Raw genomic sequence first — 121896 nt, forward strand, 5'->3', positions numbered from 1 at the left:
CAACATCTTCGCTATACAAACTAAAGTTCTAGGGAGCATACTCAACTGAAGAAATAAAGTTGATGTTGATCCCTATATGCTCAATTGCATGATCCCATTCAGGGTTAGGGTAAGTATCAAACTCAACAAGAACTACTTGGTTCCCAGATAAATCATTGCTTGTAGTGTTAAATAGGCCTAGAAATCCACATCCCGAATTCAGTGGAATTTCACTCCCAAAGGGAGCAAGGAGGAATGCTAGGTCGACTCTATAGTCTAAACTAGCTTTACATTATGTGTCAATGGTAAAGGACAAATGAGTGGTAAAGTCTGTAACTTCTCTCATCTCGAAATCCCAAATTGGCACTATTTTAGCATAGATTACTCTACCAACTTGATTAACATAAGTGAGGCTATTGATTCGACAACTCCAACATTAGGCCTTGTGGCACCCTGATAGAGTACATTGATTGAATCATAATTGAAATTAGGTATATTAAAGTAAACCGAATCAATAGGAGGAAGATTTGTTACAAGTTGGCCAACCATGCAGTAGCTCAAACACATACGAACTACATGATGTGAGTTGTCTCCACAAGTGGTGAAGTGTGAGTTTTCTCCACACATGGTGAAGTACGAGATGTCTCTACAACTTGTGAACTATGATATGTATCTACAAGTGATGAGCTACGAGAAGTCTCCACAAGTGGCAAGTGCAAGTTGGCCCTGCGAAGTGGCAATGTGCTAGCTGGCCTACTAATTGTCAAAGTGCTAGTTGACCTATGAGCATGCGAGATGGAATTTAAACTTTGGTGCATGCACATTTTTTCTAGTTTGCATGCTAGTATTTTGTTTAGTTCCTTGTAGTTTCATTTAGCTAAGAATAAACTTGGTTTGCTTATGTTTTGATGTGTTTAAGTGTTGACTGACATAATCAGCTTATGTGCAAGAAAAGTTTTGTAAGTTATAAGGTTATTAGTAGGAGTAGTTAAAAGTTTGGTTGTATTTGGTATTAGTTTGACTATATATGTTGTATTTTTAAAGAAATGAAATATACATTAGTTCAGTTCAGTAACATTTTTTCTATTATTTTTTTTCTCATTTGTTCTCTATTTCTCTTTGAAAAATACCAACAATTGGTATCAAGAGCCAGTCATCTTTGGGGGTCATTACCTCTATTTGTGGTTTTTTTTTTGTCGAGAAAGAAAGAATTTACTTTTGCTTTCTTGTTGTTTTGTTATTAGTATGTCTTCAACAAGTTTTTCACCACCACCATCTCCTATCTTTGCTGGAGAGAATTACCATATTTGGGTAGTCAAGATGAAAACTTACCTTTAGGCCTATGACTTGTGGGAAATAGTGAATGCTGACATAGAGCCACCGGTATTGAGAGCAAATCCAACCATTGCTTAGATGCGACAACACAATGATGAGTGTTCCAAGAAGCATAAAATAATGCCATGCCTACAGAATGGTGTATCAGATGTGATCTTCACAAGAACCATGGCTTGTGAAACTCCCAAACAAGCTTGGGATAAGCTAAAGGAAGAGTTCCAAGGCTTAAAAAAGACAAGATAGTAGTAGCTTATCAACTTGAGAAGGGACTTCGAGAACGTGAAGATGAAGAAGATTAAAAGTGTCAAGAGTATTCAGATAGAATTATGGTTGTTGTGAGCAGCATATGGCTACTTGGAGATCAATTTAGTAATAGCAGGGTTGTGGAAAGGTTAAAACCACTCTCCTTGAGAGATATGGGTATAAGATTTCCTATTTGAAAGACTCAAGAGATCTCTCAATGATTTTTTTATCTAAGTTGATAAATGCTCTTTATTCTTAAAAGTAAAGAAGATCAAGCAGGCTAGAAGAGTATTCTAAATGGGCATTCCAAGCCAAAATCAAGGAAGGCTCGAACTCCTCAAGCAACAAGGAAAAGAAGAGTTGGAGTGATAAGCAAAAGAGAGACAGAGGAAAGATGAAGTATCCACCTTGTTCTCATTACAAAAATAGCACTCATTGGGAGAAACATTATTGGTTCAGGTCAAACATTCAATGTAGATCATGCAAGCAACTTGTTCATATGGAGAAAGTGTGCAAAAAAAAAGGGCAATTACAACAGTAGCAGCATAATGCTCAGGCTCAAATAGTTGATTGGAACCAAGCTTAGGAGGAGCAAGTGTTCACTGCCTCTTGTTTTTCATCTAGCAACAAAATCAAGAAAGATTGACTAATTGGAAATGGTTGCACAAACCATATGGCATCTGATGAAAGCATTTTTAGGAAGATTAACACCTTTTTTTCTCTAAGGATAGAATTGGGAATGGCTAGTTTATTGAGGTTAAGGGCAAAGGTAGTGTGCTAACCAGCACTCCATCAGGTAGTAAGGATATATCTGATGTTCTTTTAATACCTGAGATGGATCAAAATATCCTTATCATTGGTCAGTTACTTGAGAAAATTTATGCTATTATTTTTAAAGATAGTGGTTACACTACATTTGATTCACTGGGATAGAAAGTTGTGACAGTCTCAATGAATGCTAGGAACTTTGTGCTAGATTGGAACTTTGTGGCCTCAAGTGCCTGTTGGATCACCTGTACACCCCATGGCACAGTGAAAAAAGTAAATCTGGCTATCACATCTAGGGATCCATGTGCAAGGAATGAATTGGGGTGAAAAGGTTATGAACGATTACCTTTAATCATCTGAAAAATCAAAGAAACATATTACGCTATTATATGTCGATGACAAGCTGCTACGAAAAGTTTTGGCCTCTACGTAATCCACCTGGTGTGACAACGAACGGTAAGCAATCTCTAAAACTATTTCAGAGAGGGAAAAATCTCTTGATGGCTGCTAGACCTTACACACTTTATTTTTTTGAGGTATGTAAGGTTTTTCTCAAAAACCCTATATTTCCTCATTTGGGAATAATTGATATTTTTATATGAATCAAATCATAATAATTAACCGAATATAATAATTATAATTACCATAATTATAATAGTGTTTGACCAAAACCATTACAATTACAGTAATTATAAGAATATTTGATCCTAAATTATAATTACTATAATTATAACAAGGATTTCGACAAATTATTTTTAGTTAAATTTTATACGAATCAAATTCATATATTAATTTAACCATGTTTTTCATTATGTGTATAACATACTTGTACATATAATTCTTTTGATATTTAACTGCCCAATTGAATTAATTCTATAAGCAATTTAATTCATGTCACAGCTAAACTCAATACCAACTATGTTTGGATTCCATTCGTTTGAACTATAGGGTGTGACCCTGTAGGTTCTTGTAACGTTAACAGTAATACTAGAATGATTCTAATATTACAAATAATGAGTGGCATCCAGAAATGCATTATTGCTACCTAAGTTACAAGAAGTCATGATTCGACATAACCTCTTTGTGATTAACCCTTCATGTATTAAATCCTTTGTCCTTTATATCTAAAATGGAAACAAGTCATGGAATAGTCACACTTGCATAGCCCATCTAATGTTTTTTGATATCCTGAGTAGACTATGAAAAACGAATAAGTATGATATCTCATATCAACGTATTTGAGCATGGCTATGCACTTTTGGTCTCACTTAATCAAGTGGCCTAGGATATTGCTCCCCTTTATAGAACAACCAGTTATGGTGGACGTTTGATTGTATCAAAATATATGAATCACGATGTTGGGATAATGATGGTCTCAAGTTTAAGGATCATATACATAGTAGTCACTATGAGGAATGTTATGACTATTGCATAATAATCCATGAAACATACTCATAGTGGGTTAGTCCAATATGTTGTTCTCTAACACACATAATCATGTATTGATTTTGACATCTCATGTCAATGACAACACTTTGTCATCAATCAACTACATGTTAGTCTTAATGCATTATTATTGTCTAAGCCCACAATAATACTCGACTAAGAACCTTTTAAGAATAATCATATTATTCTCAGGGCATTATTATAAAATAGTTTATTTATATACACATATAATAAACTGAAATAATAATGGTTATGCCTTATATTAATAAACAAGGTAAAATAAGTATGTTATTACAATCATCTCAAGATTGGTCTTTGGGCATACTCTAACAGTGCCTACACTAGTTCAGTAGATGAATCACATCTTTGGCACAAAAGGCTAGGACATGTGAACTATAGGTCCCTTATTCAGATGTGCAAGTTAGACTTGGTTGAGAATATTACCAAAGTTTAATATCAAAATGGAATTTGTGAAGTATGTCAACTTAGGAATCAGGCCAAGCTTCCATTTCCCGCCAACAAAATCTAAATAGCAAGTAAGAAGCTACACTTGATCCATTGTGATGTTTGTGGACCTATGAAGACTCTCTTACTAAGTGGCAGCAAATTGAAGAAGCATAAGACTATAATGGACATGGCTAGGTGCTTTTTTTTTAAAAGTAAGCTAGCAAACAAAATTTAGGCTGAAGCTGTAAACACTTCAACGTATTTGTTGAATAGATTGCCAATCAAGGCTGTAAAGAGAAATATTCCATTTGAAGCTTGGTTTGGACAAAAACCTTTTGTTTTTTATTTGAAAACATTTGACTATATCTACTTTTCTCATGTACCATCACTGAAGAGAAGAAAACTAGAAAGAATATCTCAACTATGGATCTTTGTTGGATACAACAGTAACTAAAAGGGTTACCGGATCTTTTATCCTTTCAAAAGCAAGGTTAGGTTTGTATGCTTGAGAAAAATTATTGGTGTTTGTAGCATGGAGGCCAAGGTGGAGTGTTACAAGTTGGCGAACCATTTAGCAACATGAACACATGCGAACTACAAGATGCGAGTTGTCTCCACACATCACAAAGTGCAAGCTTTCTCCATACATGGCGAAGTGTGAGATGTCTCCAAAAGTGGTAAACTGCGAGATGTCTCCACAAGTGACGAGCTGCAAGAAGTCTCCACAAGTGGCAAGTGCGAGCTGACCTCGCGAGGTGGCAATGTGCTAGATAACCTACTAGAAACATTGAAATATATAAAAAATTTAGCACCTTAAAATCATTAATTCAAGCAAATTTTAAGTATTTACTCTTAGATTTTGTGCTTTCATTGTAAAATAACTAAATTGGACATGATTTAATACAAATTTTGAGTTTTAGCTATTTTATATTAGATTTATATAAATTTTCCAATTTCAAGCAGTTCTGTGCAATAGAAATCAACCTTGAAATCACCTTGGGAGGATTTAATTATTGAAGCATCTTTGAAGAATTAACTGATAATTTAACGACCATGGACATCCCAAATTAATATTCTCAGACTCTCTAAAAATTAGTTCAATTCAATGTAAATTGGGTCAATAAAATCGGACAACCTTATGCGTAAGGAAAGGCCCAAAAGGACCATTTGAGGAAGGAAGAAGGACGAGCCCACAGAGCACACCAAAACTGTCCAGCCCTTGCCCAAATCAGCTCCCAAAGCTGATTAAAATAATTGCAAAACATCCCCTAAACTCTCTCACAAAGTCGTTCCAACCCCTTTACTTTTCAAGTCTTCCCTTTATGGTACCAAGCCATATTTAGCAAAGCCATCCCAACCTCTCTTCCTACTAGAAATGTTTGGTCATGGGAGGAGAGAATCAAGGCTCTCCCATGATATTTTTAGCCTCCTCAAACTAATATAAATAGCCACCCTCCATTTCTTCAATTTCATTACTCATTCACTCACCATTCATCCTTTCCTCTCATACATCTTCTCCTATTTGCTCTCTCATTTTCTCTTCTCTCATTTCCACATTTTCCCTCTTGAAAAAGAGCCTTGCAAGCCTTTTGGAGAATCAACATTCAAAATTCTTGAAGGTCTTTGGTTGACAGAACAAAGTACAGAGAAAGGGACACACGCTAGTTTGACTTCGGAGAAATATTGGATTTGTCTTCTAGTTTTCTTCTCTTACTTCTTTTTAATTTGTTTGAGATCATAAACAGAAATGCTAATTGTTTTGATGCTTTCAATTTAATTAATATGAATTAAATTGTGTTTGTGCTAGATTGATTTCATTTTTCTACTAAAATTTTTGAAATCATGTTTGTGATATTATAGGCCTTGGTAATTTGTTCAATTAGATAAATCATATTTATGTTATTCTTACATTATAAATTTAAGGTTGCAATTGAATTCATTATTTAATCATAATGAAATTATAACTAATTGAAAAAATATCTAATTGGTGCATGTTTAATCTTCTTAGTTGTAAAATTAGATTAAATGAATAATAGTATTAATCGATATTATTACCTTGCATAACCTAAAGATTTTTGTGATTAAATGTGTTTCAATGTAAAAATATATTATTACTTCACTGTCTTATGCTTGCTTATCAAAATTAATTAATTAATTTAACATAGACATATGCTAGAAAGATTAATTTATTTTAATAAGTATGCTTGCATCGATTAACAAAAGACCAAGTTGCCATGGAATTATCCGTAACATTATAAACATTGTTTTAATAATTTTAAGTTGAGAAATAAAATTAATCTAACACACCTATGTCATATTGATTAAACTTGTTAAAGATTTGCTCTCACCTTGTATTTTAATTTAGGGTCTGTTTGATTGCCGTAAAATATTTTCCGTAAAATGATTTCGGAAAATGTTTTACTTTTCGTAAAATGATTTCTTGGAAAATATTTTACGGTGTTTGATTGAATCTGTAAAATATTTTTATTGTTTGGAAGATTTCTGAAATATTTTCCGAAAAATTGTTTTTACATATATTGATATATATTAATAAATTTTATATTTTAAATTATTTTTACATATATTGCAATGATTTATTTATAATAATACTCAATTATTAAGTTACAATATTAATCGTTATAAATTGAAAAAAACTAATATCAAATAAATTGTTTGTAATTGTGTTAAAAAAACAAGTATTGAATAATTAAAAAAAACGAGTTACTGGAAAATCGATAAACAGAAGCAATTTTCTACCGGAAATGAAGGAAGGAATGAAGGAGGCGATAGAGAGGAGAGCACGGAAAATGTCTTACGAAAATTGAAAGGGTAAGACATTTTCCCTAAAATGTAACTCATTTTCCCTTGTTTTGGAGTTCATTTTCCAAATGGAAAATGTTTTTCGCCAATCAAACGCTGGAAAAGTTGGAAATGATTTTCCGGAAAATCAATTCCTTCAATCAAACAAACCCTTAATTTAATTTAATTTCTTACTTAGTTAGTATTTAGTCTAGGTAATATAGTTCACTTTCCTCAAAATACTTTTCCACTACTAATTTGCTTAAGTTTATATTTCATAAATATTTGCTTGTACAGGCCTTGTGGAGATAATAACTTGATATACTTATCACTTTATTATTTGTTACAATTGTGTACACTTGCACATTTCCATTGTTCCAAGTTTTTGGCGTCATTGTCAGGGACTGTTAAAAAAGACATTATTTGTGAAATTATTAATTTTGAATTTTAGTCTATTTTTTCTGTTGAATTTTAATTTAATTTTTTGTGTGTTTTTTTTTCAGGTGTTTATGAGTATTGATCAAATTATTGACTTACTCTTAGTAGATCCTAGAATTGAAAGAACATTCAAATAAAGAATAAGAGAAAGACAAGCCCTGTCACATCCCAAATTAGCGGGCCCGGTTAGAAGTTGTATAGGTGTGAAGAGATCTGTTTGGCGTATTGTAGTTTGCCCATTTATAGTCTTATCGTGAGTACGATTTGGCGTATTATACCCGCCGCATAAGAAATTAAAGATTTTGTATCAGGTTATTCTGCTAGCTAAGAAGTATCTTAGAAGGGAAGAGTAAAGCTGGTAAACGATACTGCCAAGTGGAAAGTACGCCTAGTTTGTTTGAGCACTGTGCTAGTTTGGTTTCGTGTTAAGAATCGGTTAAGAACCAATTGAGTTGACTGGTAAAATTGTATGAGGAAAAAAATTTCATTTAAATTTCCTCCAGTATTTGCAGGCCATTTATTAGGAAAAATTTTGAATGCATTGGACACTTGTCAAGCTCCACTAAGGGAAGTTGTATATATATTTTGTGAGAAGGATTCATCTGGATGATTTTCTTCTTTCAATATTACTACCTGGTTCTTTCTGTTAGAGTTTATATATTCACTTCTCCTTTATCAAGCTGAAAGCTAAAATTCTGGATTAATGAGTGAATATTCTATCTTCTAGTAAGTATATTAGCTCTGCATGTTGAGCCTTTGAAAGTATAGGACTATTATGAAATTTATGAACAGTAGTTTATGAATACAAGGCTTTGCATGGGGTTATTTGTGATTGAGATGTTAATAATTTGTGTGTGAAAGGGTTTTAATAGTGATTATATTTTTTTAAGTAGTTGTTGTTGTTAGTTCAAGAAGGATGTCCGAATATAGAGTCATAAGCTACTATAAGGTGAGTATCAAATGAGTCTCTATCCTGACTCTAGTATGTGAACTATTCAAATAGATATATACTTACATAAGATAAATTTATAGGAAATACATAAGTTGTGAAGTATAGCAAGATGTTGCATATGAAATGATAAAATGTTTAAAATACCATCTGAATAGGAAATTGAGTGATAAGTGTGCAGGTAAAAACTGATAAAGAAGAGTATGAATCAGTTAGGTGTATGAATAAACCTGGGTAAGTGAATTCTAAAATAAATGTCCCTTTTGTGATGCATCTGGTAGGGTAATTATATTACTAACCAGCCTGGCATGTCATAATATGAATGTACATGCAAGATCATGTCACAATAAACCCATGACCTTATAGGGTATAAAAACACTCATGGTGATGTCTCTAGTAAGATAAAGACTGGACTAGCAGATCACAACATGAAAGTGTGTAAGTCCATATGGCTGAGACCAATGTCACGATATGATGATACGACCGTTCATAGTGATGCCTTCAATAAAATGCAAATAAAACTGGTAGATCACAACATGAAATTATGTTTAAGTCTACGAGGAAGAAACTCATGGCATCTTCTGTGGAAATCCATCGGAACAGTAAACAAGTGATTATGTATGTTGTCTTTGTAGTGTGCTCTGCTTAGCCTTTGTGGCGCATTTCGTATAGTTACCTGTGTGGGAGATAATGGTTATTCTACTGTGTGGTAAGTTCCGCATATGTTATGAGACTTCTTTATCAAATAAAGTCTGTACTAAGATATGATATGTCTGAAGTTAATTTGGCTTGATTAGTTCTAAAATGTAATCGAGTGATCCTTAAGGGAAGCCCTTTTAAGGATGTATTTATGTGTGTATGTGTGTATTGATTAAAGAAGGTATTCGTCATAGTAATTCGCCATTTAGAGAGTGGGCATATTCATAATGATGAAAGATATAAGGGTTCGACGATCTGAGTTCTGTCTGTACTAGGTGAAATTAAAATTCGAATTGTCAATTATCTGCTTTATCTGAATAGCACCATGTTTCGATCTGAAATTGTATGGAATGGGTGATGTACGTCATATAGGTATTCTTGAGTTTTGTGATGATTGTATTTAGGAATTCATCTAAATAATGTAAGTAGTTCATTGCCAGTAGAGGTATGGGTTGGGCTTCGATCTATGATAATAATTGATTGGTAGATGGAGAGTGATAAAATCGGTACAAGATCTCACTAAAGAAAAATTGGTAAAAAGGTATTCGCCAAGAATGAGAGCCTGTGAATACCCATTTTGAGATGAAGGAGGATTTGTTATTCGAAGTGTAAAATGGTAGGAAGTGGGCTCTGTATGAGTATCCTTATGGAGAAATATCTCTGTGGGTTTAAGATATGAGGAAATGTAATTATCGTTTGGAAAGATCTAAAGTTAGTCATGAATTAAATCAATAGTCAATACGATAAGTATAACCGATGGTGTATTTGTATTTATATGTCTAATGGATAAGGAAGTTCACCAAAGATAGATTGGTCATCCAAAATATACATAATGTGGAATTCAACTAGGAATTACACTTTCAACTCACTAAGTTTTCATGAACTTACAAGGGTTTTGTTCCTGTTTCAGGTAATGTTGAATGAAAGAGTACGTCATGAGGAGGGAAGTCAGGATTGCGCTAGAGTTGTGGCAATTTGGGCAAATATGCATACAAATGATAACTTAGTATTATGGTGTATTGTAGGAGTACGACCTAGCAAGTCTGATTTTAAACAAATTTTATATGTTGTAATAAATATGACAAGCTTGATGTATTCCTAAATATCTTTCTTTATTTCTTCAATAGTGAGAGTTTAAGTATGAGTATATGTCAACTGTTTTAAATTTATATCTAAGAATTTGGGTTCGATAATACTCGAGATCTGAACTTGGTAATTTGGGTTGGGTTGAATGCATTACAAGCCCAAAGACGAACTGAAGAGATGAACCCTGAGAACCAAAATCAAGGAAATGTAGCAAATTATGCTCAAAATCCCATCCTTGTTGCTGATGACATGGATCGAGCCTTAAGATTGTATGTCGTGCCACTTTTTCATGAGCTTAATCCAAGAACTAGAAGGCCCAGGATCGAGGCACAACAATTCAAGTTGAAGCCTGTTATGTTTCAGATGCTTCAGACAGTAAGGCAGTTCAATGGAATGGCTACTGAAAATCCCCAACTTCACCTCAAATTGTTTATGGAGGTGAGTGACTCCTTCAAAATGGTTGGAGTAATAGAGGATGCACTAAGGTTGAAGTTGTTCTCATATTCACTAAGGGATAGAGCACGGTCCTGGTTAAACTCATTGCCACCCGATTCAATTTCTACATGGTAAGAGTTGGTAGAAAACTTCCTAATGAAGCACTTTCCACCTGGCAAGACTGCTAAGTTACGAACTGAGATCACTACCTTCTAGCAAATGGATGATTAATCCTTATATGAGTTATAGGAGATATTTAAATAATTATTACGAAAATTCCCTCGTCATGGAATTTCGCCTTGCATCCAACTTGAGACATTTAACAACGGTCTCAACGTACACACAAGAATGGTGGTGGATGCTTCTACAAATGGAACATTTCTTTATAAGTCTTATAATGAGACTTATGAAATTATTGAATGGATAGCTAATAAATAATAACTACTAGTGGCCAACCAACCAAGCCTCCACAGGGCATAGAGTTGTAGGAGTACATGAAGTTGATGTGTTTACATCCCTTGCAGCTCAGGTATCCTCTATGTCTTCAATACTTAAGAATTTTATTATTAACAGTTTCAATAATAATCTAATAAGACAGTAGCCTAGCCAATTTGAAAGCATCTTTTGTGTTTCTGTAGAGATGTACACATGTTTGAAAATTGCCCATCAAACCTAGAGTCCATCTATTACATGGAAAATTTGAATCAGAATAAAAGTGAGCTAGGACGCAATCAAACTTCTATAATCCTTCATGGAGAAACCATATGAATTTCTCATGGAGTAACCAAGGAGTGGGTCCTAGCAATACTTACATACTCATGAAGTCAGCTGGCAAGATTTAATCAACAAGTTCAAAAACCATCCTAAGGTGAATCTTCCAATAGCGTGGAGGACTTGTTGAAAGAGTACATAGCGAAGAATGACTGATTACAGTCCTAAATTAACTAAAAATCTGACTAAGGCAAGTGCACCTATCAATTAATAGTATAGCTATGGTGATCAAAGATATTGTTCCCACGAGGAGTAAAAGTACTAGTAATTATCGTCTTTCTATTATTTAACTGACAAATTGGAGTGATTGATTAAAGGTAAATTAATTAACTACGAATGCGACAAACAACAACTCAATAAAATAATCAAGTAAAAAACCAAGAAGCGAAACAATACCCAAGAAAGAATTCATCTAGATTTCATCTGTCACTATCAATCTAAATTACATAATTTCTTCACTTAATACCTTGATCCATAGAAATCCCTAAATTATGCTAATATCTCTTTTCAAGAATAAGAACAACTGACTCTAGGTTGATTAATTGAAATTTCTTTCTAATTAAAACCCTTATTACCGCATTAACATGATCTATGAATTCCCCTTTAGATTTTACTCTAATCTAGTAGATTTATGTCGTCCTATTTCTAGGATTGCCTACAACTCCACTCAACTACGCTAGATCTACTCTTAAACAGGGTCTATTCCTCCTCTGATTTAAGCACATCTAATATGGATTAATAGTCTAAAAATATTAAACCAAGAATTAAGCACACATAATTGAGAACAAAATCCAAGTATTTATTGCGTAAAAATAGAAATCAAATAATAGAATCCATCTTAGGGTTCATCTCCCTAGGTATTTTGGAAAATTAGTTCATGATAGCAAATAAAAACATTTCAAAGACAGTATAACCACAAGAAACAAAGAAATTCATAATAAACTTCAAAGAATTCAAAAGGATATCTCCAATCTTGATGAAAATATGCTTCAGAGTTTGTCTCAATGGTGTTTTTCGAGTTGTTTCTCGAGTATTCTTTGACAGCTCCCTCCTATCTTCTTATTTGTTTTTTGAATTGTATTTCCCCGCATGTTTGGAGTGCGATTCACGAATTCCACACGGTCTAAGACATGATCGTATGGCTTCGTGTGTCCAGCCAGTGTGGAATGGCCGCAGCCCGTGTGGCTCTTGAAACTTGCTCTGATTTTCTATTTTTCGCTCTTTTCGCTCCCAAATGCTCTCTTAAGTATAGAAGTAATAGCACTAGAAAGAACATAGGTTTTCCCCCTTACTTATTGGTTAAATTGTTCCCATTTAGTTATCCTTAGCATACATTTTACCATTTTTAGTTTAGTAAATTGCATTTTATAACTAAGTGAATCCTAGTCTATTTTATCCTTAATTTTTCTCTCTTTTCATTAATGTCGCTGCATGAGTTAATTCCAGATTATGTCCAGAATTGTTGCCGCACTTGACAGTTGTTCGGATAAGAACTAAAATTTTATGAGCTGTCTAGTCTGGTATAACCAACCTATACATACAAAGACAGAATAATTTTAAGGAAAAGACACCTGTACTGACGAGGAAGACATAAAAGGTAGACGTAAGAAGAAAAATAATTTTTTTTTCGGATCATCATTTTCATCATCCCATCTTGAAGCTTACGGCTATGGCAAATTAAGCCTCTCACGGGGGAGCCAACGTGAAAAGCAGATGCAGAATAGCTTTTGACAATGAGACCTAAGTGTGAGACAAGAGGGAATAGAGAGATTCAGTCAAGTTGTCTAGGGATAGTATTCTCCACTTGATTCTTTCTTATTTCTTTCTAAATACTGGTGATTATTCTTTATTTTCTATTTGTATGAAAGTACACATGAATTTTTGATTAAATGTTATCTTATTCAATCTTGCTTTTATTGTTTAATCTTGTAGTTTGAATGTTTTTAACATGAAAGTGCTATTGTAGTTAATGACACTGGAAAGTGTAATGATAGTTTGAGCCAACAAGCATTACAACAGAAGTTGAGTGAGGATTAGAGGAATTTAGTCCACTTGTTCTTATTAGTGTTGTATTGCCATCATCTGAAGGTGAGGTTAGTATGCATGTTTAAGTCTCAGATTAAATAGAGGAGTGATGCTGGGTAAGATATATATTCTACTAAAGATTCATGTTGGGGATCCCAGTTTATCATTATCATATCTTATTTTATTGTTTATGAGTTATTGCATCGACAACTATTCTTACAATTTATCTTATTTACGTCTAGTTGTTGCACCAATATTAATAGATAAAAGACTACCATCCCTATGGGATCGATATCTGACAGAGTCACATCTGTTTACTATACTTGCATCGACAATGTACGCTTGCACATTATTGTTGTGATGTTAAACAGCCGATCAAGGTTTTGGTGTTGTTTCTTGAGATGACATTTGTTTGATGTTTATTTTTGTTTTTTTGTGTTTTCGCACTTTATTTTCCTTATATAATATTTAGTATTCACTGACTGATTTTTCTTTGTTGTTATTTATTTAACTTTATTGTCAATGTTTTATAACCCATTGTTGCCGCAAGATGCTCGCATACAAAGTAGGACTACACGAGATTTCGTAGTACCTGTCTTGGATGATTTACAACCAGGAGTTGCTAGGCCAGTAATGTTTAAAATGTTGAATTCTAATCGATAATATGCTGGACTGCAACATGAAGATGCGAGAGAACATCTTAAATCCGTTTTATTGATTTTTGCTTCCTTTAGTTAACAAGGGGTTCTTGATGATGCCTTGAAGATGCAATTATTTCCTTATTTCTTACAGGGAAAAGCCCGTACTTGGTTTTTTGGGCTACCTACCGAATCAATTACTTCTTGGGATGCACTAGCAACACAGTTTGTTTTGTGATTTAACCAGTCGTCAATGAATGCTCGTCTTCGAAATGATATTACTGCTTACCATCAGTTGGATGATGAAAATCTTCACACCACATGGGAACGTTATAAATCTTTACTTTGACGTTTTCCTATGCACGACATTCAACCAGAAATAGAAATTGAGATATGCTATAATGGGCTGAATTCACATACAAGGAATCTTGTTGTGAGATTTGTAGTGACAACCATAGTTATGAAGATCACCTACAACATGCAGAGAATGCTTGTTAAATTAGTAACATCCACAACAATTCTTATGGTAATTCTTACAACAACTTTGCATGCAACCAACCATTTTGGGGAACTCAAAATGCAGGACAAAATGTTGCGACTTTCAAATATGGGAATACATCTACTCAGGGCAATTATAATCCCAGGCAAGGGAATTACAATCAACAATAGCAAAACTACAATCAGCACACTCAGATGCATCAACAGCAAATCTAGACACATCCACACCAAAATTCGATGCAACCACAACACTCTTCAATATGAAATCAACATGTTCAAGGACATCGACAACAACCATACACTAAAGCTTCTACTTTTGACCTGTTAGCAACTCTTGAAACGTCAATGCGGGAGCATATTACACTTATGCAAGCTATCGTACAAGGGAATTCATCTTCCATTCAAGCATTGTAAGCACAATTAGGACAACTTGCTTCAAATCTGAGTACTCGACCACCAAGCTCATTACCCAGTGACACGGAAAATCCTAGTCCGAGGGGAAAAGAACATCGTAAGGCTATCACTCTTAGGAGTGGTAAACAAACTGAAAAATTGTTTCTAGACTCTACTATAGCACCTCCAGATACGGATGGTGTGATCACTGGTGCGAAGGTTGAATCTGAAGAATTTGTCAATGCATTAGACAAAGAAGTTCCACAAATTGTCACTCATATGCCTAATGTCTGACCTTCGAAACTGTCAAGGCAATCAAAGATGTTAGCGCAAGAAGATATATCTCTACCTTTACCATTCCCACAAAGATTCAAGAAGATTGAGCATGAAAAGCAGTATCAACAGTTCTTGGACACACTAAAGCAACTACAGATCAACATTCCTTTAGTGGACGCTCTGGTACAAATTCTAAGTTATGGTAAATTTATGAAAAGCCTCTTGTCCAGGAAGAAGAAGCTTACTGGTATTGAAACTATTGCACTCACAGAAGGCTGTAGTGTTGTTTTGAAAAACAAGTTGCCCCCTAAATTGAAAGATCCTGGGAGCTTTACCATCCCATGTTCAATTGGAAATCATTATTTAGGCAAGGATTTATGCGACTTGGGAGCTAACCTAATGTCATCATCTACTTTCATAAAGTTAGGAATTGGTCACATAAAATCTACTGCAGTGACATTACAACTAGTTGATCGATCCTTAGCTCAACCTAAAGGGAAAATAAAAGATGTCTTAATTCAAGTGGATAAATTCGTTTATCCGGCTAATTTTATCATACTTAACTGTGAGGCAGACAAAGAGGTTTCCATAATCTTGGGACGACCAATTTTAGCCATCGGTCGAACTCTTATTGATGTTTATAAAGGTGAACTAACCATGCTACTTAATAATGAGCAAGTCACCTTCAGTGTTTTTGAATCTACTCAATGCAAGGAAAAAAAAGAATTTCATACTGTTGATGTGCTAGATGATCTAATTGAGGAAGAATTCAATGACCAAAGCACAATACTTTTTGATGAGTTTGCAGTGACATATGATGTTGAATCCTTAGATGATTGTGACAGCATGGTTGAAGCTAATAATCCTGAACTCAACCATGGATGGCAGATTGAATCCTTAGACCTATCCAATAGAACAATCCCAATTTTCAAACCATCTATTGAAGAGGCTCCTACTCTGGAATTGAAAACACTATCTACTCATCTTAAATATGTCTTTCTAGGTGATCACAATACTCTCCCAGTTATTCTCTCCACAACATTGGATGTAACTCAATAAGAGAAATTGGTCCATATTCTCAAGCAACACAAACGGGCTATTGCTTGGAGTATTACCGATATTCAAGGTATTAGTCCTTCTTTTTCAATACACGAGATCAAGTTGGAAGATGAAGGAAGCAATCGATTGAACAACAAAGAAGGTTAAATGAAAAGATGGAGGAAGTTGTCAAGAAGGAATGTAACACCCCAAACCTGGCCTAGACATTATGGCCGAATCTGACGATGTCACAGGGTAGTGCTTTTCGAAATATATGCCGTCCCTAAACTCCCTTTTCTATTTAACCCTTTTTTCAGTACCTTATGTTAATTTCAAATCGTGTCATTCGTTTCCAAAACATTATTCATTTACAAATCGTTATTCAATTTCAAAACATTTTTTTTATCGCGGAAGCTTTTAAACAGTTTGTGTATTCGTGGTATTTTTTATAAAAAATTAATTTCATTTGAAAACCTGAGTTTTACCTAACACTAGTAGATTTAATTCATAAAACCATATAAAAACAAAATTTAAACCAAAATCCGTAAAGGCCATAATTACAGCAAAATACTCTCAAATAAAAGTAAAATCATAAATAGGTAATAAACAGTGTAAATGAAATCGTGTGGCCACCACTGAGTCCTCTGCCGCACCAATTCCCCTAAATCTAGGGATTACCTATACAGATTAAATAGAAGGGGTGAGTTTACGTAAACTCAGTGTGTAATCTCCATACAAATGAACAGATAGTAAATAGATAATCACATTTTAGGCTTAAGCCCTTTTCAGTATTAGTATCAGTCCAGTTTGGGTCTTAGCCCATATCAGTACAAAAACAATCATGAGTAGGGCTTTAGCCCATCATAGTATCAGTAGCAGTAACAGATATGCAGTCACAAAAATCCTACCCATCCAGCCTCTACACACCATCTCCGTCCAACCCTACACTCTATGTGGGGATATAATCAACCCACCCATCCCTACACTCCAAGGTAGTACCAGAAGCGGCACAAAACAGTATTTTGCAGCTGATCTGCCAGTATGTTAGGCTTAAGAGTCTTTCAGTACACTTCCTCCAAATATAATAATCCCCCAACCCAATGCAATGCAATATACAGATATGACATGCTATAACATAATATCATACATGTAAACAGGGCATATATTATCAAATCAGTGGGACATCATCAGGCTTAATCGTATCAGTCATACAGTCATTTCAGTCAATTAGGGGTCTAAGTAAACTTACTGACCCTATAGTAGGTTCACAGTCGACTTGGGCAACTCGTACAACCTTATCAGTCAAACAGTGAAAATGGGCCTACAAGCCCATGATGTTCACCCGTGTGGGCCCCACATAACCCAAATTGGCCTTGGCCTCATGATCCATTTTAATGTAACTCGTGCTAGTTAATTATTCATGTGTTTCCACTATTTACTTATATGATCCTTCAAAGCTATCTACTTTAGTTACTGTTACCAAATTATTTGTATCTTAAGATACTGAATTCCGAATTAAAATCTTCAAATTTTCTCTGAAACTAGACTCATATATCTTCTTACCATAAAATTTTTAGAATTTTTGGTTTAGCCAATAAGTATAGTTTATTCTTTAAGGTTTCCCCTGTTCTGCTGTCTGACAATTTCAACCTTTCTACACTAAAAATTAATTATCTTCTCGTACAGAATTTAGATGATGTTCTTGATTGTTTCTCTTGAAAGTAGACTCATTCAGGATTTTAAACATATAAATTCCCATAATTATTTTTCTCCAATTTTTGATAATTTTCTAAAGATAGGACAGGGGATTCCGAAATCATTCTGACCCTATCTCTCTAAAATTCAAATATCTCATAATATGAAAATCTTTTGCTTACTTTGTTTCTTCTATGAGAAACTAGACTCAAATATAATATCTTAAAATGATACCCAACAAAATCCCAACACCTTGGAATTAGACTACTGAACACAAAATAATATCTTAAAATGATACCCAACAACTTATTGAATTTGCACAAGTGCAGCTTAACTCTACGAAATCAAGAGGAAAAAATGGTTTAGGGGAAACAAGGGAATTTCAGTTGTAGAGGACAGAAAAGAAAAGATAATCGAGTAACAAGCAAAGAAGAAAAAAATTCGGTAGAGATGGGGGAGAGAAAACGTCAGAAAGATGGAGAGAAAAACACCTTTTTTTCGAAAAAGGAAAAAGTGATCAGATTTTGGATATTCTCCCCAACAATCCCCTAATTCACTCCTAAAATCGCTCCCTCACTTCCTACTACACTTCCACCACTCAGAAACCCAGTTCAACACAACTCTTACCGAAACTAGGAGCAAAAATACAACCTTTACCATCCCAAAGATTCGAACCCATGACCTCTCACACACCAACACTCCACTTATCCACCAGACCAGTAGGCCCATTCTGTTAATTATTTTCCAACTTTTACTTAAAATCCTACTGACCAAAGATAGGGCTTAATCATAAAATTACCAAAATTTGCCCAAGTCCTGGCTTGAACTTGGGACCTCCCAAACACTCCTAGAACACATAACCACTAAAGCTGACAAATATTTGTGTCACACATTCAAAATACCCAAAATTAAATTTTTGGGGAGTTATAATTCTACCCCCTAAAGAAAATTTTGTCCTCGAAATTTACTTGATCAGACAGATGAGGACACTACTGATACATCGCATCCTCAGGCTCCCATGTGGCCTCCTCAGTGTTTTGATTACGCCATAGAACCTTTACTAGTGGAATGGATTTCCTTCTCAGAACCTTAAAGTCGCGATCCAAAATCTGAATCGGCTCTTCCTCAAAGGTCAAATTTGGCCTAACCCCGATCTCTTCAACAGGGACAATATGCGTGGGATCAGAACAGTAGCACCTCAACATAGAGATGTGGAACACGTCATGAATCCAATCCAATTCTAGAGGTAACTCCACCTGGTAGGCAACCGGTCCCACATGTTTCAGTATGCAGTAAGGCCCAATAAACCTAAGGCTCAACTTACCCTTGCGACCAAACCTCAAAACCTTCTTCCATGGCGAGACCTTAAGAAAAACAAAATCCCCCACAGAATACTCAATCTCTCGATGCTTCAGATCAGCGTAGGACTTCTGCCTATTAGATGCCACTTTCAATCAGTCTCGAATTAGTCTAACTTTATTCTCGGTATCAGAAACTAGTTTAGGGCCCAGAACACGTCGCTCGCCCAATTTAGTCCAACATGAAGGTGTACGACACCTACGACCATATAAAGCCTCGTAAGGTGCCATTTGAATGCTAAACTAATAGCTGTTGTTATAAGCAAACTCTACTAGTGGCAAGTAATCCTCCCAACTGCCTCGGAAATCAATCACACAACTTCTCAACATAACCTCCAGTATCTGAATCACCCTCTCTGACTGACCATCAGTCTGAGGATGGAACGTAGTACTGAAGTCCAATCTTGTACCCAGAGCTTCATGTAACTTTCTCCCTATCAGAGGTGATCAAAACCGATACTCCATGCAGTCTCATTATCTCAGAAATATAAAGCTTCGTCAGCTTGTGCAAAGAATAATTAGTACAAACAGGTATGAAGTTGGTGGACTTCGTATATCGATCCTCGATGACCCATATTGAATCCCTCTTAGTAGATGTGAGGAGTAACCCACTAACGAAGTCCATAGTCACTCTCTCCCACTTCTAAAGTAGAATCTTGACTGGCTGCAACAAACTCGAAGGTAACTGATGCTCAGCCTTAACCTGCTGGCATGTCCAACACTTAGCCACAAATTCAGTAACCTCTTGCTTAAGACTTGGCCACCAATATAACTCACGAAGGTCGATGTACATCTTATTTTCGCCAAGATGCATAACATAAGGGCTACTATACGCCTCTCTCAGTATTGCCTGTCTCAAATCAGTACCATTCGGAACACAGATTCTCCCACAGAAATAGAGTACCCCATCACTGTTTAGTCCAAAATCCGTAGTACTTCCCTTAATCTGCCAGAATCGAAGACCCAAGGGCTCATCCTCCAACTGCTTACTCTTAATCTGCTCAATTTATGACGGCTTAATCCTGAAGCTCAGCTAATTAACTACCATCATCATATAAACTTAGGCGAGCAAATATCGCCCTGATCAAATCAGTCATAGCCCTACAGATCAGTGCATCAGCTACCACATTGGCCTTACCAGGGTGGTACTCAATAGTACAGTCATAGTCATTAAGTAGCTCAATCCATCTGTGCTGCCTAAGATTAAGTTCTACTGAGTGAGGAGATACTCGAGGCTCTTATGATTAGTGTAGATGATATACTTCTTGCCAAACAAATAATGCCTCCAGATTTTCAGTGCCAATACCACATCGGCCAACTCCAAGTCATGCGTCAGATAATTCACCTCATGGGTCTTAAGCTGATGAAATGCATAGGCTACCACCTTACCATCTTGCATCAACACACATCCCAAACTGACATGTGATGCATCACTATAAACAATAAGCTCATTTCCAGGCTCCGACTGTATCAGAACAGGGGATCAGTTAGTACAGTCTTAAGCTTCTCAAAGCTCTTTTGCTGTGTATTAGTCCAGTTAAATGGCACACCCTTACTAGAAACTTAGTTAAGGGTGCTGCAATCAATGAAAAACCCTCTACAAATCATCGATAATATCCCGCCAGTCCTAGAAAACTGCGGATCTCAGACACGTTCCTAGACTGCTTTCACTCCAACACAGCCTCAAACTTTGGAGGATCAACTTGAATCCCCTTAGTTGAAAATACATGACCAAGAAATGTCTCCTCACGCAGCCAGAATTCGCACTTACTAAACTTAGCATAAAGTTATTTTTCCTTCAAAGTCTGAAGAATGACTCGAAGGTGCTCATCATGCTTATTCTTAGTCCTCGAGTAAACCAGTATGTCATTGATGAATACCACCACAAACTGATCCAGATAAGGATGGAACACTTGATTCATTAAATCTATGAAAGCTGTCGGTGCATTAGTCAGTCCGAATGGCATCACTAGGAACTCGTAGTGACCATAACGAGTCCTAAACGCCGTCTTATGAACATCAACCTCCTTAACCCTTAATTGATGATATCCAGATCGAAGGTCAATCATAGAGAAAACCGAAGCTCCTCGAAACTGGTCAAACAGGTCGTCTATCCTCGGTAGGGGGTACTTATTCTTAATGTTCAATTTATTCAGCTGCTTGTAGTCGATGCACATACGCATGGATCCATCCTTTTTCTTTACAAGCAGAACCGGTGCTCCCCACGGAGACACAGTAGGGTAGATAAACCCACGATCTAAAAGCTCTTAAATCTGAACCTTAAGCTCTACAAGCTCCTTCAGTGCCATTCTATAGGGAGTGATGGACACCGGAGCTGTACCAGGAAGGAGCTCTATCCTAAACTCCACTTCATGATTCAGAGGTAAACCCGATAGCTCATCAGGAAAGACGTCTGGAACATTCTTTTCCGTTCTGATATCCTTAATTATAGAGTCCCTAGAATCTGAAACACTTACATAGGCCAAGAATACCTCACATCCCTTACGAACCAACTTCTCCGCCACCAGTATAGAGATCACATTAGATAAGTAGTTCCAACGTTCTTCGATCATGACTACCTCTATATCCTCCTGGTGATTTTCGCCTTCTTGACCAGGGTAGAAAGATCTCACTCCCTCTGGGGGGCTACTAGAACTCTCAAATTATCTCTGAGGCCATCCTCAAAGCGGACACATCACTCATACTCAGATTCTATCATACCTCGCGCATAGCGGCTCAGTCTCAAAAACTCGGCCACATTACGGTGACCCAAGTAACACCCCTGGAGAGCTTAGCTCTATTGGATCAGAGTCGTTCCGTAATAGAACCTCGACCCTCAAATCCAGTATTGGGCCCAACGACCCTCTCCAAAATCCTTAGCATAGCCTGGGACAATGCATCGTCCCTAGCCATGGGATATTGAGACAAAGTCTTAGTAGCAGACGACACTGGCGTCTCACTCATATCCAAATTTGGCAGACTGCCCGATGATGAGGACTCAGCTCAAGCCCCTCTACAGCCTTTACCTTAGCTGTAAGAGCCTGATTTTGACCCTAATCAGACACAGTGGTTTCGGGACCACGGATCTGAGCTAGAAAAATATTTTAAATTTTTTTTCTGTGTTTATTATGTGTGAATTTACTTGTGTGAAAATTTTGTGCTTTAATTTTGTCATTTGAGTGTCCGATTAAATAAAAGGATTAAATCGCGTAAAATGAAAAAATTATGTGGTTATTTTTAAAAGGGCCGAATAGTGGTTTTCTTTATAAATAAAAGGTTTTATGATGCAAATAGCCCACTATGTAAGAAAGTGGGTGGCAAAGGACTAATGTAACCTTATTATATATGTTATCTTTATTAATTATTAAAGGTTAAAATAGTAAACTAATAATAATGTTAATATATGTTATAATATAATAAATCAAAAAGCCATTTTTCTTCATCTTTCAATGCCGAAACTTAGAAAATAGAAAGGGTTAGAAGCTTTGAAACATTCGGTCACCATTTAGCTTAATCAAGGTATGTTTTACTTTAGTTTTTGATAATTTTTACGTTTTTGAGATCGTTGCTTCGAGTACTACAAAACCCATTCTTGAAATTTTGAAATTGATGATGAATTTGAGTTATGCCATTGATGAATAATTGTGTTTTGTGATGTTTAACAATGAATAATGAAATATATGTTTTAGATTAATATGTTCGTATTGGAATTTTGATGAAATTGAGTATTTAGGGCTAAATTACAAAAATAATAATTTTAGGGATTAAAATGTGAAATAAATGAAATATATGGACTTGTATGGAGCCTATGAATATTCAGCCCTAGCATGATATATGCAAATTTTGTGTATTTTGTGTTTTATGCAATAGGGACTAAATTGCAAAAAGTGTAAAATGTTAAGGGTAAAATAGTAATTGGCATATTTATGTGTTTTTAGACTAAATTAAGTAAAATTATGATTAAATAATTTTAATTTGAATATGTTTAGATCAAGAACTAAAGAAAACAGAATTAGATCGGGGGAAGTCGAAAATAGTCGAGTAGTCGATTTCGTCCGCCGATATCCGAGGTAAGTCTTTAAAAATATAAATGTCATTAAATTTGATAATAAATATATGTTATATGAGGAATGGAATTTTTGTGAATCTAATTGTGTATGGCCTAATGTATATTGGGTAAAAGTGCTGTATTTTTTAATTCGATCTAGTTGAGATTCAATGTTTGGAAGCCCCGTACGAACCCTAGGAATAGTTAGGATACATATGTCATGACATAGGATCTCCGATATGTGTTTTCGTATAAGGCCACGTCTAATACGGTGGCTTCGAATTGTATATACGTGAAAGACCTTGTCTGGGATAGTGACATCGATATGTGATTACATGTAAGACCACGTCTGGGACGTTGGCATTGTACGAGTTTTTCGACTATCCAAGTATCCTTTTTAATTCCGAATGGTTCAACGGGCAATGTTAAATGAAGACCAAATATGAAATTGAATTAAAAGACTCAGGTATGTACTTATAATAATTTGTGAAAATTAGGTAAGTTAATTGTTAAATTGATTGTTTATGTGCTAATGTTATAAATGTGAAATATGTGGATATATATATGTGGTTGTGTGTAATCAGCCAAATATGGTATTTGTGATATTAATAATGAGAATTGAATAAGTTCATGTGTATTTGTACAATTAGCCATATAGTATAAGTGTGTGAGATTATCATGTGATTTAGTAATAAATGATAACTTGTATTTGATACTATGTAAATTTGATCTTGTTAACAAAATGTTAATATGTAATTTATGTTATATATGTTTGTGTTTAAGACTTACTAAGCTTAAATAGCTTACTGTGTGTGTGTGTTTGTGCTTACTTCTGTTTTATAGATTTTAGAGTCACGATACGAGCTCGGGAATCGTCAGCAAAGTCTATCATACTATCGATATCTTTTGGTATTTTGATAAATTTTGAATTCGATACTATGGCATGTATAGGCTTGCTTATGTTTTTGGTTAGTTTTGGATCATGTATATAAATGGCCATGCAAAAATGGCTTAACATCTATGCCTGTGTTCGGTTTGGTTTTAAATTGGCTTATACATGATCGTTTTGTTTAATTTGGAATTTATGTGAAGTAGAGTAGGTGATTGAAGTGTTTAATTATTATGTTCTAATTCGATTATAGGTGATCATGTTTTGAGTTTGCATTTGAATGAGATAACCAAATTATATGTATGAGTTTATTTGGTTTATGCTTAGTATTAAAGTCTTGAAATTTGATTTGATTAAAAGGATGATATCTAGATATGTGTTTCAAAAATAGGTTATTAATTTGGGTATGATAGACTTTTGGGTTTCTATTAAATTGATATTATAACATGCTTGTGTACTCAGATATTGATGAATTATAATAACTAAAATAAGTTTAATATTAGTTATTATTTGTGTTCAAGATGATTTAAATTATTATGCTTCATGCGCATAATCTTGAAATAAATTATAATGGCTAAGTATATGATAAATGTGGTATTAGTTAAGAAAACAAAATTGAATTAATGGATGTTTAATGCATATTAGGTATGAGATGATTATATGTTCGAATATACTTTGGTTATTTTGATTTGGTTGTAATAGGAAAGTATACAACTTTAGTATGCTTGAAATGTTCGGTATATGTATTTTGAATTGATTATAAAGCATGCAAATTCGGTAAATTACGATTTGTTCTTTGTGTTCAATAAACCCTAATGTAACTATAGTGGTATGAGTATGATTTAATAATATTAAAGTTATGTTCAACTATGATGATAATGTGATATGATTGACGTATGTTTGATAATATTTTAAACCTTCAAGGTCATGCATTTGATTTTCACACTAATCGAACTTTGTATTAATGAAGCATGATTTATATACGTGAAATGATTAAATATATATAAATTGAATTAGAAAATAAAAAAATAAAAAAATATTATTATTATTATTATTATTATTATTATTATTATTATTATTTTGCCTAGTACTTGAATTCAATTGAGTGTCTGTTATGTGTTGTGTTTTGTTAGGTAAATGCCTCATAACCCTAATTTGGCGACGGATTTGGATTAAGGGGTGTTACATTTGATTGGTATGAGAGCCACGATTTCGTCGAGTCTAGGACTATCGTAGCGCGTGTGAGTCTAACTATACATGCCATAATTTATATTGCAATAGTGCGATTACTTCTGACATCTGAAAATGTGTTTTCGTATAGTAAAGGATCCCGATCGAGCCGTAGTTGATGATGTTGAGAGTATAGCACCTACTCCCGCGCAAGGGACAGCACCGGTCTAGACTGATCTCGAGTAACCAAGAGGGAGAGGCTAAACAAGCACTTTTCCAAATGATGAACGATTGGTTTACTCAATATATCCGGACTAATTCGGCTGTACAACAACCTCCACCCCTGACTAATCCATCTTCGATACCTGCTATACTTTAAGTGAGTGATCTGTTGAGATTGCTTAAGCCTCCTGTTGATAAAATCTAAAAACACGTCGGCTGAAGAGTTTAGAGCCACTGATGATGAGGATGCTGAGCGAGCTGAATTCTGGCTCGATAATACTATTCGAGTGTTTAATGTGTTGTCTCGCACCCTTGACGAGTGATTAAAATGTGTCATATCTTTGCTACAGGACACTACATATCACTGGTGAAATACACTAGTATCGGTGGTTTTGAAAGAGTGAGTGACCTGAGAATTCTTTTAGATTGAGTTCCATAAGAAATACATCAGCCAGAGATTCATTGATATGAAATGCAATGAATTTCTTGAATTGAAACAGGGTCGGATGACAGTGACAGAGTATGAGCGAAAATTTGTGAGACTTAGTCGGTATGCCCGAGAGTGTGTTTCGACCGAAGCTATAATGTGTAAAAGATTTGAAGATGGGCTGAACGAAGACATTAAATTGTTAGTTGGCATACTTGAGATAAAAGAGTTCGTAGTACTTCTTCAGCAAGCTTGCAAAGCCGAAGAGCTTAGGAAAGAGAAAAGAAAAGCTGACTCTGAAGCTAGAGATTCACATAAAAGACCATTCAGTAAGTCATTCCAGTCAACCTCAAAGAAGTTTCGAGATGATACCAGTCTTTCAAAGGCTACTGCGAGGTATTCACGACGGGATCAGAATAGACCACCTGTGAGCTCGAAAGCTACCTCAGTAGCTAGTGTGGGGAATGTCAGATCAAATGAACCTGAGTGTAAACATTGTGGTAAACGACATCCCGACAGTTACAGATTGTATGATCGGGCTTGCTTTAAATGTGGATCGACGGATCATTATATTCGTGAGTGCCCAGAGTTGGCAAAGTAAAATCTGGTCCATAATACGAGATCGGGTAACACTGCAGCTCGGGGTAGACCATCCAGAAATACGGGTAATGTGAGTGGCAGTCAGAAAGGGACCAAAGATACAGCTGTTAGATCCGAGGCTCGTGCACTTGCTAGAGCCTATGCTATTCGCGCATGCGAGGATGCCTCATCCCCTGATGTTATTACTGGTATTTTCACTCCCTATGATACTAGTGTTATCGCATTGATTGATCCTGGTTCGACTCATTCATATGTATGTGAGACTTTAGTATTCAGTAAGACTTTGCCTGTTGAGTCTACTGAGTTTGTAATTAAAGTATTGAACCCCCTGGGCCGGTGTGTTTTGGTTGATAAAGTGTGAAAGAATTGTCCGTTGATGATTCAAGATTCATGTTTTCCGACCGATTTGATGCTATTACCATTCGACAAGTTTGATATAATTCTGGGTATGGATTGGTTAACTTTGCATGATGCTATTATGAACTGCAAACAGAAGACTATTGATTTACGGTGTCAGAATGATAAGATTATTCGGATTGAATCTAATGATTTGAATGGTTTACCGATAGTGATATCCTCAATGTTAGCTCAGAAGTATGTGAGAAAGGGTTACAAAACTTACTTTACATATGTACTTGATTTTAAAGTGATCGACAAGAAGATTGAATCAGTACCAGTTGTGTGGGAATATCCGGATGTGTTTCCTGAAGAATTACCGGGTTTGTCGTCGATACGAAAGGTAGAATTTGGGATTGAGTTAGTGCTAGGGATGACTCCGATTTTGATAGCTTCTTTCAGAATGGCATCGTCCGAGTTAAAAGAATTGAAAGCTCAGTTGCAAGAGTTGACAGATAGAGGTTTCGCACGACCGAGTTTCTCACCTTGGGGAGCACCAATTCTGTATGTGAAAAAGAAAGACGGAACTATGAGAATGTGTATCGAATACAGACAACTCAATAAGGTGACTATAAAGAATAAGTATCCGATGCCACGGATTGATGATTTGTTCAATCAGTTTAAATGGGCTACTATGTTTTTGAAGATAGATCTGAGATCAAGCTACTATCAGTTGCGAGTTAAAGACTCTGATGTGCCAAAGACTGTTGTCCGAATGAGGTACGAACATTATGAGTTTCTGGTTATGCCTTTCGGACTTACTAATGCACCTGCTGTTTTCATGGATTTGATGAATTGGATCTTTAGACAGTATCTGGATCAATTTGTGGTAGTATTCATATATAACATTTTGATTTATTCCCGTGATGAAACCGAGCATGTCGAACATCTGAGGCTTGTTTTACAGATGTTGAGAGATAAACAGCTGTATGCAAAGTTCAGTAAATGTGAGTTTTGGTTACACGAAGTCAGTTTTCTAGGCCATGTTGTATTAGCATCGGGGTATTCAGGTTGATCCGAGTAAAATTTTAGTTATACTTGATTGGAAACCTCCGAGAAATGTCTCTAAAGTTTTGAGTTATCTGGGACTCGTTGGTTAGTATAAACAGTTTGTGAAAGGTTTTTCTATGATTGCGACCCCGATGATGAAGTTTTTACAGAAAGATTTTAAGTTCGAGTGGTCAGAAAAGTGTCAGAAAATTTTCGACCAGTTGAAAGCCTTGTTGACTGAAGCTCTAGTATTAGTTCAGCCAGAATCAGGTAAAGAATTTTTCATTTACAGTGATGCATCTTTGAGTGGTTTGGGTTGTGTTTTAATGAAGGAAGTCAATGTCATAGCTTATGCCTCGAGACAGCTAAAGCCGCACGAAAAGAACTATCCAACACATGATCTAGAATTGGCAGCTATTGTGTTTGCATTGAAGATATGGCGCCATTATCTGTTCGGTGAGAGATGTCATGTTTTTTCTGACCACAAAAGCCTAAAATATTTGATGACTTAGAAAGATCTGAATTTGAGACAACGTTGATGGTTAGAGTTGTTAAAAGACTACGAGCTTGTAATTGACTATCATTTGAGAAAGGCTAATTTTGTTGCTGATGCTTTAAGTCAAAAATCGTTGTTTGCTTTGTGAGCAATGAATGCACATATGACTATGTCTAATGATGGTTTGATAATAGCTAAATTAAAAGCAAGACCGTTATTTGTTCAAAAAATTTGTGATGCTCAGAAAGTTGATAATGATTTGTTAGCAAAGCGAGCTCAATGTGAATCGAGTGGTGAAACAGAATTTTGAGTTGATACCAATGATTGTTTGAGGTTCAAAAGCTGAATATGTGTTCCGAGAAATTCAGAGTTGATTCAGATGATTTTGAACGAAGCTCATAGTAGTCGGTTATCTATTCACCCGGGTAGTACAAAAATGTATAATTATTTGAAACAGCTTTACTGGTGGCATGGTATGAAACGAGACATTTCTGACTTTGTTTCAAAATGTTTAGTCTATCAATAAGTGAAAGTCGAGCATCAGGTACCTTCTGGGTTACTTCAACCGATTATGATACCTGAGTGGAAGTGGGATAGAGTTACGATGGATTTTGTATCTGGTTTACCGTTGACACCGAGCAAGAAAGATGCAATCTGGGTTATTGTGGATAGATTGATCAAATTGGCACACTTTATTCTGGTTCGTACAGATTATTTGCTTGATAAGCTACCTGAATTGTTTGTTTCTCAGATTGTGAGGTTGCATGGAGTGCCTATTTCTATTATTTTAAACAAAGACCCGAGGTTCACATCGCGGTTTTAGAAGAAACTGCAGGATGCTTTAGGTGCAAAACTAAACTTTAGCACAGCTTTCCATTCGCAAACAGATGGCCAATCTGAACGAATCATTCAAATACTCGAGAATATGTTGAGATGTTATATTCTTGAGTTTGAAGGTACGTGGGAACGATACTTACCTTTGATTGAATTTGCTTATAATAATAACTTTCAATCTAGTATCAAAATGGCACCTTACGAGGCTTTGTACGGTCGTAAATGTCGTACACCATTGTATTAGACTGAGTTCAGTGAAAAGAAGATACACGAGGTCGATTTGATTAAAGAGACTGAACAGAAAGTGAAAGTGATATGCGATAATCTAAAAACAGCATCAGATTGTCAGAAATCATATGCAGACTTCAAAAGAAAAGATATAGAGTTTCATATCGGAGACAAAGTCTTTTTGAAAGTGTCACCGTGGAAGAAAATACTTAGATTCGGTCGTAAAGGCAAATTGAGTCTGAGATTTACTGGGTCGTATGAGATTATAGAGAATATCGAGTCGGTTGCTCCGTAGATACCAATCCGATCCTTCACATCTAATTAGTCCGATAGAGACTGAGATTAAGTCTGATAAGACATATGAAGAAAAACCGATTTGTATTCTGGCTCATGAGGTTAAAGAATTGCGAAATAAGAAAATTATGTTAGTTAAAGTACAATGTCATAAACACGGAGTTGAGGGAGCAACTTGTGAGCCAGAGGATGCAATGAAAGAGCGTTATCCAAACCTATTCACCGGTAAGATTTTCGGGGACAAAAATCCCTAAAGGGGGAGAGTTGTAACAGCCTGATTTTGACCCTAATCAGACACAGTGGTTTCGAGACCATGAATTCGAGTTAGAAAAATATTTTAAATTTTTTTCTATGTTTATTATGTATGAATTTACTAGTTTGAAAATTTCGTGCTTCAATTTTGTCGTTTGAGTATCCGATTAAAAAAAGGATTAAATCGCGTAAAATAAAAAAATTAGGTGGTTATTTTTAAAAGGGCCGAATAGTGGTTGTCTTTATAAATAGGAGGTTTTATGATGCAAATAGCCCACTATTTAAGATAGTGGGTGGCAAAGGACTAATGTAACCGTATTAAATATGTTATCTTTATTAATTATTAAAGGTTAAAATAGTAAACTAATAATAATGTTAATATATGTTATAACCTAACAAATTAAAAACCAATTTTTCTTCATCTTTGAATGCCGAAACTTAGAAAATAGAAAGGTTTAGGAGCTTTGAAACATTCGGTCACCATTTAGCTTAATTCAAGGTATGTTTTACTTCGGTTTTTTATAATTTTTACGATTTTGAGATCGTTGCTTCGAGTACTACAAAACCCATGCTTGAAATTTTAAAATCGGTGATGATTTTCAGTTATGCCATTGATGAATAATTGTGTTTTGTGATTTTTAATGATGAATAATGAAATATATGTTTTAGATTAATATGTTTTCTATTGGAATTTTTTATGAAATTGAGTATTTAGGGCAAAATTGCAAAATAATAATTTTAGGGATTAAAATGTGAAATAAATGAATTATATGGGCTTGTATGGAGCCTATGAATATTCGACCCTAGCATAATATATGCAAATTTTGTGTATTTTATGTTTTATGCAATAGGGACTAAATTGAAAAATGTGTAAAATGTTAGGGGAAAAATGGTAATTAGCCCATTTATGTGTTTTTACAATAAATTAAGTAAAATTATGATTAAATAAGTTTAATTTGAATATGTTTAGATCAAGAACGAAAGAAAACAGAATTAGATTGGGGGAAGTCGAAAATCGTCGAGTAGTCGATTTTGTCCGCCGATATCTGAGGTAAGTCTTTAAACATATAAATATCGTTAAATTTGATAATAAATATATGTTATATGAGGAATGGAATTTTTGTGACTCTAATTATGTATGGTCGAATGTATATTGGGTAAAAGAGCTGTATTTTTTAGTTCGATCTAGTTGAGATTCAATGTCCGGAAGCCCCGTACGAACCCTAGGAATAGTTAGGATACATATGTCATGACATAGGATCTCCGATATATGTTTTCGTATAACACCATGTCTGGGACGTTGGCTTCGAATTGTTTATATGTGTAAGACCCTGTCTGGGATAGTGCCATCGATATGTGATTACATGTAAGACCACGTCTGGGACGTTGGCATTGTACGAGTTTTTCGACTATCCGCGTATCCTTTTTAATTCTGAATGGTTCAACGGGCAATGTTAAATGAATATCAAATATGAAATTGAATTAAAAGACTCAGGTATGTACTTATACTAATTTGTGAAAATTAGGTAAGTTGATTGTTAAATTGATTGTTTATGTGCTAATGTTATAAATGTGAAATATGTGGATATATATGTGGTTGTGTATAATCAGCCAAATATGGTATTTTTATATTAATAATGAGAATTGAATAAGTTCATGTGTGTTTGAACAATTAGCCATATAGTATAAGTATGTGAGATTATCATGTGATTTAGTAGTAAATGATAACTTGTATTTGATATTATGTAAATTCGACCATACTAACAAAACGATAATATGTAATTTATGTTATATATGTTTGTGTTTAAGACGTACTAAGCTTAAATAGCTTACTGTGTGTGTTTGTGTTTACTTCTATTTTATAGATCTTGGAGTCACGATACGAGCTCGGGGATCGTCAGCAAAGTCTATCATACTATCAACATCTTTTGGTATTTTGATAAATTTTGAATTCGATATTATGGCATGTATAGACTTGCTTATGTTTTTGGTTAGTTTTGGATCATGTATATAAATGGCCATGCAAAAATGGCTTAACATCTATGCCTGTGTTCGGTTTGGTTTTAAATTGGCTTATACATGATCGTTTTGTTTAATTTGGAATTTATGTGCTTTCGAGTAGGTGATTGAAGTGTTTAATTATTATGTTCTAATTCGATTATAGGTGATCATGTTTTGAGTTTGCATTCGAATGAGATAACCAAATTGTATGTATGAGTTTATTTGGTTTATGCTAAGTATTAAAGTCTTGAAATTTGATTTGATTAAAAAGATGATATCTAGATATGTGTTTCGACAAATAGGTTATTAATTTGGGTATGATCGACTTTTTGGGTTTTATTAAATTGATATTATAACATGCTTGTGTACTCGGATATTGATGAATTATAGTAAATAAATATATGGCTTGGTTGTGTTGTATGTATTGTTATATTGTTGATTAATTAGGGTTGGTTTATAAAGATATGAATGTATATGTTTTGAATGCTACAAAATGAAAATGAAATAAATAAGTTTGATATAAGATTCAAATTTTATACATGGCTAGTTAGTAATTGGTTTATAATGGCATATAGATGAAACGAAGTTGATGTGAATTATTAATTTTGAAGTTTAGTTTCTTTGACAATGTAAGTGACTATAAGATTTGGTTTTGGTGTTTATATCATATTAGAAAACATGTATGGTGATTTAATAGATGTAAAGGTATATTCGTCTAAAGCTTGGGACTTTACAATGACATATATGTGTTTTTGTTGATTATTATAAATATATAAATAGGAAGTAAATAAGGTTTCCTATATGACCGAATAGGTGATTAAATGTGTTGGTTAAGTATATGTTTTTTTAACTGTGATATTTGGGCATGTGAAATAAGTGTAATATTCGTTTTATTTGTGTTTAAGATGATTTAAATTATTATGCTTCATGCATAATCTTGAAATAAATTATAATGGCTAAGTATATGATAAATTTGGTATTAGTTAAGAAAACAAAATTGAATTAATGGATGTTTAATGCATATTAGGTATGAGATGATTATATGTTCAAATATACTTTGGTTATTTTGATTTGGTTGTAATAGGAAAGTATACAACTTTAGTACGCTTGAAATGTTCGGTATATGTATTTTGAATTGATTATAGAGCATGTGAATTGGTAAATTACAATTTGTTCTTTGTGTTCAATAAACCCTAATGTAACTATAGTGGTATGAGTATGATATAATAATATTAAAGTTATGTTCAACTATGATGATAATGTGATATGATTGAAGTATGTTTGATAATATTTTAAACATTCGAAGGTCATGCATTTGATTTTCACACTAATCGAAATTTGTATTAATGAAGCATGATTTATATACGTGAAATGATTATATATATAACTATGAATTGAACTAGAAAATTAAAAAAAATGTTATTATTATTTTGCCTAGTACTTGAGTTCAATTGAGTGTCTGTTATGAGTTGTGTTTTGTTAGGTAATGCCTCATAACCCTAATCTGGCGAAAGATTTGGATTAAAGGGTGTTACATTGGGCTTTAGTACCCCGTTCGCGAGTACCTCTAGTGCTTTTTTGTAATTGTGTTTGATCGGTATTAACAGTTTTATGCGTCAGTTTACAATCCCAATGTTTATTAACAGATATTTTATGAAAATAGTATCAGAAGTGTAAAGTTTGTTTCATACATCGCAGTGTCAATCAATTTCTATCAGATTTACTATAGTCTCAGTACACACTATTTTAAGTGTTTTCAGTATAATCTATCTATAGTAGTCTCAGTATATACTACCTATAGCAGTTTCAGGATATATTATCAAAGATAGTTTCAGTTTCAGTTTAAACAATTCACAGTTTCAGAAAACTTACTGGATCGGCGCCGGAGACTCGGTGTACCACACTTTCAGTAAAAACATTGAGAAATCACGTTTTAAAAACTCACATCCACAATCGAGTTTTGTAACCCTGCTCTGATACCATTAAATGTAACACCCCAAACTCGGCCTAGATGTTATGGTTGAATCTGATGATGTCACAGGGTAGCGCTTTTCGAAAAATATGTCGTCGCTAAATTCCTTTTTCTATTTAACAATTTTTTTCATTACCTTATGTTAATTTCAAACCGTGTTGTTCATTTCCAAAACATTATTCATTTACAAATCATTATACAATTCCAAAACATTTTTTTATTGTGGAAGCTTTTAAACAATTTGCGTATTCGTGGTAGTTTTTATAAAACATTAATTTCATATGAAAACCCGAGTTTTACCTAACACTAGCAGATTTAAATCATAAAACCGTATAGAAACCAAATTTAAACCAAAATTAGTAAACGCCACCACTAAGTCCTCCGCTGCACTGATCCGCCTAAATTTGGGGATTACATGTACAGATTAAACAGAAGGGGTGAGGTTACGTAAACTCAGTGTTTAATCCCCATACAAATGAACAGACAGTAAACAGATAATCACAGTTTGGGTTTAAGCCCTTTTCAGTATCAGTATCAGTCTAGTTTGGGCCTTAGCCCATATCATACAAAAATAACCATGTAGTAGGGCTTTAGCCCATCACAGTATCAGTAGCAATAACAGATATGCAGTCACAAAAATCCTGCCCATCCAGCCTCTACACACCATCTCCGTCCAACCCTACACTCCATGTGGGGATATAATCAACCCACCCATCCCTACACTCCAAGGTAGTACCAAAAGCGGCACAAAAAAGTAATTTGCAGCTGAGCTGCCAGTATGTTAGACTTAAGAGCTTTTCAGTACACTTCTTCCGAATATAATAATCCCCCAACCCAATGCAATGCAGTATACAAATATGACATACTATAATATAATATCAGGCATATAAACAGAGCATTCAGTATCAAATCAGTAGGACATCATCAGGCTTAATCATATCAGTCATATAGTCATACAGTCATTTCAGTCAATTAGGGGTTTAGGTAAACTTATCGACCCTATAGTAGGTTCACAGTCGACTTGGGCGACCCGTGCAATCTTATCAGTCAAACAGTAAAAATGGGCCTACAAGCCCATGATGTTTGTCCGTATGGGCCCCACATGACCCAAATTGGCATTGGCCTCGTGATCCATTTTAATGTAACACATGCTAGTTAATTATTCATATGTGTTTCCACTATCTACTTATATGATCCTTCAAAGCCGTCTACTTTAGTCACTGTTACTAAATTATTTGTATCTTAAGATACAAAATTCCAAATTAGAATCTGCAAATTTTTTCTGAAACTAGACTCACATATCTTCTTACCATAAAATTTTCAGAATTTTTATTTCATCCAATAAGTAAACTTTATTCTTTAAAGTTTCCCTTGTTCTGCTGTCTGATAGTTTCGACCTTTCTGCACTAAAAATTAGTTATCTTCTTATACGAAATTCGGATGATGTTCTCAATTGTTTCTCTTGAAAGTAGACTCATTCAGAATTTTAAACATATAAATTCTAACCTATAATTATTTTTCTCCAATTTTTTATAATTTTCCAAAGTTAGGACAAGATATTCTGAAATCATTCTGACCCTGTCTCACTAAAATTCAAATATCTCTTAATAGGAAATTCTTTTACTTACGTTGTTTCTTCTATGAGAAACTAGACTCAAATATATTTAATCTCATATTTTTTTCATCCTCTAATTCATTTCCACAATTTATGGTGACTTTTCAAATTTAGCCTACTACTGTTGTCCAAACAGCAAGCAATTTTAGCTTTTCGCCGAATCCCTTATTTTTGTGTTTTAGGTGCACACCTCGTTTTGTTTGATGCTAAAACAGTACTCGAGCACACCAAAGCCTATAATTGAACAAATAACACCATAATCAGTCTTACCTCACAATTAATCAAGATCTCAAAACCAAAATACTTACTTATAAAATGATGAACACTTACCACAAAAACTTCAAATCGGTACATTTACAAAAATCACGATGAGAGCTTTAATCCTCGCAAAATGCTGCTGCCAACACCCTGGAATTAGACTATTGAACACAAAATAATATCTTAAAATGATACCCAACAACTTACCGAATTTGCACAAGTGTTTCTTAACGCTACGAAATCAAAAGGAAAGAATGGTTTAGGGGAAACAAGGGAATTTCGGTAGTAGAGGAAAGAAAAGAAAAGATAAACGAGTACGAAGCAAAGAAGAAAAAAACATTCGGTAGAGATGGGGGAGAGAAAACTCCAGAAAGATGGTGAGACAAATGACTCTTTTTTTGAAAAAGGAAAAAGTGATCTGATTTTGGATATTCTCCCCCATAATCCCTAATTCACTCCTAAAATCGCTCCCTCACTTCCCACTACATATCCACCACTTAGAAACCCAATTCATTACAACTCTTACCAAAAATAAGAGCAAAAATACAAACTTTGTCGTCCTAAAGATTCGAACCCATGACCTCCCTCACACCAACACTCCACTTATCCACCAAACCAGCAGACCCATTCTGTTAATTGTTTTCCAACTTTTACTTAAAAGCCTACTGACCAAAGATAGGGCTTAATCATAAAAATTCCAAAATTTGCCCAAGTCTTGGCTTGAACTTGGGACCTTCCAAACACTCCCAGAACACATAACCACTAAAGCTGACAAACATTTGTGTCACACATTCACAATACCCAAAATTAAAATTTTGGGGTGTTACAAGGAAATCATAAAACGGCTTGATACTGAAATTATTTACCCGATTTCTAATAGCAATTAGGTAAGTCTAATCCAATGCGTACCTAAAAAGAATGACATTACTATGGTTCACAACGATCAGGATGAATTAATTCCTACACGCATTGCTACGGAATGGCGAGTTTGTATGGATTATAGCAAATTAAATGCGGCCACAAAGAAGGATCACTTTCCACTTCCCTTCATTGACCAAATACAGGATCGAATTGCTGGAAAGGCCTATTAATACTTTTTAGACAACTATTCTAGATACAATCAAATTGCTATTGCACCGGAGGATCAGGAGAAAACTACCTTCACCTACCCATTTGGTACTTTCGCTTTTCGCTGTTTGCCTTTCAGTCTTTACAATGCACTAGCCATATTTCAAAGGTGCATGATGGCAATATTCTCATATATGATTGAAGACTCTTTAGAGGTGTTTATGGATGATTTTTTAGTTTATGGGAATCATTTTGATTATTGCGCTGACAATTTGGATAAAGTACTAAAGCGATAAGAGGACACACATCTTATTCTGAAGGCATTGTGTTAGAACACCATATCTCTAGTCAAGGCATTCAAGTAGACAAAGCTAATGTGGAAATTATTAAGAAATTACCTCCACCAACAAACGTGAAATGTATTTGTTGTTTTCTAGGACATGCGGGGTTTTACTAAAGGTTTATTAGAGATTTTTTCAAAAATTGCAAAGCCCTTATGCTCATTACTGGAACAAAATCGAAAATTCTTCTTTGACAATGCATGTTTGGATGCCTTTATTCAGTTAAAAAAGAAGCTAGTGAATGCACCCATTGTCGTTGCACCCGATTGGTCTCAACCTTTTAAAGTTATTTGCGATGCAAGCGACTTTGATGTGGGTGCAGTTCTAGGACAAAGAAAGGGAAAAATATTTCACGCCATCTATTATGCTAGCAAAACTCTTACAAAGGCTCAATTCAATTTTACCACCACAGAGAAAGAATTGCTAGTTGTAGTCATTTCTTTCGACAAGTTTCGTTCTTGTCTTGTCGGTGCAAAGGTTACTGTATTCATTGATCATTCGGCATTAAGATATCTCTTTGTAAAAAAGGATGCCAAACCAAAACTAATATGTTGGATATTACTGTTGCAAGAATTTGACATCGAGATAAAAGATCATAAGGGTTCAGAGAATCAAGTTGCAGACCATCTATCTCGGTTGTAAGTGGTAGTGAAGATGAAAACATACCTCAAATTATCGACACATTCCTAGATAAGAAGTTTTTGCTGTAGAATCAACTCCTTGGTATGCAGATTTTGTTAATTATCTATTGTGTGGAAAACTCCCATTGGGTGTCGCCGGCCATAAAAAGGAAATATTTTTTCGTGACATGCTAAAGTATCATTGGAACGAGTCGTATTTATTCAAGGTATGCAATGACAACATCATTCGACGTTGTGTTCTGAAAAAGGAGATGATTTCAATCCTGAAGCATTGTCATGATGCTCCTTATGGAGATCATTTTAGTGGTGTGAGAACGACTACTAAAGTTCTCCAATCAGGATTCTACTGGCCGACATTATTCAAAGACGCCCACAATTATGTGAATCAATGCGAAGGTGTTAGCGCACTGGTTCTATATCATGACGCAATGAAATGTTGCAGCAGCCAATTATAGAGGTTGAATTGTTCGATGTTTGGGGTATGGATTTCATGGGACCTTTTCTGAGTTCATTTAAAAATCTTTATATTTTAGTAGCTATTGACTACGTCTCGAAGTGGGTGGAAGTTGTTGCAGTCTCAAAGGATGATACAAAGACAGTGCTAAATTTTTTTCACAAGCATATACTCACCCATTTTGGCATACCAAAGGCATTGATTAGTGATCAAGGTACACACTTTCATTGCAACCAAGTGGCAACCGCACTGAAGAGATATGGAGTTAATCATAGAATTGCTACTACTTATCATTCATAAACTAATGGACAAGTCGAAGCATCGAATCGACAAATTAAGAACATTCTTGAGAATGTTGTAAACCTTTCAAGGAAAGATTTTAATTGGTTTTTGGGAAATCATGTCACTTGCAAGTTAACTAGAACACAAAGCAATTTGGGCAATTAAGCAAGTGAACATGAACTATGAAGCGGTTGGAAATAAAAGACTTGTTGATATCACCGAACTAGAGGAGATTAGTAGAAATGCCTATGAAAACGTTGTAAATTACAAGGAAAAGACCAAACGATGGCATGACAAGATTATTTTACAGTGACAATTTATCGCAGGTCAACAAGTTTTATTATTCAATTCTCGACTCAAACTACACCAGGTAAATTGCGTTCACGTTGGTCTGGACCTTTTAAAGTTGTCGACGTATTTCCTTATTGTGCAGTCACAATTCGGATTTACGTGATGGACACCAGTTCAAAGTAAATGGACAAAGGCTGAAACCCTATTTTGGCAATAAGGATTAAAAGTAGGTAGAGACCATTAAATTGGTCGAAAAGTTTTAATTTCGAATTAGTACTTTTTGATTTGATTTTATTTTATTTATGTTTTGTTAAATTTTATTTTCCTTCCTTTTTGCAGAATAATTAGGTACCTTTGTCGATGCATTGAAATCTTACTGTCAGCGCATTCCATAAGTCAATACTACTATTTATAACTCAGTAGAATTTATGGAAATTTAGATTCCACCGTTGGATCAAAAATAACTCAGTCGTTTGATCCTTTTATGTAGGCATAATTTCTATTGGACACAACTCTTCCAACCACCCTTATATCTCTCCACAAAACAACACGTCTCTCCATCTTCCTCTTTCACCCGCTATAAATCCTCTCCCACTGTACCGATTGTAACATATTTAAGCAACCATTTTTATTTTTTTCTCTTCTCAAGATCATATCCTTTTAACTATAAACTGTTCTCCCTCAACAAAAGATGGCCAAAACAAGAGGCTCGATCAAGAAAACCACCAAATCTACTGGAGAACATGCGTCCTTTGCTACCATAGTTCGTGAATCGGAATCCTCTAGGCCAACGCAAACAAAGGAGCCAGTGATCTTTTTGAATAAAGTGGCAAAGAAACGATTTCACAAACAACATGTTGAAGCGCAACTTCCATTCCGAATAGGTTATTTCCCTTTCGCCACAACAAGATTTGGGTAAGCAAGTCTCCAAAACCATCTTAAAATTAAAGTAGGAAACTTTTTGCACCCACCCCAGCAGCTACTCTCCTTCACTGGTACATGAGTTTTATGCTAATCTCTACGATCATGAGTTAGAGTTTATTTTCTTTTAAGAAGGTTTAATACCATGGGACGCTGAAAAAATCAACGAGTTGTACAACACCAAGGTCGATTTCAATGAACACTCTGAGTTCATTGATGACATCATAGATGAAAAATGAGACATGTTGGTGAGAGACTTGTGTTTCGAGGGAGTAGTGTGGACGGGTTCCCATCAAAAGAATTATACGATGCACCGTCGCTTCTTAATGCTGCAAGGTAAGATTTGGTTTCATTTTGTCAACTATAGACTAAAGCCCTCCACTCACAGCACCACAATCACCTTTGACAAAATGTGTTTGATACATTATATCGTCAAGGGTAGAAAAATTGATGTAGGCACAATACTTCACCAAGAAATTACTGACTACGTCGCAAGGTAAACTAGGATCTTGGTTTTCCAATCACTGGTGATGTTATTGTGCCAGCAAAGAGGAATTGTGCCTCGTGCTGGTGATGAAGTCTTGGAAAATAAGGGCCCAATAAATTAAGCCTCTATAGAAATAATGAATCATGGCAAGGACACGCCAATACTGAAGGAGGCGGAGACCAGTAAAATAAAAAAGAGAAAAGCCAAAGCTAACAGCAAAGGAATAAACTTAAAGGCAAAGACATCATTATGGCGCAAACTGAAGGATGTCGAAAAAACTGTAAATTCCATCAACAACAGGTAGATAAGGCTTGTAGCTACGGTAGAAGATATGGAGAAATCTTAGAATTTGTTTTATGCTTATACCAGAGTTTGGAATAGTTCTATTGTAGCCACATTAGGCCAATTGAGTCCATCCCCACTATCGAAATTCTCAATGTTTCCACCAATCATTCGAAATTATGACCTCACTTCCTCAAATGATGACTTAAAAGATCAAGATAGAACGGTGGCATCCCCACCCATTATGCAGGTTTCTGATAATGAGAAAGAAGAGGAATCCAGGGACATTGAAGAATGCCTACGAAAGATTGATAGCTTGTTTGAGAATGGTATTTTTGCTGATCAAAAGGAAATTATTGTTGAGAAGGAAGTTGTTGCTGCAGAAGAGGAAGTTATTGCTGAAGGAGAAGTTGCTGAAAATGAGAAAGAAAAAAGAAGAAGATTTTGTTAAAAAGACTGTCACCGTACCTGAATTTTTAGGTGTAAATATTGATAATTTGGAGCTAGTTGGAGCGAAAGTTGGAAGTTACTGAGGTAACCAATGATGATCAATGCAATTCATTGGCAATAATGGTCTACACTAGACCACTCCAAGTGGCCTCTCCTACACAACAAGTAGCCGATGATGTCGGGGGATAGCCGGGAGCTGAGGAACAATTCGAGGATCGTGCAAAGTCTAAAGAAAAGAAAAAGAAATGCTCTAAGGATAAAAAAAATAAAATAATAAGGAGAAAGAAATATCATGCAGCCACATCGACGACTGTGCATAACCGAGTTAGTTTATTTTAAGCTTTAGTTGTAGTATTCATGCGTTGCATACAGCTGTAGGTTTTATTTTAGTAAGTATACATTGTCATTGCAGTTTTTTTTATTGTCATTACATTTTCATGTTAGTGCATTGTGGAAAATGTGAGCTTTAAGTTGGGGGAATGCATATGGAGCTTGGAAATGCACCCACATTTCATTTTTTTTTCGGAAATGAAGCATGCAAAGGTTTAATTATAGTTAATGAAAATTGTTCAAAAATTTTTGTTACATTCGATGCTTAATTCTTGAATCATGTAAATTATCAATGAATGAGTTGAATAAATTTGAAAGAAGGTTGTAGCTTCAGTTCTTTGATGAATAACTTAGGTTGCATTAGTAATGGATAATTGTTATCATTCCTTAAATCTTGAACGAATATGCTTTTTACATCTGTTTATATCTGTATATCTAGTTATAAATTAGAGACACTTCAAAGTGGGTCTAGTATGGAATGTTAAAGAGGGAACACTCCAATACTAGCGCTAAAAAAATCAATCTGGCCAAAGGCTATCGCTGCATGATTGTGTGTCGGCGCAATTATGTACTCCCTGGGGGTTTGTTGCACCCCATCATTACTTCTCAGGAATAAGGGTACAGTAATGCAACGATATCCCTTATTTCAAAAAAAAATATGTATATATAATATATAAATACTTAGTATTGTACAATAAATGTTGTAATGGTGGATAGAACTTAGGGTTTGAAGCATAATGCTAGCATTGATGAAGTTGCAACCTTATTCATTCATGCTTCTGAATTGTCGATGCAATATTCTTTCATCTGAATGTGAGGCTTCAATATCCTAGAATGATCATTTGCCTTAGTAAAATTTTTTGTAGCCTTGTTAGTTTCTGTTTTACTTGAGGGCAAGTAAAAACTCAAGTTTGGGGATGTGATAGCACTAGAAAAAACTTATGTTTTCCCCCTTACTTATTGGTTAAATTGCCCCCATTTAGTTATCCTTAGCATACATTTTACAATTTTCAGTTTAGTAAATTGCATTTTATAACTCAGTGAATCCTAGCCTATTTTATCCTTAATTTTTCTATCTTTTTGCATTAATGTCACTGCATAAGTTAATTCCAGATTGCATCCAGAATTGTCGCGTCACCTGATAGTTGTCCGGATAAAAACTAAAATTGCGTGAGCTGTCCAGTCTGGTATAACCAACCTGTACGTACAATGACAGAATAATTCTGAGGAAAAGATACCTGTACTGACACGGAATACATAAAAGGTGGACGTGAGAAGAAAAAGAAAGCTTTTTTACGGGATCATTATCTTCATCATCCCACCTTAAAGCTTGCGGCTATGGCAGCTTAAGTCTCTCACGGGTGAGCCAACGTGAAAACCAAATGCAGACTAGCTTCTGACAAGGAGAGCTAACTGTGAGACAAGAAGGAATAGAAAGATTCAGTCGAGTTGGCTAAAGATAGTATTATCCAATCGGTTATTTCTTATTTCTTTCTAAATGCTGGTGATTATTCTCTGTTTTCTGTTTGTATGGAAGTACACACAAATTTTTGATTAAATGTTATCTTATTCAATCTTGCTTTTATTGTTTAATCTTGGGGTTTGAATGTTTTTAACATGAAAGTGTTATTGTAGTCACTGACACTAGAAAGTCCAGGGACAATTTAAGCCAACAAGCATTACAACGGAAGTTGAGTGAGGATTAGAGGAATTTAGTACACTTGTAACACCCCAAACTCAGCCTAGACGTTATGGCCGAATCTGGCGTGTCATATTGAAGTGTGGTTTGCAAATTTGTCTTGTTGGAAAAAAATGTTTCTAAGCTTAAAACCTCTTTAGTATTATTTAACAATTATCTAGTTAAATTTTTTCCTTATTATCTGCTACTGTTATAATAGTTGTTTTTAAAACGCGGAAGCATTTGAAAACTCCAATCGTTTAAAGTTCGTGACTTTGAAAATAGTTATTATTTTGAAAATTCATCTTCCCTAAACTAGAAATTTAAAGTAAATAAGCAAAAGCCTGATTAAAAACTTAAACAAACTTAAAAGGCCCTTATTACATGAACAAACCCAACACAAACTTGAAATTTAAATAAAAACTAGTAACAAACAGCTGCAGTAGTGTGGCCACCTTCGAGTCCCTCACAGCACCAAATCGGCTATGGCCGAGGATTTCTTGTAAGTAAATAAAAGAAAGGGTGAGTTTACGAAACTTAGTGTGTAATCTCCTATCAGTCAAACAATGTACGACATGCAGTAACATTCTGGGCCTGAGCCCTAAGCAGTAACAGTGGAATATGGGCCTTAGCCCATTTCAGTAACAGTGTGAACCTTAACCCAATATAGTAACAGCGTGGGCCTTAGCCCAATACAGTAACAGTACAGTGCAGTGATGCAACCCAACCCAATCCAACCAACACACCACTTCGTACCACCAACACACCATGTGGGGATAAAATCGACCCACCCAACCAACACACCAATATCGCAGCAGAGCTGCCAATAATAGAATCGCAGCAAAGCTGCCTGTAACAATATAAGTGGCAAAACCACCACTAGGTCTACAGTCATCTTGGGCGACCCGTGCGACCTTATTAGTACAATATACTTCCTCCAAAATAGTATCCCAACCCCATGCAGTATGTTAAGTCATAAATCGTACGTGTATGCAGTACGTCATACTCAGTAACAGTCATATATATATCATAGAGCAAATCGGTCATATATACATAGGCTATACATACATTCTGACTCCTAAGGGTATATTAGTCATTTTACCCTATAGGGGTATTTCGGTCATTTTACCCTTCGAGGGTTTTTCGATCATTTTACTCTTTGGGGTGTTTCGGTCATTTTACCCTTCGGGGGTATTTCAATCATTTTACCCTTTGGGGGTATTTTGATCATTTTACCCTTCGGGGGTATTTCGATCATTTTCCCACAAATCGCAAGTTGGGCTTACCATTCGAGCGATCACAAGCCCGTGTGGTCTCAAATGCCATGTTTATAGCTTTTCGACTTATCGCTGATCTACGGTTGCAGTGGGGTGATTACACATGTGAATTCGACCGAAGAGCGCAAATCACCACGTACACCAACCTAGATTCATCCAAAATGTCATTTCATTAACTACCAAGATTAGTTAATCAAAAAAAGCCAAACGATGCTAAGGAAAAAATTAGTACTCAAAGCCCCTTACCGGAAACAACCGAACCGTACCCTCAGCTCCTTGGAAAAGCACCAACCACCTCTTGAACTCCACCTAGCACAAAAGCCACAAAAACCTTTACTTCCAACCCTTAGATCGTATTTCGCTTAACAATCCAATTAAACCCAATAATGCACATACATCCTTTCAAACCGCCTCCCATACAACGAATAACAAACACTTACTCACCTAGCAAACTGTTAACAGGGTAGAGTGCAACTTGAAACACAAGAAAGAGCAAATTAAAAAGGGGGATCCAAAAACTGAAAAGAGGCAAAGCAGGAAAAAAAATAAAAAAAATCAATGGATAGAAAAGCGCAGACCGAACTAGACAAAAGGTGTCGTAGAACTCACCTATCAACATTCAACCACCAAAACAGAGAAGAACCAACGCCAATACTATATTTTAGAAGACTCTATAGTGGAGAGGGAGCAAGAATTCGGCAACACAGAGAAGACGGAGGAGAAAGGAGATTCGGCAAAGGGAACTAAAGAACTATTCGGTCAAAACAAAATAAGAAAAGAAAAGTAAAAGGGAAAAGCAGGAAAACAATAGAGCAAACTCGAGAGGTACCCGAAGTCTTTAGAAAAATTTGACACAAGCAAAAGGTGAAAGAAAAATTGGCCAAAGCCGAATCAAACGGGGAGAAAAACAACCCCAAAATCGATTCCCTCAATGCCTAAATACCAAATTTGGCACAAGCATACCCCCAAATGGCATAACTCCCCCTCACTCTCAAACTCCTTGATTTCCTCCTAAAATCTCTCCCCTTATCCCTCCTTGAATCACTCCACCAATTTCTCCTCAAATCACTTTATGACCAGTTCAAACACCTTTTACCAGTATTCTAGTCCAACTTCACCAGCTACCCAGCTGAAGCAGCAAAATAAATACTCCATTGCGCAACCCAAGACTTGAACCTCAGACCTCACAGTTACACAACACGCAACCTTGGCGCCAGACCACAGGCTCTCTTTGTGTCATAAAACAAACACTATTACTTATAAGGCCTATATGCTATTGTCCAGATTCATTTAAGAGCAAAACTAAAAATTCTGCAAATGCCAAAACTTGAACCCAGGCTTCTCAAATACTCTCATACACACCTAAATCACTTAGTCATCTAAGAAAACAAGCAATTTGTGTCACTTCATTGTACAACTAAATATTTATGTGCAGTCTCCTAACTGTTCCCTTGTTCAAAACCTATTTCTTCTAGGCCCAAAATTCAGGATGTTACAATTCACCCCTCCTTAAAGAAATTACGTCCTCGAAATTTCCAATTATCAAATTAGTTGCATAACACAGACTCCACCACTACGCTTCCGCTGCGCACTCTAATTCCAAATTAGGTATATAGCCAAACGACGAGGACCCAACTCGAGCACCACTACGGCCTCTACCATGGCCTATTGTACCTCGTCTATGTGTACCTCTTGTGCTCATAACAAATAACGTATTATCAGATTAAGAAGTTTTATGAATCAGTTTGTAATTCCAGTAATTATTAACAAATGTCTTATGAAAAATAGTAATCAAAGTTTTGTTTTCGCAAATCAAGGTCTCCCTATAGTTTCCAGTTTCCTACAGTCTCAGTTTACTCTAACTAATGAGTTTCAGTATAGTCCTACTATCTATAGTAGTCTCTTAGTGTATTTAGTTCAAGCAGTCTACAGTATAGAGAAAACTTACGCATTCAGTGCTGGAGACTTGGTGTGCCACACTTGTAAACCTTCCAAAACACTTCAAAACCAGTTTTTCTAAAAACTCCAAATATTTTCAAAACCCGATCTACAGCCAAGTTTTGCAACCTGCCTCTGATACCACTAAATGTAACACCCCAAACTCGGCCTAAACATTATGGCCGAATCTGGTGTGTCACATTGAAATGTCGTTTGTAAATTTTTCTTGTTGGAAAAAAATGTTTCTAACCTTAAAACCTCTTTAGTATTATTTAACAATCATCTAGTTAAAACATTTTCCTTATTATCTGCTATTGTTATAATAGTTGTTTTTAAAACGCGGAAGCATTTGAAAACTCTAATCGTTTAAAGTTCGTGACTTTGAAAATAGTTATTATTTTGAAAATTCATCTTCCCTAGACTAGCAATTTAAAGTAAATAAGCAAAAGTCCAATTAAAAACTTAAAAAAACTTAAAAGGCCCTTATTACATGAACAAACCCAACACAAACTTTAAATTTAAATAAAAACAAGTAATAAACAGCTGCAGTAGTGTGGCCACCTCCGAGTCCCTCACAGCACCAAATTGCCTGTGGCTTAGTATTTCATGTAAGTAAATAAAAGAAAGGGTGGGTTTACGAAACTCGGTGTGTAATCTCCTATCATTCAAAAAATGTACGACATGCAGTAACATTCTGGGCCTGAGCCCTAAGCAGTAACAGTGGAATGTGGGCCTTAGCCCATTTCAGTAACATTGTGAACCTTAACCCAATATAGTAACAGTGTGGGCCTTAGCCCAATACAGTAACAGTACAGTGCAGTGATGCAACCCAAACCAATCCAACCAACACACCACTTCGTACCACCAACACACCATGTGGGGATAAAATAAACCCACCCAGCCAACACACCAATATCGCAGCAGAGCTGCCAATAATAGAATCGCAGCAAAGCTGCCAGTAACAGTATATGTGGTAAAGCCACCAGTAGGTCCACAGTTTTCTTAGGCAACCCGTTCAACCTTATTAGTACAGTACACTTTGTAACACCCCTAACCCATATCCGTCGCCGGATTAGGATTAAGGAGTGATACTAAATATCGGAATCTTACACTTAACAGAATGAACCAAATATCAAGCTGTATATAAATATGCGTCTCGAATATGTAAATATATATATATTTAAAATCCTAATTTATTTCACCTAATTATCAAAAAAAAATTTATTCGCCAAAAATATAAGTCATTAACAATCCACACCAAATATCAATCATGCTTTACTAATTAAAAATTTTATATCATTCAAATACTTAAAACATTTTAAAATTAACATTTATCAATACTTATCATATGCCGAGACAATATTAAAACTACTATTTGCATACATTTATTTCATTAATAAATGATTAACTATGTAACATACTACGAGACATAAAGAACCAACCCTGCTTTTGGATGACAATTATTCATCAAATTGGATAGCAATAATATGCTCTAAATGGACAGCATTATACATCGAATTAGACAAACTTAAATATACTCAAAATTGGACAGCATTATACATTAAAATGGATAGCATCAATATACTCAAAATTGGACAAGATTATACATTAAAATGGACAAGATCAATATACTTAAAATTTGACAAGATTATACATTAAATTTATAACACAAAATGTACCTATTTTCTCACTACCATTTTGTAAAGATATGACCATGACAACTTGAACCATATTATACACTATTAACCTCTAATTTTATACCTAATTTACATGCTTAATATGCATACACTAAATCAAACTCGCACCACACAATCGGTCATCACATCTTTAAAAAAATAATTATTGAACTTACATCTAAGCCGGTATATACATTATCTAAATCTAATTAATCATGCACATGATACATAAGCATATACCCTAAATTGTTCATTAAACTATATGTATCAAAGTCAAACTCAAACAAAAAGAGATAAGCCATTTTCGCATGGCTTTTAATTACACAAACACATTGGTTTCAAAATCAACATTTTTTTTAACTATGCTATACATGCCATATATTTGAAAACAATTTAGCAAAATACCAAAAGGAGACGCCGATAGTGTGATGAGCTTAGCTGACGATACCCGAACACGTAGCGATCACCAAAATCTATACATCAAACAATAATCCAACACATGGTAAGCTAATTTAGCTTAGTAAGTTACAAGCAAATAAACTCTACAATTTAACTTGACATCTAGAATAATATTTAACCAATTCATACTTCAATCATCTTACCTTTAGCTTACCATAGCATAATATAATTATTCACTTCATACTATGACTTAACAAAAATCAATATAATAACACAACTATAAGCATTTCTTCAAATTTAAGTACAAGGTCAAGTACATTATACATTTTATTATCATAAAATATAAAGAATCATCTTAAATAAATATGATTCCAATTATAATCACCACCTAGGTTTAATACTTACGTAACTTAATCTTGAATACCACAAAAATAATTATTACTCGCTTTATTACTCATGATTTCTCGATAAGTCAAATATTCGATATTAATAATCTTTCGAAAATATTTAATAAGTACGCACACTTAGTGCTTAATAATCAAACTCGCACACTTAGTGCATTTCAATTAAACTCTCACACTTAGTGCTAATCTCATTATCGTATATTTTTATACTCGCACACTTAGTGTTGGAAGTCAACAACTCAATACGTCATAATTCAAAAATTTTATCACTACATATATATCAATTCAATTCAGCATAATTACGTAGATGTTAAGATAATTTAAAATGACACAACTATGTATGCTTAATAACTTACCTCGGATATTGTCGACTAATAGATCGGCTACTCAACTACCTTTGATTTCCCCCGATCTAAATCCGATTTCTTGGTTTCTTGATCTAAACATATTCAAATAAATCTCATTTAAACATATTTTCATTCAATTTAGTATAAGAACACATAAATGGGCAAATTACATTTTTACCCCTAATATTTCACATTTTCACAATTTAGTCTTTTTTGCTCAAAACACAAAATACACAAAATTTGACTACACTCCTTAAGGGCCGAATATTCCTAGTGTCCATACAAACCCACACATTTCATTTATTTCACATTTTAGTCCCTCAAAAATTTTATTTTTACAACTTAACCCTAATTACTCAAATTCACCAAAAATTCAAAAACAAAGCATGTTAATCTTTCACATATCTTTCATATTTCATCATCAACTATCACAAAGCTCAAGCATTCATCAATGACATTTCTCAAATCATCAACAATTCACAAAATTAAGACATGGGTTTTGAAGTATTCAAAGCAACGATCTCAAAAACGTAAAAATTATCAAAAACCGAACAAAAACTAACCTTGAATTAAGCTTCAAAATGGCCGAATATTTCAAGCTCTCAAACTTTGTTTTTCTTTTCTATTTTCAGTGATACAAACAATGAGGAAAAAGCTTATTTCTTTTATATTTTAATGATATAATAACATAATATTATACTATTATTATAACTTCTTTTTATTTATTATATAAAAACTATATATTAACTATCATTGCCGTCCACTATCCTTTAAAATGGGCTAATTGCCCTTTAAGAATCTCATATTTAAAAGCCACTATCAAATAAACACTTTACACCTTAATAAGCAAACTTCACATTTTATGCAATTTGATACTTTTGTCAAATTAAACACATAAACAACAAAATTAATTCACGAAACTTTCACACATTTAAATTCACACATCATAATCACACAAAATAATATTAAAATATTTTTCAGACTTGGATTTGTGGTCTCGAAACCACTATTCTGATAAAATAGGTCAAAATTGGGCTATTACACACTTCCTCCAAAACAGTATCTCAACCCCATGCAGTATGTCATGTCATAAATAATACATGTATGCAGTACGTCATACTTAGTAACAGTCATATATATATCATAGAGCAAATCGATCATACATACATAGGCCATACATACATTTCAACTCCTAAGGGTGTATCAGTCTTTTTATCCTATGGGGGTATTTCGGTCATTTTACCCTTCGAGGGTATTTCGATCATTTTATCCTTCAAGGTTATTTCGGTCATTTTATCCTTCGGGGGTATTTAGGTCACTTTACCCTTTGAGGGTATTTCAGTCATTTTACCCTTCGAGGGTATTTCGATCATTTTATCCTTTAGGGGTATTTCAGTCATTTTACCCTTCAAGGGTATTTCGGTCATTTTACCCTTCAAGGGTATTTCGGTTATTTAACCCTCCAGGGGTATTTCGGTAATTTTACCCTTTGGGGGTATTTTGGTTATTTTACCCTTCGGGGGCATTTCGATCATTTTACCCTTCGAGGGTATTTCGATCATTTGCCCACGAATTGCAAGTTAGGCTTACCACTTGAGCGATCACACGCCCGTGCGGTCTCAAACGTCGCGTTTACGGCTTTTTGACTTATCGCCGATCTACGGTTGCTGTGGGGTGATTCCATACCTGAATTCAACCGAAGAGCGCAAATCTCCACGTACACCAACATAGATTCAACCAAAACGTCATTTCATTAACTACCAAGATTAGTTAATCAAACAAAACCAAACGATGCTAAGGAAAAAATCAATACTCGAAGCCCCTTACCGGAAACAACCGAACCACACCCTCAGCTCCTTGGAAAAGCACCAACCACCTCTTGAACTCCACCTAGCACATAAGTCACAAAACCCTTAACTTCCAACCCTTAGATCGCATTTCGCTTAACAATCCAATTAAACCTAATAATTTACATACATCTTTTCAAACCGAATCTCATACAATAAATAACAAACACTTACTCACCTGCCAAACTGTTAACAGGGTAGAGTGCAACTTGAAACACAAGAAGGAGCAAATCAAAAAAGGGATCCGAAAACTGAAAAGAGGCAAAGCAGGAAAAAAAACAAAAAAGAGATCAATGGATAGAAAAGCGCGGACCGAACTAGACAAAGGGTGTTGCAGAACTCACCTATCAACATTCAACTATGAAAACAGAGAAGAACCAACTCCAATACTCCCTTTTAGAAGAATCTATAGTGGAGAAGGAACAAGAATTCGGCAACATAAAGAAGAAGGAGGAGAAAGGAGATTCAGTAGAGGGGACTAAAGAACTATTTGGTCAAAACAAAAAAAGAAAAGAAAAGTAAAAGGGAAAAGTAAGAAAACAAAAAAGCAAACCCGAGAGGTATCCGAAGTCTTTAGCAAAATTCGGCATAAGCAAAAGGTCAAAGAAAAACTGGCCAAAGCCAAAGCAAATGGAGAGAAAAACAACCCCAAAACCGATTCCCTCAATGCCTAAAGACCAAACTCAGCACAAGCGTACCTCCAAACTGCACAACTCCCCCTCACTCTCAAACTCCTTGATTTCCTCCTAAAATTTCTCCCATTATCCCTCCTTAAATCACTCCACCAATTTCTCCTCAACTCACTCTATAACCAGTTCAAACTCCTTTTAGCAGTATTCTAGTCCAACTCCACCATCTATCCAGCTCAAGTAGCAAAATAAATACTCCATTGTGCAACCCAGGACTTGAACCTCAGACTTCACAGTTACACAACACGCCACCTTGCCACCAGACCACAGGCTCTCCTTGTGTCATAAAACAAACTCTATTACTTATAAGGCCTATATGCCAATGTCCAGATACATTTAAGAGCAAAACTAAAAATTCTGCAAATGCCAAAACTTGAACCCAGGCTTCTCAAATACTCCTATACACACCCAAATCACTTAGCCATCTAAGCAAACAAGCAATTTGTGTCACTTCCTTGCACAACTAAATATTTATGTGCAGTCTCCTAACTGTTCCCTTGTTCAAAATCTATTTCTTCTAGGCCCAAAATTCAGGATAATACACCACTTGTTCTTATTAGTGTCGTATTGCCATCATCGGAAGGTGAGGTTAGTATGCATGTTTAAGTCTTAGATTAAATAGAGGAGTGATGCTGGGTATGATATACATTGAACTTTATTGCTTCAACAATGACCTATCTTTTTCTACCTTGTGAGCACTTAGTATTCTGTAGAAGTTTCTGAGGATCCCAGTTTATCATTATCATATTTTATTTTATTATTTTTGAGTTATTGAATTGACAACTATTCTCGCAATTTATCTCATTTCTATCTAGTTGTTGCACCGACATTAATAGACAAAAGACTACCATCCTTGTTGGATCGATATCCGATAGACTCACATTTGTCTACTATGCTTGCACTGACAGTGTACTCTTGCACATTATTGCTGTGACATTAAACAGTCGATCAAGAAGCATGAATTTAAAGAATTAGGAGTAAAATATTCACCATTTTACATCAAAAAATCATGCAAAAATGCATTAAGAATGAGGCTAAAACATGTTACTATTGGAACTTATCAATGACCCAATGATTCAAAACCAAGCAGCACTAATTCAAGGCTAAGTAGCAACATTAAATAACTTGGAGAATCAAATGGGCCAAACAGTCAACGAACTACGAAACAGACCACAAGGAATTTCGCGTAATGACACAGAAAACACAAGAAATTTAGGCAATGAGCATTCTAAAGCAGTCACTCTGCGATGTGGAAGGACTCTAGAGCCCAATATTGTTGAAGTTGAAGATAACCTACTGAAGCTTAAGAAAAAGAATAGGTTCAACCAAGTGTTGAAACTCCAGTTTTACAAAAACCAGAATCTATGAGAATATGTGAACTCTAACAAGGTAACCCTTAAACTGGTAAATTCTGATAAACTAACACCTATGTTAGATGCAAAATAATATACCGCAGAAGAAGGATTTTCCGGCACAAGTTAAGAATCCTCCACCACCCTATCCTCAAAGACTTCAAAAAGAAAAGTAGGATCTTCAATTCAGGAAGTTTTTAGATGTACTCAAGCAGCTTCACATCAATATTCTGTTAGTAGAAGCTCTTGAGCAAATGTTAAACAATGTGAAATTTATGAAGGGCATCCTATCCAAAAATAGACTGCTTTGAGAGTTTGAGACTGTCGCATTGATGAAGGAGTGCAGTGCATTCCTGCAAGACAAGCTGCCCCTAAAAATGAAGGATCCATGGAGCTTTACCATACCATGCAACATAGGAGATTCTTACTATGGAAGGGCTTTATGTAATATAGGATGAAGTATCAACTTGATGCCAATGTCTGTGTTTAGGCAATTAAGGATTGGTAAGGTCAGTCCAACGACGATCACACTCCATTTGGCATATAGGTCATTAGCACATCCTAAAGGAAAAATCGAGGACATACTGATATGTGTCGATAAATTTATCTTTCCTAAAGACTTCATTATGTTGGATTTTGAGGGAGATAAAGAAGTTCATATCATTTTGGAGGAGACCATTCTTGGCAACCAGTAGAACACTGATTGATGTGCAAAAGGGTAAACTTAGCATGAGGGTTCACGGTAACATAGTAACTTCGAATATCTTCAATGCTATTAAATCCTCTAATGAGATTAAAGAATACTCTGTTGTTTCCAAGATGGAATTGTTAGTCTCCCCAGAATTGGAACACATGTTATTATGTGATTTGATTAATGATGAGGAAGACAATGAATGTACAGTTTTGTTATATGCGGATTCGAAGGAAGTCATTTCTGAAGCTCAGTTTGATTTATTAAAGTTGTCATCACAAGGATTCAAGCCACCAAAAGCATCCGGTGAAAATCCACCTGAATCAAAATCAAATGAGTCTAATGAAGGATGGAGGGGATTGGCCCAATCTTTGGTATTTAACCCTGGAAAACTCAAGTCTCGATGGTTAGAGGATAGAGTCATCTATCCCAATTCCTACAGTCATTGGGTAAGCCCTGTTGAGAATAGACTAGAAAAGGATGGAATTACTACGATTCCAAATGACGGCAATGAGTTGATTTTGACAAGAATGAACACGAGTTGGATGATTAGCAGGAAGCTAAACAAGGATACCAAGAAAGATTATTCCCTGTTTTTTCTCCTTAATCAAAGCTGAACAAAATTCTTTAGCAAGATTATTTCTTCTTTCTAGATGGATATGATTGGTATAAAAAATGGTCATTTGACACCACCTTGGTCAACGACAATCCCTAAATACATTAACGGGGTTCTCTTTACTTTCTCTATCATTATTTTATATTTTCAATTTTTTTTTTCATTTGCATAAAATGATAGACTTAGATAAAATTTTCTTTGGATCATTACACTAATTACAGTTTTGTTTAGGAGATTGGGACTTAAGTAGGTTCATCTATGACCCCTCCATTCTTTCCTAAGAGTTTCATCTAATGTAATGTTTCAAAAAATATTTTTCTAAGTAGCCCAAAATTTTTATTTATTTGTTTTGTTAAACCATTCTTAAAATCGTCAACCCTATCTCTAAACCTTACATTCGGCTACTCACCCAACTGCCCAAAATTAAAACCACCCTTAACATATTTTCTAAGTCTGACATCAAGAGTCCCTTCGTTTAGCATCATTCTATGAAGTGAATAATATGTTATAGTGGATATGCTGCAATGCATGCATTGGCAGCAACAGGCTTATTGAATATATGTAAAAATACGAGATGATTCGATCAGAGATGCATTTCATAAAATATTTCATAACATGTTTGTTTTTGTGCCTAAATTTCTAGACTTTACATTTAAGTCATGGACTCCAGTCTCGAGGAAGGAACAAGACAACTTAAGCAAGGACAAAAATGATGAAGCAAAAGTTGGGTTGGATACTGAAGGGTGTGAAAATAAATAAATAAAATGAGACTTTTCTTTTCTTTAGGATACTTTAAGTTTTAGTATTTCCATTTTGAAGTTATTTTATTTCTATCTTTTGCATCAAAAAATATGAAATTGGAAGAATTAATAAAATTGAGCAAATTTGCATATAAATTCTTAAAGTTTCGAAAAATAAAGTGTCGTAATGGGAATGTACTTGTCTAGGATTGAATTTGTTGAGGAAAGGCTTGGTATTTAGGCAGTCAATTTTGACTCACCTCCCTTTTCTGTTAAAGATAAACAATGTTCTCATTCTTTTCCCCGATGACACTTAATTCTTCACAATTTCCTTTTTCTTCTTTCTTTTTCTGGTGATGTTTCTTCTTCCCAATTTCCTTTTCTCTTCTTTTTCCCTATGACCTTTCTTCTTCCCAATTTCATTTTCTCTTCTTTTCTCTGCTAAACACGTTTTCTTTTAGTGGCTGATTTCAATTCATCTCCTTCACCTTCTGCTACTGATGTTGCTTATTTGTTCGACGTAGAAGGTATTAGGTTTGATTCTCAAGCATGGAGGAAGCGGGTTCAAATTTCGGCTACAAAGATCTAGATTACCCAATAAAACCAAAATGAAGAACTCGTTATTGAAACCCGACAGTTAATAAAGTTTTTGGGTAGTTGGATTTTTTATGTTCGTTTCCTGAGAAAATATAATAAAGAACCAAAAAAATGGGGGTTTTTTTTTACATTTATTTGTTTTTAGATTTTAGGTTCTGGGTTTATCTCTGTCTTAAATTTTGAATCTTGCGTTCATCTTCTTTTTTTGGATTTTTGCATTCAAGTTTTTTCTCTTTTTTTAGTTTTTCTCTTTGTTTCTTGAGAAAATATGAGAAAGAAAAAAAATGATAGTTGTATTAGGGTTTGTAAACTATTAAGATGTATTCCAAGTTCCCTACACTTTTTTTCAATAATGTTAACCCTACATTAAGCTCTTTAGCAGCTTTTGTTATTGGCATATAAAAATATTGTGAAATAATTTCCCTTGACAAAATTTTTTCATTATTGAAAATTTTAGCCCTCTTCTTCTCCTTCATTAACCTCTGGTCTCCACAGTGTCCGCCATTGTTAACTTTCAAAAGCTTTTGATTTATGGTTCAAATAATGTTCCCAGTTCATTCCAAAAACCATTCTCTACAAAAAAGAATTATATAAATATAAATAATTGTTTTAAAAAAGAATCAGTTTATAAGTGTAAAAAAAATATCGCACCTTAGATTAAGCTTGGATTTTGTTCAACATCAAGATAGAAATAGAAATTATTCATCCATGGAATAGTATCGTAAAAGCTCATGTCTTGTACGGGAAACTCATCGGCCACCATTGAATTATAAAATAAACTGAAAAATAAAATAAAAAATTATTGAGGATATAATAGATATGAAGTTAAAATTTAAGAGGTGGGGGTTGACTGATGGTGGCTGGGGAAGAAAACGAAAGGGGTTTAAGAGATGTGATTTTGGTTGTGCTTGGATGGTGAGAAAGTGAGGGAAATTTTGGGGGGTTGACAGAAGAAAGATGAAGAAGGGTGGAATTAGGCCTAGAAAAAGAAAAAAAAGAAAAAAAGGAAGAAGGAAATAAAAAATAAAATAAAATAAAAAGAGGTAAAAGAGGATGCCATGTGGTGGACTGCGATTGACCAACGTTGCCACATCAGAAAAATTAATGGCGTTAGATTCGAGTACCAATTTAGTTGACGGAAAAAGTTCGAGTACCAATCTGGGGCAAAAAAACCATAAGTACGAATCCGGGAGAAGTGGACAAGTTCAGGTACTAATTTTATATTTAACCCTAATAAAAATGTATAAGTTAAACCATGAAATTTTTAATTTCTTAGAAAAACTAAACATGCATGAAAGTTTAAGTCTCTAGAATTGACTTAGTAATTTCTCGAGGCGAAATCCTAAGCGGCATGGTAATTGAAAAATGATTTAGGAAAAATTTTGTTTGGGTCGTTTGCGCCTTAAAACACAAGTTTGATACTATATGGCCTGATTTTTTTTAACCTTACATTAATGAGTCATCCCTTCTCTAATATTTATCTTTAAATTGTCTCAAACACTAGACTTAGTTTATTTAGAATATGTTCGAGAATAAGTTTGGGGAAGTTAAAAAAAGGTACTAAATGCTCATGTAGTAGTATGCTCAAGTGTGTTAAAATAAAAGAAGAAGAGAGAGCATATGTACTCAAAAATAAATATGTACAAAGAGCATGTGCATTCAAATTCAAAAGTAGTTGGTGATTTTGGGGTATATGTATTTCGAAGGTCCGAGGCAAGCTGAGTATAGGGTTTTAGCCTAAAATTTATCTATCGTTTACCTATGCCTAGTCAAGCTACGTTACAACCATATTAACGATCTATTGATTTAGATTTCTGTGCTAATTACATTAGTAGAGAGAAATTTCTAAGCTCAACATTTGAAGACATAGTTAAGCTTAAGGATTGCAACTTAGCTTTAAATAAGGGAGTAAAAGTTAATTGATATGAAATAAATACATATTTATTAGGAGAAAGCATTTAGTCTTTATTCTTGCTATCATGATAATAATTGAGAATAATTGAATAATATGTCTACTCAAGTTGTATAATTATAGATTTTTTTCTTGAGTATAATTGTACTAAACTCATAATTGTGGGAAGAATTGATTTTTGAAGGAAACTTTTCAAAGGTGATTTTCTTTAACTTCTTTGTAAACTAAGCATTACTCACGATGACCAATGAATTAAATTTGGAGGTGTGGAAACATTGAAATATATAGACTTTTGCAACACCTTCTGATCATTAATTCATACAAATTCTAAGTATTTTCTATCATATTTTGTGTTTTCATTATAAAATAACTAAATTTAACATAATTTAATACACATATTGGTTTTCAGCTTTTTTTATATTAAATTTATATAATTCTGCCAATTTCAAGTAGTTTTGTGCAATGAAAATCAACCTTGAAGTCACCTTGGGAGGATTTAATTGTTGAAGCATCTTCGAAGCATTACTTGATAATTTAATAGCCATGGACATCCCAAATTAATATTTACAGACTCTCTAAAAATTAGTTCAATTTAATGTAACATTGGGTTGATAAATTTGGACAGCCTAATGCATAAAGAAAGGCCCAAAAGGACCAATTGAGGAAGGAAGAAGAACAAGCCCACAAAGCACCCAAAAACCATCCATCCCTTGCCCAAATCAGCTCCCAAACCTGATTAAAATAATTGCAAAATAGCCCCTAAAATCTCTCACAAAGCCGGTCCAACCCCTCCACTTTTCAAGCCTTCCGTTTTTGGCACCAAGCCATATTTAGCAAAGCCATCCCATCATTGCTTCCTAATATCAAGGGTTGGCCATAGGAGGAGAGAACTAAAGGCTCTTCCATGCCTTCCACGCCTTGTTTCCTTCTCTTATTTCTTTTTAAGTTGTTTGAGATCATAAACATGAATGTTAATTGTTTTAATGCTTTCAATTTAATTTAAATGACTTAAATTGTGTTTGTGTTAGATTGATTGCATTTTTTCTACTTGAATTGTTGAAATTATGTTTGTGATATTATAGGCCTTGGAAATTTTTTCAATTATATAAAATCATACCTATGTTATTCTTACAATATAAATGTAAGGTTGTAATTGAATTGATTATTCAATCGAATGAAATTATAATTAATTGACAAAATATCTAATTGGTGCAAGTTTAATCTTATTAATTGTAAATTAGATTAAATGAATAATTGTATTAACCAATATTATTACCTTGCATAACCTAAAGATTGTTGTGATTAAATATGTTTCAGTATAAAAATATATTGTTACTTCACTTTGTCTTATGTCTGCTTATGAAAATTATTTAATTAATTTTGTAACACCTAGTTTTGGCGGGTTTTAAATTCTGGTGAGTAGCTATGAGGGTAATCTGTGAGACACAACCTATCCGCCCATTTGTTGCCTTGGCGTATAGATCAGGCACATAGCAGATATTGGAATATTACGCAATAATTGTTTTCAAAATGTATTAAATCGTAAATAAGAAAAGATTGGTAAATGTGTTGAAATCCTTGTAAAATGGGGGTTATCGCCGAAGGGATTGTACGCCCAGTTGATTGAGTTATTGTGCTAGTTACAATGTGAGTATGGTGATTAAGGGCTTTGATTAGAGTAACCAAATCTTACTCATATTGGATATTTGTTTTATTTATTTATATATACTTGCAAGTAAAGCTGTAGGCCACTATAAAAGAAGTTTCTGGAAAAGTGAGGCACGTGTCAAGCCCCACTATAAGAATAGGGGTCTTATCTATAATTATACATTAGTTAACAGGGCTTGAGAAAAGGGATTTTTTTCTTCCTTCTTCAAGAAGCACTTCTTTTTAGATCTTATGGAACCTAAAGTATTTCTTTCTCCCTTAAGTGAGAGTTGTAGATCTGAATCTCTACCAGTGGATACTCCATGCCAAGGTAAGTTTTGTGGCTTCACGTATTATGTTGTGGAAGATTAGGTTTGTAAGAGCACATGAACATTAAGAAAAAGAAGTGAGGCTTTATAAGAGGGTTATTTGGGTTAGAGATGATAGTAAAGGTCACGAATGAGTTTTTAATAGTGTTCTTCTATCTTATAAGTAGTGGTTGTTGTAGTTTCTTGCTGGATATGAAGTTCAAGCTGCTATTTGTGGTTGTCAGGTAAGTCCCTAAGCTGACTGATGTAAGAATGTTTGTGTAACACCCCTCACTCGGTCCAGTCATCGAACCTAAGTAATGAGATGCTACACGCAATTACCAAACAAAATCTATACAATTTATTCATTTAAATCTGAAATAAATATTAAATAATCACAAACAAGCAAGTATAAATGCATTATTCAATCCATTCTAGGTAAATATTAAGTATACAAAAGCTTAAAAATGATTTAGGAATGAACAGGGATCGGTTTGAATCAACAATACAAAGTTGGGAAAAATTTGAAAATAGGAGACACACGGCCATGTACTAAGGCCGTGTGAGCAAACCGTGTAATGGAAACACAAAAATATATAGACTTTTTCAGCACCTTTCGAACATGAATACATGTAAATTCTAAGTAATTTCTGTCAAATTTTATGCTTTTATTATAAAATAAATAAATTGAGCTTAAATTATACTTCATTCTTAATTTTATTTATTTTTATATTAAATTTTCATAATTTGGCCATTTTTTATAGTTTTGCACAACAAGTGAAAAATCAGCTCGGAAGTCACCTTGAACGATTCAAGTATCGAAGCACCTTAGGAGCTCAAGATGATAAATTATTAGCCTTGCAGGAATCAAATTCATGTTCTCAGAATTCTTTAAATCAATTGGTCCAAGTGAATTTTATCGGGAAAAATCGGACAACTTGAAACGGACAAAAAAGATCTAAATTTAGCAATTGAAGAAGGAAGAGGGACGAGTGTTCAGGTGCTGTACGGGGAGTTTATGGTTGGTCGGATTTGTGATATTCCAATTCTCCCCCATGGTCCAAGTGATAGGGTGGTGTGGTTCCATAATGTTCATGGCATCTATACGACCAAACTAGCATACTTTTGGTTGCTCCTTAAAAGTATTGGGTATGGTCAGCATAGGTTCTTTTGGAAACTCTTTTGGAAGTTGAGAGTCCTTCCAAAACTTCATGTTTTCGCATGGCAGATTGGGAACGAATTGCTCTCAAAAAATTCAAAGATCTTGGCCATTAAGTATAATGTCGTTCGGGAATGCTCAAGGTGTAGAGGTGGTGACGAAACGTTGATTCAGGCCTTAAAAAATTGCCCTAAAGCTAGAGATGTCCTTATTATGGGTGGTATTGATAACAGATTGCTGAATAAAAAGTATGAGCTCTACATTGATTGTCTCAAAGACTCTATGCGCCTTTTAGACAAAAAAGCTTTTGAGGATTTCATTAGTACCCTTTGGAATATTTGGAATGATAGAAATAATGCCATTTTTAGGGGTAAGAAGGAGGATGCTCGCATGATATGGGAAAGAGCCCGTAAGCTCAATGATGATTTATGGATTCAAATTTCTCTCTTCTGTTGATTTTACCTTGGGTCCCTAGAGATTGCAAATGGGAAAAAAAACCCCAGAGGGTGTTGCTAACATGAACATTGATGCCTCCGTGAGAGAGAATAGAATGGCTTGGGCATTATCCTTAGAGACTCAGACGACTTTTTACTTTGTGGCAGGGCAATCTTCATTGATAAGGCCGCTAACCCCAAGTGGGCAAAATTGGATGCTCTCCTTGTAGGCATTCAACTTACTCAGCCTCTTAATCTTGACAAGGTTATCTTCAAAGCAGATTGTGCTTGTACTGTCACCCGCCTTTGTAAGCACAAAGATGATATTACTATTTTTGGCTACCGCATTAAGAAGGTTCGAGAGATGTTCGATTCTTTCTCAAAGGCTAAAGTCAAATGGGTGAACCGATGGGGTAATAAAGCGACTGATTTTCTTTGTAAATGGTCTTCATCTAATTATTGTAACATGTTGTTTGAGATTGATTATCCTAGTGATATTCACAACCTTGTAATTGTTGATGCAATTTAATTGAGGTAATGGCCTTTAGGCCCTTCCATTGTAAAAAAGAAAAAAAGAAAAAATGAAGAGGGACGAGCCCACAAGAGCAACCTAATGAAAACCCAATTGCTGCCTAAATAAGCTAAGTAAGCTGATTTTAATAATTACAAAATAGCCCTCAAAATTCTCTTAAATTCATTCTCACCCTCCACTTTTTGTGTATTCAATTTCTAGCCACAAGCTAAAAATAGCAAAACCAATTCAACCCCTCTCCCCACTATCAAGGGTTGGCCATGGGAAGGGGGATTGGTTGCTATTTTTAGCTAATTTGAGAAGTCATCTCCCACTATAAAGCCCCATTCACCTTCTCATTTCTCATCCCTCACTTCACTATAAGACATTTTCTCTCTTTCTCCTTTCTAGTTACCTTTCAATTCCCTTCTTCCCTTGTTTATTTCCCCTCTTGAAAAAGAGCTTTCATGCCTCTTGGAGTAGCAGCAATTGAGTGTTCATGAAGGCCTTGGATCTATAGAACGAGCAAAAAAGATAGGAGAGCACTAGTCTGGCTTCGGAAAACCAACAAGATTTGTTTTTCTAGTTCCCTTCTCCTTGTAACAACCTGATGCCGTGTTAAATTAGGGTCATATGGCCATGTGGATAGACCATGTGGCAAAGCTCAGCCTGTGTAGCTCAAGAACATGGTTTTGTGGCCAGATCATGTAACAATCTGTGCCCGTGTAACTTAGGGTTGTATAGCCATGTAACAACCTCTGGTCGTGTGGACAAACCTGCATCAAAACCAAATGGGCCACATGGTAGTTTGGGGTAGCCATATGGGACACATGGTTGTGTGGTAGACCATGTACTAGGCAATGTGCACCTAAAATAACTACAAAATCAAGTCATTTCTCCTACCAGTGCTTGGGTACCAAACCATACCATTTGCATCTATTAATACCCATTTCAAAACACACCTAATCATGTCAAAATATTTCATATACCATTCAACCTAAGTGCCTAACCAATATGCCCACAATGGCACCTTAATTTATAATTCAAAACAACCAAAATGAATATGCTCAAACATACCAATTCATTAACATTAAATGAGACTTTCACTATCACTTACTCAAGCAAAATTAACCTTTAAATCAACCTCATGTTTCAAACATCAAATATATCAAAACATATCATACACCTTTCCACATCTAAGCATCAACCAAAAGCATATTGCATAACATGACATTTTCCTTAACCATAAGGATATTAAGCATACAATTCAATCCACCTAACAAGTCACAAAATGAACATAATAACCAAAAGACTTCCTAGGTACATACCAAGACCAAAATGATCATTTCACCAATGTTTGGGTTCAGGATTTCCACTGGATGCTGAGTCAACGATCAAGTTGTAAGGTACCTAACCTACACACGAAAAACAAAATCGTATGCTAAGTATAACTCAACGGTATTTCTATAAACGGAGTATTAGAAACAAAATACAATACATTTAAATGCTTAATTTAAACTAGATGATGCTATGCAAATATCATATCAAATGCACAAGTTTAAATGTGCATTATTTGATAAAATGCATTTTATTAATACTAATACATGGGAAATTCAATTCATATATCATATTGTACCTAAATCTAGTTTCATATATATCAATGATCATATCAATCATAGTTCAATTCCTTTCAAACATAATCAACACCATTCCTTATTCACATATTCATCCAATATTTTAGTTTCTATTTCACATTTCATTCCATAACATTTCCTATTTCAATAGCATTCTCATTTTGCTAGGATCGTCCCGATTAAAGCAACAAGTGACAAAAATAGCGAAATAAGTTGAGAAATTGAACACACAAATTTAACGTGGAAAAACTCATCCAAAGAGGATAAAAAACCACGGGCAAAGACAATTTTACTATAATGGAAAAAGAACGAAGAGTACAAAAGATGGAGATAAAAACTAAACCTCGAAAACCTGAAAACAAAGAACTCTCAAAACGTAAACACAAAATTCTCTAAATGTGTTATGAGTTCTAATCTCTAATGGGTGTATTTTCTAAGGTTGTAAAAGAGCCTATTTATAGGCTAAATTCATATGCCAAATAATAATAAAATAATCTAAACTAATCAATGTTTGATTGAAATATATAAACAGAGTTTAACTAAAAGATTATTTTTCAAATTTGACTGAAAATAAGAGTCATACTTAACAAATCTCCACCTTGACTCATATTTCTACAACGCCATCTTTGCTAAAGCCCGCCACGAACCTATCTTAAACTATGCAGGGAATTAACTAAGTCGAATCTGTGCTTAGAAACTGGAAGACTTCTAGCCTTCGACTTATACATTGCCAAATCAAAACTAACCCGGGTCTGATTTTCACTAACATAGTGCCTTAACTTTTCAAAGCCTGCATCCAAAAGAGAATCTCTCTTCAACAAAACGGACATACATTTTTCCCTCCTATGACCAAGTTGCCTCCGCTCCAAACGAGTTGACTTCGACTCTGTAACGGATGAGGGACGTCCAATTTCACCGGTCACTATAGAACCTTCCAGAATATAAAGACTGTCAGTTCTTTTACCTTTTAACAAAATGAGAGCTCCACGAGATACTTTAATGTCACTTGAATCGATGTTGATTCTGCATCTTTTCAAGTCTAAAATACTTAAGGAGATGAGATTCTTTTGTAAATCAGGTACATACCTGACATCTGAGAGTGTCCTAATCGTCCCATCGTGTATCCTAATTTTAACAGTACCAATACCAATTACCTTACTAGATGAATCGTTTCCCATGCGTACAACTCCACCTTCAACTGAACTGTATGTAGAGAACCATTCTCTATTGGGACACATGTGGAAAGAACATCTTGAATCTAGGATCGACTCGGACGTGAGCTTGGAGTTATCGCTCGTTAAAACTAACAAGAAATCATCACCGCTTTCATCGATCAAATTAGCACCAGCTAAATCTTCCTCGTTACTCTCAGCAGCTCTTTTATTTCGTAGTTTATAACAATCTGCTTTGACATGACATAACTTTTTACAATAGCGACACCTTTTGTCTCATTTCTTTGATGCTATCAAAACGAAAGCTTGTCTATCTGCCTTGCTATCCAAATGAAGCTCATTGTCGAGTTTGTCTCTACCCAACAAATTACCCTTCACATCTTCGAACGAGAGTTTGTCTCTGCCATAAATCAGGGTCTCCCTAAAAGACTTGTATGAAGGGGATAAAGAGCACAATAATAGCAAAGCTTGATCTTCATCATCAATATGAACCTCAACATCCTTTAAATCATTTAAAAGAGTAATGAATTGACTGATGTGATCTCTAAGAAGCTCACCTTCGTTCATACGAAACGTAAATAGACGTTGTTTCAACACTAAATGGTTAGCCAGAGACTTAGTCCCATAAAGAGTTTCTAACCTTTTCCACAAGGCGGATGAGGTCTTCTCCATCAATACCTCCTGCAATACCGTATTCGCGAGGCACAACTGGATTGCAGACAAAGTCTTTTCATCAAGCTCTTCCCATTCTGTTTTATTAGATTCTCAGGCTTTTTCCCGATAACAACCTTTTTCAAACCGGATTGAACTAGAATTACCATCATCCGAACTTGCCACAGATTGAAATTTATCTCACTATCGAACTTCTCAATTTCAAACCTTGTTGTTGCAATATCTGAATGGGCTGATCTTTGAACTAGCTCTGATACCACTTGTTAGGATCGTCCCGATTAAAGCTACAAGTAACAAAAATAGCTGAATAAATTGAGAAATTGAACACAAATTTAACGTGGAAAAACCCCTCCAAAGAGGGTAAAAAACCATGGGCAAAGATAATTTTACTATAATGGAAAAAGAATAAAGAATACAAAAGATGGAGATAAAAACTAAACCCCGAAAACCCGAAAACTCGAAAACAAAGAACTCTCAAAACGTAAACACAAAATTCTCTAAATGTGTTATGAGTTCTAATCTCTAATGGGTGTATTTTCTAAGGTTGTAACAGAGCCTATTTATAGGCTAAATTCATATGCCAAATAATAATAAAATAATCTAAACTAATCAGTGTTTGACTGAAATAAATAAATAGAGTTTAACTAAAAGATTATTTTTCAAATTTGACTGAAAATAAGAGTCATACTTAACACATTTCAATATCATTTTCCATTTTAAAATCATTATCTCGATTTTACCATTTACTTCCCCTATTAACATAACTTGGACTTGGATGGATATATAGATCCAACCAATACACCAGTTTCACACCTAGTGCCTCATCGGATAAATCTGAAGTAAGTAGTTGTGCCCAACGCTATAAATAAATTTGACACCCAGTGTCTCATTGATTAAATTGAAGCAAATTGGCACCCAGTGCCTCATCGAATCGTAGCTAAAGTAACCCTAAACTCTTTCTATTCTATGGCATGCCATCTATATCTGACTTTTGCCTAACAGTTAATAGGGACTCCATTTCATAATTCACTAACATCAAATACCTCATTTCAGCTTTATTTTCATCATAAACATATAACTTACATATATCAACATTATATCATCACATTACATACTCAATTTCACATTTCAACAATATATATTTCATAAATATTCAATTTAGTCCACAGATATATCGATCAATTCAATCCAACCCAAATCATTTCATCATCACAATTAACTCACCTCATATTCTTACCATGTACAAGCAGTTCATAATGCAATAATTTACAAAGAGTTTGGATTAGAAAAACACAAACCGTAAACTCCGAGCTATTCGTCAACAACCTTGTCTTTTCCTTTCTTTTTTGAAGACTCCGGGTCAACCTTAGCTACGGATTAAAACAAACAGAATAAATTAACAACACACAGCCAAATTTGCATTCAATTGCTAAATCAAACAACTTTTCCATATTATTCAATTTAGTCTCAAAAGCCAAGACTAGCATAATTTTCACATTTAGCCCCCAAACCTAATGCCAAATTTTCTAGAGTCCCCATAGGTCTTCCTATTTCTCAATTACACCCCAAATTTTAAATTTTGTACAATTTAGTCTTTATTTTACAAAATCATCAATCAACTTTACAAATTAGTCTTATTTCACTTCTAACCTTAAAATCTATCAAAATAACACTTCAAAATTCAATTATTTAATAATGGCAACATCTTCAATCTTAAAGAATACCAAAAAATACTATATGGGTCAGCTAGCTCGTATTACCAAGGTTCCAAAAACATAAAAATTACAAGCAAAGGGACTAAATTGACTAACCAATTAAAGCTTGAAACCCTAAGAACCTTGGTCGTTTGTCCTTCTCCTCCTTCTTTTGCTTTCAAAATATTGTTGTATGAAAAGAGAATGAAAGTTTCTCTTTCATTACACTACATATCATCTTTTTTTTAGTTTAAATAGCCATTTTATTTTAATTTTATTTTATGTTATTAAAATTTCATAACATTTCTAATCTATTAACACTTAATGTCGTCCACTTTAGTATAACCATTGGTTTAATGACTTCAAAAAAACCCTTAATCAAGATCTACCTCATAATTTAATAACAATTGATCTTTTGACCTTTTTATGGTTTAGTCCATGTATTATAAATAAACATTAATTTGAAAAATTTATTCAATCGAAATTCAACTCACTCCAAAATCTGATTTACGTAATCAGGATTCCGGAACCATATTTTTGACACCATTGACTTTTGGGTCATTACAGCTTGTTATGGATAACCTGTATGATTTGTATGGAATTCGACAAGTTTAAAAAAGTGTTATGTACTGTGATGTTTAAGGATGGTGGTATGAATACATCTAGTATACATTTGACGAGTCCAAGTAATATTATGAGAAGTATGATCGTGCATGTGTGTCTCAAATGTATGCTAAGTGCTATGTTCTATTAAGAGTCTGTGTTTGTCTCAGCGATGTTTTCCAAAGGGGTCCGTCTAGACATTAAACACAAATTTTAAAAGGAAAAAGTACATGGCCATGACACCTCCTGAAAAGGAACTAAAGATGGTAATTACCTAAAGGGGGTTCTCTACTTGTCCAAGGACGATGATGGGCAAACCTCACATAATCTGAGTTTAGGCAAATTCTCATCTTAAACACGTCAAAAAAGAATAGCCCTTGTGGCAAATCATGAACGATTAGCCTATTTGGCGAATTTCGAAAAGAATAGCCTTTGTGGTAAATATCTGAAAGAATGGCTTGTGTGGCGAATTCTTGAACGAATAGCCCTTGTGGCAAGATTTTGGAAGAAAACGCCTTGGTGGGGGACTCTGAAAGGACAACCTTCGTGGCGAAGTTTGAAAGAGTGATCTCTAAAGCGGACTCTGAAAGGACATTCTTTGTGGCAAACTTGGAATAGGCTATTATGTGGCATATTATCATGAGGCTCTCAATGGCGTACTTAAAGGAAATATTCCTTGTATAATGTGTGTGTGTGTGTGTGCAGATCCGGATTCGATCAATCGAATCGGGTTGAGGGTGTTACAAATTTAACATAGACATATGCTAGAAAGATTAATTGATTTTAATAAGTATGTTTGCATCGGTTAACAAAAGACCAAGTTGCCATGGAATTATCTGTAACATCATAAACATTGTTTTAATAATTCTAAGTTAATGAATAAAATTAATCTGACACACATGTCAAATTGATTAAACTTGTTAAAGATTTGTTTTCACCTTATGTTTTAATTTAATTTAATTTGTTACTTAATTAATTTTTAGTATAGGTAATAGCTCACTTTCCTTAAAATATTTTTCAATTACCACCAATTTGCTTAAGTTTATATTTCATAAATATTTGTTTGTATAGTTCTTATGGAGACAATAACTCGATACATGTATCATTTTATTACTTGTTATGATTGTATATACTTATACATTTTCGTCATTCTACCTGCTAACTATTAAACTGCTAGCTGACCCACGAGCGTGCGAGATGCAACTGAAACTTTGGTGCATACACATTCTGTCTAGTTTGCGTGCTAGTCTTTTGTTTAGTTCCTTGTAGTTTCATTTAGTTAAGAATGAACTTGGAATATATATATAGAACATTAATATATATATATACACACTATCAGAGACAATATTAAACTAATATCGTTATTGCTTTTCCTTCACAGTTCTATCTGCAGTTGGGTTTTAGCTTATGAAACTACCTTGAACAATCAGATAGAGCCATTTTCTCTCAAGTTCAGTTCAACTATGAAAACTAAAAAATAAAACTAAAACAGATGACATAAAACATGAGATAGACAACATTACTTTTTTTTCTTTCAAGTATTTATTTAACCATTTTCAGTCATATCTGATAGCTCATTAGCCTTAATTTATACCATTACCAAGAAAACAAATGAAAAGTACAATATACTTTAAAAAACCAAAAGTCTATTTTTTTCCCGTAGCACCAATGACTTCATTGAAGATCTTCAATACATCTCTTCTAGTCGACAATTCAACATGCTGCATTTTCTTTTTATTAAAAATCAAGACAATTTTACAAATTGCAAGAGAAATATTGTCTGTTATGTTCCAGTACCTCTTTCAATCAATAGTTGCTTTACACAAGGCTGTCTTGCTACTTGTTATACTAGCTTTACGTTTATGATTATTGCAACCTCTGATAGATGAGTATGTTAACAAGTCAATACAAAGCATGCATAATTATATACGGATAGGGTGAGATTTATTAAATTTCATTAACTAAAGTTGCTAATTTTCAAGTTTGGAAAATCAATAACTTGCAATGACTTTTTAGATGGGATATAAGTATTTTTAGATTTAGATGTGTTAACAAGACAATAAAAAGCATGCATAATTTGATGGGAGCTCAAGTTATGATAGTTTTAGTGAAAACTACGCGAGTAGAATTTCTGTATGGGATTATTACGGAAATGACGAGTTCCAGGCTTTTAATTTGAGTTTGGGTTTGATTTTTAGGCTTAATTTTTATTATATATGAGTCCAATATTGTATTTATTAAGTTTTATTATTTATTTGTTCCGAGTTTTGGATATTTTTTTAAGTATTTTAAGTTGTTTACAAGTTTTATATTTCTTAATAAAACAAGAAAGTTTAGTTTAAAACTACTCATTGTTTAAATTAATGAGAGTTAAGGCTTGTTCATTGTTATTAGGCACACAATTGTTTTCATTAATAAAGTTTTTAACTTTGGGGGTTAATTTTTTTTTTGTGCAAGATTTGTTTCGATTTTCTTCAATGAGTCGTGGGTGTCGAAACCATTTTTAAATTTGAAAAATGGGGATCAACTTTTGAAAATAAAATGGGAGTTGCCACCGATCTTTTATTAAGGTGTGACCGGTTCACCGTTAAAAAATGAATTTGGTCCACGAAATTTCGAGAAAATAGATTCGAGAGTCGATTACGCACGAGGAAGGGTTAGCACCCTCGTACGCCCAAAATTGGTACCGAATTGATTGTTTGATGTCTTAATGTCAAAACTTTGAAAAGATTTTAAAATACGATCCTTTGATGAGAAAACTTGAATAAACTAAGTTGAATGATAAGACGCACTTATCTCGCAGAAATAAATTGCCACACTCAGTGAGTTAGGGTGCAACAATTCAATCTTCGAAATTAAATTCGTCCCCCTTTTTTAAGAAATTCATGTGTTTTAAGAAGGTTATTCGATTATTTAAGTCAATCGAGAAATTAAAATCCAGTAAATTAGGGTTCAATTTCTCGAAATTCCTAAACATCAAACATTGCCTTTATTTTAAAATCGAGATAACAAAATGTTGTATCCAGTAAGTTAGGATCCATCACTTTGAAGTCTCAAAAGCTTTATTTTAAAGTTGTATGGTTTTACCAAAATAAACGCTTGGCTATTCAAATTTGTCGAGAAGAATTGAAGCCCAGTAAGTTAGGGCACAATTCTCTCGAGAGCTATGAACACCAGGTCCTTTTGAAAATTATGAAATAAAAATGATTGTAATGCTCCAATAAAATACAATTTTTACAAATGAGACATGACAGAAGCAATATATAATGTAAAAAATAAATAACAACCCAAATATACACTAACAAGTGGCAAACAAATAGTAGGTAAATGCAAATAACCATAATGATTTTAATTATATTATACAAACATCGATGTCAATGCTCAAAAACTAAATAAATTTATCATAAATTCAAAAGATACATTAAGATAATAAAAAACAATATATCCTATGTATGAAAGCTTTCAAATAAATTACATATATGATCTTCAAAATAGACACAAAATATAATAAAACATTAAATAATTGGTATTTGAAATAAATTGGAAATAAATTTGAAATAGACAATATACATTTATTAGTTTGATATATAAATAATGCATATAATAATATAATAATAATGATATATATATATATATATATATATATATATATACTAGTAAAAATAGAATAGGAAAGTATATTATTGCATTTTAAAAAAAGCATAATTATATATAAATAAAACCGATTTAAAAGACATATATAAAAAAATTTAAAGCTAATAATCATAATGAAATCAAAATATTAATATATACTTAAGAAAAGAATAATTTCATGAGTTATATATATTTATAAATAATAGTATTATAAAAAACAAAAAAATATTATGTAAGTATTTATTATATAGGAATATATAAAAGATAATTTTACAAAATAAAACATCAAAAGCTTGTTTAAATTTCCATAAAGTATATAAAATAATCAATGATGAGGTAAATAATAATATGTTAAATTTAAAACAAAAATATATAGTAGGCTTAAAACATTAATGTATGATGAATTTAAATAATGCTAATAATGATTTAAAATAATAATATATCATATCTTAAAAACACACTAATAATAAAATTAAAAATAATATCAAATTTAAACATTAAAATAATATAAGTTTTTAGAAATAAATATGTCAAACTAAGAATTAAATAGAATTAGAATTAAAAAAAAAAACTAAATTTCTAGTAGAATTAAAAAAACGAGCTAGATTGATAATTGATTCAAAACTGAGGGATCAAAACAGAAATTAAACGCAAATGCTAAGATGCTCCAATCCGATCAGCGAAAATGGCGGCGTTTAGATATGGATCTAAATGAAATTAAAATAAAAATGCAATAACAATTTAAAAGAATTGAAAGGAAACTGAATCAAAATGAAAGCCAATGTAGAGGGATTCAATGCGCAAATTTCCCCTTAATTTCAAAAGGCTCAGATCCTCCCCGAATCAAGTCGGATCATCGGGTCAAGGCACCAAACGGTGCCGTTTTTTTTTGAAACATTTTAAAGCGTAAAAAACATAAATCTAAAGATTTTCGTTCAAAACGCAGAAGAAAGTGGGAGCGCCGCTTTTGGTTTTTCATCTACTATCGCAACTCAACCCCTTAGATCCCTATCTGCTCCGATTGTAACGAGAGAAACAGGGATCCGACCGTCGCACTCTGAAGGTAAACTCTCATCCTTAAGCCTATCTTTTTCTTTGTTTAGTGTATTCGTAAAGAAGCAAAAAGAGAAAGAAAACAGTAAAGAAAAACGAAAAAGAAAAAAAAATCAATATACCTCTTAAATCTGCTCTTTTTCTCTTTTTCTTTTAATCTTTTTTATTCCATATCTCTCTCTGTAAAAAAGGAAAGATCAAGTACATCCATGGGGGTTTTTATAACCCAAAAATAAAAGAAATATAAAAAAGAATACAAATTTCTTTTTTCTTTCTGTTTTTTTTTTTTATGCTTTTCTCTTGCTGTTTGTTTGTGTGTTGCGCAAGAACTGCCGTACGGAGGTGGTGGCGTGGCGCGCGAAGAGAGGAAGACCGAAGGCGCTGGAGGCTGTGCGGCGCGATAGGCTAGCTAGGGTTTCTGTTTGTGATTATTTTTGTTTTGGGCTTCAATGTAATTGGGCCGAGGTATTTGGGTCATTGTTTGTATAACTGGACGTTTGGACTTTAGTTATATATATATTTTATTTGGGTTTTAATATCTATATCGAGCTGGGCAAATTTGGGTCATTACAGTGGGAATTAATTTTTCATCCTTCAATTTGTAAAGGATTATTTCTTGGATAGTTGATTAGAGACTTTGATTGAGTTTGTTGAGATATGATGGAAATGATGGATAAATATATAAGGGTTCAATTGGACTCTTCTATATTTATCCATCATATCCATCGATTTACTCGTTCCATCTTTCATTTTTTTCTAATTTTGTTGATTTATTTATTATTTTCTTCAGTTTTTGTTCATAAGTTTCTTATTTTAGTTATTTTTGTTTTTGTTGTTTTTCTAAATAAAATTGTCTTGTAATTCATAACACAGCTATAGGAGAAACCTTCCTGGTCATTACTAATCATGCATCTAGCAAGTTTGTGGCTTGAATCTTATTATTCCACTAAATTTAACGCATCGTTAAAAGTAATTTTGAATAATATTATTCTGAGAACTGATTCTGTTTTTTTGCATAAACGGAAAATAATGCTAACTCAAAACACATTATTCGATACAAACATATATGTTTTCAAATTGAACAAAAGATACACGATACTTTGTTTTCAAACTCGGATGTGAACTGGCTTAGCGGCCAATTTGAAGGCTTGATGTGGTTATGGAAGGCTCACTAGAACTGACAGATGCAGTGGGAACGTAAACAGGAGTTGGCATTATCCTTGGAAGTTCTGGCAGATCGGTCTCAAAATTCAGGACTTGAATAGCTTGCCTTATTGAAGGCCTCAGACTACTGTCAGGGTGCGCACACCATAATCCAACGATCATCAAACACTCCACCTGGTCCCTGTCAAACTCTGTATTAAGTCTCTCATCAATTGCCGACAGATGCTCTCCGATTTCATACAGATGCCAAATCCAGTGAACCAAACTCGTTTCAGAACCTTGTTTTAAAGGATTAATTGCCTTTCGGCCAGTGGCAATTTCTAAGGCAACCACTCCAAAGCTAAATACATCGGATTCTTTACTAGCTCTACCTGTGCTTATGTATTCAGGTGCCATGTAACCTAATGTTCCAACCAACCTGGTTGTTTGCCAGCCTAGGTCATGGTCCATAAGCCGAGCCAACCCGAAGTCCCCGAGCTTGACATTAAAGCTTAAATCCAGCATTACATTGCTTGATTTTATATCACGGTGCACCACGCATTGCTCCCACTCTTCATGGAGATAGAGCATTGCAGAGGCCAAACCCTGAGCAATTTTGTACCTTGAAGTCCAAGTAAGAAGCGTTTTCTTGTCAAAGAGATGAGAATCAAGGCTACCGTTCGGCATGAACTCGTACACGAGTAGAAATTCACCTTTATCATGGCACCAACCCACAAGTTGAACAAGATACCGATGCCTTAACTGGCTAATGATCTTCACCTCGGTTATGTACTCCCTTTTTCCTTGCCTGGAACCTCTTGATATCTTCTTGACAGCAACCGCCATATCTAAATCTGCTAAGTAACCCCTGTAAACAGCACCGAATCCACCTTCACCCAACTTCCTCTCATTGGAGAAGTTGTTGGTTGCTGAAACAAGTTCTTCAAATGTGAACCTTCTTGGTCCGGCTCCTCTTTCGAAGTCATCAGTAATTGATGCTACTTTCAATGCCACTCTTCTATTCCTTTCCAGTATCTGTTTCCGTCTCCACAAAATCATAAATGTTATCAGGATTCCAGCTAGCAAGACAGCCGCTGAAACCGAAGTGGCAATTATAATTCTAGTCTTTTTCGCATTCTTTCCACTTGTCTCTTTTATATCCAAACTTGAACTGAATTCCCATGAATGCAGTGTGTGTCGTTCTGAATACATACCTGTAGCAGCTGAAAAACCAACCATAACCCACTCTGGCAAAACCTCCATCAGATTAATTTGATAAGAGAGACTAGATTTCTCTTTCGGATTGTTGGTCTTTTTGTAGCTCCAGGACACACTCAAATTCTTAGAGGTGGCATTGTAAGTAATCAGTACATCCGCAGGATGTCCACTGTGAAAGCTAGCATTCCAAGGTGTATAGACAGCTGAAGCAATGGAGTTCTTGTTTATCCCCACATGCTGAACTGGAGGATCCCATTCAGGGTTTGGAAAAGTATCAAATTCCACAAGAACTATTTGGTTCGTAGATGAATCAGAGGTTGTAGTATTAAACAGGCCTAAAAAGCCACCAGCTGAGTTTGGTGGGATTTGGGATCCAGCAGGAGCAAGGAAGAATGCAACCCCATGGCCAGAATTTGATGAACCCTGGGTGTCAATGGTGACTGTGAAACGGGAGGTGAAGTCGGACATCTTCCCAGTGTTAGAGTCCCAAAGCCTCACCATCTCACCATATGTGGCCCAACCAACACGACAAAGATAATTGAGCTTGTTAAATTCAATCTCTCCAACTGAAGCTGTTGCATCTCCCTGATAGAAAATGTCATTTGCATTAGGGTCGAACCGAGGAATGTGAAAGTTGATTGAACTGGCTAATGGAACAAGCAAGAACCAATAAAAAAAGGGTAAAACAAGTATGTGATAAAAGGATCTCGGCATGTTAGTATGTCGAGGGCATTCAGCAGTGCTACTCCTGAAACTGGCAAGCTTGTTTATCAATGATAATTATAGGATTACCTTACATCTTTTTTTTTTTTTGAAATTACCTTACATCTTGATTCTCAAGGCTCGGGTCAACTACATAACTTAGAGCAGACAAGGATAATCATTTCCCATAAAAATATAAAAATAATTGCACGTTTTCTGCCGGCAAAGAAGGTCAACCTTAAATTGAAGTAACAACGCCAACGACCAGTTAGTGAGTTTAGTCTGCAACAAGCCATGTTTAAGTTGGAATCTATATAATAAAAGTGAGCTTCTATATATAAACTATATCGACTTAAACCTTCTGATTTGAGTTCTTTTTTTCTAAGACAGTTGAGGAGTAGAAGAAAAATATATGGTCGATCTTAGGTAGCTGGCATCTGGATTGAAGACGAAATTCTTACATTGTCTTTTAATGAGATTGAACTCAATGAGTGTCAATTAAAGACTTTGAACATAAATTTTTTATCATTATACTTGTTGTTCAATTGACTTATATTTTTTTTTTCTAATTAAGAAAGAAAAGGGGCTTGCCAACTAAGCATTAGCTTGGATAATTGAATACTTATTAGAGTTTACGATTTCAAGTTGATAAACTAAGACAATATTCAGGTTTAGATTAATGTTATTCCTAGTTTAAACATGAAATCTCTATCGGCTTAGTTTTTGGAAGAATTATTTTAAATAAAGTCAAAACAGCAATGATTCAGGTTCACCACTAAATCATTAGAATAGTCCCAACTCTTCACCATAATGAAACTTGTTAAGTCCCTCTCTCCCCAATCTATAAAGAAATTCAAAACTAATTTGCAAATGAAACACCAGGACAGAACAGCTTCAATGGAATCTATAATCTGTCAATGTATTGCACAAATAAAAGACATCTGAATGTATCTCCCTTTTGTCCAATGATAAAGATCAACCAATTGACTTTCATTACATGGAGAATCCTAGTAATAATATATTGGTCTTGGTACACCCAACCCTCCAGTTCAAATTGCCTATGTTTCAATCTTGCTGCCATGCCTTCATTGCGTAATTTAAAAAAAGTAGAACCTAAAATTTCTTAAGCCTCCATTTTACGTGGGAGTGGTTCAAAACTAGGCAACAAGTCAACTACAGGGAACCATCTTAGAAGGCATGATTATAAACGCTTACTCGACCTGGAAATTAAAATATCGAGTCATCAATTCATTAATAACAATATGAAAGGGAAATCGAGTCATCCACATATACTTATTTCCCAAGGTATTTTAAAGTCAAAAGTCTCATGCTTATGACAAACAAGGATTTATATTTTTTTAACATAATTTTATACCAACATAAAAAATTTATTATAAAAAGTATCTGTCAATAATTTATGTGTTAAATAAAATAATATAAACTTATTATATATGTCCAAAAGGATAATAACCTTAAACCAAGATAAGAGTAGGGCATTGAAACCAAAGTTTTTTTCCAGTCTTTGCTGCCAAGGAAACACTTTTTAAGGTTCAATTTCCTGTATAATATAAATATCTTCATTTCTAGATTTGACTTTAATCATAACTTTATAGGGTAAGACAGCTACTATGTAATATTTTAGTAATATTGATGAATATATTAATTTTTGTAACTGTAACTTTACCTTGATAAGCAAGGAAAGAGAAGGTTAATTCAAAGAATAAACCCAACTTATTTGTCATATTTGATTCAACTCAGGTATATGTATGCAAATTAGAAGTTAGAATTGAGTGGATCTACTTGATTTTGGATCATATTAATAGATCAATTTAACATAAATTTATAATTTTCGATTATTTCAACTTCAGATCATTTTTAGTTTGAGTCGTTCAAGTTTGACAATTGAATTTTTCAAGTTGAGTCATCACGAATCGTTTCAAGTTATTTTTTATGGTCATTTCAAGTAACCTTTTTTAATAATTTTGTATTCAAATAAGATCGTGCTTGAGTCATTTCGAGGCTGTCTAAATGGTGATCAGCTTTTTTTCATTCTCTTGCCTTAGAACTCAATATATGAACCAAAATTTATCTGTGACCAGCAAAGGTATTCAAGACAAACATGTTAATCTATCTTTATGACAGAACGAAAAGGGTTAAGCTACACTTGGATGGAACTAAATTCTTCTCAGTAACAATACAAGTGTTTATACATCAAAATTAAATGTCAAGACTAAAAAGAAAAGGAAAATGAAACTAGAAGCACATCCAGATGAAGGCAAATCATGTTTAACGCCCCAAATTCATGCTTGAATATGTTACTGAAGGCTCGGAGGAGGAGGAGACTGATGGTAAAGATACTTGATATGTAGGAACAGGCATCTTGACTGGAAGATTTGGCAACGGTGACTCCAAATAAAGAACTTGAATTGCTTGCCTGATTGATGGCCTTGAATTACAGTCTGGGTGAGCACACCACAGTCCAACAATCATCAAAGACTCCCCTTGTTTCTCATCAAATTCCTTGCCCAACTTGTCGTCAATAGCCAAAATTAGCTCTCCTGTCCCATAAAGACCCCAAATCCACTCAACCAATCCCATGTCAGATTTTCTTCCAGGATCAACAGATTTCCTTCCAGTTGCAATTTCTAAAAGGACTACCCCAAAGCTATAAACATCCGACTCCTTACTAGCCCTACCTGTGCTTATGTACTCTGGAGCCAAGTAGCCTAAAGTTCCAGCCAATCCAGTTGTTTTAGGACCTAGCTCATGGTCCATGAGTTTAGCCAATCCGAAGTCACCAAGCTTGACATTGAAACTAGAATCAAGCATTACATTGCTTGACTTAATGTCTCGATGCACCACACACTGCTCCCACTCTTCATGAAGATAGAGAAGTGCAGATGCCAATCCAAGCGATATTCTGTACCTCACAGACCATGTCAGTGCACTTCTCCTACCAAAGAGGTGGGAATCAAGGCTGCCATTTGGCATGAATTCATAGACAAGTATGAAATCATTTTTATCATGGCACCAACCAATTAGTTGCACCAGATTCCTGTGTCTCAATTGGCTAATCACCTTCACTTCAGTTACATACTCTTTTCTCCCTTGTTTGGACCAACTTGAAATCCTTTTAACAGCAACCTCCACATCCAAATCATTCAGGTAACCCCTATAAACTGCACCAAAGCCTCCCTCACCCAATTTTCTTTGCTCCGAGAAGTTATTGGTAGCTGAGGCAAGATCAGTATAAGAAAACCTTCTTGGTCCAGCTCCTCTTTCAAGATCATCATTCATTGATGTCAAGTTTGTTGTTTCTGGTGTTCTTTTCGCATGCTTCTTCCTCCACCAAATGATAAAAGCTATAATTGTCCCAGCTATCAGAACACCCACAGGAACTACAATACCCAGAATTATTCTAACATTTCTTGCTTTGTTGCCGCTTGTATCCTCTGCCACAGTTAAACTTGAACCGAATTCCCAATTTTGGAGTGTATGCCTCTCTACGTACTGACCTGTAGCAGCAGAAAATCCGACCATGACCCACTCTGGTAAAACCGTCATCAGATCGATTTGATATGAAAGACTAGAATTCTCTCGAGGATTATTGGTCTTTTGATAGCTCCAAGAGACACTTAAGTTCTTAGTAGTAGCGTTGTAGTTAATGACTACATCTGCCGTATCTTCACTATGAAAGCTAGCATTCCATCTGGTATAATTTGCTGAAGAAATTGAGTTTTCGTTAATCCCAACATGACTACCAATACCAGTTGGATCCCATTCAGGATTTTCAAACGTGTCGAACTCAACGAGAACGATTTGGTTCTGAGATGAATCACTGGTTGTTGTATTAAATAATCCCAAAAAGCCACCAGCTGAATTTGGTGGGATTTGAGAGCCAACAGGAGCGAGAAAGAAGACAAGTCCATGACCATAATCTGAACTTTGAATAGAAATGTCAAAGGAGAAGCGCGTACTGAAGTCGGTGAGCCTTCCTGTTCTTGAGTCCCAAATTGGCACCTTCTCGGCATATGTTGCCCATCCAACTCGGTTTATATAATTGATAAGGTTAAACTCAATGGCTCCAACGGAAGGTTTTGCATCACCTTGATAGAGAATGTTGTTTGCATTTGAATCAAAGCGAGATATTTGGAAATTTAGTGAATTGACAAAGGGGAGAGTGAAAAGAAATGGAATCAGAAGCGATGATTGAAGCAAGTTGATGAGCCCAATCGCCATGGAAATAGAGAAGCAAGGAGAGATATTGCAGTCAGACAGCATATAAAAGAGAAGTTGAACCAATAGAATCCGCAAATGAAGTAAATAAAAAATAGTTAACTTGATGCTGAAGTTTCAATGACCAGCTTTATTTTATGCATGAAGGAAGCTTCAATAGACGTCTTCCTGAATCATAAATATATATAGAAAAGTTGAATTTGTGAACCTATTAGAATGGCATATAAATAAGCCTATTATAATATATCTCTCTCTTCCAAAGGAAAAGTTGAATTTAAGGAAAACTGTGTCTTACAAAATCATAGTCATTTTTTGACTGAGGATTTTATTCAGCAACAAAATTTTCTAATAATCTTCCTGCATTAAATCAAATAAAATTTTATGAGATTAACAAGGATACTTTGGTAATGAAATCTCAGTTGATGATATAAGGATATGTTGTGTGAAAAATGGTACAAGGATATTTGCTGACTCAGGGATGAAGAGATCACCCTTTTTAATAGCCATCCCACCTCTTCTCCATTACTGCTGCAATCCTGAAACATGGCGGCGATTCAATGGCTTTTGTTTAGAAGTAACTCGAACTTTTTGATTAATTACGAAAATAACCCTATTTAAAAAAATTTTATATAATTTTTTAAGTTTATTGTTCTTTAAAAAATTAAAAAAAATAGATTATTTTTTTATTCTTATATTTTGAAGGGTTATTTATATATAGATTAAAATTTTGGAAATCATTTAATTTGGTGCCCCTATTATCTCAGGGTGCCCCTATTATCTCAGGCTGTACCCTTTTTTCAGCCAATCTAAAAAGGATAATTGATGGCGGGTGGTGCCGTCATTGGAATGGCAGCATCGACGTGCACTGTAAGAAATTAATCATTTTTATAAAAAAAATTGTACTTGGGTCATTTATGTAATTAATCAATTCTTTTAGGTCAATTTCGGAAAAAAAACCTGATTGCATTTTGGATTGAAGGGATGGACTTGGAGAGATACAAGCAATGTTTAATAAACAAGTTTATTAATGAACTTCCTATATAGCTTCCGTTCCCGCATAAAGTTCTTGTCTTGGTAATTCAAATGTGGGAGAAGGTTTTTTACTAATGAATCGATATTCAAAATCATTCCATTCTGAATCCCTTTCTCGAGCAAAGCATTGGATTTCTAAATTCTCATAGGGACCACTCGAAATTCCTTCGAGGGCCTATTTAATTATTTTTATAGATTTCATCATTTCACTGATTCGGACTAAATAATGAGCTAATGAATCTCTTTCTTTTTGCCACTGGATCCTAATCAAATTCATCATAACACTCATAATAATCAACTTTCTGAAGATTCCATTTGATTCCAAATGCTCGTAGCATTGGGCCGAATAAACCCCCAAATTATTGCTTGTTCTCCACCAATAACGCATATCCCTTCAACTCATTCTAAAAAATATATATAGGATTTCGTATAATAAATTTTTGCTATTCAACAATTCCTGTTAAAAAATAATCATAAAAATCTAAACATTTATCTATCCAGCCGTAAGGTAAATCGGCCGCCACTTCACCGATACGAAAATAATTATGCATCATTCTCATATCGGTGACAGCTTCGAATAGATCATATACTAATTCTCTTTCTCTGAAAATATAGAAAAAGGAGGTTTGTGCACCAATATCTATCATAAAAGGTCTAAGTCATACTAGATAAGGGAGGGGTTTGTAGATGCTGTTAATCTAAAAAGAAAAAATGGTAGGTTTACAAGAGTGTCAAAGATTTGAACATCAAGCAGGGAATGATAATAGAAACTATGTTACAATATTTGTGCATAATATTCGTAAGAGATTACATTGTGTTGAAATATTTGAAGTTGCTGCAATGTGTCAAGGGAAGTTTTCACTCTTCCCTTGTCTATACAAAACAATAACTTGTCATATATGAAAGACTGGCCCATTAATGAAGATCAATTTACTTAGAGAAATTTGTTTAAAAGATTTGATCGGATCAAGCATATTAAGTTTCTTGGATCGGGAAAATTAGATCAAATCTAAATGTTGAAAACTTATCTATCAACCATCCATTTTACTTTGGTTGTTAATATTATATTGTATTTGTTATTTCAATTGTTGTTTAGAAAGAAATATTGATGAATATATTAATTTTTTGTAACTATAACTTTACCTTAATAAGCAAAGTAAGGGGTAGGTTAAAGGTTAATTCAAAGAATAAACTGAACCTATTGCCATATTTTGAATCAACTAAGGTATATATATGCAAATTAGAAGTTAGAATTGAGTGGATCTAGTTGATTTTGGATCAGATTAATAGATCAATTTAACATGGGTTTAAATTTTTTATTATTTCAGCTTTAGATTGTTTTAAATTTGGATCATTTTGAATTTGAGACATTCAAGTTTGGTAGTTGAATTTTCCAAGTCAAGTCATCTCGGGTCGTTTCAAATTATTTTTTCTGCTAATTTCAAATTACTTGTTTTTTTTATCATTTCAAGTTTAAGTTAATTCATTTTTGAGTGATTTCGAGTTCAAATTTACATTACACAGGCTGTCTAACTTGGTGATCACTTTTTTCATTTTCCTGCCTTACAACTCAATATATAAACCAAAATTTAACTGTAACCAGCAAAGACATTCAAGCCAAACATTTTAATCTATCTTTATGCCAGAAGGAAAAGGGTTAAGCTACACTTGGATGGAACTAAATTCTTCTCAGTAACTATACAAGTGGTGTTTATACATCAACATGAAATGTCAAAACTAAAAAGAAAAGGAAAATGAAATTAGAAGCACATCCAGATGAAGGCAAATCATGTTTAACGCCCCAAATCCATGCTTGAATATGTTACTGAAGGCTCAGAGGAGGAGACTGATGATAAAGATACTTGATATGTAGGAACAGGCATCTTGACAGGAAGATTTGGCAACGGTGATTCCAAACAAAGAACATGAATTGCTTGCCTGATTGATGGCCTTGAATTATAATCGGGGTGAGCACACCACAGTCCAACAATCATCAAAGACTCCACTTGTTTCTCATCAAATTCCTTGCCCAACTTATCGTCAACAGCCAAAATTAGCTCTCCTGTTCCATAAAGACCCCAAATCCACTCAACCAATCCCATGTCAGATTTTCTTCCAGGGCCAACAGATTTCCTTCCAGTTGCAATTTCTAAAAGGACTACCCCAAAGCTATAAACATCTGACTCCTTACTAGCCCTACCTGTACATATGTACTCTGGAGCCAAGTAGCCTATAGTTCCAGCCAATCCAGTTGTTTTAGGACCTTGCTCATGGTCCATGAGTTTGGCCAATCCGAAGTCACCAAGCTTGACATTGAAACTGGAATCAAGCATTACATTGCTTGATTTAATGTCTCGATGCACCACACACTGCTCCCACTCTTCATGAAGATATAGAAGTGCAGATGCCAAGCCAAGCGATATTCTGTACCTCACAGACCATGTCAGTGGACTTCTCCTACCAAAGAGGTGGGAATCAAGGCTGCCATTTGGCATGAATTCATAGACAAGTATGAAATCATTTTTATCATGGCACCAACCAATTAGTTGCACCAGATTCCTGTGTCTCAATTGGCTAATCACCTTCACTTCAGTTACATACTCTTTTCTCCCTTGTTTGGACCCACTTGAAATCCTTTTAACAGCAATCTCCACTTCCAAATCATTCAGGTAACCCCTATAAACTGCACCAAAGCCTCCCTCACCCAACTTTCTTTGCTCCGAGAAGTTATTGGTAGCAGAGGCAAGATCAGTATAAGAAAACCTTCTTGGTCCAGCTCCTCTTTCAAGATCATCATTCATTGATGTCAAGTTTGTTGTTTCTGGTGTTCTTTTCGCATGCTTCTTCCTCTTCCAAATTATAAAAGCTATAATTGTCCCAGCTATCAGAACACCCACAGGAACTACAATACTAACAACTATTCTAACATTTCTTGCTTTGTTGCCGCTTGTATCCTCTGCCACAGTTAAACTTGAACCGAATTCCCAATATTGGAGTGTATGCCTTTCTACGTACTGACCTGTAGCAGCAGAAAATCCGACCATGACCCACTCTGGTAAAACCGTCATCAGATCGATTTGATATGAAAGACTAGAATTCTCTCGAGGATTATTGGTCTTTTGATAGCTCCAAGAGACACTTAAGTTCTTAGTAGTATCGTTGTAGTTAATGACTACATCTGCCGTATCTCCACTATGAAAGCTAGCATTCCATCTGGTATAATTTGCTGAAGAAATTGAGTTTTCGTTTATCCCAACATGACTACCAATACCAGTTGGATCCCATTCAGGATTTTCAAACGTGTCGAACTCAACGAGAACAATTTGGTTCTGAGATGAATCGCTGGTTGTTGTGTTAAATAATCCCAAAAATCCACCAGCTGAATTTAGTGGGATTTGAGAACCAACAGGAGCGAGAAAGAAGACAAGTCCATGACCATAATCTGAACCTTGAATAGAAATGTTAAAGGAGAAGCGCGTACTGAAGTCGGTGAGCCTTCCTGTTCTTGAGTCCCAAATTGGCACCTTCTCAGCATATGTTGCCCGTCCAACTCGGTTTATATAATTGATAAGGTTAAATTCAATGGCTCCAACGGAAGGTTTTGCATCACCTTGATAGAGAATGTTGCTTGCATTTGAATCAAAGCGAGATATTTGGAAATTTAGTGAAGTGACAAAGGGGAGAGTGAAAAGAAATGGAATCAGAAGCGATGATTGAAGCAAGTTGATGAACCCAATCGCCATGGAAATAGAGAAGCAAGGAGAGATATTGCAGTCAGACAGCATATAAAAGAGAAGTTGAACCAATAGAATCCGCAAATGAAGTAAATAAAAAATAGTTAACTTGATGTTGAAGTTTCAATGACCAGCTTTATTTTATGGATGAAGGAAGCTTCAATAGACATTTTCATGAATCATAAATATATATAGAAAAGTTGAATTTGTGAACCTATTAGAGTGGCATATAAATAAACCTATTAGAATATATATATATATATATATATATATATATATCTTCCGAAGGAAAATTTGAATTTAGGAAAACTGTGTCTTACAAAATCATATTGACATTTTTTGACTGAGGATTTTATTTGAGATTAGCAAAGATACTTTCTGACTCAGGGGTGGTATCAGGATAAGTTGTGTGAAAAATGGTATAAAGACATTTTCTGACTCAGGGATGTTGTTGATGAACACCGATGAGATCACCATTTTTAATAGCCATCACACCATCTTCTCCATTACTGCTGCAATCACCATTTTTAATAGCCATCACACCTCTTCTCCATTACTGCTGCAATCCTGAAACAAGGTGCCGATTGCACCGCTTTTTTCTTAGTAGTAACTCAAATTTTTTGATTAATTACTAAACTTAAAAATCATATATGTAAATAATTCAATTTTTGCAGTCATCAGACACATCAGTGGCACTGGCCCCCAATCATCAGCCAATGTTTGCATTAAAATAATAATAATTTTTAGTGGTGCCACCAGATAAATTGGTGACATTGGACTGAAGTATAATTATATAAAACGTGTCATAACGTTGCCTACATAATAGTACAAGGGCCTAATAAGCAAAGCTAGACACGGAAGACCTAAATTAACGTAGAGTCACCACTAATCAATTAGGGTCAGGTTGGTTAGCCACCTATCATCTAAAAATCTAGAATTAATACTAAAGAAAAATCCTAAAAGTCTAGACTCGATCCCATCACCAAATTTCGGGTTCGAGAGTATGGTTACGTGTGGGGAAGGTTATAGCACCGCCACAATGCCTATCCGGGGATAGTCCTCTATAGGGTCTTAAGAGCTAGATTTTTTTTTATTTAAGCATATTAATATCTTAATCTACGCTAAAATCTTATAGAAATCTTAAATAAAAACTCTAAAAAATATCTCGATTTACTTGTAACTCGATTAAGATGTGATCACCAAACTTATCTAATTTGAAACTTAAATTAGATATTTTTACTTTAATGGGAATCCTAAAGAATACCTAAATAATTTTAGTAAAATACCTTCAATTCTAAAACTAATTCTATCTTACAATTCTAAAAAAAAATGAATTAAGAGAATTATTAAAATCCATCTACAACTTATTCGATCTTTTATTATTATTAATTTTAAAAGATTTAATTAATAACGTTAAACCTATCAAGATTTTACGAAAGTATCCTATGTCGGGTTTGGAATTTATCTTACTTTAAAATTCTTGATCTAAGGTTTAAATTCGTCAAAATCCTAAAATAATATGTCTTAAATAACATTTATTAACTTTCTTAAAAGTTTTTAAAATAAAATACTTAGAAAGACTTACTCATGATTTACAATTCACCTACAAAACTCTTTAATTTTAATCTCAAATAAAGTCCTGAAGAATATTTACATATTAATTTAAGATTCTAAAGAGGAATCCTATACGATATTAAAATTAGTTTAAAACCCTAAAAATATCTTACATGTTATTTAAAATTTTTCTAAGGTAAATGGTAGATAAGATCTTAAAGGCTAATCTAAATTCAAACGTAAAAACCTTATAGTTTCATTAAAATGTAACTCCTACTTAACTAATTTCATGTCAACAATTATAGGATAGAAAAACGACTCAAGTTCTCTCTTTTAAAACGAATAGTAATAAAATAGGAAAATTAATTAAATTGGCTAAAATTAATGAAAAGTTAAAACTCTTTCAAAAATGGAAATAATAAAAAGAAAACTTAAATAAATGAAATAAATAAGACATTGACATGATGGTGATAATAACAATAATACACCTTATTTATAATACAATAAAAGAATCAAAGTAACATAATTAAATAATATTAAAATGTATGGAAGGGGAGTGTGTTAAAAAAACTTAAATATAAATAGACATGAAAATAAATAAAGACAAAATAATAATAAATAAAAATTATACAAGTGTGAATAAATATAAAATATTAAAATAAAGTGCATAATTGACATTAAATATATAAGGTATAAATACAAATGAAATGGAAAATATAAGTGCAGATAATTTATTAAAGATGGAAACAAAATGAGATAACTTGATTTTGGGACTAAAAGACAAAAAATGTGGAAGACGGAGGACTGATGTAGTAATTAATTTACTTTTAATTTTGAAATTTCAGATTAAATCGAATGTTTGAATAAACAAATGGGTTACTGGTGTAAATAGGCCAGAGAATGAGGGCGGTGCTGAAAAAATGGAGTATTTTTTGTAAATTTAAAAAGCAAGGGGGTGGGAATAAATTACTCATTTTTGATACCTATAAATGAAAAAAACTATTCATTCTTTCATTTTAACCTCATTTTTTTCAAAACAAAAAAAATAAAAATAAAAACTGCTTCCTCTTTCTCTTCCTCCTTTTATGTTGGCCATGACTCCACCACCAGAAAGCCCAACAGCTATTCGGCCTCCGGTGGTGGAGCCACCGCGTACGGTGACCGAAAATTTTTTTGTCTTTTACAAAATCAAATTTTTCTTTAAAAAATCGCTACTTTCCTTAAAAATCAAAACTTTATATTGAAATGGTTGAAAAAAAAATCAAAACTTTATTTTAAAAATTTTAAACATTTCCTTTAAACTAAAAAATAGATTTTTATTTTAATAATCTAAACTTTCTATTTTTTAAAAAATGGTTGAAGGGGATATTTGCGCGCGAAGTCCCTCGCACTTTGAGCGCGTTTCATTTTAGCCCCGAGCCACTTTTTTACTTATTTGCGATTTTGACCTTGAATTTCAGTCCATTTTCAATACAGTCCATGGCCTATTTATGTTTTTTTTCTTCTTTTTTTTTTTTAAAAAAAACAACAAAATAGTTTTATTTAATATTCCATTTAATGTTATTTATTTATTTATTTTCAATTTTTTGGTCAAAATTACATTTATTTTATTTTTTATTTATTCATTATCATTTTATTTGGTTCGTCTATGTTATTTTGCCATTATCATTGTAATTTTATTTTATCATTTATTTATTTGTTATTTTCAAATATTTTCAAAATTTAGATTCATTGGAATTATGTTTATTGTTATTGTTTTATTGTTATTGTTACATTATTACTTGCATTATTATTATTTATGCATGTTAGCATTAAGATTTATTAGTATCAACGTTATAATATATTTTATGATGTATATTATGTTATAATTATTTTGAATTTATGTCGTATTATCGTTATTAGTCGTGTATGACCCTTTTTTGTTTTAAACAATTTCTCCTTCAACACAATCAAAATTACACGAATATTATCTTTATATATTTCATTAGTTCTTACACAAATTCAAAAGGAAATGTTTTCTAAATAAGGCAATATTTCGGGTTTGGAAATTTGAGAAAACGTGCCCTAACGTGCTGGGTTTCGATTTCTCGTTTAACCAAATAGCCAAATATCCTTTTAAAATTTCAAAGTATGGGTTTTGGAAACCATAAGGTGATCTTGGTTTCAAGGGTTTAAAGTATCGTATCCTAACGTGCTGGATGTGATATTCTTTCGGAACAAGAGAATCCTAAATTTTAGCCCATATTATTCGAAAATTTAAAGGATCGTATTTTTAATCTCTTTTAAAGTTTTCAATCTTCGACACTAAGACATTAATTAATCAACTGGGTACCAATTTTGGGCGTTACGAGGGTGTTAATCCTTCCTCGTATGTAACCGACTCCCGAACCTATTTTTCTGAATTTCGTGGACCACAATCATTGTTTTAATAAAATCAAATCGTTTATTAAAAAACCACTTTTCGAGGTGATCCGATCACACCTCATCAAAAAGGATTGGTGGCGACTCTCGTTTTCGTTTTCAAAATCCAAGTCGACCCCGTTTTACAAAAAAAATGGTTTCGACAGCTTGGCGACTCCGCTAGGGAAGTACCAAAATAAGAGAGTCAAGCCACGAGTTGATTATTTCTTGTCTTTTTGTCAAAATTCGAAAACTTGATTTAAATATACTATCCTTTCGTTGCATTTCATCCGTCTTTATTATGATATTCATCATTGTGGTTTATAATTGCTGTGTTAGTTGAAGTTTTGGCATCTTTTTGCACATTGCATTGCATGACCGTTGGTCACACCCTTTTAAGTGGGAGTGAGAAGCTACTCCTTTGTGAGGTTTTCACCTCCGTGCATGATAGTGAATCGCTTCGGGATACATCTGTACCTATGTCTTCGTGAGATTTTTATCTCCGTGCAGCCATAGGGAAATGTATTCCCCTGAACTAAACTCGGTCCATATGATCCTATAATGGGTGAGGATAGAGGAATCTGCTGGTTCTGGTACCCTTTACTCTAGAGTCGAACCGCTTGTAGTGAGCCCTAAGAACTTACCCTAGGTAGAACCACTCCAAACCCCTAGTAGTTACCTAAATAAGTGATTTATTATTTCTTGTTTGTATTGAATTTTATTGTTATACATGATACTGACTTGTTGTGTTTTGTTTTGGCTGCATGGCATTTCATTATAAAAGGTGTTGATTCACATTCGGTTACTAGATAGAAAGCTTATCATGGAAAATGAATTTCTTGATAAAGTGGAAAATAATACAGTTGTCCGAATATGGTCAGAAAGAACGTAACTCGAGAAAGGTGATAGTCTGACGAAGGGGTACACATCAGAATTATGGGACTTCACTTGTATTAGTGTAACTCAGAACAATCTCCAAGAGTTGAAAGAAATATAGGCCCAATGGGATGATGAAGTCAAACAGTTGTTTTACTGTAATTATGGCGATTTGCCCTATTTGCTCGACATCAAAGTGGATGAGCATTTATTTCGAGCTCTGGCCCAGTTTTGGAATTCTACTTATAGCTGTTTCACCTTTAGGAAGGTAAACATGGTGCCTACTGTGGATGAGTATACAACCTTACTTCGTTGTTCAAGGATCCAAGCGGATAAAGCTTATTCTAGAGCTGCCAATGTCCTAACTTTTGTAAAGAAGTTAATGAAAATCACTGGAACGAGCGAGCAATGGGTCACGGCACGGATCAAACAAAAAGGAGAAAGCAAATGTATCCCTTAGAAAAGTTTACGGGATCTGATTTTGGTACACCCTGATACAAGAAAAAAAGGTCGATGTTTTTGCTTTGACTATTTACGGGTTGATTATTTTCCCTAAAGCGTTAGGACATGTAGACACAGGAGTTATAGATTTGTATTTTCCCTAAAGATAGAACAGTTGGAGGAAGAAAAAAATGTATTTGAGATTGGATGTTGATGTTCAGAAGTTAGAAACTGAGAAATTAAGAAAAGGGAAGAATAAAGCTGAGGAAGATCTAGACAGCTTGAAGACAGATTATAAGAAGCTGCACCTATCAATGAAAACTGCCGGGTTGGGAAAAACTTCGAAGTAGTGGCATGAAGAGATTCAAGAAGAAAAAACAAGGCCAATAGTTGGGAAAGGAAATTCCAAGAGGTCCAGACACGAAATGAGGCTCTAGAGAAGAGTTTGTCAGAAAATCGAAAGAAAAAAGTGAACTAAAGGATAGAGTGGCTGAGTTAGAAGGATCTCTCCATCGGCATCGAAATCAGAATTCTGTGATGGAATTGAGAGCAAGCTTAAGTAAAATTAAAGAAATGAAAGAAAGAATAGAAGAGTTAGAAACGACATTGTGAAATTGTGAGATCCGGATAGAGTACCTGGAAGCTAATGAAGATCGTCAGAATGAGCAGCTGCACTACTTTCAAACCAAGTTAGAAATAGAGATCATATTATGGGAGAAGCCGTGGTTCAAATTCGAGAGGTAGCTGATCACCTACAGACTTTGGTAGTGTAAGCTGATATGCTGAGCGTGAAGTATAAGTTGGAATCAAGTTGGGGATAGGAGTTAGCCTCGTTACTTAGGAAGAATAGAGTTCTGAGCATTAAGACTAAGTTGTATCTGTAATCCATCTTATGTAAAGAAGTTTGTTTTCCAGTAAAGTTTTCAAAATGAAATTGAATTAGAATTGACGTCTTTTTGCATTCATTTCATGTATTGCAACGCATCATATGCATTAAGGACCATTAAAAGACCCTAATTGAATAAAATTATTTCAGTTAACCTGGAAAACCAACATCCTTACGGTACTCGGGAAAAATTGAAGAACATGGATCAAAAAATGGAAAAGCTCGAACAGCTCCAAAAGGAGATGCAAGACCAAATGCAAGAGTTGTTAGAAAAAATTCAACAAGATATGGAGGAAAAGATGATAGAGTCCCAGAAGAACATGATGACTCGGTTAACACAGCTGCTGGTTGGGGGAAATGACAAAGGAAAGGACCCCATGGTTAATATTGAAGAAAGAGATAATGATGGACCCCTCTACCCTCCAGGCTTTACTCCTCCACATGCACAGCCCCAAGCTGAGGTACACCCACGCAGGTATTCTGTCACAATCAGGCCTTAACAATTTCAAGCTGGCACCTCAATGCCAATGAACTTTCAAACCGGATTAGGTTTTAACTCCGGAGAGAACCCCACCAATCTCATTACCCCCGATTTTAACAAAATGGCTGAGAAAGAGAAAACCAAGAAAGAATTGCCAAAACAGTTGGAGCAAAAATGTAAATGGCTCGAAGAAAAGTTCAGGGCTATGGAAAGTAGTGAGAATTACCAGGGGATTAATGCTAAAAATTTGAGTTTGGTCCCGAATTTGGCACTTTCCCATAAGTTCAAAATGCTGAAATTTCAGAAATACAATGGGACCAATTGCCCTAAAGCTCATATTACTATGTTTTGTAGGCATATGACTGGATACGTTAACAATGACCAACTGCTTATACATTGCTTTCAAGATAGCCTCACAGGGGCAGCATCTAAGTAGTACAATCAATTAAGCCGTACCAAGATTAGGTCATAGAGGGACTTAGCACAAGCATTTGTGAAGCAATACAGTCATGTAGCAGATATGGTCCCTGATAGGATCACCCTGCAAAATTTGGAGAAGAAGCCTAATGAAAATTTTAAGCAATACGCGCAGAAGTAGAGGGAGGTTGCCGTTCAAGTCCAGCCACCGCTCTTAGAAAGGGAGATAACAATGCTCTTCATTAACACACTAAAGGCACCATTTATCACACATATGTTGGGAAGTGCCACGAAAAGCTTCTCTAACATAGTTATGAATGGAGAAATGATTGAAAACGTCATAAGGAGTAGGAAGATCGAGGCTAGAGAAAGTAACCGAAGGGCGATTCCGAAAAAAAAGAAGAATGAGGTGAACAACATGAGCACCCATAACCAGGGTTACTCAAAATCGATCACGGTGAACCAACTAAAAAAGGTGGCTACTAATCAACAAGGTCCATCAAGACAGGAATCTGGCATGAGACAACACTGAGAAACCCCAGTTCACGCTAATTTCAATGTCGTACTGGGAGTTGTATCAAAGTTTGTTTGATGCACACGTTGTTTCCTCTTTTTACTTAAAACCCCTACAACATCTATGCCCTAAATGGTACGACGCGAATGCATAATGCGACTATCATGCAGGGATTACGGGGCACTCAATAGAAAATTGCACAGCTTTCAAAAAGTTGGTTGAAAGGCTGATCAGCATGGGCGTTGTCAAGTTCGATGATTCACCCAGTGTCGAAAATCTATTACCTAACCATGCTGATAAAGAAGTAAACGTGATAAGTGGAAACGTGGGGAGAAAAATCAAGGCAGATATTGCAGAAGTAAGAACTCCTTTGAAATGGGTTTGGAAGAAAATGTTAGAAAGGGGGTTAATCAGTTCAAATGTAGAAGGGAGATGCAAGGAGACAAGAAATTGTTGTGAGTTCCATCATGTAGAAGGGCATGAAATCCAAGACTAGACAAAATTTTGAGACTTGGTTCAAGGCATGATAGATGACAAAAAAATGGAGTTCTATAAAGAAGTCTAAGAAGAAGGAAGCATATGAGCGTCGAAACCAACGACAAAGGTTCCGAAAGTAAACCATCTTCTGGTCATCATCTCGCGACCAAAGAATAACGAGGCGGTAGCGCCAGTAATGCCAAAGATAATAATCCAGAAGCCCGCAGCCTTCTCTTACAAGGATAACAAGAAAGTCCCGTGGAACTATGAGTGCAACACAACTGTCCAAGGAAAGGAAATTTCAACCAGTACTGCGAAAGAGGATCATGGCAGGGGTTCTTATACGCGTTGTGGGAAATGCTACGATTTGATAAGTCCTCCAACCGAGCCAGTAAAAGGAAAGGCCATAGTGACGGAGCAAAAGAAGGAAAAAATAGCCGAGCAATGTTACCTATTACCGAGCCAGTGAAAGAGGAAGAAGCCAAGGAATTCCTCAAATTCCTGAAGTACAACTAATATAGTGTTGTAGAACAACTACATAAATAGCCAGCTCACATATCCATGCTAGCATTGCTCTTAAGTTCAGAGGTGCATCGAAGGGAGTTGATGAAAGTGCTGAATGAGACTTATGTGGCCAATAACATCTCTGTCAACAAATTAGATCGACTAGTCAATAACATAAGCACCGATAACTTTATCTTCTTTAACGATGACGAAATACCACCTGGAGGCATCGGGTCCACTAATGCTTTGCATATTACCACCTGATGCAAAGAGTATACCTTGCTAGGAGTTTTGATAGGTAACGGGTCAGCATTGAATATATTGCCCCTATCCACACTTAACAGGTTGCCTGTAGATAGTTCGCATATGAAGACATGCCAAAATATAGTGAGGGCATTCGATGGCACAAAAAGAAATGTCATGGGAAGAATCGTGATACCCTTATTGATCGGCCCAACTATTTACGAGGTGGATTTTCTTGTAATGGATATCAAGCCCTCCTATAATTGCCTATTAGGAAGGCCGTGGATATATTCGGCGGGGGCTGTACCATCATCATTATATCAGAAGCTGAAGTTGGTGTCAGAAGGTCGGCTGGTGACAATAAACGCCGAAGAAGACATTATAGTAGTTGTAGCTAATGATGCGCCATACGTGGAAATTAATGATGAAGCAGTTGAATGCTCCTTTCAATCTTTGGAGTTTGTAAACACAACATTTATTTCTGAGGGGAAAAAAATTCTCATACAGAAAATATCCAAGACTACGAAGATGGGGTTACAATTGTTGGTAGAAAAAGGAGCTTTACCCGGAAGAGGATTAGAGAGGTGTCTCCAAGGAAAAATTGAGGCTCCAGCACTGAAGGAAAAACAATATCGCTTTGGCTTAGGATATAAGCCAGACATAAAGCAGAGAATGAAGGAGCTAGAAAAAAGGCAAGAAAGAAAAAGGGCACGCCTAAGTGGAAAGGAAATTAAATGAGAACCAATGATAATTCCCCACATATCCAAAACTTTTGTATCATGTGGGATCAATCATCGTGAGAGAAGTGTGCCGAGGGAAGAGGGCATCAATGCCATACATGAAGATACGAATGAATAGGGGATTATGTTAGATATTTGTCCCTATGTACCTGAGAGTGTTCTAAATAATTGGACTGCAGAAGAAATACCTGAAGTTTTTAGAGCTTTCTTAGAGTAATATTCAAAACATGCTTGTTGTTTTAGCCTAGAGACAATGATAACTTTTTGTGAAATAGGCATATGTCTGAACATCGTTATTTTAATGGAATATATCTTTGCAATTATTTTTGAGTAGATATTCTTTCAAGATTCTTTTATTATTTTTGCACGAATAGTCATTTTGGATTCTTTCATTCTCTTAAATTTTCTTCAAAATCATTCTTTCATTAATTCATAATCATACCATATAAATAAGTATTCTTAAATTCATACATTCTTTGTATATTCTTTGGTACCTATAACAGGTCCCCAGATATCAATGATATGAGTGACTCTGCTATGGACTCGAAAAATCATTTTGAACGGGATATGTGTTTAGAAAGATCTCATAACTTTGAAGATAACATACATTGTAACCTATCTCCGGACTTGTTGAGGATGGTAGAGCAGGAGGAGAAACAAATCCTACCTCACAAAGAGACGGTAGAGATTGTGACCTTGGAGGAGGGAAAGATGGTGAAGATCGGAATATGCATAGCTGAAGAAGTAAGACAAGGCTTCATTGAGTTGCTTCGAGAGTTCAAAGATGTCTTCGCATGGTCATACCAGGATATGCCTGGGTTAAATACCGATATTGTAGTTCACCGTCTTCCTATAAAGGAAGATTGCAAGTCAGTTCAGCAAAAACTCCAGAGGATGAGGCCTAATGTTGTACTCAAAATAAATAAAGGGGTTCAAAAGCAATTCAATGCTGGGTTCCTACAAGTGGTCAAATACTCGGAATGGGTAGTCAATATTGTACTCGTCTCTAAGAAAGATGGGAAGGTACGAATGTGTGTAGATTACAGAGATTTAAATAAAGCTAGCCCGAAAAATAATTTTCCCTTGCCTCACATCGATACCGTGGTGGATAACATGGCAGGACGCTCACTATTTTCCTTCATGGATGGTTTCTCGAGATATAACCAAATTAAGATGCATCCTGAAGATATGAAGAAAACCACATTCATAACCCTATGGGGGACTTTCTGTTATAAAGTTATGCCATTCGGGTTGAAAAATACGGGAGCCACATACCAAAGAGCCATGGTGACCCTCTTCCATGATATGATGCATAAGGAAATTGAAGTGTATATTGATGACATGATCACAAAATCCCACATAAAAAGAGAACATGTGCAAGTCTTAAGAAGTTCTTAAGATTAAGAAAGTTCCAACTCAAACTCAATCCAACCAAATGTATCTTTGGAGCTAGGTCAGGAAAACTTCTGGGGTTTGTAGTCAGTGAAAAAGGGATTGAAATCGACCCAAACAAAGTCAAGGCAATTTGAGATTTGCCTCTACTACGTACTCAGAAAGAAGTTCGAGGTTTCTTAGGAAGACTGAATTACATTGCTCGGTTCATTTCGCAACTGACCGAGAAATGTGACCCCATGTTCCGTCTTCTGAAGACACATAATCCAGGTGTGTGGGATAAAGAATGCCAAGAGGCTTTTGACAAGATAAAATAGTACTTGTCCAATACTCCAATGTTGTCACCATCTAGGCAAGATAAACCACTAATCTTGTATTAAACGGTGTTCGACAACTCCATAGGATGTCTGCTAGGTCAACATCATGAGACGGGGAAGAAGAAGAATACGATCTACTATCTCAGTAAGAAATTTATTGACTGTGAAATGAGATATTCGCCCATTGAAAAATTATGTTGTGCCCTGATCTAGACAATACGGAGATTGAGGCAATACATGCTCTATCATAAGACTTGGTTAATTTCAAAGTTAGACCCTCTAAAGTATATGATGGAGTCAACTGCTTTGAATGAGAGGATGGCTAGGTGGCAGATCCTACTCTCCGAGTTTGATATAGTCTACGTAAATCAGAAGGCTATCAAAGGGAGCGTGATAGCAGAATTTTTGGCCAGCAGAGCTTTAGAAGACTATGAAACTCTAAATTTTGATTTCCCGAATGAAGACTTAATGTATGTGGCAACCGCTAAAGAGGATTCCCATAAAAATCACCATTGGAAGCTAAACTTTGACGGAGCTTCGAATGCTGTAGGCAATGGAATTGGGGCAGTCCCTATGTTCCCTAATGGAGATCATTATCCTTTTACCAGTAAATTGGATTTTGATTGCACCAATAACATGACTGAATATGAAACCTGCATTATGGGTATCTCGGCAGCCATAGAGCGAAAAATTAAGATACTAGAGGTATACGAAGACTCCGTATTGGTAACATACCAGCTCAAAGGAGAATGGGAAACAAGAGACCCAAAGTTAATCCGCTATTGTAAGTTGGTTTTAGAATTGATTGAGGAGTTTGACAGTATCACTTTTCATTATCTCCCACGAGACGAAAATCAGATGGTTGATGCTTTGGCCACTCTAGCCTCTATGATCAAAGTGAACAAATCAGAAGACATGAAGCCTATTCAAATCAGCATTTATGGGACTCCAGCTCCTTGATACAGTATTGAAGAAGAGGAAAACGATGACCATCCATGGTATCAAGACATATTGCGATATGTAAAGAATTGTGAGTACCCCGACCATGCAACGAAAAATGATAAGAGGACATTGAAGACACTGGTCATTGATTATATAATAGATGGAGAGATTCTGTATAAGAGAGGAAAAGATCAAATATTGTTGAGGTGCGTGGATGCTATGGATGCTGTGGAGGCCAAGAAAATTTTAGAAGAAGTCCATGAAGGTATCTGTAGAACGCACACCAACGACTTCATGATGGCCAGACAGATTATGAGATTCGGGAACTATTGGTCCACTATAGAAAGAGATTGCATTAATTATGCCAAGAAGTGCCATAAATGCCAAATTTATGGCGACAAAATGCATGCACCTCCTTCACCTCTTCATGTTATAACTTCTTCATGGTCTTTCTCCATGTGAGGGACAGATGTCGTCGGGCCAATATCATCAAAAGCTTCTAATGGACATCGTTTTATCTTTCTGGTTTTTGACTATTTCACTAAATAGGTGGAAGATGCTTCATATGCTAACGTCACCAAGTCAGCGGTTAGCAAGTTTTTAAAAAAAAAAGAGATTATATGTCAATATGGGATGCTTGAAAGAATTATATCTGACAATGCACTAAATTGGAACAATAGCATAATAGTAGAAATTTGTAGCCAGTTCAAGATCAGACACCATAATTCATCACCGTATCACCTAAAAATGAATGGTGCCGTGGAAGCAGCTAACGAAATATCAAGAAATTGTAGAGAAAATAACTAAAACCTACAAATACTGGCATGAGAAATTACCTTTCGCTCTTCTTACATATCGAACATCTATTAGGACTTCTACCGGGGTAACACATTTTTCTCTGGTTTATGGGATGGAGGCAGTTTTACCCCTTGAAGTTGAAATCCCTTCTCTTCAGGTATTAGCTGAACTGAAGTTAGATGAGGCCGAATGGATTCAATCTCGATATGATCAGCTGAACCTGATAGAAGAAAATAGGCTAACAGCTATTCGTCAAGGTCAAATGTACCAAAAACGAATGACGCGAGCCTACAATAAAAAGGTTCGACCTAGAGAATTTCATGAAGGGGACCTGGTGTTGAAAAATATCCTTCCTCTACAAAAATATTTTAGAGGGAAATGGATGTCAAACTGGGAAGGACCTTATGTTGTAAAGAGGGCGTTTTTCTGGAGGAGCTTTGATCTTGAGCGAAATGGATGGTAGAAGCCTGCCAAATCCTCTAAACTCGGACTCAGTTAAGAAATACTTCACCTGAAGAAGGAAAATAACCAAGGCGAAAACCTGCAAAGGGGGCTTTAAGTCCAAAAAGAAAAGATGAAAAATGAAAAAGTAAAATGAAGAGGCCAATGTGAAAACCCGCAAAGGGCGCCTTGAGACCAAAAGGGATTCGAGTTGAAAACCCGAAAAGGGCGGCTCATATTTTGAATAGATTAGGGTATGTGGTGATCTTGCTATACCTAAAATAACAGGAAAGGGTAGGTGACATCTTGGGGCATCGACAAAGTCTTGTAAATCTCCTAAACACATGTCAAACTCAGGATGGTCTTTCAAAGAGTTTGTACAGAGAAGTTCAAGCTGCGATATCTAGAGCACCTAATCTTCATAATATTTATATTGAATTTGTTGTTCTTGGAATACTTCTTTCTTTTTCAAGATACGTGTTCCCAATCTATTCCTCTTTTATTCTTATTATCCTTGATAATTTATTCATTTCGAGCTATGCTCCCAAATCAATTTTATTTTTTGTCCATTGTTATGATCCTTTTGTAAGCATGTTGCATTGGAATAATGATTAATGAACTATTAATACTTTCACAAAGAAAGTTTTGTATATTACTCTGAAAGCTTCTAAATAATACAGAAACCTAAAACAGGACTATTGTTAGAACATACCAAGTTTAAAAGTTGAAATATCTAAGAAGGAAAAGTCTAAATTAAGACTATCCTTTCGAATTTTAGTTGTCCAAACATTGATTGAACAAAAATGACAAGATGTTGTGTTGGTGACAAAGCTTCAATGAACAAACAAGCAATGATCACTGAGAGATAAGGAGAGGTTTCTCGGAAGAGAAAGTTCTACAATTATGCATAAACATTTGGTATGACACCTTGGGAATGGTCTAAGGCCACAGAGATTCAGATCCTATATCCCTGAATTGTAGTAGGAGAGGGTTGAGAAAGAGCCAAATTTTATACTCAGTGGGAGAAAGATGGTTCAAATTTTCTGTCCCAAAGATTACAGTAGATTGAACCTTGAAGATTACAGTGGGGGCAATTCGATTAAGTAAGATATGAGCATTACCAACCGGACAAGATAGCATTCTGACGTGTTAGCAATAAAACCTTATTGAAAATGAGCAATAACAACTCAAACATTGAGGGATCATTTTCATGACATTTTGCATTCATGCATGCACATTTAGTTAGGAAAGCTTGATTCATTCCGATCATAACATCCTAATCACTAGGCATAAATTGGCCCATAAAATGATTCTACAGGTCATGTTCCCCAGAGAACAGATCGGTGAAATACCAGCCTTATCTCCCTGAGCAACAGTGGAGTAGGTTGAAGATAGCAGATCTTGTCTTCCTGTATTGGTAGCGAAGTAGATCGAAAATAGCAGATCTTGTCTTCCTGTATTGGCAGCGAAGTAGATCGATAATAGCAGATCTTGTCTTGCTGTATTGGCAGTGAAGTGGATCGAAGATAGCATATCTTATCTTCCTATTTTGGCAACGAAGTAGATCGAAGATAGCAGATCTTGTCTTCCTGTACTAGCAGTGAAGCAAATCGAAGACACTAGCCTTGTCTCCCTAAGCTTGCAGCGGAGTAGACTAAAAGCAGCAGATCTTGTCTTCCTGTACTAGCAGTGAAGCAAGTCAAAAACACCAGTCCTATCTCCCTGAGTAGCAGTGGAGTAGGTTGAAGATTGTAGATCCTATCTCCCTAAGCAGTAGTGGAGCAGACTGAAGATAGCGAATCTTATTTCCCTAAAGTTGCAATGGAACAGATTGAAGTTATAAATTACTGATCTTATCTCTCTAAAGTTGCAGTAGAGTAGATCATATCAGACTTTATCTTCCCAAGGTAGTAGGGAAGCAGACTGAAGCCACTAGTCCTATCTCCTTGAAGTTGCAGTGGAGCAGATTAAAATGATGAATCTTATCTCTCTGAAGTTGTAGAAGAGCAGATCGCATCAGAATTTATGCAGTAAATCAAGTTAAAGATACCAATCTTATCTCCCTGAAGTTATGGCGGAGCAGATTGAAGCTACTAATCCTATCTCCCTAAAGTTACAGTGGAGCGGATTAAAACGATGAATCCTATACCTCTGAAGTTACAGTAGGTCAAATTAAGTCTATCATAACAAGTCTTATCTCCCTGAGGTTGCAGTGGAGCAGACTGAAGATAACCACAAACCTTATCTCCCTAAAGTTGCAGTGGAGCAGGTTGATACCAATCTTATCTCCCTGAAGTTGCAGTAGAGCAGATTGAAGCTATTAATCCTATCTATTTGAAGTTGCAGTAGAGAGGATTAAAACGATGAATCTTATACCTCTAAATTTGCAAAAGGTCGGATTAAAAATAACAAAATCTTATCTCCCTAAAGATGTAGTGGAGCAGATTGAAGACCGACTACAAGTCTTATCTCCCTAAAGTTGTAGTGGAGCAGATCGTTGATAGTGGATCTTATCGTGTTAGACCTTATCTCCCTGATGTTGCAGGAGAGCAGACTAAAATCACGAATCTCGTCCCCCTGAAGTTGATGCGAAGAAGATTGAAGCTACAAGTCAGATCTTTCTGAAGTGCAGTGGAGTGGATTGAAGTAGCAAGACACAGTGGACTGGAATAAAGCTACTTGAAAAGAGAAGCATCAGAAGAAGTAAAAACTCGATGAGACCGGGCAAAATTGGTCTTTCTTAGTCTTTGTTCTGTTCTCGTTACACGACAACGAGAAAAAAGGGACAATTGTACAAGCCCAATTTTGACCCGGGGCCCAATACCCCAACTAAACCTACCCAATACCCAAATAACCCATTACAGGCCCAATACCCCAACTAAACCTACCTAATACCCAAATAACCCAATTCAGTCCAATCGGCCCACTATCAGTAGAAACAGAGATAGTAAAACAGTAACCTTAACACTAGGTGCACCGCACCTAGGGTCGTCCACTAGCCCTGCCAGTCGCCACCACCATGAGTCTGCCACCGCCACAGTCACATCACCGTCCCTCACTGGCACCGTCACCTGTAAGACACGCAAACAACAGAAACGCAAGAAAAATAGCAAAAATAACATGTAATTTAGGCTATAAAAAGTTGAATATCTTTACTGTAAAAGGGTTGGGAGTTCTATTTTTTTTCTTTTTGGAACATTTTAGAAAATAAAAAAGAAAAGAACACTTAAGGTGATTTTTATTTTTTGGTATGAGATCTATTTTTGTTTTTTTATTTTTCGATTTTTTTATTTTTCTTCCCTATTTTTATAAACAAAAAAATGAATAGAAAAAAAAAGAGAAGGTACATGAATCTATTTGCGCCGTCGGAGACCCCTCGTCAGTGTCGGATTCGGGCTTGCACGAAGTTTCGAATCACCCCTTTTTTGGCAACCCATTGGTTTAAAAGGGTTTCGCCTTTGTGCACACCAAAAATCAGGGTTAAATCGCCCCTTTTTGCGCAACGCCGGCCATCGGTTACGGTGGCGCTACGGCGACACTACGACCAGAAACCTCGGCCGGATTTGGGGAAGAGGAAAGGGGAAAGTTTTTCTCTTTTCTGGTTTTTTAAGTGGTGGCTAAAATGATTTTTTTTAAAAATTTTTTTGTTTAAATACCTTAAATAAAACAGTGTCGTTTTGCAACTAGGGGTCAGATGCCAAAACAACGTCGTTTTGGCCCTGACTCGCGACCCGACCCGTCCACCCTCAGGATCCGCATGTTTCTGCGCTGAACGGGATATTTGCGCACGAAGTCCGTCGCGCTTTGAGCGGGTTTCATTTTAGCCCTGAGCCAATTTTTTACTTATTTGCGATTTTGACCCTGAATTTCAGTCCATTTTCAATACAGTCCCTGGCCTGTTTATGTTTTTTTAAAAAAACAACAAAACAGTTTTATTTAATATTCCATTTAATGTTATTTATTTATTTTCAATTTTTTGGTCAAAATTACATTAATTTTATTTTATTTATTTATTCATTATCATTTTTATTTGGTTCGTTTATGTTATTTTTTCCATTATCATTGCAATTTTATTCTATCATTTATTTATTTGCTATTTTCAAATATTTTCAAAATTTAGATTCATTGGAATTATGTTTATTGTTATTGTTTTATTGTTATTGTTACATTATTACTTGCATTATTATTATTTATGCATGTTAGCATTAAGATTTATTAGTATAAATGTTGTAATGATATTTTATGATGTATATTACGTTATAATAATTTTGAATGTATGTCGATTATCGTTATTAGTCATGTACGACCCTTTTTTGTTTTAAACAATTTCTCCTTCAACACAATCAAAATTACACGAATATTATCTTTATATAGTTCATTAGTTCTTACACAAATTCAAAAGGAAATGTTTTCTAAATAAGGCAATATTTCGCGTTTGGAAATTCGAGAAAACGTGCCCTAACGTGCTGGGTTTTGATTTCTCGTTTAACCAAATAGCCAAATATCCTTATAAAATTTCAAAGTATGGGTTTTGGAAACCATAAGGTGATCTTGGTTTCGAGGGTTTAAAGTATTGTATCCTAACGTGCTGGATGTGATATTCTTTTGGAACAAGAGAATCTTAAATTTCAGCCCATATTATTCAAACATTTAAAGGATCGTATTTTTAATATCTTTTAAAGTTTTCAATCTTCGACACTAAGACATTAATTAATCAACTAAGTACCAATTTTGGGCATTACGAGGGTGCTAACCTTTCCTCGTAAGTAACCGACTCCCAAACCTGTTTTTCTAAATTTCGTGGACCAAAATCGTTGTTTTAATAAAATCAAATCATTTATTAAAAACAACCACTTTTCGAGGTGATCCGATCACACCTCATCAAAAAGGATTGATGGCGACTCTCATTTTCGTTTTCGTTTTCAAAATCCAAGTCGACCCCGTTTTACAAAAAAAATGGTTTCGACAGATGTCTACAAAGCGTTCAACATCTAATGAAGCAATTACCCTTTAGATTGGCTGAAAAGGGTGACATCTATTGGCATGGTGGCACCAAATTAAATGTTTTCCAGCTTTTAGTCCATTTGCATATTAGGTCTATCCCTTTTTGAAATTAAATTTAAATAACCTTTAAATTTTTTTAGGGATATATTTGAGTAATTTAAATAAAAATGTTTTTAAGTTTATTGTTTTAAAAACAAAAAATAGAAAGGCTTATTTTTGTTATTTTTATAATTTTAAGGGTTATTTAAATTTAATTTCAAAATAGGACAGACCCCTAACATGCAAATAAACCAAAAATTTGGAAAACATTTAATTTGGTGGCGGCACCTCTTTTTTTTATGCAATCTAAAAAGGGTAACTGCTTCATCAGGTCCCTGAACATTTTATATAATCACACTTCAATCCGGTGTAAAAAAATTTAAAAACTAATGTTTGCTCAATGATGACAGGGCGGTGCCGCCAATGGGAATGGCAGCACCAGCGCGCACTGTAAAAAACGAGTCATTTTTGTAATTACTCAATTTTTTTGGGTCAGGTTCGAAAAAAGCCCAATTGCATTCTAGATTGAAGGGATTGGACTTGGAGAGATACAAGCAATGTTTAATAAACAAGTTTATTAATGTACTTCGTATACCAAATGGGAGGGGTTTGTTGATGATGTTAATCTAAAAAGCAAAAATGGTAAGTTTACAGGGGTGTCAAAGATTTGAATGCCAAGCAGGGAATGATAATAGAAACTATGTTACAATTTGTGCATAAAATTCCTAAGAAATCACATTGTGTTGAAATATTTGAAGTTGCTGCAATGTGTTAAGGGAAGTGCCCACTCTTCCCTTGACACAACAAAACAACTTGTATATTAAATCCCTTGGATCGAGGAAGTTGGAATGAATCAAAACATTGAAGACTTATCTGCCAACAGTCCAGTTTACTTTGGTTGTTAATATTATATTGTATTTTGCTATTTTAGTTGTTGTTTAGAAAGAAATATGATTTATCTTCATTATATTAGCAAGTCTCGAAAACTCTATATAATTGAAAGATTTGTATAAGTTGATGTATTGATGTTTGAGAGCACTTATCTATTCAAGTGAGGAGCATTATTTGTAAGAGTGCATTTGTGATTGTAAAACATTTGTGTTGTGGTTTTATAGACTAAGTTCTCAGTGGGACAATTTAGTGGTAAGAGATCTAGTCTTTAAGATAAAAAAGTGAGGTTTCTTTACTAGGGTGTGTTAGATTTAGGACCACTGATTGTATTTGATTCAATGATAGTTGATTCTTCTCACTAAGCTAGGCTCTATAGACGTAAGGAAACTGAATTCCATAAATAAACTTTGTTGTCTCTGTTTTTATTGTGCTTGTCATAGTTTTTGAGAAGTACCCATTTTCGCAATCACTTTTACTTATACTCAACAATTGGCATCAGAGACTCTCACTTAACATAAGTAGTGATTACAAGCTATGGAAGGATCATCAACTTCTCATCCCCCCAATGTTGGAGATTGATTCTTATGCATATTGGAAAACATGCAAGAAAGCCTACATCAAATTCATTGATGAGAAAGCTTGATACTCAATTCTTATAAGATCATAGCCTCTTATGATTGACGTTGAAGAAGGAAGAGTGGCTAAACTTGAGTTACAATGGATAACTAAAGATAAATTAAAACATTCAACTTCCTCGAAATAATAAAAATAAATTTTAATTAAAATAAATACTAATAATAGTAAAAATATTTTAATATGATCTTAATCTTGATCTTGATCTTCTTCTTTATTTTATTACCCTTGTTCTCATCTTCAATCAATGTGCTTGTTTCATTTTTTATGCAATTACTTGCGTTTTGACTTTTGTTCCTTCATTTAACTTCACAAGAAAAAAATACTACTAATATCAAGTAATAAAGGTATTATTAAATATCAAATAATAATACAAGAAACAAAAATCAAATAATAAAAATCAAATATATAAATTAATAATGAAATTCAAATTTTGTGTGATGAAAACAAAACTTATTAAATAAAGTTAATTTTATTTCTTGTAATTCTCTAAATGCTACTTAATAAAAATGTCTTTGCTAATGCATTAGTTTATAGTGCTAAATCTTAGTTTTAGTTCAGTATATAATTGTAACACTAATGAAGTGAAAGTCAATTTAAAATAATAAGTATAACTTAATATCAATCCAAAGTTTAATTAAGTGATAATAACTACAACGCTAATAATAAAAACATTGATAAAATATATATAATTAAAATTATTTTATATTTTATATAGACACTATATTAATAAAATAATTATTATTATTATTTTGTATTAATTATTTTATCATATTTTTCTAAAAAGAAATGTGAAAGTAAAAACTACATGCACAATTAATTTTTGTTATTATTATATAATAATTAATAATATATAACATTTACCTACCATTTATCTAAAAGCGCTTATTATTTTTAATTTATTCACTCATAGTCAATAAATTAATATTTTTTTACTTTTATTTTTATCACATAATAAATACTCTCATATTAATATATTATTCTTGAAATTTCTAAAATTATGTTTGCAAGAAAAACGAGTAGTGCTTTAGAGCAGTGTCAACTGCTTTAAACATTGGCGATAAACAAGGCAAAAAAAAATAATGAACACTTTATATGTTTACGCGGTTTGATTTCTCTATGTTTACGGTGCTTTTCCTAGAGAGATAATTCAATATTTTAGTAATTCGTACAATAAGTGATTAGAATATCAAAAGAGATACAACACATTTAACACATTCGATTGGCGTACAAGTCAACTCATCGAAGACTCTGATCGTATTCTCTAGCCAAAACTCGACTCTCTCAAGGTCATCATCAACTGTAGCCCTAAACTTTTCGGCCTCATATTTGTGAATTTTATCTACAAGCGGCTTACTCATGCGTACAGGTTCCAAAACTTGAGGAGTTACGGGAACCGGTTGGGGAAAAGGTAGGGGTAGAGGTTGTTGAGCAGCCAGATTAGTTCAGACAAACTCAGTGAACCACTCATTCATCATTTCGAAGAAGACTTCTTTAGCCTCTCCTCCAAGACCCTCAGACACGAGTCTCGATCCAAACAACGCTGCTCCGCAAACGGAGGCTGACGCATTACTTTCTACATCATCAGAGCCTGCTCGGTTGGAATCCATTACTATATGAAAACAAGATTTAAAATGTCAAAAGACATCACACTATTAAAGGTTATATAATGGCATGTACAGCTAGACTCACATATGCTGTAACAGCCCAATTTTCAGTAGTGTCAGAATAGTGATTTGAGATCACTAAATTCGATGAAAAGGTTAGAAAATTTTATTAATTAATAATTATAAGTTAAGCGTGATTTTAGAAATTTTTTTTTTTTGAATTAGTGAATTTTGTGATTTAAAAAAATTATTAGGTAGATTGGGTCAAAAACGAGGTATCGAGACCTCGATATTATAATTGAACCGTAAATATTTTTATAAATATTTACGAAGTTAGTTGTGTAGTTAATTAGGTTTTAATTAAGTGAATTTGTCTAAATTGAGGTTAATTATGAGAAAAGATTAAATTACAATAGAGATAAAAGTTTAATTATAGATTAAAATAAAAATTAAAAGGACCTGAATAGGCAATTATGCCTTTTCTAAAGTTGAGTGGCATATGCATTATAAAAATCTTAGATTTTTTTAAAAGTATGTTATTATTCTATTGTAAATTATATTAATTATATTATTATATTTTAAATAAACAAAATTGTTGACAAATGTATGGTGCATATGATGAAATGTGGAAAAATAAAGTACATATATTAGTAATTATTACATATTTACTTAGTATTTAAGTAAAACTATTATATTATTATATTATATTATTAGAAAAAACAAATGAAAAAGAAAGAAACAAAAACAAAAAGAAACAGAGGGCAAAACGAAACAGAGAAGGAAGGAAGGAAAGAAGAAAAGAAAGAAAGAAAAGGGAAAATTGAGGTTTTAAGGATTTAAAGCTTTAAAGCTAATATCGAGCCTGAAGCATCGGCCCAAAAAGGAAAAGAAAAGATCGTCGAGGATTAAATCCGAAGAGAATTCCGGTTTGTATTACTACAATTCAAATCTATTTATTATTAATTGTTATATTTTAATTAAAATGCATTGTAAGTAAAATTAGGTAAGCAATTGAAATGATAATAGTGATTTGAATTGAATGATGGAAGTATGTGAGTAGTAGAAATGTATATTGATGGAAAAGTAATTAGTGATTTGAATTTGGTTAGAAAATGAATTTAAAATATGAATTAAATAAAGTGATTTAATTTATGAATATGTGTGAATTGTGTATTGATTGAAAACTGGTTTGAATTGAATCGAAATATGATTATATGTGATTATTTGAAATATGTATTGGTATTAAATTGTCAATTGATTAGAAAGTGGAAAAGTGATCTTGAATTGGAAATGAAAGTGAATTGAGAATTTGAATACCCTATTAACTAGTCGGGCTAAGTCGGATATAGTTGGCATGCCATAGGATTTAGAAGAGTACGGGATTTATCGGCTTTGCCGATCAGGCACTTTATGTGTCGTATCAGGCACCTCGTGTGTCGTTTCAGGCACTTATGTGTCTTATAATCGATCAGTACTATGTACCGTTTTAGGCACAATGTGCCATCTTGGTGTGTTTGGGTTGGAACTGTATCCGTCAAAGTCCAATTTTGTTAATAGGGTGAATAATTGAAATGAGAAAATCAAATGAATTTGATCGATTGTCGTATTAAATATGAGAAAATTTAAAATGGTGATATGTGATTGAGATTGAAAAATAGCTAAAAATTGTATTGTTATTGTCAAGTAATGAAAATTTATGAATTAATTGATATTTAGGAAATTGGATAGTTTCATGCTTGGTAATTATAATTCTTTATTTCTATTATAATTTGAATTATGGTAATATCACTGAGTATACACATACTCAGCATACGGTTGTTTCTGTGCGCAGGTTAGTAAAAAGCCAGTGTCCGGTCCAGCATCCAGAGTAATCCCGACCTCTGATAAATTTTAGTGATGTGCCTTTCTTTTGATATTGTGGCATGTATCTAGGTAATGTATTGATTAAAGTATGCTATGTATGTTATTTATTTGTGAATTAGTGATAAGTTATCCGATATGTCCGGTAATGCTCCGTAACCCGATTCTGGCGATGGATACGGGTTGGGGGTGTTACATATGCCATGTTACTCCTAGAATTGACTAAACCGTAGCTCTGATCCCAATAAATGTAACACCCTTAACCCTTATCCGATGCCAGAATAAGGTTACAGAGCATTACCAGACTTACAATCGAACAAACAGACATTTAATTTTCATAACACATTCATTTTAGAAAACAAATCAAATTCATTCATTTAATCCCTAATACGAGCCCTCGAGGCCCAAAATAGACATTCAAAACAAGTCGGGACTAAACCAAGTACTCAAGGAATTTTTCAAAAAATATTGAAATTTTTCAAAGTGTAGCCAGGCCGTGTGAGACACGTCCGTGTATCAGGCCGTGTGGGCATTCGAAATAAGGACACAAGGTCGTGTCCCAGCCCATGTCTGTACCCGAGTAACTCACTGACTTGGGTCAGACGGCCAATCCACACTCTCGTGTGCCAGGCCGTGTACCCTTCTAACTAACCTCACACACTCGTGTGTCAGGCCGTCTGCTAGGCCGTGTGAAGCTACTGACTTGCTTCCTTTAGAAATTACAAGGGACACACGGCCGTGTCACTTGGTCGTATGTCACACACGGCTAAGACACACGCTAGTGTCTCTACCCGTGTGGACAAAAATAGGCTATTTTCCAAACCATATTTCTCACCCAAATTGGTACCAACCTCGACACAACAATTTGCATATGACCATAACATAAATAGGCATCCAAAACCAACCAACATCAAGCTTATAACATGTTATGACATCACATACAATCATGATACTCATAGGCACATCAATTGGCCATTTAAATACATGCTAACAAAGTCTCCAAACTTACCTAAATGGTCAAACACATATATGCATTCAATTTACCAAAACTCAACAGATTTGCTACTTATCAAGATTAACTAATTGATACTCAAAATACCAATTCACAACTAGCACATACTCACATGATAAACATACTCCAATATGATAAGGCCATTTACACATATATACATAACAAAATATACCAAATACAAGCCAAATCAAATGGGTAAAACATGACAAAACATATAGGCTACCATTAGCCAAAATGACCTATCCATGCCATTAAAACCAAAATATATAACCAAAAGTATCAAAATAAGCGTTTGACAGTGTGATGCAATCTCCGACAACTTCCAATCCGAACGAGCTTCTCAACCACTATAAAACACGAAAAATAAAACAGAGTAAGCAATTAAGCTTAGTAAGTTCATATAACTAAAAATACAACTTATCATTTAACCATAATTTAGGCATAATACAACTCAATTTGGCCCAAAAGCCTAACACATAATCATCAACCATGTTAGCCATGTATTCATATGTCAATTATAAGCCACTTTCCGTATTTCATAAAAATAATAACCTCGTAATAACACTACACCCGTTGAACCACTTGGAATACTATCGGATATGTGGGTATCTCACACACTATGTGCCAAATACGTGGTCGAAACCACTACGATCTCATATCTCATATTCATGCTCTCTCTCGAGCCATAACTGGGTCTGCTCACACAAGCTGCCAGTCAAGACGTAGCTATATGGTGCTACTCACACAAGCTATAAAGTAACCGCAACACATGTCAGAAACTCAGCCACCGGTAGGACATACGAGACCAGTACACAAAACACAATAACCCTTAACGACATGTCATTTGTATCATATCTATTCCTAAGGTTCAAACCAGATCCATAAGTTGCCGAAACTTCGTCGAATATTTTCGTGGAGTCGTATCATCAAGAATATAATAATAATGCATTTAAATCAAATATAGTTTAATGCTTAATAAATTTACAAACTTACCTCAAACTTGTACGAAGAAAAACAACCGATTAGTCCAATACTTTGTCTTTTCCTCGATCTAAATTCGTACGTTGCTTTTCTTGATCTATATAATCAAATTTAGCTAATTTAAACCTCATTTTATTTAATTCACTCCAAAAATCATGTTATGGAAAAATTACCATTTTGCCCCTATACTTTTGACTTCTTTACAATTTAGTCCCTAGGCTGGTCAAATGAAATTCACGCAATTTCATCCACACCTAAGCCTAGCCAAATTCTATACATGATTATAGCAGCCCATAAATTTCACCATTTCACACATTTACCACACAATTTTCACATTTCTCAATTTAACCCCTAGTTAACAATTTCATCAAAAATCACTTAACAAAAGTTGTTTAACTCACAACAAAGATTCATTTTCTTCCATTAAACTTCACAAAAAACTAAAATTATTCATGGTAAAACCCTAGACATTCAACCATTTTACGAATTAGTCTCTGGGTTAGCTAGGTTAAGCTACAACGATCTTGGAAACATAAAAATCACTAAAAACGAAACCCAATTTCACTTACATGCAAGGGATTTGTTTGGCTGAAATTTTCAAGCTTCCAAAGCTCCTATTTTGCTTAAATTTTCAGTGGAAGAAGAGAACTAAAGATGATGACAAATTTTGTTTTATTTAATTTATTCATTTATTACCTAATTACCATTTTACTCTTACCTAACTTTAAAAGTAACAAAATTGCCAAGCTATGCACATCCACTATCACCATTAATGTTCTAATTACCACATAAGGACTTCCACTTTAAAGTTCTATAGCTATTTAATACCTTTAGGTATTAGAACACAACTTTCGCACTTTACGTGATTGAGTCCTTTTCATCAAATTGAGCATACAAACGGTAAAATTTATTAACGAAATTTTTATACAATAATACTATCATGCTGTAGATCACAAAATAATATTAAAATAAATTTTTTAACCTCGGATTTGTGGTCCCGAAACTACTGTTCCGATTTTACTAAAAACGGGTTATTTGATAAAATAAAAATAAAAAAGTATAATCCTCCAACTTTTTGAAAAAAATTATTTTAGTCCTTTTATTGTTTGTCAATCACCCCAAATGGATTGAAAAGTTAAAGTTTGATAATTTTCATGACGTCGTATACACATGGATTGCCACGTGGATGTCATGTCAATAATTAATTATTTTTTTTAAATTTTAAAAATAAAAATTATTTTAAAAAATTAATGCTTTTAATTTTTAAAAATTTATTTAATTATTGATGTGGCAATCCACGTGTATGCCACATCAGCAAAGTTAATAAACATTAAATTTTCATCCATTTTGGGATTATTTGACAAACAATACAAGTTCAAGAGCTAAAAAAATACGAAAAATTAAATGAAGATTAAAATGATTTTTTTGGTAAAGTTGGAGGACCGAAAAATCATTATACCAAAGCAAAATAACATAACTCTTTAATTTTAAAGTTGAATTAATGTAAATATTAATATCAATATTAATTATTAAAATACAATTTGACAAATTTAGATAATAAAATTTAATGATAGTTTTGTTTACTATTTTAAAATTTATAATGTATGCTTTCATTAAATAATGATTCAATTAATTTTTAAAATTCATTGTATAAAATTTTACACAATTGATACCTTAATTTTTTTCCTCTTTAAAGACGTGCAATTGGGAATAATTAATAAGTTTTAAGTAATTAAATATTTGAATTGAATACAATTAATCTGTCATTTGGTAAAATTTAATATGTATTATAGATAATAATAAAAACATTTTAGAAACTTATGTGAACTTTTTTTAAATAAAATGAAAAAGGTTTTATAAGGTAATTATAACATTTTTTGACAAGCTACTAATTGATTGATTAAACAAACTTTTCAAGACATAGAACATTAATATATATATATATATATATATATATATATATATATATATAAATACTATCAGAAACAATATTAAACTAATATGGTTATTGCTTTTCCACCACGCTTCTATCTGCAGTTGAGTTTTAGCTTATGAAACTACCTTGAACAATCGGATAGAGCCATTTTCTCCCAAGTTCAGTTCAACCATGAAAAACCAAAATAGTTGACTTAGAAAACAAGAGATAGACAACAATACTTTGTTTTTTCTTCTTAGTAGTTATTTAACCATTGTCAGTCATATCTAATAGCTCATTAGCCTTAATTTACATCATTACCTCAAAAGAAAACAAATGAGAAAGTACAACATACTTTAAAGAACCAAAAGTCTATTTTTTACCTGTAGCATCAATGACTTCATTGAAGATCTTCAATACATCTCTTCTAGCCGACAATTCAACATGCTGCATTTTCTTTTTATTAAAATCAAGACAATTTTACAAACTGCAAGTGAAATATTGTCTATTATATTCCAAAAGCAATGGTTGCTTTACACAAGGCTGTCTTGCTATTCGATATACTAGTTTTAGGTTTAAGATTATTGGAGCCTCTGATAACAAGACAATACCAAGCATGCATAATTTTATGAAGGTAACTCTATACGAGAAACCTTTCCTGGTCATTACTAATCATGCATCTAGCAAGTTTGTGGCTTGAATCTTAGCATTCCATTAAATTTAACGCATAGCTGAAAGTAATTTTGTTTTTTGCATAAATGATAAAGACGCATTTTTCGATACAATCATATATGTTAACGGTGTCACAACCTTATGCTGCCACCTGTACTGGAGTTTACGGTGTTACAAAAAAGTACTAAAAAAACCCTTTAAGTATCAATTGGAGAGAAATAAACAAATTCAAGTACCAAATCTTTATTTAAGCCTTTAAGAATTTGGATTAGTTAAAAGTAAATCTCTATTTGTCTCTAGCTTTAATATTAAAGCTTTGTGCAAGAAAGTTGCTTACATTGACAATGGATATATACAAGTAAATTGCTTATGCACATAATCAAAAGTACGCCCCTACTCATTGCGAGGAAGAAACCAGGCAATATCTGATACAACTTAGCCAAAAAGAGAAAGGAAAATCATATTTCACAACCATCAGTAGTGCTTGAGTTGTTTATTCCAAGTTGTTTAGAAATGAATGAGACAGGAAGGGCATGAAACTCAGGAAGAGGCATGTTTTTAGGAAGATCTGGAGGCGCTATCTCAAAATTCAGAACTTGAATTGCTTGCCTAATGGAGGGCCTCGACCGGTTGTCAGGGTGAGCACACCACAGTCCAGCAATCATCACACACTCCGCTTGTTTTACATCAAAATCTTGATTCAATTTCTCATCTACAACCGAAAGAAGCTTTCCTTCCCCATAAAGATCCCAAACCTGCTCTACCAATCCTGTTTCAGTTGCTTCTCTTGGGTCCGCTGACTTTCGTCCGGTAGCAATTTCTAATAAAACCACTCCGAAGCTATATACATCCGACTCTTTGCTTGCTCTTCCTGTGCTTATATACTCTGGAGCCAAGTAGCCTATAGTTCCAGCCAACCCTGTTGTTTTTGGACCAAGCTCATGGCTCATAAGCCTTGCCAGTCCAAAATCACCTAGTTTGGCATTGAAACTAGAGTCTAGCATCACATTGTTGGATTTGATGTCTCGGTGCACGACACACTGCTCGCACTCCTCGTGAAGATAAAAAATTGCAGATGCCAATCCAAGAGATATTTTGTACCTTACAGGCCAAGTAAGTGGAATTCTTCTGCCGAATAGGTGGGAATCAAGGCTACCATTTGGCATGAACTCATAGACAAGTAACAACTCACGCTTATCATGACACCAACCAATAAGTTGCACTAGATTCCGATGTCTTGACTGGCTAATGACCTTCACTTCAGTTGCATATTCCTTTTTACCTTGTTTAGACCCCCTCGAAATCCTCTTAACCGCGATTTCAATGTCCAGATCGATAAGGTAACCCCTATAAACTGCTCCGAACCCTCCTTCACCTAACTTTCTCCCTTCAGAGAAGTTGTTGGTAGCAGATTCAAGGTCTTTAAAGGAAAATCTTCTAGGTCCAGCTCCTCTTTCAAGTTCATCATCATTAATGGATGCTAAATTTTTTGTTTCACCAATTTTTGTTTGCCTTTTCTTCCACAGAAACCACATGATACATGATATAACTGTCCCAGCTATCAAAACACTGACAGGAACTGCAGAGGCTACTAGTATTTTGATCCTTCTTGTATTCTTTCCATTGGTAGCTGGTTCTTCCAAATTTGAATGGAATTCCCATGATTTAAGTACATGTCTCTCCACATACATACCTGTTGCAGCAGAAAAACCAACCATGACCCTCTCTGGTAGGACCTTCATTAGATCAATCCGCATGGAAAGACTTGAATTCTCTCGTGGACTGTTGGTGGTTAAATAGCTCCATGACACACTCAAATCCTTAGTGGTAGAATTGTAAGTAACTAACACGTTGGCAGTATCTTCACTATGAGAGCTAGCATTCCACTGAGTGTAAACAGCTGAAGCAATAGAGTTGTTGTTGATCCCCACATGACCATCAATTCCATGTGGATCCCATTCAGGATTATGGAAGGAATCGAACTCTATGGAGACAATTTGGTTGCTTGGTGAATCACTGGTTGTGGTGTTAAACAATCCCAAAAAGCCACCAGCTGAGTTTGGTGGGATTAGAGATCCAACAGGAGCCAGAAAGAAACATAACCCATGACCATAAAGTGGAACACCTTGGGTGTTGATTTCAAAGGAAAACCGAGTGTTGAAATCGGAAATCTTACCTGTTTCAGAATCCCAAAGCAACACCTTGTCGGCATATGTAGCCCATCCAACTCGGTTTATATAATTGACAAGGTTAAACTCGATGGTTCCAACATCAGGCTTTGCGTCACCCTGATAGACAATGGTGATCATAGTTGGGTCAAACCGGGAGAGTTGGAAGCTGACAGAAACAGGACAGGGAAGAATAGAGAGAAAGGAAACGAAGCATAGAAGAATAACTACTGAGTTGCAGAACCTGGCGACCATGTCAATTGGTGAAGAATGTAGCAGAGTTGAAGCTTTAGAATGGTTGGAAAGAATCTGTGAGCTGCGTCTTAAGATGCTTGATTATTATAACCTTATTTCTCAACAAAAAGATAGTCCAAATAAATATTGGGTTAGTCAAAACTAATATTTTGAAGTTGAATATCTTTTTCTAAATTTGAACCTCAGAGTGCGGGTTGTTTTTCCCAGTCAGGACAACTTACTGACCCGTTCAAAGAGTTTTTTCCATTCTTTTTAACTTACATCAAAAGTCAAAAGGCACTGTCTACCATTTTGTTTATTCTTAAAAAAAAGTTTAGAAATTAAATCCAAAATTTTACCTATAAACTAGGGACTAGTAATAAAATGTTACCTAGTATTATTCAACGCAAATTATGTGAATAAAAAGGGTAGCTTATAAACTTAATCGGTTTAAATTATCTTTTAGTTTGATGTTATGTTTTCATCCTTAAATTTTAAAAACTTATTGATATTATTAATTTATTACATTTTGGGTCCTAAACCATTAACCATCATTAATGGTATAATTGTAAGCTAGCATCATTTGAGATTAAAATTTTAAGTTAAATTGTACAAATAAATCCCTATATCTTTTTTCTTTTTAGCAATTTAAAATTTATTTTATTTTATTTTATTTTCCTTTAACTTTGCTTTTATTCCTTTATTTTTCTTCACTTCTTTCCTCTCTTCTCCCTTTCTTTAATTAAGAAAAGTAAAATTTATAAGTGAAATAATTCTTTCATGGTATTTCTTAACCTTGGACCATTTTAAATGTAACATACAAAAATTTTAAAAAGAAAACACTTAAGCATAACATAAAAACAAAATGATCAAATTTTATATAACATAAATGACTAATTAGCCAACTAATTATGATATATAAATGTCTGGATCCTTGAAAGTTGAAACCCCATTACGAAGATCATGTCAAACCCCAAAAACATCTAGGGAAACTCTTTTTCCAAAGTTTATTTTCAGGTTTTCCAAGGGAAGTTGTTTTTTGAAAGTCTTCTCATGAATTCTTAGTATTTCACTTTATTTTATTTCTTGGAAATCTAAAAACGCAAAGAAGCCTATATTTATAAATTTGAAGAAAAGAAGGGGAACAATATTTTTCTTTTTTTAAGAAAAAGCAAATTGGAGAGGAAGTAGCGAGTGGGCAAATAATTTGTAGTCTAAAATTGGTTTGATGAAGAAGAGAGAGAAAAGTTCGAATAAGGAAATGGTCATCTATAGATTTTTTGAAAATATTTAAAATTAATTATAATCCCTCCCACCCCATAAATAAAAATACTCAATTTACATACTTTTATATTAGTAATGATAATCTTTTGAAAAACAATTAAAATTTATTACCTGAATTTTAAAATATAGGCTTCGGGCTTAGCAACCTATATGAGTCACATTTATATTTAACCTTTTTAATTAAAAAGATTTATTCTATCCTAATATTCATATCACTTTTCAATCCAAGTGAAGAGACACTTTATAATTGAGAGTAAATTTAATTTTTAATTTTCATATAAAATTTAATAAAAAGAATTGCACAAAATAGGATTCAAACTTGGAAACCATAAAATTCATATAAAAGTATTACCTAAATTTAAAAATTATAACCCAATATATACTTACTTAAGATGTAAGTTTTTTTTTAAATTTAAAACTGTAACCAAAATTAATTTGGGCTCAAAAGCTCAACTATCTTAAAATGTTCTCAAATAGCCCAATTCTCTTTTATAATTAAAAAAATGGTAGAAATTCAGTATGAAAAAATATCCTAGAAGTTCCTCTATCCTTAAGAATCATGGTTATAAAAATGGTGATATATTCTATTAATCTCAAATTTATATAAATTTGTAGAGTTGATAAACTGATTATAGCTGGGATGAGATTATTTTATGTCGAAGCTATATCATATATTCAAATTGAATTGTCTTCATCTTAGATTAGGTTTAGAGTTTGAAGTAGGATAATTTCATTAATTAAATTTTCTTTTTTCTTTTTAAATTAGCATTAAGTTGAGATGGAAATGGTCTCCATTTGCATTCCTATCAAATTATCCAATTAAAAGTATTGGTTTTTTTTATCAAATGTACTTCTCATGGAATTTAAAACTCGTGTTTATTTTTTTTTAGCTAAAAATAGACTGATATTAATAAAAACGGCTCAAGACAAATAGTATCTGAAACGTGAAGAAAAGCAACATAAAACGACAACCAAAACAACTGGCAAGCACCAAAAAAGAACGCCTAGAAACTATCAATACCAAAGCATCAGAAAACAACGCTTGAGCCGAAGAAAACCACTTTTTCCACCTTATATCAGCCATTCCTCTCCTCATCATTAGATTCTGGAACAAGTATAATGAGAGAACAAGCACTTTGGACGACCCTCCTCTGTTTCCAAAGTAAAACAAGATGAACTCAGCTCCGCCGGTCCCAAGCCAAACGGTCCTGCAATGCCGCTAATCTGACAGGTTCAGGCACTCCATTGATCCAACCCCCATAGATCTTTCGTCTTCGGCCCTCCAACGCCAGTGTATGAGCTGCCTCATTAATCAATCGAGGCACTGCAAGGTAAGATATCTCATCAAAAAACATACCCAAATTATAGATGTGATGTGTAATCGGTCTGAGCACCGATTTATCTTTCTCCTTCATTTGAACATTTTTTATAACTGTCAGCGAATCGCCTTCCACAACCAGTCGACGGAAACATCTCATACTCGCGAAGATTAGCGCCTTTTCACAAGCCCTTGCTTCTGCCACAAACGCGTCGGCGACATCTTTAAAAAGATAAGTTTCTGCCCCTACAATCTCACCTATAAAATCTCTAGCTAGAACTGCTGTTACAGCGAGCTTCTCTTCCTTTAGGAGAGACGCATCAAAGTTTAACTTGATAACTCCTTGGTCCGGTGGTCTCCAGATCTCCTTAATCAGTAGTCTACAAGAGGAACAGAGAGACATATAATTAAGACAAATGTTATGCACAATCCCCGAATAAACCCCAACAGCTCTTGCATCGAAAATTTAACCCCTTCATGAACTAGCTTATTTCTATGGAACCAAAGACTCCACATGGATATCGCAATGATTTGTTTTTGTTGTTCATCAGCTACAGAGAACATTTTAACAAAACGGAGCGTATGACCCACCAATTCTTCGAATGAAGGAATCTTCACTGTTAACGACTCCTACACCCTCTGCAGGATACCACAAGACCACAACAGGTGATCAGAATCCTCCAGCTCTTCCTCACACAGCGGACACGATACTTCTACACACAAAGTCCTACGTGCCAAATTACCAAAGTGAGGCACCAAATTATTCACCAGCCTCCAAATATGTATTTTAATTTTCCCTGGAATGTTTAATGACCATAAAGCATTGTAAAACAAATTGTAATCCTCACCAAAAGATGACCTGTAAGTAGAGCCTCGTAAGTAGTCTGTATTAAGAGCCTGATACCCACTCTTAACAGAGTATTCCCTAGAACCCTCATGTTTCCAAACCAACCTATCCTCCGGACCACTTCCAGAATGGGAATAGCGAAAATACGATCAGTTGTACTCTCGTCCACCAAGTTATGAACCAGCTCCCTATCCTAGGTACTAGTATCCGTTATAATTAGCTGATTGACGATAGTCCAAATAGGCCTAATCATCTGAATTGAAATTCAATTATTCTCTCTTCTAGGTAACCAAGGGTCGTTCCAGATGTTGATGCAATCACCCTTCCCAACCCGCCATAGAACCTCTTCTCTAATTACCTCACTAGCACTGCAAAGACTTCTCCAGGTAAACGAGGGGTAAGATCTAATTTTCGCTGATAAAATATCAGAAGAAGGAAAATACCTGGCTTTAAATACTCTAGCTAACAAACAATGAGGTTGATCTAAAATATGCCAAACCTGTTTTGCTAATAAGGCCTTATTAAATAAGAACAAATTTTTAAAACCTAACCCCCCCAAAACATTTCAGTTTGCATAGCATTTCCCAACCACTCTAGTGAATACCTTTCGATGACTTTTTGTTTGTCCACCAAAATCTGTTCATAATTCCTTCAAGCTTACGGCATAGCGACTTCGGCAGAAGAAAGCATTGCATAGCATAAATTGGAGCTGCTTGTAGAACCGATTTAATAAACACCTCCTTCCCTCCCATAGACAAATAGCGCAACCTCCATCCTTCAACACGTTTTCTGAGTCGATCCGCAAAATTAGCAAAAGCCCACGCTTTCTTCCGGCTTACCATCATAGGCAAACCCAAGTATTTCTCCGGGTTCAAAGCCTTCCGGACTCCTAACAAGTTGACAATATCCACTTTGACAGTAGAGTCTACATTCGCACCAAATAAATAAGAGACTTATCAAAATTCACCCGCTGTCCTAAAACAATTTCATATTCTCTTATTATATCCCGAACCACTCTTGCCCCATTACACGAAGCATCACCAAAGAGAATGCAATCATCTGTAAAAAACAAATGATTGATAGTCAACCGCTCCCTACCAATAGATGCACCCACCATTCGACCCTTCTGTTTCGCTTCCTGCATAAGCGTAGAAAAGCCTTCAGCACAAATCAAAAACATGTATGGACTGAGAGGATCACCATGTCGTAGCCTTCTTGAAGGAAAAAACCATTCATTGTTCACTCCATTGAAGCTAACTGAGTAAGAAACAGAACAAACACACCTCATGACGAGCACAATCCAATCAGCATTAAAACCTAGATGCTTCATCATTCCAGCCAAAAAATCTCATTCAACTCGATCATAAGCTTTACTCATATCCAGCTTAAGTGCAAAGTTCCCCTTCTTGCCTCTTCTCTTCATTTTGAGTGAATGGAGGACTTCATAAGCGATCAACACATTGTCCGAAATAAGTTTTCCTGGGATGAAAGCTCCTTGAGCTTCATTAATACAATTACCCAAAATATCACTCATACGAATAACCAAGACTTTCGCCACAATTTTGTAGATGACGTTACAAAGGCTTATAGGTCTGAACTGGGTCATATTCTTTGGTTTGTCCACTTTGGGAATCAAAGTGATACGCGTTTTATTAATATCACCTATTTCAGTCTGACTATTCAAGATAGATAGACAATACCGAGAAATCTCTATACCAATAATATGCCAGTATCTTTGGAAAAAATTACAGGAAATCTATCAACACAGGGAGTTTTCAAAGGGGCCATCTACTGAACTGCATTGGTAACATCCTCCTCGGTGAATTGTTTTAACAAACTATCATTCATGCTATCAGTAATCCTCTTCTCTACTAACCCAAATAGATGCTCATCCGATCCCATATCTGATGTTGTGAATAGCTTACCAAAATAATCTGAAGCTATCTTTATAAACTCGAGAGTTGAAGTAGTTCGTCTACCATTCTCGTCTTCTAATTCAGAAATTCTACCACGGAGGTGGCGTTGCACCGCAACCTTATGGAAAATTTTGGTATTTCGATCGCCATTCTTCAACCAGTTGACTCGGGCTCGTTGCTCTCAAAATAGTTCTTCTTTGTCAGCTTCCAAATTAAGTCCTAATTGAACCTCCATAATATCCTCAAGGGTCTCGTCAGAAATTTCCCGATTATAAAGACTGTTTAGCTTTTCTTCTAGATCCACACAAATCTTTTTCTCGTCCCTATCCATTGACTTACTCCATTTTTGCATTTGGTGACCAATTCTCTCAAGCTTGCTCGGTACACAACCAGGAATATCCTTCCACCATCTTCGAACCATTTCCTCAAATGAACTTTCCAAACACCATTTGGCCTCAAACCGGAAAGTCTTTACTTCGTTACTCTTACTCCGATCTTCCCATCTCGTCCTTATGGTATCAAGGAGAATGGGGTAATGATCTAAAAAGGAGTGACACAAATGTTCAAGTTGATAATTTGGAAAAAGACTTACTCAGCCCAACGTAGCAACTCCACGATCCAGACGCTCACGTATGTTTGTAGCGGCGAATCTACCTCTTTTCTATATGAACCACCGACCAATAAAACCTAAATCATTGAGACCACAATCTTCTAAGGCTGTACGAAAATCCTTCATCTGACGTTTTGATCTAAGGCGACCTCCTTTCTTCTCAAAAGACTTGGTAATTTCATTAAAATCCCCCAGAACAACCCAATGAGTTGATTGCTCATCGTTTAATTGTCTAAGTAGATTCCATGAAGCACTTCTACTCCGTTCATTCAGATTCCCATAAAACCCTGTTAGTCTCCAACAACCACCGCATTCATTATCATGAACCTCAACATCAATATGAAAAGAGGAAAAGCTCTTAAGCTTAATCAAGGAATTCCCATTCCAACCCAGTGATAATCTACCTTTAGAGCCGATCGCTCCAACATCAATTCCATTCGCAAAACCACACTTCAGCCTGACCAGTTCCATCTTCTTTGAACTTAATTTTGTTTCCATAAGAAACAAAATTCGGGGATTAATGGCCCTTAATTTATTCTTGAGCCTCTTTACTGTTCGTGATCTCCCCAAACCATGAACATTCCAACTTAGTATTTTCATTGGGCCTGGCTGCTCTAGTCACCAGAGCTAGCCGATAAGTCCATAGATCTTGATCCCGCCTTAGATCCCAAAAAATTAAACGGTTCTTCCATCACCCTCTGCCTCTTCTTTCCTTCCATCAACGCTACCGCATCATTTTCCTCTTCCAATACCAAATCCATGGGCCCCTTTCCCAATCCATTGATAGTTAAACCATCTTCTCCCCAATTACGCCAATTGTGTTATCCACCAGTAAAATTCTGTAATTTTTTAACAAAATACTGTGAACCATCAGCTTCACGTAACCATTTGCTCACCTCCGAATTTCGACGCCTCACCACCGCACGCAATGATAAATCCCAACCAAAAACAATTTTTGATGGCTCAATTCTTAGCGTGAAAGGACAAAAGCTCTCCCCATGTCCTAGTTTTCCACATATAAAGCAAAATAGACTTAGCTTTTCATACTTAAATCGAGCATAAGCAGTCATAGCCTTCCCAACTTGAATTTTCTTCTTCCGTTTCAACGGAGCAGACGCATCCAAACAGACCTGAATACGCATATACGTCTTGGGACCCAAAAACGGAGTGACAAAATCA

At 34.7% G+C, this 121896-nt stretch overlaps 6 protein-coding genes, 1 long non-coding RNA gene and 1 pseudogene across 7 annotated transcripts; 2 read left to right on the top strand and 6 right to left on the bottom strand.

Moving 5' to 3' along the window:
• Positions 1–19959: 19959 nt before the first annotated feature.
• LOC128034792 (uncharacterized) lies at positions 19960–21889 on the bottom strand. The gene is made up of 3 exons (XM_052623631.1): positions 21596–21889; positions 20737–20781; positions 19960–20313 (listed from the first exon to the last, which is right to left on the bottom strand). Exons 1-3 carry the CDS (start codon positions 21887–21889, stop codon positions 19960–19962), a joined length of 693 nt encoding a protein of 230 aa, XP_052479591.1.
• A 50052-nt stretch (positions 21890–71941) lies between these two features.
• On the top strand, positions 71942–72883 carry LOC128034580 (uncharacterized). The gene is made up of 2 exons (XR_008190652.1): positions 71942–72248; positions 72566–72883. It is a non-coding gene; the product is annotated as an uncharacterized LOC128034580 (long non-coding RNA).
• Positions 72884–72987: 104 nt separating this feature from the next.
• LOC105804121 (L-type lectin-domain containing receptor kinase IX.1) lies at positions 72988–75369 on the bottom strand. Its single transcript, XM_012636614.2, has one exon. The coding sequence runs from the start codon at positions 75311–75313 to the stop codon at positions 73367–73369; it is 1947 nt and encodes a 648-aa protein (XP_012492068.1). The 5' UTR covers positions 75314–75369; the 3' UTR covers positions 72988–73366.
• Positions 75370–77408: 2039 nt separating this feature from the next.
• On the bottom strand, positions 77409–79674 carry LOC105804120 (L-type lectin-domain containing receptor kinase IX.1). The gene has a single exon (XM_012636613.2). It carries the CDS (start codon positions 79580–79582, stop codon positions 77588–77590), a length of 1995 nt encoding a protein of 664 aa, XP_012492067.2. The 5' UTR covers positions 79583–79674; the 3' UTR covers positions 77409–77587.
• Positions 79675–80573: 899 nt separating this feature from the next.
• Positions 80574–81485, bottom strand: LOC128034793 (NAD(P)H-quinone oxidoreductase subunit H, chloroplastic-like; annotated as a pseudogene).
• A 695-nt stretch (positions 81486–82180) lies between these two features.
• LOC105801551 (L-type lectin-domain containing receptor kinase IX.1) lies at positions 82181–84364 on the bottom strand. The gene has a single exon (XM_012632802.2). It carries the CDS (start codon positions 84352–84354, stop codon positions 82363–82365), a length of 1992 nt encoding a protein of 663 aa, XP_012488256.1. The 5' UTR covers positions 84355–84364; the 3' UTR covers positions 82181–82362.
• A 10183-nt stretch (positions 84365–94547) lies between these two features.
• LOC128034794 (uncharacterized) lies at positions 94548–96505 on the top strand. The gene is made up of 2 exons (XM_052623632.1): positions 94548–94859; positions 95831–96505. Exons 1-2 carry the CDS (start codon positions 94548–94550, stop codon positions 96503–96505), a joined length of 987 nt encoding a protein of 328 aa, XP_052479592.1.
• A 16103-nt stretch (positions 96506–112608) lies between these two features.
• On the bottom strand, positions 112609–114908 carry LOC105804118 (L-type lectin-domain containing receptor kinase IX.1). The gene has a single exon (XM_012636612.2). The coding sequence runs from the start codon at positions 114761–114763 to the stop codon at positions 112799–112801; it is 1965 nt and encodes a 654-aa protein (XP_012492066.1). The 5' UTR covers positions 114764–114908; the 3' UTR covers positions 112609–112798.
• Positions 114909–121896: the final 6988 nt, after the last annotated feature.

The sequence above is a fragment of the Gossypium raimondii genome, chromosome 11 (assembly GCF_025698545.1).
Source record: "Gossypium raimondii isolate GPD5lz chromosome 11, ASM2569854v1, whole genome shotgun sequence".
NCBI classification, from domain to species: domain Eukaryota; kingdom Viridiplantae; phylum Streptophyta; class Magnoliopsida; order Malvales; family Malvaceae; genus Gossypium; species Gossypium raimondii.

Bases quoted from the DNA above. Each gene is read 5' to 3' on its own strand.
- LOC105804121 (XM_012636614.2), bottom strand. From the start codon at position 75,313: ATGCCGAGATCCTTTTATCACATACTTGTTTTACCCTTTTTTTATTGG.
- LOC128034792 (XM_052623631.1), bottom strand. From the start codon at position 21,889: ATGATCGAAGAACGTTGGAACTACTTATCTAATGTGATCTCTATACTG. The intron at 20,782-21,595 runs GTTCAGATTTAA...GTTCTGATACAG, and splicing joins AGGAGCTTGTAGAGCTTAAG to TCGGAGCCTGGAAATGAGCT. The intron at 20,314-20,736 runs GTCAGTTTGGGA...TAAATTGAGCAG, and splicing joins TTTATAGTGATGCATCACAT to ATTAAGAGTAAGCAGTTGGA.
- LOC105801551 (XM_012632802.2), bottom strand. From the start codon at position 84,354: ATGCTGTCTGACTGCAATATCTCTCCTTGCTTCTCTATTTCCATGGCG.
- LOC128034794 (XM_052623632.1), top strand. From the start codon at position 94,548: ATGGTGAAGATCGGAATATGCATAGCTGAAGAAGTAAGACAAGGCTTC. The intron at 94,860-95,830 runs GTACGAATGTGT...GACCCTCTAAAG, and splicing joins TCTCTAAGAAAGATGGGAAG to TATATGATGGAGTCAACTGC.
- LOC105804120 (XM_012636613.2), bottom strand. From the start codon at position 79,582: ATGCTGTCTGACTGCAATATCTCTCCTTGCTTCTCTATTTCCATGGCG.
- LOC105804118 (XM_012636612.2), bottom strand. From the start codon at position 114,763: ATGGTCGCCAGGTTCTGCAACTCAGTAGTTATTCTTCTATGCTTCGTT.